Genomic DNA, 117,400 nt, shown 5'->3' on the forward strand with positions numbered 1-117,400 from the left:
CCCTGGATCCTATAAAACTGGCCTGGCTGTGGGACGTGGAAAGTTAGGGTATATGTGCAAGTGGAGAGAGTCCCTATTACCACGCCTCCTTCACCAAAGCTACAAGTTCTGGGTTGTTTGTCTGTATGTGGGTTCATCTGTTTATAAGTTCAATCACTGTATCATATATTATTTTAAAAGAATTTATAAGCTCATGTAAAAGACTATAGACCATTATTCAATATTCGTCAATTTACAGAAAGCCAATCTGAGAAACATCCCCCCAGTGGATACACAGTCATCCCTTGGTATCTGCAGGAGATTGGTTATACAAAACCTGAGGATGCTGAAGTCCCTTCTATAACTATTCATAATGAAGTTGTCCCTCCATATCCGTGGATGCAGAACACCAACTGGTATGATGTAGCTAGGGTTTAAGATCTTGGTGCTGAGACCACCCGCTGGCTGGGTGACCTTGGGCTGATGTTCTACCTCTCTGAAACTATTTGCTAATGTGAAGAATGGGAGCAATGACGGGCCTTCCCTCATTGGCTGAGTCTCAGTGTTAAATGAGATAATACATGGGAAAAGCCAGCTACGTTTCAGGGAAAAAGCAAAAGCAGTAAAGGCAGGCTGGTACTGTCTTAGTAGTTTTTTTTAAATGCAATCAGAAATATAGTGGAATATCCCTTAAATAAATCCATGTAAACTCTTCTGCCTCAGGACCACTTGTCTTCTATTGAAGTAGACTTGGCTTGGTTTGATAAGGACAGGCCAAGAGCCCAGCGACTTGCCCTCTTTGCTCTGGCTGCCAGGAAGTTGAGATTCCGTAACCAGAGAGTAAAGGGGATGTGTTGGGGGTACTCACATGAATGTAAGCCACAAAATGTGCACATTAAAGTGAAAGTGAAAGTCATTCAGTCATGTCTGACTCTTTGAGACCCCATGGACTATGTAGTCCATGGAATTCTCCAGGCCAGGATCCTGGAGTGGGTAGCCATTCCCTTCTCTAGCGGATCTTCCCGACCCAGGAATCAAACTGGGGTCTTCTACATTGCAGGCGGATTCTTTGACAGCTGAGCTACCAAGGAAGCCCCATGCACATTATTAATGTAAGTGTAAATACCAACAGTAGTCAAAGAATATGTAACCAAAATATGTATGAATGAAAGAGATGAATCAGGTGACTTTAATTAAAACATTATTTTATGGATTCTGTTATTTATTAGTTTTTAATAGTTGTGATTTGCTGTGATGTCTTTCTTCATCCTAAATACATCTTCACCTTTAGATTCACTTTTATAATTTTATGTTCTTCTTCTTAAAGGGGTGCCTCTAGAACTTGGATCAACCCCTGCAAGACATGGAAAAGTTGACAGTGTCCTTCCTACTAGAAGATTCTCCAAGGGACACAGCTGTAGGGAAAGCTCTCAAGCTGTGGTCCCTACATTGGCAGCATCAGTCTTACCTGGAAACTTGTCAGCAATGGAGATTCTCAGGTCTCACCCCAGGCCTACTGAACTCTACACTGAGGTGCAGCCCAGTGACCTGTGTTTTCATAGACACTCCAGGTTAACTGGAGGCACTCTGAAGCCTGCAACCCATTTACTCCAAGGGAGTCAATTACCAGATCCTCAAGGTAAAAACACACATTTGTACTTTTACCTAAAATGGATCAGCTTGAGACCTGACCTATGATCTACCAACTCTCAACACCCACAGTTCCGTCTTCTACCTTATCAGAGGGCAGGCCTCTCACAAACCCAGAATCCACTAGTCTGGATGCACAGCCAATGGTGTGTTTTTATTCTGGGGCACCAAAGGGTCCCTTTCTTGGGCTTCCCTGATAGCTCAGTTGGTAAAGAATCTGCCTGTGATGCAGGAGACCCTGGTTCGATTCCTAGGTAAGGAAGATCTGCTGGAGAAGGGATAGGCTACCCACTCCAGTATTCTTGGGCATTCCTGGTGGCTCAGCTGGCAAAGAATCTCCCTGCCATGCAGGAGACCTGGGTTCGATCCCCGGATTGGATCCTCTGGAGAAGGGAAAGGCTACCCAACCCACTCCGGTATTCTGGCCTAGAGAATTCCATGAACTGTATAGTCCATGGGGGTCACAAAGAGTCGGACATGACTGAGTGACTTTCACTTCAAAGGGTCCAGGTGAAATATTTTTCATGTAGCAACCTGCCTTTTCCCCTCCTCCTTGTTGGCAAACAATGCCTTGCTCCAGAGGTTGTCTCCATGCATTTCATTCCTGCAGCAAACTAGAGCACAATCTCCTGCCAGCATTTCTCCACCTTAGAACCCGGAGGGGAGATGACTATTACTGGACATGCATTACCACATCTATTAGGACTGAAAAATGAAGTCAGACTTTTCCGGTGAGCAAATAAGCCACAGTGCCAATTAGCTTGAAAACAAGGATCGACTTAGCCAATTAGATTAAATGATGCATATATTTTCCTAAATTGGATGTGTTAAGCCTGCAGCTTCAAGGTTCTGATGCAAACATATTTAAGGGAGGTCATAAGATAAAGGCACTTATTCTTAAAAATGTATTATCAGAGGTATGTTGCGTTGAATAGTATTTCTAAATTTCCCAGCATTCCTGAGTATTTCAGGTTATACTAAGTGCCTCTAAATTGAAAAATAACAGATACAAAGAATAATCATTTGATAAATCTTGGAAGACCTTTCTGAAATACATACCACAAAGTGCAAAAGTAAATGACTCTTAGCAACTGAACAAAGCTTTTTGCAAGTCAGTGGTTTCCAATTCTCTGCTTACAACAAAACTGAAAGAGAGCCCAATTAATTTGTCCACAAATGGGTTCTTAAAGATAAGCCCTCATCATAAAGTATTGGGTAATTTTTGGACAATATTGCTAAGTTCAAATAATTAAGATATCTATATCCACAGATATTTATATGTAATAGCTATAAAATTTCTTTGTATTCCTATCCACTTATTTCTGTGAAGGAGGTTACATCTATGAAAATAAGGAAAACGATGATAATTGATACTGAAATTCATCTCATTCTGTGGCGACGTTCCAGTGGTGTTCATCCAGATACATGCAATTCAACTAGAGAAGGGGGAAAAAAAAAATTGTTATGTACTCAAAGGAAATTTTTCCAACAAAATACTACCTTTTCAACAATTATCAAAACACATATTTATGCCATTCATATAGTAATTGTAAAGTTAGCTCAATCCTGAAAAAAAAATTTTTTTAATACTTAAGAGCTTTATGATCACAGAAGATATGTTGAACCTTCTATTTAGCAAACTATATTTTGTGGCACACTTTGTGTGCACAGAAAAACTTATAAAGGACTGAAATATGTTCAATCAGCATAAAATGCTGTGGTGGAAAAGGAATAAAGAAGAACATGTTTGAATGTACTTTTATTTTTATTTATTTTCAAATATTTTGGCCACACAGCACAGCAAGTGGGATCTTAGTTCCCTGACCAGGGATCGAACCTGCATCCCCTGCAGTAGAATGGTAGGTAACAAACTTCAATGGTTTTTAGATTTAAATAAATATATTTGAAAGAATAACTTTCAGTGTTGTTTTAAAACATCCCTAAAAAATCAGTTTACGGTGGCTCAGATAGGCTTTCCAAGGACAGAAGCCAGATCTTGGCTTCCATTTGGTCTTCTCGCTAAGCAGGTGTCAAGCTTTGCAAACAAGCGGGAAGTTTCCTTCAAGAATTTGACCAGCCTGCCATGGAAGCTGCCCTTAGCCCTGCTCCACTCACAGCCGGGTTTCCTCAGTGTTTCCCGTGATGCAAGAAACCCTAGCCTTGGAAAGGTGGGTACTTGAGGAAGACCAAGCTCTTCCAGGAGGGCATTTCTGTCCTGTGGAGGCAGCACAGACCCCGAAGTGGCCACACCGCCTCCTCACACATCCCCTGCTCAGGCACAGAGGTTGTTCTGAGCTGTGAGGAAAGACCCTCCAGAGGAAAATGAGGAAAACATACTCCTCCCCGGGATCCCTGTTTAAAGGCTGGAGGACTGATCCTTGGTACCAAGCCTGATTTGGACGATTATAATGAACATGCACACAGAGGCTGCCGCGCGCCAGGTGGCGCACCTTGCACGTAATAACCCACTGAGTCCACCCTATGCACATGGATTCTTCTTACCATCCCGTGTCACGGATGGGAAAACTGAAACAAGATGGTATAACTTGCGTAACTTGGCACAAACCTCATCAGTGGTAGAGCTAGGACGTACCTCAAATGGCGTGGATCTGAGGTCCACACCTCACCCTGATGCTCTGCAGGGGCATCCACACAGGATGCTCTAGTCCACGAGGGCTCGGGCCCCAGGGCTCAGCCTCCTGGAGAGCGAAGGCGGGGCCAAGGCGGGATCCACGGCTCTTCGGCTGTCCGCAGGTGTACTGGGCCGGCCTCGGCTTGTCAGGCAGACTAGCCCATGGGACTTCACAAACACCCACCCTGCCTTACAGGGGCATGCGTTCTGGTACCAGCAGGCACTTCCCATCTTGAGACTACCCTTCACCCTGTAGCAATTCATGATTTTTATAAAGGCCCATCAATATTGCCAGGACACAGAACTGGCACGGCAGGATCTCACAGGGGCCAAATCAGCAGCCTCCTTCTAGACACGGTCATGACTCGGGAAGCAGTAGGCATGGTGGCCACCCCTCCGAAAGCTTCCTGGCTCGCGCTGCCTCTGGACCATGAATCCCATGTTAACCTGTAAGAAGCTGGGAGAAAGGAACTGCTCTGCTTAAGATAACAGAGAGAACTGCTCCCAGGCTCTAGAGAGACTTGGATAAATGGCACCAAGAATTGCGGGTGAATCAGTGCCTGGGAGAAAGAGGCCAAGGTGAAGAGGGTAGGGACAGGACAAAGGTCATCAGAAGTGGCTCTGACCCATATGTGAAGGACGGGTAAATCACGGCGTGGCAGACAAACTGCAGTGGTATTACTCAGGGCTGAGCTGTAAAAAAAACAACATAAGGTTTTTATTCATCCAGTTTTATGTTTCCCTTAAAGACTGTGCTCCATATAATGTGCATATGTGAGTACATAAAACAGAAACAAAATGACAACTCAAAAAAAAAAAAAAAAGAATTCTTTTAATAAAAATTACTCATAAAAATCCTAATAAATTTCCAAGAGCAAGATATTTCTTAGTACATTTATAAAAGAACATTTGGTCCTTTTACAAAAAGCTCCCTTTTAATTTAAATACATTTCTTATTTACAGGTTACACATAAAATATCATTTATAGTTGCAAAGCATATTGCACATTACAGACAGAAGCATTTGTGTATTTCAATAGGTTTTCCCAGAGTTTCCAACTCTAGATTTTTTTCCTTTTGTAAAAACAGATTTACCTTTCTTGGGCATAATAAATAAGAAATACAGCTTGTGTTTTGCTATTTAAAACTAAAAATATCTTTCAAAATATTATTTCTCTGCCTCTCAGAAAGAGGGAAGGGGGTAATGAATCGGGAAGGTCCACAGGTACTCGACATTCTCACCAGATTCACATCCAGATTCAAGTTGGGAACGCAACCCTGAGCCCTATAAAACCTGGAGACACAGCCCAGAGACCCCCCCTTCTCACTTTCACAAGAGTCCCTGCCCTGCAGGAACAGGCACTAGAGAAGGAGCTGGATGTCTGGGAATGCAAAAGGAAAGAAAGATCAAGATTTTTTTTTTCCCCTAAAGTTCCTGCTCAGCCACTGAGGGGCTAGGGCAATCATCCAGCCCGACCTATTAACCAGCATTAAATTTGAAATCAGCAAAAGAGAAAGACCTCTGGAAAAAAGGAATGTCTGATACTGTGTCTGTGAAACCCAAAGCAAAGGATGACAGTTTGCAATCATTCAATCAAGTGAGCTAAGAAAATGGCTGAGGGGTGTTTTTCTTTGGTGGGGGACACAGCGTGGAGGTGAGAGAGGAATTCAGCTGAGACCCTCAGACTGCACTATGGCACTTTCCAGCCAGGGAGTTAGAGACTAACTTCCATCTGCACAGGCACCATCCTGGAGCATAAATAACTAGAAAACTACTGAAGTGTGTGCTCTTGCCCTATGACCCAGGACAGCCTCAGAACCGGCGGATGCTGAAGCTCTCAAGGACAGACTTGAATATAGAAGATGATTTTCACCCAGGCCAGGACAATCAGAGAGCTAGCAAACACTTCCTTCATCACCTCCTCCTCCTCCAGGAAACGGAATCCCTCAGTTACACCATCTCAACCCGCGAAGCCTGCCCTGGAACGATTTAGAACTCTGTGGGGGTAGATTTCAACTAAACCCACAAAGGTAAGGTAGCTTCCCACAAAGGTTTGGCAAAATCATTTTCATTGGGTCAACTAAAGTGGAGTCTTTAGACACTAGCTGCACATGGGAATGCAAGGATGGTTTGGACTTTCCAAAGCATGGAATGTTTGGGATCAGGGTGTTCCCAGGGTAAGTCACAGAGCAAGGAACTTCCCCTGACACTCCTGTCCTCAGCCTTCCCTTCCCTGATCTCTTCCAACACAGAATAGAAAGAACAGCAAAATCCCTACAGGATACATCACAGTTGTCGACATTCTGATCTTCAAAAAGAAAGCAAGTTTTGAACGTGGCTCAGAGAACCTTCTCTTGTAACTAGCAAGAGATGGCATTCTGGCATCCAGTCACTGATGGCAATCTGAAGGCTTGGCAACCAGGGTGAGAATGAGCCCCTCACCCTCGGACTCACAACTGGTACAAGTCCAGGGCCTGGAAGCTGGGAGGGAACATGTCTCCCATCAACCTGTAGCCCTGAGGTGCTTCTGCAACACTCAGGCCCTGGCCCCTGGTCCAGAGCGGGAAGGGCGATGGGATGCCTGAGCCCACAGGAGGGGGTCTTGGGGGTGTGATCACACAACGGTGTGATCACGGAGGGCCCACTTTCTTCCCTGAGGTGCCCCATTCTCCCAAGAGGCTCACTGATAGTGCCACCTTGGTTTACCTGGAAAAAAGGTGCAGGGACACTTATGTATGTGTATGTATTTAAAATGGGATATTTTGGTTTCAATGAAGCAATGAAAACATTGAAAAAATATAGGATATCCTCAAAGAAAATTTCCTATTCAGTAGATGAGACAGTGTTGATAAATAGAACGCTTCTAAAATGAAGGAAAAATGTAAAATAAGAAGCATTTGATGTGTTTTTTCCTTTAAAACAATTTGCACAGTAAATGTTAAAAAGACAGGCATTTATTACTGTGACATTTATTACTGAAAATCCCTTTTCTAGAAATCTCAAAGAACTGAATTATATATCCATTTTAAAAAACAGTAACACAAGTTTTCAAGAAGAATAAAACTCCTCTCTTTTGATAGGAAGTGCAATGGCTTATGCAGCACTCTCTTCTAGTTTTAAAAAAACTAAAAATCATTTGAAGTGTGCCAGCAGTAATGGGCGCACCACACACGACCGGTGAAGTTGGAGGTTTTGAAGAGACTTCCTACCCTCTCTGCGGAGATTCATTTCAACCTCCGACGCTACAGGGAAGCCAAGCTCAGGGTTCAAGCCCACCTCTGCTTTCTCTGAGCGCTCTGCACAAGTTCAAAGAGACACAGTCCATTCTCGCTAAGGAAATAATGACAACAAAGAAAAGAGGCGCTTTAGCACGACTTCCTTCCTATATACGCTTGCTTAAAATAGCATGCTGAAAGGCAAGGACGGGCCAAGAAGTGTTCCCAATCTACCTACCTGATACCCCATCCATGCCCCTTTCACCGTGGTCTCAGCATGGAGCAATGTGAAACCAGCCTGCTAAAACCACAGCAGCAGCTGTGACACCCAGTGGCCCAAACAAAAACATAAGGCACTGATCGGAAGCCTGTATTACACCCAGGAACGGCTCAAGGACGCCAGGGAGTCATCTGCTCATTTCTTTCTCCCGGACTTGGCTAATTGGCACTAGACAGAGGAAACAAAAACAAAACCATCCCAACCCAAACACGGTCAGAACTGAGAATGCTTGGTGAGTAGATGCAAGACTCAGATGATCACAGCTATTTTTCTCTCCCTAAAAGGCACCTGGTTCTGAAAGTGGGGGAGATCCTCAGGTAAGCTCATGAGAAACAGAGACCACCGCCTGGAAGACCTACCTGCTAAGCTCTTATCCGGTGATGTGACAACCTAAGAGACTGCCTGTTAGAATTTGGCTCCCTTTGTGAGCAGATAATCTTGTCACTGTGACAATCACACCGGGGGGGCACAGATGCATAACGGGATTTTTCCCCAGGTGACTGACAGTCACGGGTGGAGACCTGGGAGGGAGCCCAGTGATCCAGAGAGAGGGTAACAAAATACAACAAACAGGGTGGTCAGGGAAGCCACAGGACCTGTTGCACAGAAATTCACTCACAGTCCTCTGGTGGAGAGGTAGTCAGGCTGCAGCCACATGCGCGCAGGCAGAGGAGACCTGACTCGACAGACCCCGAAGTAGGAAGCTCTGAGGATCCAGCCAAAGACAGCCCGTCCATGGGGCACGTCATAAGAGGCCAACTTCTACGTACCTTTCCACTTCAAAGTATATCCTTAAGACAAACCGGGGATTTTATTGAACAGAAGAGAAACACTAAAGTGTGCAAGGATCTACCAGATGTGCGCGGGGAGCTGGAAAGAAATTCCTACACCATCGTAGACGGCCAGACTTCCATCCTCCTCCACTTCGGATCGGGTCTTGGCCTGGCCCGGGATTCAGCTGTTTGGGTTTCAGATGAGACCACACGGGGGAGGGCAGATCAAATCAAGCCAACCATCTGGTCAATCTGTCGCATGTAGATGCTCTTTAGGGGCAGGGCGTATCGCCTCTCATCAGGAACCCTATTGCACTGGAAAGAAAATCAATGAGGTGCCATCTGAATGAGTTAAAACCCTGTATGTTAATCCCTCAGAAGGCGTGACCAGATGACCTCCCCTGAGGTTTCTCATCCTGGCACTGTAGACTCTTTGGGCCTATCCTGGGCACTGCCGGATGGTTAACAGCATCCCTGGGCCTCTCCACCTACATGCCCCTCACCCCTAACCCCCAGCTGTGACAACCAATGTCCCCCGACACTGCCTGATGTCCTTTGAGGAGCACAGGTACCTCCAGTTTAGGACCACTGATGTAATTTACAGATGAAGATGTAGAGACCCAGGGAAACTAAAGACGTGTACCCAGGGACTTCCCTGGAGGTTAGGACTCCATGCTTCCACTGTACAGGGCACTGGTTCGATCCCTGCTCGGGAAACTAAGATCCCTCTCTCTCAGAGGGGACCTAAGTTTAAGAACCAAACGTGTTGTGTGGAAGCAGTTTCCACCTACATTCATGCCCCTCCTCAGAAAAACACGTTCCTGCTGCTCTTACTAGAACTTGCTTGCCCGGGGCCTCATCTCTGCAAGATCCAGACCAACAGGTCCTTCAGGTGGTCCCCACCCTCCCTCCCGGCTCCTGCTTTTTGTGGGAGCTGTGCCTTCTGCCTGCCCCTCTGGAGCCTCCCCCTCATCATTCCAGTAGCGACTGAGAAGCATGCTCCCGAGTGAAGCCCTCCTTATCTTGCCAGCAGGCTAATTTCTCCATCTTCCATGTCCCTACAGCGCTTCACATGGCCTCCTACTGATGAGCACTCCGGGGGAGCAGATCTCTGTCCACACCAGACCCTAAGCCCAAGCAGCACCAGGACCACAGGGACTGGCCCACATCCCCGGCGCCTGGCACGATGGGATCTGGTCTGTGAGGTGAGCATCTCCTTCAGTCCAAGTCAGGGCTCCACCATGCGCTCCGCCGTGTGACCAGAACCTTTCAGTGCCTCCCTGCTTCCATCTATGAAGCGGACACACCGACTACCTACCCCTCCCCAACGGACACACCGACTACCTACCCCTCCCCGGGCTGCTATGAGAAGTTCACATACTTAATTTCAGCACTTAGACTGGTGCTCAGCACATGTGAGCTCTATAAATGCTGACTCTGATGGCTACTTTTCCTTCTGCCCTTCCCTTTCCTTCTCAGTTGTGTTTTATTCATTTAATCTACACTCCATGGCCTAATGGAAATTTCAAGGACTGTGCTCTGCTCTGGCCTGTCAATTTAGTTCAGAGACTGATAATAAAGACTTTCAATGAGACACGAAAGGAAAAACTACAGTCTGGGACGAGAGGGCATGCCCTAACCCAGGTAGCCTGGGCGGAGGTGGCAGGACTCTGGGCAACAGAGGCTTCTCCTGAGGAGGGAGCTGGCGTATAACACAGTGTGAGATCGTGAGGTTCGCTCTATCACCGGATGCAGCACCCACGTCCAGACCTTCCTGCTGGGCTCAAACCAACACAACTACCTTTGGCTGAAAGGAAGAACTCGATAACTTGTTTCCAAACCCTCCCCACTGCTCCCGGGACAGTCCAGGCGTGCCCAGTTGAGCCCCCCTTTAAATGGGGCCAGATGCGTCTCGCACTTTTAAAATTCTTCGGCTACACCGTATGGCATGTGGGATCTTAGTTCCCTGACAGCTGATCAAGCATGCACCCCCTACATTGGGAGAGAGCAGAGTCTTAACCACTGGACCTCCAAGGACGTCCTGACCCAAGGGATGCTATGCACAGGCTCCCTGGCCCTTGGACTCCTGGCAGGGCTGGCCCACGAGAAGCTCTAGCAGATCGGAAGTGCTGTGTTCCCTTTGCCAGCCCCTTTCCCACACAGTCACAGAAGCCCACCCAGGGCAGCGGCTCCTGCCCAGGGGCCACCCCCGGCACAGGCTTCTCTGCATCAGGGTTCCCATGACCACCCTGCCCACTGGCCCCTCATCCCGTAGCGCTGACAGGCTGCTGGCCCCACGGTGTCCTTACACCCTGATGGCATCTACAGAAACAGCCCCTTGCTGAAACTCTTCTCAAATTATCCAAGCTGCGGGTGCCAGGAATATTCTGTCAGGAACCCTGGATGACAACGTGATGAGGAGTGTTTTCTCTACCTCCACAGACAAATCACCCCCCCGAGATAGCAACTTACATTGGAGCTGGAGTTGATGACTTTCAGCTCCTGAGGTTTAGGCCTATGCCCAGACTTTCCCACTTGGTCCGGCCCTCCTTCTTCAGAGAAGAACTCCTTCCAGGGTGACTCCCGGAGATGTTCGTCCACAGATATAATGTGTCCCTCAGTTGTAAACATGTATCTGGTTCCAGATTTGTGTACTGGGTTCTCCTCATCAAAGAGCTAGCGGGGGGGGGGGGGGGGGGGGGGGGGGGGGGGAAATACAGATACAATTGTAGCATGTTTGGAACTAATTCATGTGAGTCCAGACTACTTAGAGATAGGAATTTGCTAAGCTCTCAGACCAACCCAGGCTGTGAGGTGTGCATGCTAAGTGGCTTCAGCCAGTCTGACTCTGTGACCCTATGACTGGTAGCCTGCCCCGCTCCTCTGTCCGTGGAATTTTCCAGCCAAGATTACTGGGGTAGGTTGCCATGCCCTCCTCCAGGAGATCTTCTTGACCCGGGATCAAACCCACGTCCCTTATGACTCCTGCATTGGCAGGCAGATTCTTTACCACTAGCAGCACCTGGGAAGCCCGTGGGGCAGAATCAGCAGTTATGTTTAAGTTTAGATGTCTGAACTTCCCTGACCCCACCTAGACCTAGAGGTTAGAAAGCCCAGGGCTGAGACCCCAGTGACACTAGCCTGTATAGGCCCCAGATGGTGCTCCTCGCCCCGCTCCCCTGAGAGTTCAAGTGCTGGGGTTCAGGAACTGGCCCCCACCTCAGCCCTAAACTGTAAAAACTCCAGAGAGAAGGAGGTACACGGCTTATTCTTCACCGGACCCCCAGGGTCTGGCCCTGACACACACTCCTGCGTGGGTCTGTGGGAGCAGGGCACCCAAGGCGGTCCCTTCCTTCAGCAGTGGACGTGGGGGTGAAGGGTGCAGCGAGGGCATCTAGAAAGAAGACCTACCTAGCAGAGTAGGGACAGGTCAGAGTGGGAGAAGGCAGGTGTGCAAAAAATGACAAACAAGGCAAAATGTAGAAACAGATCTCTTCAAGATGGGAAAAAACCTTACAGGCATCTCAAGTATTTTACAAAGGAGAAAAAAAACACTCAGTGGGGCTGGTCTGTGTTTACACAGCTCGAAGGAGAAGAACATGGCCAGTCCAGGTTCTCCCCCTCCCCCATGACCGGATCGAGTTCTTTCTCTTCAAAAACCCTGGGGGTCTCCTTCATTCACTCACTCCAGGATTTGCCCCGTGAGCATCCCAGATGCCAAGGCTGCGGGACACGATGTCTGGAAGAACCACCTGAGCCACTTGGCAGAATGACAGACTCCTGTGCCTGCTTCTGAAGCTTCCAACTCAACATGGCTCTAATCTTAACAGGCTGACTCCAATCCAGCTTCCCCCGGGGCTTGGAAACCACTGAACTAGATACAGCGAACCTATCACCACTGATGGCTATCTCCGGATCTTGGCCTAAACACCCTGCTGTTTCCCCACCAGGAAGTCCCGACCTCTGGAGCCTTGAGAGAAGAAAAGCAGCTTCATGCCCTGGTGCCAATGCCTCACACGTCTACGGCTGGGTAGCCGAGTGGAAAGAGCATTGGACAAGGTATCAGGACCAGTGCTCAAGCCTTGGCTCTGCCACGTCAACATCCCCGGAACCCAAGGCAAGTGCCCTGACCTCCCTCCAGAGATGGCAGATCCCAAGGGGAAGAATGAACACCGACCAGATGATCCCAAAGGTTTCTTCCAGATCCAAAAGTTCAGTTTCTACCCAAACTGGTGAGCATGTGTGTCTGGATAGGGAGCTGGCTGGGCTGTGGGTCTCACGAGAGCACAGGTGTCAGGGAAAAGGAGATCAGAGACCCTGCTCTTTTCCTCAGAGAAGCCTTCCGACCCCCAGGCTCACAAGGGTCCCCTAGGAACTGCTGTCTGCACTCCACACACTGTGTGACGCTGGTCTCTCTGTGTGTGTGTCCTCGGCGGTACTTCCTCCATGAGGCCAGGAACCACAGGGGACACAGCAACACGCTTTTGTTCTGACAGGGTGTCACCCCTGGGCCAGCGAGATGCCCAGCACGGAGCAGTGCCTGCCCGTGTGTGACAGATGGAAGCAAAAGGCACGCTTGCTTGCTGCATAGCACAGAGCCATGCTCTGCAATGACCTACAGGCGTGGGATGGAGGTGGGGAGGTGGGAGACTCCAGAGCGAGGGGACATGTGCATACTTATGGCTCATTCATGCTGTCATATGGCAGAAACCTACACAACATTGTAAAGCAATTATCCTCCCACTAAAAAAAAAAAAGGCACGCTTGCTTTCAGCAGAATGAAACGCTCTGGGTGAATCTCACAGCACACGTACCAGATACAGGTATTTACAGGTCTCGCTGAGGAAGAAGCTCTCCATCCGGTCCTCCTTGGACTTGTCGATGACATGATGCAACGTAGCGTAGCCGCACCTAGGAGACAATCGTCCGGTCAGCCCCGCAGTGCTCCCTCCCACCTGCTCGTTCATTTAAGAGGCAGAAGCAATCTATTAACAGAATAACCGAATGATCAAACACCACAGGGAAAACAAAATAGGGTGAGTTTAAAGGCTACCTTTTTTTTTGGCCTCAACTAACTGACTGCAAATTCATTAAAAAGTGGTCTGGCAGCCAAATCACCAGGGGAATGGTTGGGAAAGGGCTATGAGGGTGGTGGAGAATGTTTACCAAAAGCAAGACAAGACACCAAGAAAAATGTCTGGCAGCAAATTCTAAAGGACTGATTTACATTTCATATCCCAATACTTGTAGACTGACTTCTCATTCGGATGGTCTAAAACAGTATTTTGTAAGAAAATATTTTTATTACTACTAGGTTAAGAAAAGCAGGTCACAAAATTTAGTTTTTATACATATATACACACATTACAGACATATATAAATGTATAAAAAAGAGTGTAAGACTCTATACTTAAATGCTAATGGTAGTTATCTCTGCATACGGAGATCACAGTGATAATATCCTACCTCTATATTTTCTATACTCCCTAAACTTTTTAGTATATGTATTATTTGTATAACAGGGAATTAAGTTACTTAAAAAGAGCCCATAGAGTCTGCTGGAACTCTACAGGAATAAAGGTGAAAAAAATTTTAATTCACACTATAATGGGCAGGTTCAACTACACAAAAAGTAAGGAATCTCCCTGCAAAATTAACATTAAGGCTCTGTTCTAAAAAGTAAAACACAAAATAGAATATTATTACCCCAGAATGACTCAAAATAAAAGTGGTCAACAGGAAAAGGAAGGAACTTAGGAAACTAACTTGACTTTTGTGTACTTTTCCAGACTCTGCAGAATGTCCATTCCTACATGGAGGTAGAAGGGGTTCTTGGTTGCCTAGAGAGAACACGAGAGAATGTGATCCAGCGGGGCCTGGGAGACATGCACCACACACACTGCGCTGCAGGGCTTTCCCACGGAGGCGCGGTCACTGCATCCTGCAGGGTCTTGAGCGTTAAAGGACTAAGGTGTGCTGTGAATTCTGGTCAAAGTGCACCTCCAACCTGCTTAACGCGAATGTGGGGGTGGGGACGGCAAGAAGGCCTGCTTCCAGGGCAGATTAACCCCGCCTTTGGCTCTCCTGATCCCCATCACGACAGGCCCGCATCTAAGCACAAATCCAGTTTCTGTATTGCCTCAGAACTCTTCAGAAATGTCAGCCGCGAGCACAGGGAAACAGGACTTTGCCTCCATTCCACGCACAGTGCTGGGAAGAATTGCCTGGGGACAAGATTTCTGAAGCATCTGCAGAGGCCTCCACACTCTGTTCTCTAATCGCCCCCAGAACACAGACCTGGGGCTGCTTCCTCTTCTGTCACAGGCTCATAGATGGTTTTGTGAGGGGAAGAAAAATTCTCTGGGAGGGCAAGACTTTCCTCCCAAAACTAGTTTAAAAGTTGGGGATCATCTACAATCCATTCCCAGTGCCAACCCCACAGCAGCAGCAGAAGCAAACAACCACAAAGTCACTGTCTCTGGATTAGGAGAGTGCAGGGAGCGGCTTCAGAGGGCAAGGCGGTAAAGCCGAAGATTTCTTTGGCTTCTAAGAAAATAGCCAATGTGAGGAAGAAGCTGCAAGAGGAAAGACGCAGTGACAGAAGCCAAGAGCCTAAACCCAAGGGCAACAGACCTCAGCTTAAGGGGAGGCCTCAGATGGTGCCCGCATGTACCCTCGGAGTGTGAGTGGCCTGACTCGGCCCTGAGTTCAGGGAGGCAGAATCACAGTCTGGCTCCTCCTGACAGGTTACCTACAACTCACAAGGTCTCTCTATCGATGAGGTCAATTACCAGCTGCACAGGATTTCTCCCTCTTTTAGAAGCAAATGGCAAGGATTTGCTGGGTTGTTTTTTTTTTTAATTATTGAAAAACTCTAAACTACAACACTGGGAATTCTTCAGTGGTCCAGTGGTTAAGAATCTGCCTTCCAATGCAGGGGACGTGGGTCTGATCCTGGGTCAGGGAACTAAGACCCCACATGCCGTGGGGTAACTAAGTCCATGTACCACAAGCACTGAGCCCACACACTCGGGAGTCCGTGCTCTGCAACGAGAGAAGCCCATGCGCCACAAGGAAGACCCAGTGCAGTCAAAATGAAAAAAAATAAAAATAAACTACAGCACTAATCCTGCTAGCAGAGCTCGTAAGATCTCCTTGCAAGGGCCTGCCCACTACACACGTCATTATACGGCTGCTGAACGGCCAGCTTCTCAGAAAGTGAGCAGCTCTGGGGCTATATTTGTGAATGGCTGACAGCTCCTGGTGTGTATATATGCATGGCGTGCACAGAGGTATAAATATCTGCCTTAAACTGTGGGGGAAAAGATTCTTCACAGTTAAAGTGACATTTCCTCTGGCATTCAAGTAATTTCACAAAAGAGAAAGACTATTATTTTTTTTTAAGGATTAAACAAAAATAGGTATTCAGATGAACCCCAGGTGATTCCCTTGCCAGCTTAGAGAGAGACTTTGTTCATCTGAATAATTTACACAGCCCAGGGTTCCACAGTACATGAGGACAAAACTGCGTCCCCCCAGGAGAGTTCTTTGGTCCAATATATTTGGAGAACAGTGAGTGCCAAATCTGCCTCTTGACTGTTTTAAGGATGGGAGAAACAAGTCCTGGAGTGAAGCCATGAGCCAGCTTTGCAGAATGTGGGTCACACGTGTACGTAACCACAGACGCCCTCCCTGTCCTTGGAACCACAGCTGACGCTCCGTGCTCACCAGGCTCTGGGCTGGCGGTCACCCTAACAGTCACTGTGAAGTAACTTGGCTCTCCACCTGACAGCAAGCACTCCCTGGGAACCGACTGCCCCGGTCCTCCCGGCAGTACCTGGTAGAGGAGGTACGTGGACTCCACCAGCTCGGGCCTCAGCGGGTAGAAGAGCACGTCGGGGGCCTGCAGCTGCCAGTTGTACCTCTCGGGGAGGGCCCCGTAGCGCTTCCAGATGGCGTAGTAGAAGGCATGCAGGCAGATGGCGTCTTCCACGTCCCCTATCAGAACCTGTGGGAGAGACGCGGGTCCCCAGGCTAGGATGGGGCTCTCACGGTGGCAGGACAGGACACACGGGCCCTGGGCTCCCCCTCCACCCACTGGCTATCTGATCCACACACATAGCCGGACACAGACCCAACCAAAGAGCTGCCTGTGGGACAGACACCACCCCCATCTGGCCACCAGCGCCATATCCCCGAGGACTGCAGAGGACAGAGGCTAGCTCCTCATGAGCAAAGCATCGACGGCTGAGAGATGGACCAGAAACTTCACACCCTCTACTTTTCAGGCAAGGCTTTGCGCTGATTCAGTATGGGGTAATTTTCAAAGAGAATAATGGACACCCACTGTGCCGTGAACTGCCCAATCTGAAGGAGCCAGAGAACGTTCCGGAACCATAAAAAGAAAAGAGGGGATGGAGCCCGTTCCAATGACTTCTTTCACTGAGCAAACGCAACTGTGACATACCTGCAGTCCAGGGAAGAAGGCCTGCAGAGAGTCGATCCACGTGTTCATGAGCTGCCCGCTGAACATGTTCACGTTGACGTAGAGGGGCGGGTCCCCTTCCCCCTCGTTACAGGCTTCCCGGCTGAGGAGCAAGCAGAACGGTCAGAGAGAGGGGAGAGACACGGCTCTAGCCCTGCTCCTCCGTCAGCCCCTGCAGCTTCACTTCGGTGGAATCAACATCAACCTTTGCTCCCAACACATTCTTTAAACCTTTGGAGACAGACCGCCTCTCCCTGTCAATACAGTACTCTAGCATGAGATGACACCTACTCTAAGACAAGTTCTGAAGCTGGCCATCCTAACACGTTGACTTGTCACTGCACTTTGCAGAAAGCACTTTGACATGCAGGTTTGAGTAACATTTCCATGTAATTTGGTATATTTCCCAGCCAATGCAAAAGCATTTCCGTACAGGGCTTCCCTCATAGCTCAGTTGATAAAGAATCTGCCTACAATGCAGGAGACCCCTATTCCATTCCTCGGGCATGAAGATCCGCTGGAGAACGGATTAGGCTACCCACTCCAGTATTCTTGGGATTCCCTTATGGCTCAGCTCGTAAAGAATCCGCCTGCAATGTGGGAGACCTGGGTTCAATCCCTGGGTTGCGAAGATCCCCTGGAGTAGGGAAAGGTTACCCACTCCAGCATTCTGGCCTGGAGAATTCCATGGACTGTATAGTCCATGGGGACGCAAAGTCGGACACAACTGAGCGACTTTCACTTTCAATTTGGTATAAAGAGTGAGTCAGTTCTGACCTGAGTGGGGAATCCTAGTTCCTTCTGCACAAGAGTCTCATCTCTAATAGAATCCTATACCGTGGGGCCCGGGCCTGGAGGAGCACATCAGAGCAAGGAGCTCACGGGTTACCACTCCATTTGGTAAATGTAGGGGCTTTAAAAAGCAAAAAGGACTGAACTCTGGCCAAACAGCCTGTTACCTAAACACAGCACTCGCACGTTCGTACAATAGCTAGGGTGGAAATATGTCCAAGAAAATCCTACCAAGCAGGCAACTCAGTAGCTGTCACTTGCACTGGCCACTAATAGACGCCAAGTGCACAGGGGAAGAGCCAGGAAGAGAGAGGAGGCAGAGGGTAGAAGCTGCTGCAGCTTCAAATGGCACTTCTCTGCCATCCTGAATGCACAGCTGACAAGCAGCAAACAGTCTTGTTTTTAACAAATACGTCATTTTGCTGTATAATAAAAACTAATGCAACACTGCAAACCAACTATACTCCAATAAAAATAAATTTTAAAAAATAAAGAATAATTACTAAGAAAACAAACACAGAGGGGGGGGAAATGTGGTAACTGTCCTTCCTCTCATCAAGTATAACGACCGAACCTAACTTTTCTGGAAAGTGAACCAGAACAACTGTGCTACAAGACAGCTCTGTGTACAATTAAAGCCGGAGAAACCCAGGGACGTGTCACTCCTTGTGGCAGCCACCCCCCAAGGAGCCCCCAGCGACCCCTCTCACACCTCTGTGCTGCCCCTCACACACTACATCAGCCTTGGTGTGCGTGAACAACAGTCCAGCAGAAGTGCTGGTTGTCATTCCCAGATTAGGGCGTGGAAGCACAGGGTGGTTTCTGGTGGTTCTGTCTCTCTCAGATCCCTCATTCTGGGGCAGCCGGCTGCCATGAGCTGCCTATGGACAGGTCCATGTGGCAAGGAACTGAGGCCTCCGGCCACAGCAGGGAGCAACTGAAGCCTGGGAGGGAGCCCTCCTGCCTGGCCCGAGCCGTGACATGGCTGTAGCCCCCACCAAGAGCTTGTGGGCGACCTCGTGAGAATCGGTGAGAGAACACTCGCTGCTTAAGCCACGAGGTTTCAGGGTAATTTGTTACACAGCCGTAAAGAGCCAACATACCTCTTCATCCCCAAATGACCAGCAAACAACTAGGAGGCAGTAAAATGAGGACAGAGACCAGAGACTGTGAATTACGTGGAAAAGAAAATGAACACTTCACCATACACTCTACCTGCTCAATGAAACAAGAAGATAAGACGGTGAGGAGACATACCCTCTTCTTAAGTAGTTCTGAATACTCTGATATGCAGCATTAAACATTTCTAGGTCTTCTTTTTCTCCAAAGAGAATGTAAGATTTCAAGAGGTATTCATAGAAGGAGTCCAGTCCGGCACCCAAGCCACTCTGCTTGCCGACCCAGTGGCCCGTCTGGATGTTCACAACATTGCCTGTGAAAATACGTGGAGCTCGTCAGGACCCAGGCTGGGGGGACAGGGGGCCTCCTACTTCAGCCCCGTGGCCCCTCAGTACCTTCATCCCGCACAGGAAAGAGGAGGCAAGGTGCAAGGCCTCTTGCGTGATTTGACAAATGTAAGCAAGACTGAAAATATCTATATTAGAATTTAAAACTGCTGTATACAAAAGTTTCATGTGACAGGCTGCAAGGGCTTATGGAAAATTTTAAAGTTGACAGTTTGGGGTGACACTGGGTGACAAATGGGACAATTATTTTATTTCTCCTGTTGTTAAATACAACAAATTTGTGAGAACCTAAGAAATAATCAAAAAAAACACTTTTAAATGTCAGTGCTTTTGCAATGACACTCTAGGCTCCAGGACCCCCAATCCAATTCCCTCCCAGTGGCAAGAAGAAAATATTTCTCAAAACAAGACAATTACAAGAGGCAACAACCTATTTTAAGATAACATCTTGAGGTACTAAAATACTAATAATTATTGAAGATAAATAATGAAGTACATAGGGGCTCATTACTCATGACCCTTTTTCCTACTTCAGTAGGAAATTGAATTTTTCAGTATGTTTGAAATAATTTCTTAATAACGTCTTGACCAAAATTCTGGAGGAAATAAAGAAAAATCTAATACTGGTTTAATCTGGCTTTCAACCTACTATCACATGGCGAGATTTCTTTAAAGGAGAAAGTCACTCTACCAGTTAACTCTAAATTCCTATATTTGGAACCTCGTACTGAAGCAACATCATTTGCCTCCGAGGCAGCTCTTTTTATAGCATTCCCATTAACAATTATTTTCAAGCGGAATATGCCAAGGGATTCAAATCAGAAGGGAGCCCGCAGATAGGAGAAGCATGATTCCATGCCATCAAACCTTCCAGCCTCCCTTTAAGAGAAAAGTCACATGCAGGAACACTGAGGGCCCCCCTCTCTGAGTTGTCAATTTTCAGGTTCCGTGGCACAAGGAAAAAGGAGTGGCGAGGAGGGAGGCCCCAAAGAGGAAAGGAAAGGGGGTGACGCTCTCTGCGCCAAGACCTGACAGGGTCCCACACCTAACAATCCCGTGTCGCTGCTCCGCAAGCTCCAAAGGGCTTTCACGGCGCGCCTGGCCACCCACTCAAACGTGGAATCCCCCAGCAGTCGGCTTAGAATCCCAAATTCCACCAGGAGGGAACCGGCACCGGCCGTGCACGTCTCATTATTGCTGTCTGGAGGAACGCCTGTTTTTAGATTCACCTGGGGATAGGAAGAGACAAAGGATTTGTGGCAACAGTGAAGGAACTCGCGTGGCCAGGAGGCCAAGTCGCAGCGACCACACTCCACGAGGGAACCAGGCTCACTGCAGGCGAGTCAGCCCCTGCCTCCCGCTCTACATCCGAGACAAACACGGGGATGAGTTTAAGACACACACACACAAGATGATACCAACACCAGAGCCCTGTGTCACTCATAAGAGCCAGTTGTGGGGGAGTCACAATAAAGATATTCACTAATATGCCTCTTTTCAGCAGATGTCCAGGTTCTCTTCATGGTTAGGCAGCACCAGGCTTTGGTACAGGGGACAAAGGCAAGCTGTAGAATCATGCAGAAATTTTAACTGAGCTGTTATGAAGCCAGTCCTGCTCAGCAAACATTAACAAATCTCGGGGGCTGGGAGAGAAAGGGCACCCAGCGAGAACGTGGACAGCCTGTTCCATCATGGAGGCTCCTGAGGTCTGGCAGCTCTCCACTGGTTACCCAGAGGCTGACTCAATTCCCAGAGGAGTTCTGGGCTCAGCAAATCAGATGCCACAAAGATAGAATCTTCTTCCCGATCTTGCATTTAAATCAGCAGCTAACTTACTGGTCTGTACAGGCTTTATTTGAAAGATCCACGTGAAATGTTCAAAACAACATACACTGAACTCCTATGGTATACATGTGAGGGTGTCTGGGGAAATGGACCCAGGTCAGAAACGAAGACAAATTCCCCTCACTGTTTTGTTGTAGCACAGGATACAAATCCCACCTGTAAAAGGGGTTAAGAAGACTGAGAGGAGGAACGTAACTCCCTTAAGAGGAAGGATAAGTCAGATATGTCCTATGCCCAGCACACAATAGGTGTTCAGTAAATGCTGAGTGAGTTAAAACCTATGTCTATCATATTTAGGGCTAAATTCTCTCAAGGACACAGATTTTCTCTCCCACATCAGCCCCACTCCTCCCCACAAATAAATTCATCAACAAAGAGTGTTCATTCAGGCAGGAAGTGAGTATGGAAACCGTCCACCTACCCGAGGGTAGGGGATCCCAGTCTTGGTGTTTTCAAAGGCAGGGAGGAGCCTTACGGCCAGGTCGTGAGCCATGTGCAACAGCTCGTTGTCGTAATCCTTAATCGTCATGTCGCCAAAGGGCTGCTTGGAGTCAGTTATTATTCTGTGGGCAGACAGAAGGCTCCCCAGGACCCTAAGGACAGGAAGAACAAAGAATAATAAAAACCATGTTGGCTGTACAATCCGGTTCAGAATGACAGCAGCAAGCTCGAATCCTCTATGGACTTAGCACTGCCTGAATCAGAGGGGCTGAACTTACTGGCCCCCTGACATTCCTCCTGGCCCCTGACAGGGAACAATCAATTGCTAGCTAAGCACACTGTTGAAAAGGAGAAGGCAATCCGTCCATCTGAGCCCACTAAGAATAATCCACTTCTAGTGATAACCGTGTTTGGTCATCGTCATCATCTCATCACAAGGGAGCGGCCTCATCATATCACTTTTTAGTACTAATAAACTATTCTTGGTTTCTCTCACTTGGGGGAGAAAACCTAGCCAAACAAGAAAAAAGAGCAAGATAACAAATACCAAGTAACTTTTGTAGCTCTGGCTGCCAAACAACATGAAATTCTCCAACTTCTGGTGCAGAGGCAAGGAGGGGAAGAGGAAGAGAAGAGGAGAGAATGACCCACCGAGAGGCGGGGGCCACCAGCTTACATCCCCAGCCCTCAGGGGCCATGAGTTCACGTCCTCTCCAGTGAGTTGAAGTGGACTGTGACATCTTTCAGAACTTTAAATAAATGCTACATCTGGAATGTTATGCAAGGATACAATTTTCAAAGTTTCAGTGGACTAGGAAAGCCATCACAGTCTATCAAACTAAAAAGGTGAGATATAAAACATGAGCCAATACATTAGAGTGAGAGATGCAGGAAGTTAGGCGGGTAGAGAGGAAAGGAGGGAGAGAGAAAGATGCACAGGGAGCAAAGTGACCCACAAGGTCAGCAGTGGTTTTCTGCAGGTGGTAGGTGAGATGAGAAACTCTGATTTCTTCAGAAATACACAGGGGTTTTCCTAGGACACAGTGAAGGAAATCAGACCAGACCTAAAGTGAACTCATGAAAAACTCTTTTAAAGGAACACCTATCTAAAATCCACATTAAAGTGTCTTTCTATTTAGCCCCAAATGGAATTACCTTGAAATGGCAATTGTTTCCGTTTGATCCATCCAAAAGAGATGAAAAAGGGACAGTGAGCCCACGAGGTCTACATGGACTCCCTAGCTGGACCCCATGGCCTGTGAACCCTCAGAGTGATATTCCCCTCACTCACACACACAAGAGTGGCTTTCAGTCTGTTTGACAATCCTTTTACCTGATTGTGGCCTCGAAGACTTGGACGGTAGAATCTTTGTCAAAGGAAACTGTGTTGATCACTAACTTGACTGCTTTTTGGAACTCGGATGAATTTCCCATTATCTTTAAAAAGAGGAACACAAGCCATTATGATGGCATGAAATGACGCTGAGGTTACATGATCACAGGAGCTGGGCCACATCATCTGAACATCTGTAAGTGCTGTGGTTTTACCACTCAAGGGAGTAGAAACAGAAAAGCCCAGTTATCTCTTAGAATACATTCTGGGACAGACGGCAAGCCCATTTCCACCAAACTCAAGAACCAGACGGCAAAACTTTGACAATAACTCCTCATAAAATCATTAGCAGCCCTCATCACCCCTTCCCATCCTCCCTCAGCTTCACTCTGATCTTATTTAGCAAGGCAGGCACTACAGTTCCTGAAATGAGTAAAAACCAATCCCAAAATTAAAGAAACAAAAAACATGATATTCCCTCTGTTCCTCAAATAATTCAACAGCTTGGGCGCTTGGCTCCCAGGAGACTTAAAACATCTGGGAAATTGCCTCCTTGCTTGTTACCCAGATGTCTGAACACGTTGAGAAATAGTGGTATTATCTTTGGGAGGACAGCATAAGGCCAATGGCATTCAAAACCAACACAACACGCAAGTAACCAGCTCTACGTCCTTTGTAAAAAATATTCTAGAATTATGATTCCTATTTTTGGGTGGGTGGATATGGTATCATTCCAAGCTTCTCTCTCTTATGTGAAGTGCAAATTGAGCATAAAATATGATAAATTAACCTGAACTGAAATGTTTTCATGCTGTTCAAAATTTTATGACCATCCTGGGACTATAATGACAACATAAGGACACATCCAAAAGAAAAAGAAAGAAAAAAAAAATGATGTCATTGAGACACTACTTTTTCAAGTGTGTCTTATCTCCTAGTATTTATTGATCTAGTGCATCTTTTTTCTCTTTCTCCCCCTCACTGTTATTTTGCTGTTCCATACAGAAAAAGTACAGTTCCTTTTCTGGCTTTTAGTTTTGTTTTTCGTTTTTTAACAAGATTATGCAATCCGGCTGCAAGTTGCATCAAGTAGTCAAGGGACTGCTATTGTCTGAGTGTTTCCCAAATACACCTGTTACAGTTTGTTTAAAATGTTAGCAAAAGCAAAGGGAAACCTCAACAGAAGTAACATCTGAAAAAGAAGGCTGCAGTGTACAACAAAGACCGGATATTTCTACCTTGAAAACCACAGAAATGGGTCTGTTTCCCTACAGATGTTCACCAGCAGCCGAATCTGTTAGCAGCTGCAGATGCTGATATGAGCTCAGAGCACGAGCAAGACAGAGGAGGAAGGTTTCAGTGACATATTGTAATTTACCATCTTAGAAGCTACAGAACAGAGTAATGATGCTTTGAAATCGCTCACTCGGGCTTAAGAAAAGCTGGGTTGGACAGAAGCACTACACAGGCTAGACTGCAGAACTTCTCACAGCCTTGAATAGGCTGCTGTGCACTGTGGCTTTCCAAGAGTGGGCAGACTGGGAGGATTTCTCAAGTTCGTCTGGGAACAGAATTCTCCTTTGCGGGAGCACACCCTTGGAATGTGTGTTGGGAAATGTCAAGATTCGTCAAAATTCATTTTCTTAACACCTACTGATACTCCCACCACGTGTCGGACACCATGAGGTGTGGACAGAGCGCAGTGATGAAGAGGCGAGGTCTCTGTACTTCACAAGCACGGCAGAGAGAGAAAAAGATACAATGGGACCAAAAGAGAGGGCTCGGGGAGAAAAGGCGGCCTTTCATAAGCTATATATATATGCATATGTCTTGGGATTTTTTTTTTTTTTTAAGCAATACTTGTAGGCTGAGTCAGCCTCTGGTATCTTCAACGAGTTAACTCTAATTAGGGTGAACATACTAGTCTGGGCGGCTTCCCGGGTGGGTTCAGCAGTAAAGAATCTGCTTGCCAGTGCAGGAGACGCCAGGTTTGACCCCTGGTTTGGGAAGATCCCCTGGAGAAGGAAATGGCAACCCACTCCAGTATTCTTGCCTGGAGAACCCCAAGGACAGAGGAGCCTGGCGGGCTACAGTCCACGGGGTGGCAAAGAGCTGGACACGACAGAGTGACTAAACAACAACACTAGTCTGGGCCCATTCTGACGAGTGACGGTAGATACTGACAGGCAGCAGCCGTCACTTGAGAAGGAGAAATTAAACTGAGAAGGGAAACTAAACTGCTGTGTAACTACAGCCTGGCAGCACGCAGCCCTGGACTTCCTGCAGACCGCGAGCCTAGGGGAACACACAAAGACCGCTCAAGCTCTCCCCAAGTTCTGGTAATTCTGCTGCTCGCCAAGACCTAGGACAGCTGTAATGCAAACTTGGCTAGCGTTACCCAATTCTAACTCCTGACACTTTTAAACTCTTTTAAGGACAGTTAAAATGCAGGATTGGGAATCGGCTACAGTAAAAATTTTCTAATGGTAAAAGTGTGCTGAAACAATGAAGAAGAGCCAAGAGGTAGTAAAACCAGGTGTATAAGGAAACTTTTTAACATTCTGCTGGAATACAGGTCCTCGTGAGTGAAGCAGAGCATATGCACAGGGCAGCCTGGTGATAAGAACCGTGCACGGGGCCTGCCTGTTCTCCACGTGCGAACGTGTGCAGAGGTCTCCAGCTGAGGGAAACCGATAAGGGCTCAGAAGGTAAAGGCAGTCTCCAAGTTGGCAGCCCAAGTCTGGAGTTGGCAGTGTCCACACGCAACTCAGAAAGCAAAGAACACAAGAGTGTTCAGACAGATGGTCTCTTGCAGAGGCTGGGACAGGGCTTGGACTTGCTCTCAGGGAGTCAGGAGCTGTGGGACCTTTCAGGGGATCTTATCCCCTGGAGATCTTGACTTTCACTTCAGAAATCTTAACTCCAGTAACTATAAACTGATTCCTTTAAGGAATAAAATAGTGGGAAACTGGGACAAAAATAGGTTTCCCCAAAATAATCACACTGCCTTCTTCACATTTTTAGGGGGATCACATTTCCCCTCATTTTACCTTCAGTGTTTTTCTTGCTCTCCATGTTAAGTTCGTTAAAATAAACAATGACTATGAATACACTCTGAGTATCACATTTCCTGCAATTCTCATCCCTGGGGGGGAAGCAAAGGTATTAACTCCAAAATATCTTAATTAACTTAAAAAAAAAATAATAAGGCTGAACACTTACTGCAAGGGTGTCCAACGCATCAACCAGAGTAAGGGAATAATTCCCTAGCACATCATTGATGTTCAGATTTGAACTGAAAAAGAAATGAAATGAAAATTACACAAAGGTACTTTAAAAGGGTGGGGGGGGGGACAATAAAACTAAACACTCATCAGAAAGTAAAACTGCTGGAAGCTTTTATTTATTCAGGGACTACTGTGGATGGATCAGTTGGGCAATGGTCCTTCTGCCACACAAGGGACAACCTCCACAGTGTCACAGGCGAGCAGAGATGCATGCATTTATACTACGGTATAAAAAAAGGGCATGAAACAGGAAGCAAGGAAATGGAAAACAAGTCGTTGCTCTCTCTGAGATCCAGTTTTATCGCCACAGATGATCTCTCTGTCTAGCTTCAAAAAGCTCTGATTTTGAAATCGTTAGGAATGAAAAAGGAGAGTGCTTGTCACATGACCTGTAACTAAAACTTGAATCCAGAAATCAGACCTGCGCAGATTACACACACAAAGCAGCAAATAAATACCTCAACTACGGTCCCCATCTCACTCATCTGTCCTTTGGGTGGGGGAATAAATTAACTGCTTTCTACATTGTTTCACTAACATGTCACCCAAAGAATCCCACCCCTCCACCCCAGCTCCATCAATCTTGAGGAGGTTTAACAGGATGGTAACTTTAACAGAAACAAAGGCAGGGCTTCTCGTAACGAGAGCTGTGTTAATGCTTCTGCCACACACCTCCTGCCCCACAATCAACACCCATTCTAAAATCATCTTCAGATGCCAACTTCAGGACCACAGCGAGATTAACTGACAAGTTCTTTGTAACGCTAAAAAAGCCACCAACACAACAATAATTTATCTGGGAAAGGTGGGGATGGAAAAAGAGTGAAAGTCATAAAGTTAGTTTGACAAATTCTAGGGGGCTCAGTTATTCCCATCCCATCCCCACAGACCCAGGAAGTACTAATAACTGCAGAAGCTTGAAAACATTTGGAACTGAGGAGAGAAATGAAAAAGATGTAAGTAAGGAGGGAAACAGGATGACTGTTTAAAGGTTATGAGTATGAAAGACCACAGTGAAAAAGCCATAGTTTTGTTTTCAGCAACGGATGCACCGATATTATGACATCTTCCATCCAATCCCCAGACCACGTTACCGACTCCTTGGGTGTCTCTAAAGGGTCCTGTCCCACAGCCCTGGGGACAGCAAGCATCTCTGTGTTCCTGATGCTTGCTCTGCCTCTCAGAGGCCTCCTGTGTGCCTTAGCTGGGGTGAAGCAGGCCCCATGTGGCGCAGGTGCAAACAGCTCCAACACTTCACATCTTCTCTTACCTGAACGTTAGTTTTATGTTGCTTATGCCACTTAGCCTAAGGCAAAGAACGTATAGCAAAACTTTACCTACATTTTGTGCAGCAGGCTATCTAGAAGGGGCTGTCTAGGAACCTGGGCAAACCCGTGTCTCACAACCATGAAGCCAGCACACCGCACGGCTGAAAAACCGCACCTGCTGCTTCCAGCTGTTGATTCTTTCTAAACACACGTACACAATCGTAAAAGGTCCTCTCAAGACACGAGCTGTGGGTTCAAATCTGCACCTCCAGGGCAGTGCCAGCCAGAAAAGGTATAGGAAGGATTAAAAGCTGGAGGAGAAGGGCAAAGGAGACAGAGAGATCCTCAATTCAGCCAACTCCAGATCATTCTCCTGGACTTAAATATGTACCTCCCTTGCTTTGCTGTTCAGAAACAAAGAGCTGGCTCCAAACATCCATCTCAGCAGAAAATGGGGCCCCTCCTCACTTAGCCTCCAGGCTAGATGCTGGGTGAACCGCGTGTGACCACCTTCCCAAGCAATACCCTCTTCTGTGGCATTTGTCGCCCTCTCCACTGGCCCTGGCCCCTGGAAGGAGTGACTGGTCTGGAGCCCTGTACTCCGTCCCATGTTTTACTGTGCTTTTGCTTTTAGGACATAGCTAAAAGGGACTCAGGTTTAAATACTTCTCAACAGAACACCCTCACAGTCACTGACAAAGAACCGGTACAAGAGCTGTCACAGGAAAAACTGTATTTATGATAACTGGTACTTCCTTCTCTACATTCAGTCAGACAAATCCACTCAAAAGATCTAAGGCGTTCACTAAAACACCTTTAAATTATTTTCTACCAGATCAGGGTTCGCTGGTGGCTCAGCTGGCAAAGAATCCGCCTGCAATGCAGGAGACCTGGGTTTGATCCCTGGGTTGGGAAGATCCCCTGAAGAAGGGAAAGGCTACCCACTCCAGTATTCTGGCCTGGATAATTCCATGGACTGCATAGTCCATGGGGTCACAAAGAGTCAGACATGACGAGCAACTTTCACTTTCTTTTCACCAGATCACTGATACACACTCTTTTCAAATGTGCCAAGAGAGAAAAATAGAAAAATGGAGAGGGGAAGAAAGGAGAAAATAAACATCACAAAAGCCTCTGGGCCTAACAGCACCAAAGTCTCATGATTCCATTCAGGCCAGCCCACTGTGCAGTTAAGACTGCAGACCTGTTCTGTAGAGATCTTCTTGATCACCATCCAGCCTGGCCAGGAACTCAAACTTCTGGTACAGAAACGGGTACTCAAGAATTGGTAACAGGCTGGGCTCAAAAGTGCTCGTCTTTCCACATAAGTGGCTGCCAAACCACGATGGCACCCCACTTAATTCATCACGTATGGCTATTCATGACCCTCACTCTGAATTTTTAAGGTTCTTCTCAACCCAGAACAGAGAAGATGGAGAGAACGTTGGCCTTTCATAGGAAATTTCTGGTAATGTTCACAAAGAGTGTTCAAAATTAAAGATATGTGTTTAAAAAAAAAAAAAAAATTCCCACATATACTTAACCTGTTCAGAAAGCTACCTGGTGCTGGGGTAGGCACAGAGTACTGCCTACAAACAAACAGTCCCTGTGTTCAGGGATTTGATATTCTGGGGAGACAAGACAAAGGTACAGGAAGGTGAACTCACAACAGTATTCAACTGTCGTGCGATATTAAAACGTGGAACGGTAGCTTCAAGGAGAGGACCTAAAAGGAGAACTGAGTAGATCAAGGACAGTCATCTTCAAACAGTTCAATGACGTCATGGAAAAAAAGACTTGCGCCTGATTCTGAACAGGCCAGGATTTCAGGAAGGAAGAGGAATGTGGAGGAGCCATCCTAAACGAGAGGTGCCTAGGAACCAGTCCATGTGGGAACCAGTATAGGTTTGGTTTGATTTGCTTTCTTGTTTGACCTGCAATAGCGTTGGGCAGAAAGCAAAGAAGGGTCACATACCTGAGGTCTGAAATAACATTGTTGGTTCATGAGATTGCAAATTTTTAATATCCAGATTGACTTGAAGGAACCTGAATTTGGATCCTCCAACCCAAACTGGGGGTGTGAGAGGAACTGAGTTTGCATAGTGATCTGTAGCTGGACAGAAACAGTTGCTATTTTTAAACAGTGTTCCGGTTTTATTTATTTCATGTCAATACTCCTCACCCTATCTCCAGTCGAACAAGACAGGCAAAGTTAAGCCTTAAGTAAATGTGACTACAAAGAAAAGACACATATGTTTAGCACTCGCATTTCGTTTCTGTACTTTTTACATATTATTCAAATAGTTACTTTATTTTTAACACGAATCATGAGAATTCACTTGACAACAATTTTAAGAATACATCTGCTTAAAATAAATATCTGGAGTATATTTATTACTGGCCATTTATTTCAGAGGTATAAATGTGGCTTACTGCTTCCTCAAAGATACTAAAGTCTGAGAGCAGCTATGTTAAAGGAAAAGGAGGAAGAAAAAATAACTTTTCACTTTACAAGTGGCCAGGGTCTATTCAAGGCTGCCATAATCCCAGAGCTCTTTCATCTCCTCAAAGACACCAAGGCTGACTAACCAAAAGGTTTATTATTAACCTATGGGCACAACTCTTCTCATACAGTATCCCTTCGATATTTCTAACTCCGTCTTTCCAACAGTAACATATCTATCTGTCTCAAAGCGAGCTGACCCCAACTTATCCAGACTGTCACTGAACAGTCAAATCAAACCACTCATCAGCATATGTCATCAGGAAGCAAAGAAAGTCAGTTAAGCAAAACAACTCAATTTCCCCCAATCTGGAAAAGCCCAGTAATGCTTTTTAAATTTTTTAATTAAAAATTTTCTCCAAAAAAAAATTGAGATAGAAAATACACTTCTGTGTATAAAACCTGATACAGTGAAACATGAAAAAATAACTCATCAGTTTCCTAGAATTCTAGAAAGGCCCAGTCCTTTTCAGTTAATCCAGGATGTGCCCATGGCTTCATGAAAAATCATTCTCTCCAAATGCAATTTAAGACAAGAATTTGTAGATAATCAAACCATTTTTAAAACTCTTCAATCCCCTTTAGTGTATGGGTTCCTTTTTAGGACCTAAGGACTGAACTTGGCTGCTTCTCATCAGGTGAAGGAAATCACAAGCCTCAAAAGTCCAAAGGGACCAGCAGCCCAACTCCTCCAGTCCCACCCGAGGGGAGCAAGCCACAGAAAGACAGTCACCTATCCAGTCTAACAGGGTTAGTGTCAAGGCACACTGGTTCCCTCCAACTAGGAGTCCTCAGCTGGGAGTGCTGCCCTCTTGGACTCCGAGGTCAACAGCGGTGACCCTCGAGCTCAGCCTCTGCAAACACGGCTGACAGAAGGGGAGGGCTGGCAGATCTTTCCTCACAGCTCTGCCACCAGAGTGAGGGAGGTTATGGGACAGACCCTACAGGGCAAGGAAGGTCACCCCGAGTATCAGGACCCTAAATCTGGACCACTCAACCTCTCTCTCCCCCTTCCACCTAACCATCCTCAGCCTAAGGAGCAGCCCCTGTCAATCAAGCAGAAAGAGTGTAGCCCTGTTCTGCCTCAAACTCACTGCATGGCTTTAAAAGTCCCTTCTCAGGATCAACTCCTGAATTTTTATATTTTTATACAGTTAAGTTGAAGTTGGCTAGAAGCGGGGAGCTAAGAGCTGGTCTTGAAGCTGCGTTTCAGTTTCATTTGACGTTCACCTGGAGAAAGGGTTGGAGATGGATGTTCAAGCGCCCCCCCTCCACCCCCGGCCCCCAGCCCAAGCCACTTCTCGGCCGTGCCACTGTCCCTTCAGCTCTCTGGGCCTCAGTTTCCCCATCTGTAAAAGGGCTCAGCTGCCCAGTAACTCAGAGATTCCAGGAGAATCAAGACAGAAGACAGCCACGGACCCATCCACGCACCCCACTGGCCCAGGCCGACCTCAAAGCGGGTGAGCCGAGGCGCCGGGCGCTGCCCCCGGGACACTAAACACCCGGGCACCGCCGGGGGAACCCGGAGGACCTAAGGCTGCACCCGCCCGGAGGACGGAAGGAAGCGCGTGCGGCGCGCGGTCCGGGGCGTCGGGCCGGCGCGGGCTACTCACGGGTCCCCGCGGTCGGGTCCTCGGCCGCGGCAGTGGATGGGGTTGAGCTCGTCCTGAGGAAAGGCGTGCGCCATGTAGTTGTCGTAGCCGAACACGAACATGCCCCGCGCCAGGTCGCGCATCTGGGCGCGCAGCTGCGGTGGGAAGGCGCTGCTGTAGCGCTTCTCATACTCGTCCCGGCCGCGGCCCCGGCCGCCCAGCACGTAGCCCCAGTGGGCCGGACCGCACACGCCCTGCCCGGGCCGCCGCGGAGCCCGCCGCCGCCTCCCCTCTGCCGCCCCGGGGGCCGGCGGCTGCAGCCACGACGGCCCCGACTGCCCCCCGGGCCGGTCCGCTGGCCCCGAGGCGGGAGACGCGGGGCCGTCGGGACCCCTCAGGCGCTGGAAGCCGAAGCTGAGCGGGAAGCGCTGGTAGAAGCCCATGCTGGGCCCCAGCCCGAAAACGAGCCACAGCACTCCGTGGAGGCCAAGCCGAAGGAGTACCAGCCCCAGGACGAGCGCTCGCCATTGCATGGTCGCGAAGGCGCCGCGGGCATTATTTTGAAACGCGGGGGGCCTTCCCCGCCGACCACCGCACCCCACGTCCGCCCCACAGCTCCGCTCACTTCCCCTTTAAGGAACTCCCTCGTGACGCACCAGGAACTGGCCCATTGTCCCCCCCACCCCTAGCACCTCGGGCCCGGCCGGCCAGTCCCCGCATTCGCCCGCCCAGTCGCCCGGATTGGCCCGGCCCCGCCCGGCCTCGCAGGGAGCGGCCCGGGACTCCCTACCGCGCCATAGGCCGCCCGGACGCCCTCAGAGCCGCGAGGCCCCGCCCCCCTTCCGCCCCGCCCCCGGCCCGGCGTCCGGCCCCGCCCCCTGGGCAGTCGGAGTCGGACCGGCTGGCGTGGCGAGTAGGGGCCGCTCCGGCTCGGGACACGGCAACTTCCAGCCAATGGGAGCGCGGCACGGGAGCAGCCAGCTGCCGGACAAGGACGTGGCCACGGGCCCGCCCGGTTCCGTGTAGAGCCTGCTTCCCGCGGACCTGGGACGGAAGAAAACCACTCCAGCTCTAGGTTAGGGATGGTGACAGATAAAAGACGTAAGGAACGAGGAGGAAAAAGGACATTTCTGTAAGGCAGGGTTTTTCATTTGTCTGTTAAATGGTAGGAGTGATGAGCCTACTGTTTAGCTGAAGACTGCACAAAACGGTGTCCTGATTTCTTTTTGTTAATACATCCTACTTGGTACCTTTAACACTTTATTAAAACACGCTAACTTGTAAGAATCTCTCACAGAGATTGTAAAACCCATATTCCCAGCTCCTGTCCACCGAGCTCCAAAGGTCCCGAGAATGTGTGTATAACAAGCGCTCTTGAGCAATTCTTAGCAACCGGCAATCTCAGGAAATACTGAGGTAGGTTATATTGCCTTTGTCAAGTAAAGAATCTTTCTTAAAGGGATCAGGAGTCGGGGGGAGAAGTCAAGGCTGCTACTGCCAAGACTAAATTATTTTTACCGTATCTATTTGTGGCTCGGCTGGTAAAGAATCCGCCTGAAGTGCGGGAGACCTGGGTTCGATCCCTGGGTGGGGAGGATACCCTGGAGAAGGGAAAGGCTACCCACTCCCGTATTCTGGCCTGGAGAATTCCTGGGGTCGCAAAGAGTCGGACACGACTGACCTTTCACTTTTCACTTTTTCATTTAACCATGTCGCTTCTTGCCCCTCCCACTGTGACCATCTCTCCCTTACACTGTAGTAGTAACCTAACCTTCCGGGTGTGGGAAAGATTCCAGGTCAAATCTTTACCCTTCTGAATCTGCTTCCCATGGGCTTCTGTGGTGGATCAGCGGTAAAAAAGAGACTGCAATGCAGGAGATACAGGTTTGATCCCTGGGTGGGGAAGATACCCTGGAGAATGAAAGGCAACCCTCTGCAGTATTCTTGCATGGAGAATCCCATGGACAGAGAAGCCTGGCGGGCTACAGTCCATGAGATCACAAAGAGTCGGACATTACTGAGCAACTACACCACCACCGGGAGAAGGCAATGGCAACCCACTCCAGTGCTCTTGCCTGGAAAATCCCATGGGTGGAGGAGCCTGGTAGGCTGCAGTCCATGGGGTTGCAAAGTTGGACACAACTGAGCGACTTCACTTTTACTTTTCACTTTCATGCACTGGAGAAGGAAATGGCAACCCACTCCAGTGTTCTTGCCTGGACAATCCCAGGGACAGGGGAGCCTGGTGGGCTGCCGTCTGTGGGGTCGCACAGAGTCGGACACGACTGAAGCGACAGCAGCAGCAGCAGCAGCATACCACCACCACCATCTTTACATAATTAGTAAGGTAGCAAATGTCAGCTTCAAAGTGATGAAGCTTCAAAGTGATGTCAGCTTTCATGTGATGACAACAGTTTAAGGGTTTTTTTTTTCTTTTGTTTCCTGCACTGGAAATGTCTGCTAAGTTTGGCCTGCCATAAGTTTAAACCATGTGGCTGTTGTACCGAGGTTCCTGAAAAGTTTGAGAAGCAAGGCCTGATGGTTAGCTCAAATCAGATTGGCCGAGGGACCAGGGGAGTGATTAACAGGATGACAAAGCTGTCACATGGCATACTCATCACATTCTCAGGGTCAGGGGATTTTTAGGAACACAGAGGAGGTATAATAGGGACTAAGAAGGAACCCTAAGAAACATCTGATTATAATACAAGGTAGCTGGCACATAGTAAGGCCTTTTTTTGTTGACTGAGTCTTATTGTTGTCCAAAATCCTGCCTGCCCAAGCGTTGAAAAGAATGTAAAAAGAGTTGGATCCTGGATCTTTTGCCTATAGATTCTTCTCTGTGAAAGGCACCTAGGGACTCTGCTGAAAGTCCAACTTCAGGTCTTGACCCTCTTTCAGGTCTGCCTCCTCCAGAACTTGCAAAGTAAATAAGAATATTAAGGACCATGTCGTATGTTTCCTAACTTATTTTATTGCAAATTTGAATTCATCATGGTCAACTGCAGACCACATTGGTAATAACTCCTATCTTCACATCAGATACAAGTTCTAACAAAGACCAGGACCCCCCTGGTGGCACAGACAGTAAAGAATCTGCCTGCAATGCAGGAGACTCGGGTTCGATCTCTGGGCCAGGGAAGGTTCCCTGCAGAAGCGAGTGGCTACCTACTCCAGTATTCTTGCCCAGAGAACTCCATTCTTGCCTGGAAATTTTGGATGGGTTCATGGGGTCGCAGAGTTGGGTACAACTGAGCAACTAACAAAAACAAATCTTTTTTTCATAACCAGAGAAAAACCATTTGAATTTTGAAAGACGCTTTTCATGGTCAAACTGACAACTGCCAGTTGTAAATGTTGAGCGAGTTTCAAAATAATTTCACGTGTTCTCATTTAATCTTTGCAGAAAACCTTGTAAGCTCTGTTCCATAAGCCATAAAGGGAAGAAGTCAGGTTGGGGGGGGAGGGGGTCGAGTTCTCCAAGCTAGTTGACTCCAGGCAGAAAGAATTATTGCCCTGGTTTCTTACACTTTAGTCCCAGAAAACTCACTGTAACTGGCTGGCCCTCAAAGAAAAAAAAAAAGAAATCGGTCCTTCCCTACACTAGTGTCCTGCACAGCCTAAGATTTAGGGGTCAGACTCACAAAGTGTTTACTTCTCCAATTAAACTGAACAGTTACAACAAAAATCTTGTGCTAGCCTTTTAGACTAGACTCCCCTCAAGGTAAATGTAGCTAAGACTGGAACAACACCCAGATTTAACAAGAAAACCCAATCTTAAAAATCAACTCCTTAAGTAACTGTCTTGTGATAGCTTTTCCCATACATACATAATCTCACAAAAGCATCAGGGGACTGATTTAAGGGACACTGAAATGCACTATGGGAAAAATGGGTCACACTAGAGATAACAGCTAAGAAGCCAGACTCAGAAGTCCAACTGCCAGGTCTTCAGATCTTAGCACTGCCCTCTGAGTAACCTTGGGAAGTTATTTTTCAGGACCTGTCCTCTCATCTGTAAAATGAGGGTGGTAAGACAGTACTTACCACATACAGTTTTGAGAATTAGATTTATTGTATATAGTATACCTACAACAGTGTCGCATACATGGTAAGCCCTATCATTGCTGTTGTTTAGTTGCCAAGTCATGTCAGAATCTTTTGTGACCCCACGGACTGTAGGCAGGCTCCTCTGTCCATGGAATTCCCCAGGCAAGAATACTGGAGTGGGTAGCCATTTCCTTCTCCAGGAGATCTTCCCAACCCAGGGATCAGACCTGTGTGTCCTGAGTGCAGGCGGATTCTTTACCAATGATCCACCTAGGCAGCTTGAGCTTTATTATTACGACACATGAACTCTGTGTTAAGACCTGCATCTAGTAGAAGTACCTGGAACATAAACAGCTGAGGTCCGTTGGAAGAATTATATAAATAAGCCCCTATTATCAAAGCATTATTTTAGGAGGAAAAAAATGTGTCTAAGGAAACCGAGTATAAAATAGGACAAGGGCTAAAACTCACCATCGTCTAAGAAACAGTTGAAAAAGCTTTGAATCAAGTCTAATTCCAGCTCTATTTAACTCAACCTGGTCCAGCTTCCACACATCAGGGTCTATTCAATCTCCATCCTACTTTGATAGCTGAAGATGACTGCTTACATCTATTTCAATTCCTTCAGAGATATCCTCCACTGTAAACAGACATTACAGTTTTGGGGATGTTTTATAAGGCTGCATGGGTGAACCAATGCACTAGCCTCCTAAAACTGCAATGCCAGAAATAAACCTCTGGCCTTTTGATGACCCTAAAGAGTAGTCCCAGAACTTCCTATGTGAAATATCAGGACTAAAACAGTCTATTAAAAGGAAGGATTTTTCTACTCCAAGAAGTTATAAGTGATTACACAAAACAATGTGAAAAAAAGAAGTGATGATGACTTTCAAAATTCTGACTACTGCTTCTTTCTGAAGCAATATATACTTGCTTTATAAAGGTGGGGGTAAGGGAGAATAAACAAACAATAAAGGGCGGGGGGGGGGGGGGGGGGAATACCTGTAACCCCATGATTGATTTGGTAAAGATCCAACTTCATAATTCAGTAATACTGTTTCCTTAGCTAGGTAAGAAAAGCTAAATTTCACATTTAAAACTGGACAGTAGAGAACTAGTCTTTGTACCTGTTTTAAGGGCATTAGTCCCAAAGTCTATCAACACACTAGGTTGGAAAGACACAGGGGACAGAGACTAGTGGAAATAAAAACTAGTACATCCCCTGAGGGGGGCAAAGTGGCAATTCCCAGACTAAGTGCAAAGGCATTTACCTTTTGACCCAGTCATGTTTCTGTGAATTGCTGCACGTGGACATAATGATCCATTGGAGTAATGTTCATAAAAGCAAAACATTTATACTTCTGTTTTTTCAATAAGAAAACAATAAAAGATAAGAAATTGATATTAAGAGTGATGATAGTGGGAGAGTGGTAACTCAGTCATGGGTGAATAATGGAGCTTACATATGAAAAAAATCAAATTATTGGGAAAATAAATGGAATTTAGAAAAAACGTGGTGAGCTTCCTTGCCCACATGTTCTAACTGCTAAACTGCTAAATCAAACACAGCAAGTTTCCAACAAAAATAATTTTCATCACCACCATTCATGCCACAGGCCCCAGCCCTTAAGTTATTGATGCATCCAGAAAAAAGTAGGAATGATACAGATTTTTAACTCTTAAGGGTGAGGAGAACTAGCAATTTCATAAATTGGCTACTGGTAAGACTATTTCTTTTTCCTTAGGGGATTATACAAGTAGAAAAAGGAGTCATCTAATTCATGTATTGCTAATAGTAGAAAAGATGGACTCACTTAAAACATAGAAACAAGATAGTACATTATGTAACACAGACTGTACAAAACTGAAGGCTGTAGATTATATAAGAGCTGGTTGGAGACATACTATAATTAGCAATCTGATGATGTTCTACTCCCCCCAGCTCAAAAGGGAGCAAAAGTTTCGTTGGGGGAGTTCCCCCTCCCTTACTATTTTAAAGGAAGTATTTTCTAACTGCCCCAGGTTTCTCCAAGCTCTAAATTCCAGCAGAACCCAAGCAACACAGGAGTTATCAAATATTAAAAATTCACTCTAAACGTGCACCCCCAAATTGGATGGTTTACATTTTTCCACATTGTATACCAGAATATATTTTTTTTGCAGTCTGGGAGAAATGCTTGAAAATTTTTAATGGCTTTCAAAGCCCATGTGGCTACAGCATTTCCTTCAAACAAAATGTTATTACGTCATTCTGTAAAATGTGATCTCTAGCCCTTAACTATGTTAAAATTAAAGTTATGAAATGTAAACATTTCTGTGGTTTTAGGATTAAGAGGAACACACAACACTAACATAATCACTGGGACACTAGGACCAGCGGGCATTTTCATCTCTTTCCTGCCTTCTGTCTCACCACCATCCACATCTCTAGACTGCTAGAACCAGAGCTTGTTGGTGGGAGAAATGATATAAGAAATCCTCTACTCTTCATTAGGGAAAACTGCAGAGCCAAAGGGGGTTCAGCAACTCACCAGTCACACAAAACAAAGAATTCATTTTCTTAAACACCCATCCAGCACATGGAACCAAGCTAAGGAAGCATTTTAAGGTGACAATTTTTTCCCACCACAATCCTTTGAATACAAGACCTGCAAGTCCCAGTAAAATGAGGCTAAGGTATCCCCTTCTTCCCAATTCCTTCCAGGGAATCTACATTACCTAAATCACCGGCTACCTTGGGATTTTAAAATAGAATTACCTTACGGAGAGAGCTTGTTAATGAAATGGAATAATGAATGACTTTGGCTGTTCAGATTAAGTAACTTTCCATTGAGTCTGTCTAGTACCTCAATGACTCATTTTCCTAAGAACATTCAAGAGGCAGCCATTACAAAAGTAACCTATTTTTATTAATAGCTGAATTTTAAACAGAAATTGTATGGAAGATATTTACTAATCAACAGGAAGCACCTGCCATGGGTTGCGTTATTTGTAGAACCGCAAACTGAAGGGAAATCAGGCAATCCTAGTGTTTGCTTTAACTGTCTTCCTTTTCAAGTATCTTCACTGATGTACATGTTACTGAAGGTACAACCTTTAAAGTTTGGAACAAAATGAAAATATTTCACATACTGAACATAGTGGTTCCCCCAATGACACATTTCTAGAGAAAAGCATTCAGCCAATTGGGCTTCCCAGGTGGTGCTGGTGGTAAAGAACCCACCTGCCAATGCAGGTAGACCTAATAGATGTGGGTTCGATCTCTGGATCCGGAAGATCCCCTGGAGGAGGGCGAGACAACCCACTGCAGTATTCTTGAGTGGAGAATCCCAGGGACAGAGGAGCCTGGTGGGCTACAGTCCATAGGATAGCACAGAGTCGGACACGACTGAGGCGACTTAGCACACATGCACACACATTCAGCCAACTGGATGTTACAGATATGGCTCCAACTACAGTAAAATTAATGCTCCAGTTCTCAATCCTCCAGTCCCTGAAAAGGTTGAATAATACCAAAGCAACATTTCAGTGTAACTGGATCCTACAGGAAAAGAATACACAAGGCAATTAGTTCCTTAGTCAAAAACAATAAACACAAAAGCAGACACAGTCCAATTCATCCAATTTACTTGACAGAATCAAAGGGACTAATTTTAGAAGTCTCAACTTTTCAAAGCAAATACAGACTTAGAACAGAGGGTAAAGTAAGCTAAATTTATATCCTCTCCCCACCCTGCTCTTAGAATACTCCTCCTTCAAAATATCACTTTAGTAGGAAGCTGCTGAGGACCAGAGAGCTTGACTATGGCTCCACCAATTCAATTGAAAACTTAGAGCTGATAGCCAGTTACTTCTATCCTAGAAACGTAAAAACACACACGTCACTGACCAGCACTGTATGTTTGTACAGAGTGACAGTGTAGATATGCAAGAAAAGCCAAGTTGAACTTCTCTGAAAAAAATACATAAAATCATTTCCCCAATAGCTTTGATGGAATAAATGCTCACGTTCACAGTGTGAAAGATAACATACTAAACAAAACAGATCAAATGTTTTACTTTAGAAGTGTGCCTCTTTGCGAAAACCACCATGTTTGATACTTTAATTAAATCTTTTCATTCTGGAACTGAAGTCAGTAAGGAGACATGTCTTGTAATTTCAGTTTATTAATAGTTTTGTTACGATTTTAAAAACTGGATTACAAAATGTTTAACTAGCTCTTGCCACTTATTTTCAAAAAGTCCTAAATTTGGTGTATTATGACAGTTTACAAGATCTTCTCGACTCAGGGACCAAACCTAAGTCTCCGCATTGGGAGTGGATTCTTTACCACTGAGCCACCAGGGAAGCCCAGTACAAGTGATATCATTGCCTCCATCCCACCCCACAAATCGCAGTGTCAGTCCTGTGAATACTTAAGTGTTCATTTCAATTTTAACTGGCCCACAGACCCACTTCTTTGAGAGCTGAGCTGATTTCCTTCTAGCACATGGTCTATAGACTGTGTTCATGGTACCTTTCCAACCCCTTTCCAATGTGTCAGCACCGTCCATCATGATGCATATTTTAAGTTCAAACTGTCAATACAACCCTCAAAATGCAAGTTTATTGAATAAAGCTGAGAAGAGCAGCAAACAGACAAAAAAATGCATCCACCTAAATTAAAAAAATTCACGTATTTACAAAGTTCGGTAACTGTTAGGTTTCACATGCAGAAGTTAATGCACAGGAAAATGTTGGTAGTAGTGTCTGGATGTCTTGAAATGCTGGAAGCAATGAAGAGACACACAAACACATTACGGTTCAGCTGTAGGTCAATTAAACGAACCTATACGGTCCCCGCAAAGTCACACAGTCTAGTTCTGGTTCCTCCTTTTAGGCACAAGCAAGTTGCCACATTCTTGGTAATGGTTCACAGTGACCATTAATGGTGTTGAGATACAGTAGCAAGTTTACATATCCCTTTGTTTACAGAACCATCCATCCCATCAGGGAAGTATGCAACATGCATCAAAGAGTAAGAACAGAATTTTAAAAGCTGAGGTTCTACTCATAAAACGTGAGTGGAGGAAAGCAAGTAGTGTCTGTGCAACATGGTGCGGTGTTTTGTACAGAATATTTTTAAGGCCATGGCAGTCTGTAAAGTAAAACTGCTATCATTAAAAGAACTGACAGCTGACTGCACTCTGAGTGCTCAACACGTTTGGAAATGCACTGTCTACATGAGTGCTGCTTAACAAAAGAAACAAAATCACACACAGTGTGAGGCAACACATAAGCAGGTGTACCACAGACTTTTAGCTACTACAGAGGGCTATGTAAGTAACGATTCACAAGTGATCCAGTTTTCATATGTCCCTTTATGTGTATGGAGATCACTAAGCTACCAAACATGTTCATGGAAGTCTGGACACATCTCTGTAGCACAGAGGCAAACAAGAGACGGCACTGATTCCTCCGCTCTGTGTGATTATTTAATAACCTGCGGACTGGGCATGGTGACCTCAGAGAGAGCAGGCAGCTCTAGGGTTGTCACAATAGTCAGGATGCCCAAGGGCACCGGACAGAACAGTGCCAAAGCTTGTGTCGGTAAGAGAGAAAAATAAGACTTTCTATTTATCTCTAAGTATCTATTGTGCTGAAAGTCAACTTTATGACTGAATATAAAAAGTCAAGAGTTAGAGTGTCATGCAGCAACACTGGTTTAATAACTGGACAGAGAAAGAACAAACAGGTGTGTGAACAGTCTGACATTCTTAACACGTTTTATTATATTGGCTGGAATGCTCTAAATTCATGAAAGCTTTTGAGAAAATCTTCAATTCCCAACCCCTTAAAAAAGTGTGTTGAACCAGGAGAAAAAAAAGGAGAAAAAATACATAAGTAATGATCTGGACAGATACAAAACAGCATGCCTCAGTTCCTCCCGTACCCCCAACTGCTTTCTGGAGATGAAGAATTCTCACAGAGCAGAATGTGTTTAAAATTCATTGCCTAAGATCTTCCCAGTGTAAAGAACCAATAACAACATTGATCTGGTGCCTCTGCTCACTCTTTGCAGACCATTTTTAAAAATTCCTAAGGTGTAATTATACGTTTCACATGCATTTGTGAGATATATAAACATTATGTTTCTATCCCACATGAGTCAAGCTAAAGGTTTGCTAAATACTGTGTGTGGCACTAGAAACATCATGCTGTATCAAGTCAGTATCAGTATTAAGCTACTGGACTCTATAATGAAATATCATAGATAGACATTTACTGAAAACGAATAGAAAAACCTGGCCCAGAAAGACCAGAACAGAAGTATGCAATTTTTCTTGATTTAAGATGGTCAAAAGTGTGTTTGTTTTTTTTTAAAAAAAAAAAAAAGCTCTACACACTGTTAAAGACAAGTATATAGGAAGTCTTTTTGTGTGTGTTGACTTTATCATGACAACTCTAGCTGATTCTTTATGAAGGATTAGGGATATACATCTTCAGCAGTGCACATGAGAAATAAACTCTGAAAAAGGCAATTTCTTGGGTTTAGGAAGGACCGTATTCTGGGAAGTACTTCAGAGGAACGGACAATAATTCTAGGATTAGAGCCAGGAAGGACTGGAAGACTTCAGGAGATGCTTCAGCTTCTTCTAGATTTTGAATGTTGAATAAGCCACTGAAGTGTGATATCTAAAGATGGAGGGAAAAAAAGTGAAGATGTTAAGACATCAAAGTGAAGAAACTAGATATCAGAGATAATATTTAAAATGCGGCAATTTCAAAGCATACGTCAGGCCTGCCCTCTTCTTTTCTGCCTACTACTATAATACATAGGTATCTGTACCTGTACTACCATTCTTCATTACCTGACCTTTGAGAGGTTAATCTGGAAACTCTAGGAACTGAACAGTCTCCAATTTAAAAGTTAAATTGTGTACAGAACAGCATGTGCCTTTCTTTCTTCATTCAGAAGTTTAATGATTGCCTGTAAGATCAGGTATTGCATGTGAAGTACCAGAAATGCAAAGAGATGGGAGAACCCCTCTCTACTTTCAAAGGTCTTTAGCATATAATAGTTGGAAAATATGTAAATATCGTTTAGATTTGGAGGATGGCCCTCACAGAATTCCAGGCACAGGAAAGCGCAAAAGAATAAACAAAGGCGGGAAACCGTGTGGAGCTCTAGATGGATGACAGGTGGTAAGAGGTAGCTGAAGCGCAGGGGTGGGGAAGCGATGCCGCTCACTGCTAAGGCGAGAGCAGGGGTTCTCAAGCGCACCCTGAGGTTGGGCGCTGGGTATTCTTTGCTAGGAAGGTGGAGGGGAGAGTCTTTCCTGTGTATAGCAGAGTATTTCGCAGCATCTATAACCCTGACCACAAGATGCCATTACCACCACGCCCCACCCTCAGCTGTGAAAACAAGTCATGTCTCCAGGGACCTCCAAACAGCCCCCGTGGAGCACAGCTGGCTTCAGTTCAGCACCACAGACCTAGAGAGAGCCAGACACCCTTATGTGCCATTCTAAGAGGCTCAGAAGTTGGGACTTTATTCTCAAGTCAATAGGAAGTCATTGGAGAATTTTAAGCAGGGAAGCTATACTGTCTATTGTAAACTGTAAGTTCACTGTAGCAAGTTCAACAATGGCAACGGAGGAGGGCGCCTGGGAGGGCTGTCGGTACAGAGACTGATCATTCACAATGGGAACAGGAAAGGGACGAAGGCCTGAAGCAAATCGGGTGTTGTAAGAACAGAGGAATAAAATGGGAAGCATATTTAAAATACAGAACTAACAGGACTGACCAAATGCAGTGGGTGAGAAAGAATCTTTTCGCCTGAATAAGTGTGTGTTTATCATGGAGCTGCTGACTAACCCAGTGGCTAAAGGAAGAACAGATTTGGGAAAGAAAAAGACTGAGAATTCGGCAGTGAGCACATGAGGTTTGAGGCACAGAAGGGTAACACGTGGAGACGTTCAGCAGGTACTTTCAGCTGTACAGATCTGAGGAAGAAATGGAGATACCACTGTGGAGGTGGCAACTGAAGCTACAGTGCCTGAGAAGAGTCAGGAAAAGCACTTTTGACAGAAGGCAGCTAAATCAAAACACTGAATTACTATCCCTTGAGTTCTTTAAAATGTGTTAACCACATAAAGGATACGTGAGCATCTACTAGAATCAGCGCTCTCTTCTCCAAGCCTGGAGAATGTTCAACCTCCCAATTTTCCAGCTAACATTCATTACAGAAACTGTAAGCCAAACACTGTATATAAAGAAGAGCCTAGAGCTGAGATCTGAACAGACACAACCTGTTCAGAGTTGGGGAAACAATGTTAAGCGGGTAATTTGCACTTCAAGAGGAGGACAGCAGTGTGTAAAATGCGCAAAGCCGCAATCACTGCAACTGAAAGGGGGGAAAGGGAAATGTGAAAGTGAAATGACTAGGTTTAAATATTTAAGAAGCACATTGTAAAAACAAACAAACCTATGGACACTGGACTTACGTCATACCCTAAAGACAGATGAATCCTTAAGACCAGACTGAAAGGCAAAAAGTAAGATATTCAGATGAAGGAGTAGTTACCACTATGATAAAAAAAGGCCACAAGTATCAACCATCTTCAAAAAGACCATCTTCCCTGAAATAATCTACGCTACGCGTAGTTTGAGGACATATTACTAATGAACCTAAGGGACCTCATGTTCCCCATTAGAAACCTGCAAGTATAACATACAACCCAACCCATGTGCAATGAATACTTTGGGGAGCAATTTAGAAAATTGGTAAATTTGGTACTAAAATATACTACAAAAGCTGAAATTAAGGAGAGTACTCTGAGATTTTTTACTCAAAAAGCTTGACTTCGCTGTTGCACTTCTCACTCCAAATAAACAGGCCTTACAAACTAATTTTGAATCTAGTTAACAGTGCGGGTCAGTTTCCTTAAGCTTGATAATAATATGAAATGAACTGTGAAGATTAGGCTTAAAGAGCATTAAGAAGGTCTCACCAGTTCTGCATTTCCTTCATAAATGAGCAAAGTATCTGACTAGTTTGTCACAGCAGAAAATAAGGGTTTTTTTTCCTACCCCTTCCAACACTTTCCCCTCCATCATGTCGGAAAACTCTAAAGGAAATTTAAGGGAGTCATGGATTTACAGAATAGCACAATGAACTAAAAATCATGGTTAGTATAGAACAGGGTTTCTCAATCTTGCCACTACTGACATTTTAGGCTGAACAATTCTCAGCTCTGGCGGTGACAGAATGTTTAGGACCACCCTGGTCTCCACCCACCTGATCCAGCATCATTCTCCTCACTAAGACAAGTGAGAGAGTCTCCAGGGGGGAAAATGCCAAATGTCTCTGGGGGAAAAATAATCCCTCCGTGAAAACCTCTGCTGTGTTAAGTAAATGCTCTCGTGGGGGCACAACTTAAAACTTAACAAGAGTTCCCCTCAACATAGGAAAAACATTTTAAATAAACTTGAAGTAACCCTAAGTGTTGGAACAGTCTGTTCTCAAATGAGCTAGATGATCCCAAAATAACAAGTCACTTATTCTATCTAATTAATACAGGAGAGTTTGTGTCCATCAGCAATGTAGTGGGCTCAGACTGCTCTGGGTAGTCTTTAAAGGAAGCCCAGAACCAGTGAGAAAAACCATCAGTACTATAAGCTAATTAGAGCAGGTCTGAGGGGAAAAGGGCGGGAGCTGAGATACAGACTGGAAATGACTGGGGGAAAAAAGTATGGTGAGAAACAATACATATTGAATAAAGGCTAAAGAAAAAGTGTCAAAAAACTCTTTAAACACACTGTTTTGGCACTACTGATTTATTACATTTTATTCTGATATACTTTGTTAATTGGTGAAATGACTATGGAAGAATGGGGAGCGAGAGAGAATTTGAAGATGGGGAAGGAGCCATGAGCCAAGAGAACAGGCAGTCTCTAGAAGCGGAAAAGGACCAAATAATGGATTCTCCCCTCTACAGTCTCCAGAAGGAGCTCGCCTGTAATTTTAGTCCTAGACTTTAGCTCAGTGAGGTCAGTGACAGGCTTCTGACTGACAGCAGCAAGAGAAAACAAATATACTCCTGTGATGTCCCCCACAAGTGAAACACTGCAATTCATTTTTTTACTCACTCCTGTAAGAGAGTTTTGAAGTTGCTGCCACCATCCGCATGTTACAGATGAGTACACCGCAGAAATCAGGGAGTTTCGGTGCTCTGTCCAAGGCCAGTGAGAAAGTACCAGGACCAGGTGCTCCCCGCTGAGGCTGCCTTACTCCAAAGCCCACGCCATTTCTAGCCACTATGCAGCCCTGATGGAGAGCCTCTTTTTCTACAGTGACCCACTGAGAGAAACTTCCTCACCAGTAACCACCAACTGGGAGAAGTGAAGGAGCCATGAAAATCCCTTGGTTCCTACCCATCTGCTTCAAGGCACACGTATCAAACTCTCCTTTCAGACTTCAGTGGAGTCTGTCATGCCAGACAAGACGGCTTGAGAAGCTTGTGTCACAAAGTTATCTTTTACTAGGGAGTATTTTTTACTGCACTGTTACTGGTCTTTTCACTTGAGCAGCTGTCTAACACTGAAATGCCTTTCATCTTGTCAAACACTTCTCTTTCTTTTCTTTTTTTAACCTTCTGATCTTCTCTATGCCAAAACACTTTAATTAAACAATCCCTCACCAAATTAACAGACTGAAGTTGAGTCAGACATATTTATTCTTTACGGATACCGTGCTGGATTAAATGGTGACCCCTAAAAATTCACATCCACCCGGAACCTCAGAATTTATTTGGAAATTGGGTCTTTGCAGACATAGGATGAGGTAATTCTGGATTAGGGTTGGCCCTAATCCAGTAACATGTGTCCTTGGTAAGAAGAGAAAGTAGACACTCAGACATACACACAGAGGAGAAAGCCATGTTGAAGCCAGAGGAAGAGGGTGGAGATACAAAGCTACCACCAAGGAAGGTCAAAGACTGCTGGCAGCCACACGCCAGGAAAAGGCAGGGAAAAGATCCTCCCCTAGAGCCGTCAGAGAGAGCACGGCCCTGCTGACACCGACACCAAACTTCTACCCTCCTAAACCTGAGAGAATAAATTTCTGCTCTTTCTAAGCCACCCCGTTTGTGGTACTTTGCAGTCCTAGGAAATTAATACAGAACATTAAGTAGGTAAAGGGTTATTTTTGGCTTATACTTGCGAGTGCTAACATACTGCAGTAATATACGGGTTTGATAAATGAAAAATCCTTACAGTGCCTGTAAACCAACCTCTGTTAAGTCTTATTTTAAGAACATCATTCTGTTATAAAGCACAGTTAAGACACTAGCTCTGCAAAAATACAATAAGCTGATAGCACATAATTAATTTCATGTCTTTATTTCATTTACTTCTTTAAATAGCATAGAGCAGATTCCGGATACTGTATTTGTTGCTAAAAGGTATAATGCCTACTCTTTTTCCTGAGGCAAAAGCAATTGTACTTTATAGGAGAAATCAAGTAAACAGAAATAAAGGTAATAAACAGTAAAAAGAATGAGACATCCCTTCTATTGGTATCAACTTCTCCACAAATATCAGTCATTTCTTACCTATATTATCCTTTTCTTTGCAAGAAATTGAATAGCAGCAAATTTCTCTATCCTGAATAGCAGACAGATTCCTGTAAAAAGCAGAATTAGGAAAGTTAAGTCTGGGCTTTTAAAACAATTGTCATCTTATCAATCTATGCTCAATTTTACTTGTTCTTTTAAATAATTATACTGAAGAAATGTTATTACTAATAAAATTTACGGGTTTACTTCTCTAGTATGTCAAGTTTACCTACCCCAAAACAGGGCTATGATCATTACTAAATAATGGAGCAAAGCTAAACAAAACAGTGGGCAAAACAGTGTATCTTATGGGCAAAATAGAACCAATTTTTTTTAAAAAACCCATCATTCATTCTTAAGACATACATTTTTTCAATTAGCTGTTTCTCATCCAATGCATTAGGAAGATCTCTCTTGTTTCCAAGTACTAGCACCTTTAAAAAGAAAAATCATTGAGTAAATTTTATGTAAGAAAACATCACAGAAGCATATTCACATGTGTACACAGTAAAATCAGGTTACCTCATGCCATAGTATTAAAAGCATATTTACATGACCAGTGGCCTATCTCATTTCACTTCATAATTCAAATAAGCATTTACTCTAACTTCTATTAATGCCATGCAGATGTCTAATTCAATATGTGGCTACCAACTTCTGTTTAACGCAGAAGCGTGGCCAAGAGGAGCTACCCCTCGCCCAAGGTCAGGGGCGGTGACCAAGAGCACCAGGCTGCAACTGCGCAGGAGCGGCCGAGAGGGGCTACCCCACGCCCGAGGTCAGGGGCAGAGGCCGAGACAAGCTACCCCACGCCCGAGGTCAGGGGCAGCAGCCGAGAGGAGCAATCCCATGTCCAAGGAGTGGCGGCTGCGCAGGCGCAGGAGGGCCGAGAGGAGCTACTCCACATTCAAGGTCAGGAGGGGCGGCCTGAGGAGATACCCCTCCTCCAAGGTAAGGAGCAGCTGCTGCGCTTTGCTGGAGCAGCAGTAAAGAGATACCCCATGTCCAAGGTAAGAGAAACCCAAGTAAGACAGTAGGTGTTGCGAGAGGGCATCAGAGGGCAGACACACTAAAACCATAATCACAGAAAACTAGCCAATCTGATCACAGGACCACAGCCTTGTCTAACTCAGTGGAACTAAGCCATGCCTGTCCATCTTGGGTGGCCCAAGATGGACAGGTCATTGTGGAGAGGTCTGACACAACATGGTCCACTGGAGAACGGAATGGCAAACCACTTCAGTACTCTTGCCTTGAGAACCCCATAACAGTATAAAAAGGCAAAATGGCAGGATACTGAAAGAGGAACTCCCCAGGTCGGTAGGTGCCCAATATGCTACTGGAGATCAGTGGAGAAATAACTCCAGAAAGAATGAAGGGATGGAGCCAAAGCAAAAACAATACCCAGCTGTGGATGTGACTAGTGATAGAAGCAAGGTCCGATGCTGTAAATAGCAATATTTTGCATAGGAACCTGGAATGTTAGGTCCATGAATCAAGGCAAATTGGAAGTGGTCAAACAGGAGATGGCAAGAGTGAACGTCAACATTCTAGGAGGACTCAGCGAACTAAAATGGACTGGAATGGGTGAATTTAATTCAGATGACCATTATATCTACTACTGTGGGCAGGAATCCCTTAGAAGAAATGGAGTAGCCATCATGGTCAACAAGAGTCAGAAATACAGTACTTGGATGCAATCTCAAAAATGACAGAATGATCTCTATTCATTTCCAAGGCAAACCATTCAATATCACGGTAATCCAAGCCTATGCCCCAACAAGTAACGCTGAAGAAGCTGAAGCTGAACGGTTCTATGAAGGTCTACAAGACCTTTTAGAACTAACATCCAAAAAAGATGTCCTTTTCATTATAGGGGACTGGAATGCAAAAGTAGGAAGTCAAGAAACACCTGGAGTAACAGGCAAATTTGGCTTTCAAGTACGGAATGAAGCAGGGCAAAGGCTAACAGAGTTTTGCCAAGAGAATGCACTAGTCATAGCAAACACCCTCTTCCAACAACACAAGAGAAGACTCTACACCTGGACATCACTAGATGGGCAACACCGAAATCAGATTGATTATATTCTTTGCAGCCAAAGATGGAGAAGCTCTACAGAGTCAGCAAAAAACAAGACTGGGAGCTGACTGTGGCTCAGATTATGAACTCCTTATTGCCAAATTCAGAGTTAAATTGAAGAAAGTAGGGAAAACCACTAGACCATTCAGGTATGACCTAAATCAAATTCCTTATGACTATACAGTGGAAGTGAGAAATAGATTTAAGGGACTAGATCTGATAGACAGAGTGCCTGATGAACCATGGACGGAGGTTCGTGATATTGTGCAGAAGACAGGGATCAAGACCATCCCCGTGGAAAAGAAATGCAAAAAGGCAAAATGGCTCTCTGAGAGGCCTTACAAATAGCTGTGAAAAGAAGAGAAGCAAAAAGCAAAGGAGAAAAGGAAAGATATACCCATTTGAATGCAGAGTTCCAAAGAATAGCCAGGAGAGATAAGAAAGCCTTCCTCAGTGATCAACGCAAAGAAATAAGAAGAAAACAACAAAATGGGAAAGACTAGAGATCTCAAGAAAATTAGAGATACCAAGGGAACATTTCATTCAAAGATGGTTTCAATAAAGGACAGAAATGGTATGGACCTAACAGAAGCAGAAGATATTAAGAAGAGGTGGCAAGAATACATAGAAGAACTATACAAAAAAGATCTTCACAACTCAGATAATCACAATGGTTTGATCACTCACCTAGAGCCAGACATCCTGGAATGTGAAGTCAAGTGGGCCTTAGAAAGCATCACTACAAACAAAGCTAGTGGAGGTGATGGAATTCCAGTTGAGCTATTTCAAATCCTGAAAGATGATGCTGTGAAAGTGCTGCACTCAATATGCCAGCAAATTTGGAAAACTCAGCAGTGGCCACAGGACTGGAAAAGGTCCGTTTTCATTCCAATCCCAAAGAAAGGCAATCCCAAAGAATGCTCAAACTACCGCACAAGTGCACTCATCTCACACGCTAGTAAAGTAATGCTCAAAATTCTCCAGGCCAGGCTTCAGCAATACATGAACCATGAACTTCCAGATGTTCAAGCTGGTTTTAGAAAAGGTAGAGGAACCAGAGATCAAATTGCCAACATCCGCTGAATCATTGAAAAAGCAAGAGAGTTCCAGAAAAACATCTATTTCTGCTTTACTGACTATGCCAAAGCCTTTGACTATGTCGATTACAATAAACTGTGGAAAATTCTTCAAGAGATGGGAATACCAGACCACCTGACCTTCCTCTTGAGAAACCTATATGCAGGTCAGGAAGCAACAGTTAGAACTGGACACGGAACAACAGACTGGTTCCAAATAGGAAAAGGAGTAAGTCACGGCTGTATATTGTCACCATGCTTATTTAACTTCTATGCAGAGTACATCATGAGAAACGCTGGGCTGGAAGAAGCACAAGCTGGAATCAAGATTGCCGGGAGAAATATCAATAACCTCAGATATGCAGATGACATCACCCTTATGGCAGAAAGTGAAGAGGAACCAAAAGCCTCTTGATGAAAGTGAAAGAGGAGAGTGAAAAAGTTGGCTTAAAGCTTAACATTCAGAAAACTAAGATCATGGCATCTGTTCCCATCACTTCATGGGAAATAGATGGGGAAACAGTGGAAACAGTGTCAGACTTTATTTTGGGGGGCTCCAAAATCACTGTGGATAGTGACTGCAGCCATGAAATTAAAAGACGCTTACTCCTTGGAAGGAAAGTTATAACCAACCTAGATAGCATATTAAAAAGCAGAGACATTACTTTGCTAACAAAGGTCCATCTAGTCAAGGCTATGGTTTTTCCAGTGGTCCTGTATGGATGTGAGAGTTGGACTATAAAGAAAGTTAAGTGTTGAAAAATTGATGCTTTTAAAAAAAAAAAAAGAAAAATTAATGCTTTTGAACTGTGGGGTTGGAGAAGACTCTTGAGAGTCCCTTGGACAGCAAGGAGATCCAACCAGTCCATCCTAAAGGAGATCAGTCCTGGGTGTTCATTTGGAAGGACTGATGCTGAAGCTGAAATACCAATACTTTGGCCACCTCGTGCGAAGAGGTGACTCATTGGAAAAGAACCTGATGCTGGAAGGGATTGGGGGCACGAGGAGAAGCAGACGACAGAGGATGAGATGGCTGGATGGCATCACCGACTCGATGGACATGCTGCTGCTGCTAAGTCGCTTCAGTCGTGTCCGACTCTGTGCGACCCCATAGATGTCAGCCCACCAGGCTCCCCTGTCCCTGGGATTCTCCAGGCAAGAACACTGGAGTGGGTTGCCATTTCCTTCTCCAATGCATGAAAGTGAAAAGTGAAAGTGAAGTCGCTCAGTCGTGTACGACTCTTAGCGACCCCATGGACTGCAGCCTAACAGGCTCCTCCTTCCATGGGGTTTTCCAGGCAAGACTACTGGAGCGGGCTGCCTTGAGCTTGAGTAATCTCCAGGAGTTGGTAATGGACAGGGAGGCCTGGCGTGCTGAGATTCGTGGGGTTGCAAAGAGTTGGACACGACTGAGTGACTGAACTGAACTGAACTGATGTCTACGGTATGCATTCTGTTATTTCTTAACAAATCTTTACCAAAATGTGAGTATGATCTTAACTGCCGAGGGTGGAGGCATGATTTTCAACCACTGCTATCTGTTAGGCATTAATCTAACAGTAAACATGTAAATAACACTTTAAAATTCTACATCCATCCTATAAAGTATCATGTATAAATATTAAGACAATGGATAAGTTTGGGAATCAGGATAAATACAGTAGCCATCAACTCTGAGAACAAACGTGTCATGTGATTACTCAATGTGCTTTGAAAAAAGAGGAAAGTGGACAGGGGCATCCCAAAACCATTCTGTCTTTCCCAGGTATCTCCTTTCTGCCTTACAAAAAGCAAAAACTATGAGTACACATAATGCATTTGATAACATCCTTACTCTGAGTCAATGTTCTCCAAGAACTTGTATCTTTGACCAAGCCTGAGAAAGTGCACACCATGTCTACCTGGCCGGCTCATCAAACACGTGTCAAACCTACGTCTTTCACTTAATACAAGTCCCATCCCCACCCTCAACTCCAGACACTGTGACTGATTCTCCTCACAGGCCCTAGACTCATTCTCAGAAAGAGGAAAGAGCCAAGAATAGACCCACAGAATGCAAGGAGCACCATGAGCTCTCCAAAGAATGCTAAAATCGTAGGGGTCAGAGAGTCAAAAGCCAAATCTCAGCACCCTTGGGCAGCCTGTCCGCCCTTCTCTCATTCTTACCCCTCTCCAAACTCTGGTGGCTCAGACGGTAAAGAATCCATCTGCAATACAAGTACCAGGTTTTGATCCCTATGTTGGGAAGACCTCCTGGAGAAGGGAATGGCAACCCACTCCAGTATTCTGGTCTGGAGAATCCTGTGGACAGAGGAGCCTCGCAGCTACAGTCCATGGGGTCACAAAGAGTCAGACACGACTGAGTGACTAACCCTTTCACTAGGTCTTACTAAGTCACCCAGGTTCTCAACCTGGATCTATGTGAGTTTAAATAAAAAAATACATCCTGGTCATTTGTGATCAGTTCTCAAGTTTTGGGATTGCCTGGCATCTTAGTCCTCTTCCTATATTAAGTAGTCTTTCAAAGAAAAAAACAAACAAAGAAATCTTCCACCTTATGACTCTGCCTCCCAATAAAGCTACTTGCTTCTGTAGATCATTTCTTTTCCAGCCTTCTTTTCTGCTAGAGAATGGACATACAATCTACGATCACCCAAAACTCTGAATGCAGAGCCAGTTTTTCAAGAAAGCAGGAATACTGAACCCATTCTGCTATGGAAGGGGTATCAACTAAATGACCTTCCAACTGGAGCAATTGAGTCTGGTGTTCACAAACTGCATGGGGTCACCAGACTGACTATATGATGTCAATTTGGATGTGATCCTGGCAGCTGCTCAGCTTTCCCTTGTTCCAGTGTTTTCTCAACACAGTTAAGGGCAGCCTTCTCAAGACTCTGTAAACTACCCAATATTGTTTCAATGAATTCCTCTCTACTTAAACAGCTTTCTATTGTTTGCTACTAAGAACTCTCATGGGGAACAAGATTTTTTTTTTTTTTTTTTTACTTATGGTATGCAATATTTTGGTCATCTGATGCGAACAGCTGACTCACTGGAAAAGTCCCTGATGCTGGGAAAGATTGAGGGCAGAAGGAAAAGAGGGTGTCAGAGGATGAGATGGCTGGATGGCATCATCAATGCAATGGATATGAATTTGGGCAAACTTCAGGAGATGGTGAGGGACAGAAAGGCCTGGCATGCTGCAGTCCATGGGGTCACAAAAAGTCAGACATGACTAGGCAACTGAACAACAACACATGCAGAACTAGTTAATACAAAAGAAAAAGGACAGGCCTTGAAGTCAGAAATAAATAGATTCAAAACCTGGTTGTGCAATGCACTAGTCGCCATGTGATCCTGCGCAAATAACTACTGTCACCAGGAGGGATCACACCATCACCCTCAGCACACTGTGATGATCACCTGAGATAACATACTTCAGGGATCTGACACGCACGACCTTGTCATGAGGGTAAAGCCGGGGCCTTGTCCAGCTTCTTTCACTCAACAAATGGCACCATCGTCCATCCAACCACATTAGCCAGGAACTAGGAATTGTCCTGTTTATCTTCCTTTCTGAGTCTGGTGGACGGTCTTCCTAAACAGCCTCCACATCTATTTCCTTCTCACAACTTTGTCTATGACCACCCCAATCCATGGTACTCTATTTTGCCAAGAAAAGTTCAAAACTGTCTTGAATTTGAAAACTGTTTCAACAGCTTCCTAAAACTGTCCTCCTTATGCTAAGCTGCTTCAGTCATGTCTGACTCTTTCCCACTTCATGGACTGAAGTCCGCCAAGCTCCTCTGTCCATGGGATTCTCCAGGCAAGAATACTGGAGTGGGTAGCCATGCCCTTCTCCAGAGGATCTTCTCAACCCAGGGATCGAACCCCCTGTCTCCTACGTCTTCTGCACTGGCAGGTGGGTTCTTTACCACTAGAGCCACCTGGGAATAGTCCCCATGCAATCCATTTTTAAACTGAAATAACAATGATTTAGATAATAAGTCTGAGCATTTAAAATACCCAGTCCCCCCCAGCACAGCCTCCTGAAGTACCCCTGCTGTCAGAGGCTCACAATGCTCTACCCGCCCACTCGGCTCAGCACTCTAGAGACACCAGCCTCCTCCCAAACCCTACTTCCTCCTACCTAAGAGCCTCTGCCTGCAATTCTCTTTCCCTCCAACTGTCACTTCCCTCACATGCCTACACATCCCTCACATCTCAGCTCAAGTAGCACTTCTTGGGGAATCTTTCCTTCTTCCCTCAAACTATACCAAATCTGCCCTGTAACTTACAACTCCATAAGCCCCTTATATCTCTCCTTCATAGCACTTATCAGAGCTGCATTATTCAAGCGATTTTCATATCATCTACCTAGTTTCCTACTAAACCATAAGCTCCATGATGGCAGGAAGCATCTACTTCTATCTACTTCTCTTCACTACTATTTCCCCACAACTAAGCACTGCTTCTACTACATACAGTTCACTAACCAGCTTGTTAAGAAATGACTAAATAGCACACTGCCCAGCATGTGATGGATACTCAGTAACTATAAGCTGTCCAGACTTTAAAACAAAGACACTCTACTGATTTCAAACATAATTAACAAAAATGCATAATTAAACTTTTAATAATATAACTACAAATATTATAATATATAATGTGAAATTAACCATACTTACTGGAATTCCTTGTAACTGCGGTTTATCTAGAAGATTATGTAGTTCATTTCGAGAGGCTTCTATCTTTTCACGATCTGCAGCATCTATCATGTAACTTAAAAAAAAAAAAGTGATCTCAAAATGCCTCCACCATATTCTTTGAGGATCACAATGAACAAATTTTTAATTTTCTTAATTTATACTACTGAAACTGTTGATCAAAATTAAGTCCTAGATTTTAAAAGGCTGTCACCTCAAAATACTTTTTAATAGACTGTCCCACAAACTACTATATACAGAATCAGATAAGCCTCAAGGATATATTATGCAACACAGGCAATTATACCCATTATCTCTCAATAATCCATAATGGAATATAACCTGCAAAAATGCTGAATCTCTATGCTGCACACCTGAAACTCATCCTGTTAACCAACTCAACACCAATAAAATAAGCAGAGAGACAGACTGTTCTCTAGGGGGTAAAACATGTATATCCATTAGCAACACAGAGAAAAAAACAAAACTCCCATTTGATGATTCATTTTTTTAAAGTCTGATGTTAATGGGAAATAGTACTAAGAAAATACCTAAAAAAGATTTTACTGCCAGAAATAAAAATTAAGCCTCTAAAAGTATGAAAAATGACTTATTTCCTTGAAACCTAAACTGACTACAAGGGGGGTGGGGGCAGGGGGTGGGGGTGGAAGGGGCAGCTTACACAATAGCGTTGACTCCTCTGCAGTACCGTTCCCACATGCTCCGGAAGCGGGGTTGTCCTCCTATGTCCCAAATCTTCAAATCAAGACAGACAAATCTTAATATTTCAAATAACACAGTGAAGAAAAAAGCGGCAGATGGAAGGAAAAAAAGAAGCAGATACGCTCAGCTCCACAATGTTAGAGCCAAACTGCTTTGGAAAAATCCGAGCTCAAACAAGTTCTTGTCCTGGAAGTTCTTGGGGTCATTTCTGAACTTGAAGTTCGTATTTAACACATTTACATTAGATCTAATAGGTGCTGCCTGAGCAAAGATTTCATTTTGGGGCAATACTTTCTTTGCCTATTAACCAATAGATTTCCAATACTGAAAACCTATTTTAAAAAAAATAGTAACTCTTAAGAATCTGCATGATCACACATCATCCACATTTGAAGTCTAAGAGAAAAAAAACTCTTCATTCAGAATCTATTAAAGTTTAATTGTCTGATGGGGTATATATATTAGAATGTAATCATTTTAAATTATTTTGTATATAACATAGAAAATATTCCTACCTAGGTGCTTTTCTTATATAAAGTTATTTTATCCATATGAAAGCCACCAACTATAGTTATTGCACTATTGTGGCTACTCTGTAGGGCTATGCAAAGGTCTTAAGTCATGATGTTTATCTTCAAAAGGCTTCCAATTTAGCTACAGACACTGGACACATGCACAATGACATACACGAGACATTAGAAGCTTCATTAGCAAAGCTACAGAAAAGCTACAGAAAGAATTTAGCAAACAGCTTCTGTGAGCCACAAGAACTGGGTAAAATGGCCATAAGGGTTCAGGCTATAGAAGCAAAACTCCCCACATGAACAAAAGAGCTAAAAATAATAAAAATAAATTAAAAACCGGTCCAACAGTCCACAACGCAAACCTATCAAACTTATTCTAGAAACAAAATTATGTTAAACTAGTTAATTTTTACTGTTTTATAGTTTTAATTTTAGGGCTTAGTAGCAAAGAAAGGGAAAACTGGGTTACCATATTTGCTACCAGAAATACAATACTAAATTACCAATATTATAAACAGTCTCTTTCAACATAAATTATTCATGAAATATATGCAATATTACATTCCAAACACTCTGAAGATGGGATTTTTATTTCCGAGGAACATCTAAATCCCAAATATTACTTCTGTCAATCCATATGCAAAGTTTTTTATGGGACTTAACATTTCAACACTTAAACATTTTTATCTATTAGAGAAAGAAGGAAAAAAATTAATTTACACTCGTTTGGAACATGCCCAATTAAGAGCTGCCAATACTCATGTAAAAACCAAAGAAACAAACAGAAAAATTCCTAATGTATGTGCTAACAATTTATATCAAGTGTGGCAAGCAGCTGACTTACCTTTATTGTGACGTTACCTTTAGTTACTTTTCTCATGTTGAAGCCCACTGTAGGTATCATATCTTCACTGAACTGACCTGACTGAATGAAAGAAAACATTTGAAGTTAGATTAATTGTTACTTATTAAAACTGCAACACTGTATAACCTTTCACATCAACATTACTTCTGTACCCATATTAGCAAATAACTAATTTTTTAGTGATGGTAACCTTAAGAAAATACTCCTTTCGAATCCCACCAGAGTCGCCAAAAAAAAAAAAAAAAAAAAAGAAAATACTCCTGATAGCCATAGATTTTGAAGAGATGCATTTTTTTCATCCACAGACAGTCTCCTTTTAAAAATATTTTCAAAACTAATGCAAATTTTATCTATTTTTAAGTTTTAAGAAAAATACTGTACAACTACTTAAGAAATCTGTTACGTAAATTTCCTCCACCTATACATACATTTTTGTATACAGGGCAGAAGTAAATCAGAAGTAAATGGTTAAAGTTTTCTATTTGTAGCACTGAAATTATATTGACAATACTGTTAAAATTCACTGTTGCTCTTCTGAGTCAGCTTTTTAATAATGCTTATAAAATGTTTTTTTCATAAAGATGATCCTCCTTTTATGTAGGATTCTATTCTATTCAATTCCATTCTCTTTTTGGTTTATAACCTTGCTGTCAGAGACCAAAATTAAGTATCTTCTAATACTATTTATATTTTTAAATGTTTATCCATCTGGAATTTGATTACACAGTGCAACAAAGGTCCATTTTACAAATGGATCTATAAATCCACACTTTCCTGACTAGATTGATGTGAAATGGCAAATTTCATATAGCAACAGTTCTTTATCTGAGTTCTCAATTCTTTTCCATTAGGCTGTTTTTTTCCAATTGGAAATAAATTAGGATTACACAAATTACTGTAGCTTATCTACATATTATTCTAAATAGCAGATCAAGAATTTGGAATGTTTAGAAATGTGGTTGATCTCTCACATTTGAAATAAACTTTAGAAAGTAATTATTTCTGTTACAATACTGGCTGCCTTTTGTCAGTTCTTGACACTGAACAAAGTCTCTCCCCCCAAGCACATATGTCTGTCCACTCAAACGTTCCTTATATCCTCCAGTGAAGGACACCTAATGAGTCACATTAATACTGATTTTATATATTATGTATTTTGCGAAATGTTTCTCAAATGATCTGACTTGGGACTATGAAATATATCAACACGGGGCTCATTAAACAAATGGGACTATTTTAAAGGCCTTAACATCGGCTAATTGTTAGCCACACATTCACTTCAAAATGTCTACAAGTACTGAGCACAATGAATTCCAATTTCACAAGCTAATTTCTTCTACATAACCCCAAAAATGTTCTACTTCTTTTTCTTTTCCCCTACTGTTCAGTGGCGTTTGGGCTAATCTCAGAAAAAAATGTTAACACAACCATAATCACTATTTTATTTATACCTGTCAAACAGTATAATTTTCAGAACTTTCACATATGTGATTTATATGTGAAGATTTAGTTGTGATATTAAAACTACATATATCAAAACTAGCCATGACAAAAGAACAAAAAATATAACCTGATTGAAACATGCACAGAGGTAACATCAAAGGCATGCTCTATAAAGGAAATAATAAGCTAACTTCATTAAACACTTCTGCTCTGCAAGACAATGTCAAGAGACTCAAAACAAGCCACAGAGTAGGAGGAAAATATTTGCAAAAGACATCTGATAAAAGACTATTACTGGAAATATACAATGAACTGTTAAAACTCAACAATAGGAAAACAATCCAATTAAAATATGAGCCAAAGATCTTACCAAAGGAGATATACAGATGGCAAAGAAGCACACAAAAAGACGCAACACATCATACATCACCATGAAAATGCAATTCAGAACAATGAATTGGGCCATTTAGAGTGGCCCAAATCTGGTATTTTTTGATTAACACCAAACGCTGATGAGGATGTGGAGTAAGAAGAACTCTCAGTCACTGCTGATAGGTTTGTAGAAAGGTGCAGCCACTTTGGCAGACAGCTGACAGTATTTTACAAATCCAAACACACTCTTACCATGCAACCCAGCAATCACACTCCTTGGTATTTACCAAAAGGGCTTGAAAACTTAAGTCCACACAAAAATCCACACATTAAATGATTACAGCATCATTATTTATAACTGCTAAAACCTAAAACAACCAAGATGCCCTTCAGTAAATGAACAGATAAGACCGGTACATCCAGACAATACAGTATTATTCAGTACTAAAAAGAAATGAGCAACTAAGTCACAAAGGACACGGAGAAATCTTAAATGTATATTTAATGAAAGACGCCATGTGGCAAGACTACATACTGCATGATTCCAACAATATGATATTATGAAAAAAAGAAAACAGTAAATAAAAAGATCAGTGTTTGTCAGGGGTGGGAGAATGAAAACAACATGGCAGTTCCTCAAAACACTAAAAATAGAATCACCACATGATCCAGCAATTCCAGTTCTGAGTATATACCCAAAATGACTGAAAGTAGGAATTTGAGATATTCATACAACCATGGTCACAGCATTATTCACAACCAAAATGTGGAAGCTACCTAGAGTCCATCTGATGATAAACAAAGTGTGGTCTATCCCTACAATGTAATACTATTCAGCCTTAAAACATCATTCATGCTCCACCATGGAGGAACCGTGAGGACATTATGTTAAGTGAAACAATCCAGGCACAAACAAAGATAAATACTTCATGATTCTATTTATATGAGAAACCTACAGCAGTTAAATTCATAAAAACAGAAAAGTAGAATGGTAGTTGCCAAAGGCTAGAGCGGTGGAAACAGGGAGTTAATGCTTAGTGGATATGGGATTTCAGGTTGGGTAGATTAAAGGTACTATCGATGGAGAGTGGTGATGGCTACACAGAAATGTGAATGCACTTATTAGTACTGAATTATACACTTAATAGTTAAGAGGGTAAATTTTACATCTTGTGCATTTTACAATTATAGAAAATTGTGTCATGTAAATGAAGGCAATCATCATTATCATTTTATGGAACAGAAAATAAATTCCCAAGGTCACACTGCTCGACAATGGTTATTTTTCTTGAAGTTCACCACTGTGAATTATAATAGGCTATAATTAATTAATATCTAAGGAGAGGTCTGAGATAATGCCTCATTTATTTGGTATCATTAGGAAAAGAAGCTATACATAATGAGGCAGGCAGAAATCGTAGATGAAGTTTTTAGGTACCAAAACTTCTAAAACAGCTTGCACACAAAGCTTTCTAAAGTGCAGTACATACTCGTCTGACTTTTCACAATCCTTAGAATATGACTGAATATGTTCTTGGTGTTTCAGGGTCATCTTACAAATTGTTAAAACAAGAAAACTAAACTCCATAATCCTCAAGGGCCCTTCTGGCAGTAAAATTTTATGATTATGATCATGATGTAGGGGCTGCAGTATACTCAACTGACCCTGAACTGTCTTAGTTGTTCATCTCTTTCTTCACTGCTACTTCTCACTGCTGGCAGATGTTAACCATAGTTTTCCCTCATTCACCTGCCACTGATAACCTGCAAAGGCTGAAAATTAGGTAATCATATCTTTGGGTTTTTAATTCCGAATGTCCTGAGTACAGCACAATGTTCAAAAAACATTTGTTGGCTTTGATGAATGGATTTTGTGGAATAACAACTTTACAGAATTGGAAGCATTTTCTACTTCTTTCTTAGTGTCAAATCTTAATTGTCACTTTTCAAAGCTTGTGTTGAATGACTAAACCACTCAGTTGGCAATTGTGCTCCAAATAACAGAATTTATTTCTATGCTGTCAAAATGCCACTAAACTGAGACTAGCAATTTAGGAAACAAGTAGATGTTTGGAAAATACTACTTAATTGTGTATCATGCTCTTTATTTTAATGAATACTTAAATAGCATGAAGCACTGTTCTAAATACTCAGTAAATATTAATCAATATTAACTTACTTAATCCTAATAACAACCCTATGAAGTATGTAGCAATATCCTCATTTTTCAGATGAGAAAACCAAGGCAATGACAGGTTAAGCCATTTGCTCGAAGTCGCATTATTTTTAAGATCTGTAAAGAGAAATAAAAATATGCTTTCATACCTGTCTTCCTAAATAGCATATCAAATATAAACTGACCTTCACCTAACACAAATTCAAGATCATGAGTGGCACTCACAGTGATTTGTGACAGTGGATGAAACTGCAGCTGTTACGCACACCTAGAGTCACAAGGTTGTATCTCCGGAATTTGTTTGGTGGGACGAAATAAATTTGAAGCAAAATAAGACGGTAAAAAGAAAAATACCTTCAAGATCAAGGAATCTTATTACCAGTTACACGCACAAGTCATCTTACCTTCAGGATTAAGCTATCTTACTAGAAGAAAAGGAAACTGGAAGACTATCTCCAAAGTCACTTACAGCTCTAGCATTTATGGTTTTATGTCTATTCATCAGTTCAATTCAGTTCAGTTGCTCGGTTTTATCCAACTCTTTGCGACCCCATGGAATGCAGCACGCCAGACTGCCCTGACCATCACCAACTCCCACAGCTTGCTCAAACTCATGTCCATCAAGTTGGTGATGCCATCCAACCATCTGATCCTCTGTCGTCCCCTTCTGCCTTCAATCTTTGCCAGCATCAGTCTTTTCCAATGAATCAGTTCTTTGCATCAGGTGGCCAAAGTATTGGAGCTTCAGCTTAAGCATCAGTCCCTCCAATGAATATTCAGGGTTGATAACCTTGAGGGTTAACTGGTTTGATCTCCTCGCAGTCCAAGGGACTCCAAAGAGTCTTCTCCAGCACCACAGTTCTAAAGTATCAATTTTTTGGCCCTCAGCCTTCTTTATGGTCCAACTCTCACATCCATACATGACTACTGGAAAAACCATAGCTTTGACTAGAAGGACCTCTGTCGGCAAAGTAATGTCTTTGCTTTTTATTTTATGCCTATTCACAGGCCTCTCATTTAAAATATACTGCTATATTTAAAGTGGATAGCCAAAAACCTATTGTATAGCACACGGATCTCTCCTCAGTGTTATGTACCAGCCTGGATTGGAGGGATTTTGAAGGAGAATGGATACATGTACATAGTCCCTTCACTGTTCAACTGAAGCTACTACAACACTGTGAATCAGTTATAACCCAATACAAAATGTTCTTGGTGTTAAAAAAAAAAATTTAAATTGAATAAAATATAGTTAAGTGATGAATGCCATCAAGAGTAGGAAAAATGTGACTCCCCTCCCCCCAAATCATTAGTATACCAAAGGCTAAAAGCAGACCTTGTCCCATTAAGTTCTATCTGTGTCAACTCCAGTACACAGAGCTTACCTAAATTTATTACCGCGGATCACAGGAGTAAGGCAAAATGAAAAAGGAAAGGCAAGAGAAGAGCCACGGTAACAGTTAACCCCAGGAAGGCAGAAAACCCGAGGGAGAGGACCTGTACTAGTGAAAGGACACTCCACTGACCACACTCAGTAAGAATGGGGAAGATGCTCATTCCTTGTAACCAGATTACGGTAGAAATGCACCGTGCAAGCACCGGCTGCTCATAGACAATGGTATCTGACACGTGTGAGAACACAGTGAGATACCCACACATTTCAGTGCTGTAAAAGAGAGATTCCAAACGCAACAGATTAGATTTTACAATTGCTCTCATAAATGAACCAACGCAGAAATCAAGCTACGAACAACATGGGAGAAGTTTCTCTTTGCTTGATCTGTTTCTCTTTAGTAGCAGTCCGATCCAATTCAGTAAACTTTAAACACAAGTGGAAAAATAACCTGCTTTGACAAATCTCACAGGTTTTTCTCTAAGAATCTTTTTATTTTTTACGGCTTTAGTTATCAAGATACTTTGTAGACAGAATGAAATAAGGAGCAAAAACAAGACTCGGACTGCATTTCTCCTCTCAGCGAGAAGAAATTACTTTCCCATGCTAAGCAGAGCTGTCTTCTCTCTTTTTAAACAACATACACTATGACTCAAATCGTTTAAATTGCCAAAATTTACACATTTGACAAGTGAGAGGATAAAGCAAATAAATATACAAGTAATTCACTTTTCTTTCCAAGAACGTTTAATTCAGTCAGAAAACTCTTATTACTAATACCCATTTTTACTATGGTTCTTATATTTCACTAATAAGTGAAATTACTGCTAATAATATTACTCTTACATTTCAAATTACAATAGTTAAGAAAAAAAAAGGGATGGCAACCTACTTTTGCTGGAATTATTTAAAATGAAAGGTAGATCCAGGAGAAAATTTTGATGAGGAATAAGGTATTTCCATTCCTTAAATGGTCTTAAAGTACACCTCACAAACCACTCATCAGCTGCAGAGGGAAAAACAAGTAATTATACAATGAAGAAATCAAGACAAAATCTTGACTTCATGTGGAATTCTCAAATGGACCTCATGTGCCCACAGAAGTATTACCATGAGAACACGACATCCCTCCGTGTATTTCAACTGAGAAGGCGTAAACTAAATCTAATCATGAAGAAACATCAGACTGACCCAAAACAGAACAGTCTATTTAAAAGGCAGGTGGAGAGGAGGAGTTTCAAAGACGCCAATGTCATAAAAGATCAAAACTCTAAAAGGTTTCAGACTAGACAGAAGATGCTAAAGAGACATGATGTCTAAATGCAGTACCTGACCCTGGACTGGATCCTCTACTGGGGAGCAAGAAACTATCAACATTATTGGGTCAACTGAATAGATAACATCTATGAGATATCAAGTTTTTAAACATAATAAAGTTGGCAACTAAATTAGTCAGATAAGAGAATATTCCTAAACTCAGAAAATACAAATGTAAACATTTAGAAACAACGGGCATGGCACACAGATCTTACTTATATAGGGTGACATACACAGTACATGAATGATACAGCAAATGAGGTAAAATGTCTGACCTCAACAAAGGGTATATAAATGTTTTTTGGAGTGCTTTCATTCCTGCAAATTTTCTGTAAATTTGAAATTGTTTCCAAAAAAAGATTTCTTAAACAAGATAATCAAATACCACCTTCTTGTGTATCATATCTAGGACACATCTAGAATTAAAAAAATAAATATTCTACTATAATATTCGTGAAACTCATGAAGAGATTCAATCTTAAGAAATTATGACAACTAGCTCAGGAACAAATCATTGCTAATCTAGTTCGGTCCTTCAATGTTCAAAAAGGATATTGACTTACAAATGTCTTCTAATAGAAAAATCCATATTTTATCATTTCTGTATAAAGGAAAAGCCTCTAGGCTTTGAAATTGGCATTTTAAAATCTACTCTGATTTTCTGTATCTTAATATTTATGTATAAGCTGGGAAATGAATTAAACACAGTGTGCTCTCCCAAGTCTAAGTTCCTCTTAGTCTGGGTGAAAACTATCCCACTTAATACATACTCTTCTCTTCTTTTTCAGCACTTCATAGAGTAGTTTCCACTGTGAACACATATATCATATCTGTGGCTGTCTTTTTTTAAAGGGCTAGAAAAGGTATAATCATTCACTACAGCAGTATTTCAAAGATCCTATCATGTTCATTTTCTATTTTAGAAATCTTTGGATAATTTTCCTTAATTTCCAAAAAAACTGTAATATGTTATCAGTTTTAAGTGCAAACCCAGAATTACTTCCAACTACAGACATAATTCCTCCCCATAGGACATCAGTTTAAAAGACATATTTAAGCTTCATTTGAGAGTTAAATCTTACTAACCAAAAAATAACATCTCTCAAAATCCCAGTGGGTTTTGACTTTAGTTTGTTTTAAGATGGAGGGATTCTCTTCAGTCCTTACCAAACAAAATTAAGTAGCACGCGAAATCTTCAAATTTCAGGCTTCTTAGAGGCATGGTCAATTAAGGCCTCTCATCTTCAAATGGCCCAAATTCTGAAAAACAGCTATCACTCCAAATAAACTAAACTAAGTTATTTTTCTGAAGCAAATCAAGTATAAAAACCTTCAGCAGAATCATAAATTTTTAATATTATCCTTCAAAAAGGGACAAAATTTGCACTAACAGTCAAAAAAGTTTCTAACTGTTCAAAAACACTAGCCAAAAAGATAAACGCATCCTCAGGATCTGGCATGGACAGGTCCCCTGTGTAGACTCTGCTCTAGATGTCAATATTTTCCATCTGCTCCGCCAACTCCACCTGACTGGCAGCGGCGTCCCCCGGGGCACAGTGAGCGCGGCGCCCTTCCTTCGTCCGTCTCACCCACGCACAGGAGGCACGTATGAACTCTGGTTTGGATGTTCTCAAGGAGGCAGGCCAGTTCTAAAACTCTGCTGCAGAGATGAGCCAATCAGCAGCCGCAGACACAGATGATGAATCTGGGTTGTACTGATGCACAAACACCTGTGACCGCTCACTCCCTTCTTCACGGTCCAATGGGAGTTTTGTTGCTGTGGTTTAGTTGCTCAGTCATGACCAATTCTTTGTGACCTTATGGACTGTAACCCACCAGGATTTTCTGTCCGTGGGATTTCCCAGGCAAGAATACTGGAGTGGGTTGCCATGCCCTCCTGCAGGGGATCTTCCCAACTCCTGGATTAAACCCACGTCTCACGATTCCTGCATCGGCAGGCGGGTCCTCTCCACCAGCACTGCTAATACCAAGACAGCACCTCTGCAGCAATCTCCTCTACAAAGCCAACTCCTGAGGTGTAATTGTCCTCAAACCCACAACTTCTATCAGGAGCCTGAAAACCTTCATTCCTGCAAACCTCTATTTCCAAAGAAAATTCACTTCGAAAAGTCTCTAATTACTATTTCATATACCCATCACAATTTTCATCATAACTTGCATTAACAGCACATTAGTAATGGTTTTACACATCTACTGGATTGGCCAAAAAGTTCATTCAGGGTCTTGTACCATCTTACGGAAAAAGTGAAAAGAACTTTTGTGCCAACACAGTATCTCCAAAGAACTGCTAAACAAATCTCAAACTGTTTGTAGAACAATTTGATAGTGAGCATCCTAGTCAACCACTGGGCAACCACATCACAGTGCAGCCTTTTCACTCAGTCAGAAATTCTGATGATATAATAACAATGTGAAAAAAGGGCTCCCAAAGAAATCAGTGCTGGAGAGCTTCAGCACATACAGTATTTGCTAACTTGTCAAATCATTAATGTCTGGATGTATTTCCCATGAACATCAAGAGTTCACTATACATCTGTAAAATACACTTGTATCTTTACATTAAAAAAAGATTATCCTACATAATCTTCACATGTGGGATCAAGCAGATTCTAAAGTCAGAAGCGTGAGGGTAGGGGGGAATTAGCATCAGTTCAGTTCACTTCACTCGCATCCAACTCTTTGCAATCCCATGGACTGCACCACACAAAGGTTCCCTGTCCATCACCAATTCTGGAGCTTGCTAAACTCATATCCATCAAGTCAGTGATGCCATCCAACCATCTCATCCTCTATTGTCCCCTTCTCCTTCTGCCTTCAATCCTCCCCAGTAGCAGGGTCTTTGACAATGAGCCAGCTCTTAGCATCAGGTGGCCAAAGTATTGGAGCTTCAGCTTCAGGATCAGTCCTTCCAATGAATATTCAGGATTGATTTCCTTTAGGATTGACTGGTTTGATCTCCTTGCTGTCCAAGGGACTCTCAAGCATCTTCTCCAACACCACAGCTCAAAAGCATCAGTTCTCTGATGCTCAGCTTTCTTTATGGTCCAACTCTCACATCCATACATGACTACTGAAAAAAACTATAGCTTTGACTAGACGAACCTTTGTCGGCAAAGTAATGTCTTTGTTTTTTAATATGCTGTCTAGGTTGGTCATAGCTTTTCTTCCAAGAAGCAAGTGTCTTTTAATTTCATGGCTGCAGTCACCATCTGAGGTGATTTTGGAACCCAAGAAACTAAAGTCTGTCACTGTTTCCATTGTTTACCCATCTATTTGCCATGAAGTGATGGGACCAGATGACATGATCTTCGTTTTTTTTTTGAAGCCAGCTTTTTCACTCTCCTGTTTCATTTTCAAGAGGCTCTTCAGTTCCTCTTTGCTTTCTGCCATAAGGGTGATGTCATCTGCTATCTGAGGTTATTGATATTTCTCCTGGAAATCTTGATTCCGGCCTGTGCTTCATCCAATCCAGCATTTCACATGATGTACTCTGCATATAAGTTACATAAGCAGGGTGACACTATACAGCCTTGATGTACTCCTTTCCCAATTTGGAAGCAGTCTGTTGTTCCATGTTCAGTTCTAACTGTTGCTTCTTGACCTGCATAAGGATGTCTCAGAGACAGGTAAGGTAGTCTGGTACTCCCATCTCTTGAAGAATTTTCCACAGTTTGCTGTGATCCACACAGTCAAAGGCTTTGGCGTAGTCAGTGAAGCAGAAGTAAATGTTTTTTTGGAACTCTCTTGCTTTTTTTATAATCCAACAGATGTTGGGAATTTGATCTCTAGTTCCTCTGCCTTTTCTAAATCCAGCTTGAACATTTGGAAGTTCTCAGTTCACGTACTATTGAAACCTAGCTTGGAGAATTCTGAGCATTATTTTGCTAGTGTGTGAGATGAGTGCAACTGTGCAGCAGTCTGAGCATTCTCTGGGATTGGAATGAAAACTGACCTTTTCCAACCCTGTGGCCACTGCTGAATTTTCCAAATTTGCTGGCATATTGAGTGCAGCAGTTTCACAGCATCATCTTTTAGGATTTAAAATAGCTCAGCTGCAATTACACATTTCAGGCCTTCATACTATCATACTGGTTAAGTCTCTAAACAATTTACCTACTTTTTTCATTTTTACCTTCCTTTTTAACAAATACCTTTTCATTAAGAAAGTGACAAGAAAAAAGAAATAGAAGGAATCCAAATTGGAAAGTAAAATTGTCATTGTTTCATATAACATGATACTATATATAAAACAATCCTAGACACCACCAAAAAACTCATCAAGAATTCAGTAAAGGTGAAGGATACAAAGTTAATATACAGATATCTATTGTGTTTTTACACACTAACAATGAACTCTCAGAAAGAGAAAGCAAAAAAAAAAAAAAAAATCCCATTTACAACTGCATCAAAAAGAATAAAATATCTAGGAATAAGTCTGCCTAAGGAGGTAAAAGACCTTTACTCAGAAAACTTTTAGACACTGATTAAAGAAATGGAATATTTGCTGTCCACCTAAAAGTATGACAACAGTGTTAACTGTCTACACCCCAATACAAAATAAAAAGCTTAATTAAATAAAAAAACTGAAGATGACACAAGATGGAAGATGACATACCGTGGTCATGAATTGGAAGAGTAAATGTTAGAATAACTATACTACCCAAGATTATCTACATATTCAATGCAATCTCTATCAAAATACCAATGACATTTTTCACAGAATTAGAACAAGTAATTCTAAAATCTATATGAAAACACAAAAGACCCAAAGGAGCCAAAACAATATTGAAATGAAGAACAAAGCTCGAGATGTGACACTACCTGATTTCAAGCTACTCCACAAAGCTACAGCAACCAAAACACTATGGTGCTGGCACAAAAACAGGCACATATATCAATGGACAGAACAGAGAGCCCAGAGATGAACCCACACTTGAAACTGAGTCTCCCTAAAACCAAGTTCCCTTCCCAAGTTTATGATTACTCTCTCTATCCAAAACTTTATTCCCTTTCACGTAACCTCTGACCTCAATCCTATGCTAACTGAACAGTAATCAACCAGAGTTGGATGACTAAAACTGCTATTGTTGATAACATCATCAATGTCCTAAAACTACTACTACACATATCATTACTAACATATAAACTCAGATTGTTCTCCAGGCAAAATGAGCTAACAGGCCCCCAAGCCATGGACCATTTGACCAAATAATCATAAACCAGACTCCCAAATCTACAATTAAGAAATGTCACAGAAATGTCACATGACAATGATTAATCCCAGCCTCTTTGTTCTTCCTCCTTTAGAAATCAGAAAATAAAACTTAACTCAACACTGAGTGGAGTGGGTCTGAGGCCTGCCTCCTACTCCCTTGCTTGGCATCCTGTAACTTTGCTGTGAACTACCACTGTCAAGAGTTTGACTTTCTGCACCGTGGGTACATGTGCCCTAAGCAAATAAGTGATTTCCTATATTTAAAAGTTTCTCTCCCTCTTTCGGTGAAGACTTGGGTATTTAGGCATCTAAAATGAGAGGCTTATTTTCCACTGTATGCCCTTCTATGTGTGCACATAGAGCCTGTTTCAAAAAAAGAAAAGCATAAAAACAAAAATTTTTCCTTCAAATCCTGAAATAGACTTTCATGATTAAACTTAAAAGGAAGATTCCTAGAACCAACCAAAAGCTACAAAATCAATGAGTTATGTATGTAACAAGAGTCCCTAGTCTTAAGCAAAACACTGGTGGAAATCACAACAAATATGCAATCCACAAATGGTAAAATGAATTTTGAACTCTTTAAAACAAAATAAGAAAGACACGTCTTTATTGAGCTATTGAAGATCTATTACAGTAAGCCAGAATCAAAAGAATAAAAAAAAGAGTATTTTGAATGTAATTAAAAAGGCCCATCACAGAAAAGTAAAGCCAGGTAACTGATTAACAATCTTTTGAGAATAGTTTAAGTTACCCCAGTGGCTGTAGATTGACTGTAAGAAGTTTTGCTCGTTTTCTCAGGTAATGGATGTTTATGCTAGTCTTCTGGTTATGCCTGTGACTCTGGAGAGAATCATACTGGGTTATTACCCTGGTCTTACCACTTGCCTAGCTGTAGGTCCTTCTTGCATGTTCCTTACCTTTGCAATGTCCCTCTTTCTCCAAATGTAAAATGAAGATAACAAGTCTCTATCTCAAGTTAAATAAATTAAAATATATACACCATTTAGAACAATGCCCGCTTCAGGCATTGGTTACAGGTACAGTGGAAGCATTGAATATTTGCTACCATCAACAAACATCACACAGGGTCCATGAAATGTGATGTTAGAAAGTAGTTCACAGTGTTCTGGTTAAGTTTAGGTAAACAGGCTCCACCCTGGCTCTTTGACTGAATGTAACTAAAAACCATGGCCTGAACACACGCAGCAGCTAACTGGGAACTCTGAAAGGAAGCGTAGCAGATAGATCAGACAAGGAAATCAGAACTCAAAACACAAGCAATCTGACTCTATTTCCTAGCTGCTTTTTCCCTCCCTCTCAGTCTCCCAGAGCCTGGACCAAAGGCAGCCCAATTGCCAGAAAAGTGTACCAAGCATGAACAGAAAAAGCTCAAGGAGGAGGCTTCTGATTTTGATATGAGGACTGTGTATGGGTGCTTGTGCGTGCGTGTGTGTGTTCCTGGGGGAGAGGGTGGATAACAGGACAGAGAAAGTGGAAATCCTCTGGGTTTTTTCCTTTCTTCTGCCATAGTCCCCAGACAAGTCAAGTCTGGAAGCCATGAGCACCTAAGAGCAGCTATGCCCAGGCAAGTACCTTGAGAGAAGGGAATCTTCTCTAACCAAAGGAACTGTGGTCCAAATAGTACTTGGGAGTGGGATGGACAGGGAGGTGGTGGGAGAAATAGAAGGAGAAATCCCTGTTGCGGTTTTTGAGCAGGGTCTTCATTCTCTCTTCTATCACTTAGTCCTTGAGAACAGATTCAGCTGAGGGAAGGGCATAACAAAGCAGCGAGACTGAACCCATCCATCCCCCTCCAACTTTCTGGCAGCAGGGGGTGGGGAGGTGTAGGGGGTGGGGGTGGGGATGGGGGTAGAGTCAGAGAGTATCAGAGATTCATAAAGGAAAGGACTAGGTAAATGGACCCCATAAAGTAGTATACAAACTCCTGAGCTCATCCACAAACTGTGATATGTGAATCTAACCCTGAACAACTTATCAAAGGCCTTGAGAACTAAACTATGAGGTACACCACTAGCCAGATTTCCAGCTAACCCCTCAGCAGTGTACAGGCAGGAATGATCCCAAAAGTGCTACTGCAAACTGCACTGACATGAGAACCAAAGCCCACAGAAGAAGGCAAATCAGAGCCTGTGGCCTGAATCTAACTGGGTCAACTGCCTGCTAAAACAAAACTACAAAAAACATCATCCAAAGAATTTTTTAAAAACCCAGAGTCTCATTTCTAAGTATCTAGGATAAGTAAATATGTGAAGAATTAAGAAAAATTTCAACAAGCAAGGGAAAAAGACAATGAACAGATGCCAAAATCAAGATGACCAACATATTGGAAATAACAATAGCTATCATAACCATACTCCAAGAAGGGTACATATTCTTGAAATGAACGGAATAGAAAGTTTCAACAGGTAAACAAAAGCCATAAAATAGAACCATATGGAAATCTTAGAAATGAAAAATACAATAACCAAAATTTTAAAAAACTACCTCACTGGATGGGCTAATAGAAGAATGGAGGTAAAAAGAGAAAAAACTCAAGGAAGTTGAAGATAGAACAAGAGAAATTGGCTGAACTAACAAAAGACTGGGGGAGGGGGGAGTCAACAGAGTTTCAAGGATCTTTAAAATAATATAAAAATCTCTAACATTCATGTCACTGAAATCCCAGGATAAGAGAAAAAGAATGGTACCACACAAGATTTCAAATAGCCAAAATCATCTTGAGAAAAAAGAACAAAGCTAGAGGCTTCTTGCTTCCTGATTCCTAACTCTGTTACAAACCTGCAGTAATCAAAACAGAATGGTATGCACATAAAAAATAAAGATCAATGGAACAGAATACAGAACTCAGAGATAAACCCATGCATGGTCAACACTAATTTACAACAAAGGAGCTAAGGATATACAATAAAAAAGACAGTCACTCCAATCAATGGCACTGGGAAAACTGGACAACCATAAAACCAGATAGTGGTCCAGTCTCACTGACCAAAGAATGAAAGCGGACCACCATCTTACACCATACTGAAAACATTAATTCAAAGTGGATTAAGGACTTTAACGTAAGACCTAAAACTGTAGCGCTCCTGGAAGACACAAGCAGTAAGCTCCCTGACAGGTCTTGCTGACATTTTTTTAAAATTTAACACAAAAAGCAACAAATGCAAAAATAAACAAGTGTGAACTGTATCAAACTAAAAAGCTTTTGCAAAGCAAAAGAAACCATCAACAAAATGAAAAAGCAATGTAGCAAACAGGAGAAAATATGTACATATCATGTAACTGGTAAGGGGTAACAGTCAAAATATAAGAACTCATACAACTCAACAGCTAGCAAAAAAGCAACTGGTTAAAAAACAGACAGAAGATCTGAAGACATTTTTCCAAAGACATACAGATAGCCAATGGGCAGATGAAGAAGTGCTCAGTATCATTAATCATCAAGGAAATGCAAATCAAAATTACAATAAAAAAAATCACCTCACACTTGTTAGAATGGCTATTATCAAAAAGACAACAAATAACAAGTGTTGGCAAGGATCTGGAGAAAAGGAACCTCTTGCTTTAGTGGTAATGTAAATTGGAACTATTGGCCACTTTGAAAAATTATATGGAGGTCCCTCAAAAAATTAAAAACAGAACTACCATATGACCCATTAGTTCCACTTCTGGGTACTTACCTGAAGAAAATGAAGACTTTAACTCAAGAAGATACATGCATCCCCATGTTCAGTGCAGCATTATTTACAAAAGCCAAGACATGGAAACAATCTCAGTATCAGTGACAAATGAAAAGATCTTTAAAATGTGATAGACAGTAACATACACGTGTGCTGCACACACAAACAATGGAACATTATTCAGTCTTTAAAAAGAATGAGATCCTGCCATTTGGAACAACACAGGTGGACCTCAAGAGTAATGCTAAGTGAAAAAAGTCAGACACAGACAAATACTAAATGATCTCACTTATATGTGGAATCTAAAAACAAAACAGCAAAAAATATAAGCTTATAGATACAGAAAACAGACAAGTGGTTGCCAGAAATGGATGAAAGGGTCAAAAGTTACAAAATTCCAATTATAAAATAAGTAAGTCATAAGGATATAATGTACAGCATGGTGACAAAAGTTAAGAGTATTGTATTAAATATTTGAAAGTTGCCCAGAGTAAATTTTCAAAGTTCTCATCACAAGAAAAAAAGTTTCTTGGCAACTATGAAAGGTGATAGAGGTTAACTACACTTATTGTGGTTATCATTTTGCAAGGCATATGAATATTTAATCATTTTGCTTCAGATCACACAACTAACCATTGTATGCCAACTACACAATAAAGAAAAAGAAAAGAATGGCTGAAAATGTTCAAAATCTGGTGAAAGACAAACTTAGAGATTCAAGAAGTGCAACCAACCCAAAACAGGGTAAGCTCGAAGAAATCCATACCCAGATACATTACAACTGAACTGCTGAAATCAGACCGAAAAATCTTGAAAGTAGCCCCAGAGAGAAATGATGAAAATAGCAATTAGAACATTTATGAGTAACAATTTGAATGATTATGAATTTCTCATCACAAGTAATAAAAGTTTATTCAAAAGTGCTGTAGGAGGGGGGAGAACTATCAACCTAGAACTCTATATTAAGTGAAAATGCCCTTCAGGAATGAAGATAATAACAACATTCTCAAAGGAAGGAAAACAAAAAGAATTTGCACCTGGCAGACATGCTCTAAAAGAAATACTGAAGGAAATTCTTCAGCTATAAAAGAAACTAACAGAGGAAACCTAAAGTTTAGTAATTAAAAGAAAGCAACAGAAATAGTAATATTTGGATAAATGTAATAAACTATTCACTTTCTCTTTACTATAAAATATTTGATAGTTGAAAGAAAAAATTATAACATTGGTATGATTCTCAACGTATATAGATACGATATGACACATATAAAGGGAAGAAAGTAAACAGATCTATATGGTCGTTAAGTGTCTACTTTCCACATGAAATGATAATTTTAAGTAAATTAGATAAAGCATATGTATGTTAATCCCAAGGATAACCACTAAAAGGGGCTATACAAAGATAACAGTCAAAAACCTCAATAAATTAAAATTCTAAAAAAGTCCAAATGAACAGAAAACAGGGAAGAGGAAAAAGAATAAAAAACAGAGATAAATAAAACAAACAAAATGGTAGAACTAAATTCAAGCATACAAATAATGACAGTAAAAGTAGTCTAAACACACCAACTAAACAACAGATTGTCAGAATATTTATTTTTTAAGAAGATTCAACCATATGCTATCTTCAAGAAATCCACTTCAAATAAAATGACAGAGGTAGGTTAAAAGACAAAGGACAGAAAGAGTTTCACCATGCAACCATTAACCAGAAGAAAGCTGGAATAAATATATTAATATCAAACAAAACAGACTTCAGAGCAAGAAAAATTACCAAGGATAAAGAGGAACACTAAGTAATGATACAAGAATCAACTCACCAAGAGCATATAACACCCCCCCATGTGTATGCACCTAACAAAGCTTCAAAATACATAAATTTAAAACCTTATATGCAAGACAGAAAAAGAGACACAGATGTACAGAACAGACTCTTGGACTCTATGGGAGAAGGCGAGGGTGAGATGATCTGAGAGAACAGCATCGAAACATGTATATTATCAAGCGTGAAACACATCACCAGCCCAGGTTGGATGCATGAGACAAGCGCTCAGGGCTGGTGCACTGGGAAGACCCAGAGGGATGGGATGGAGAGGGAGGCGGGAGGGGGGATCGGGATGGGAAACACATCTAAATCCATGGCTGATTCATGTCAATGTATGGCAAAAACCACTACAATATTGTAAAGTAATTAGTCTCCAACTAATAAAAATAAATGGAAAAATAAATAAATAAAACTAATGAAACTAATGGAGAAATAAACCCACAATCATAGTGACTTTGGAATTACTCTCAAGTTAACTGAGAGAACAAACAGCAAGAAAACCAGCAAGGACGCAGTTAAATAACCGACAACAAACGAGGTGTGACTGACATTTACAGAATACTCAAAAAGAGCACAATACACATTCTTTTTAAGTAAACATACAACATTCAAGATAAACCAAATACTGGCCATCAAACGACACTGGGGAAATGTTAAAAGGTTCAAGTCATAGAAGCTATGTCCTCTGACTACAATAGAATTAAACTAGAAATAATTCATACAAAAGTATCAAGAAATAACCAAATATAGACTATGGGGCAAGGAGGAAGTCTCAAGGAAAATTACAAAATATTTTAAACTAAATAAAAAACATATCCAAATTTGTAGGATGCAGCTAAAGCAATGCTTAGAAGGAAGACTCAAATGTTTATATACTTCTCTAATAAGAAGAGTCTCAAATTAGCAATGTGAGAAATTAAAAAAAAGAACAAATCTGTACAACACGATGACTACAGTTAACACTGCTGGACGGTATATTTGAAAGCTGTTAAGAGAGTAAAAGCCTAAGAGTTAATCATCACAAGAAAAAAACAATTTTCCCTCTTTTTTTGGTATCTAACTGAGATGATGGGTATTAACTAAACTTGTGATAATCATTTCACAATATATGAAAGTTAAGCCATTATGCTGTATACCTGAAATATACCCAGTGCTTACGTCAATTCTGTCTCAATGAAATCAGGAAGGCAGGGCGGGAGAGAAAAAAACACCCAAAACAAGGAGAAGGAAACAGTAAGAGCAGTAGTTAATAACACTGATCGGAAAATCCTCTGACGCAAATTAAAGGAACCAAGGGCTGATTCTCTGAAGATAAATAAAACTGATGAACAACTGACCAATGAAAAAAAGAGGAGATAAAAATTACAAACATCAACAACGGAGATATTACTAAACTCAGTAGATAGTAAAGGGATAATAAGGAAATACTATGAACTCTATGCACACAAATTCAACAACTCCAGTGAAATGGACCAATTCCTTAAAAAGTCACAATCTACCAAAACTTACCCAGGAAGAAAAACTTTTTACCAGTCCTCTACTTACTAAAGAGGGCTTCCCTGGTGGCTCAGTGGTAAAGAACTCGCCTGCAAATGCAGGAGACACGGGGTTCAATCTCTGGGTAGGGACGATCCCCTGGAGAAGGCAATGGCAACCCACTCCAGTGTCCTTGCCTGGAGAATTCTGACAAAAGAGCCTGGCGGGCTACAGTCCACAGGGTCGCAAAACAGTCGGACACGACTTAGTGACTAAACAACAGCAGTGATTTATTAAAGAAATGGAATTATTAATTTTAAATCTTCTTAAAAAGAAATCTCTGGACCCAGATAGTTTCACTGGGGAACTCTACCAAAACAATACCAACTCTACAAAATCTCTTCCCTAAAAATAAAAGAGGTAGGAATATTTTCCAGCTCGTTTTATAAGTCCAGCATTACCATGATACCAAAAAACAGTTTACAACATACACAAAGGTTGATACTCTGTCTGAAAAGAAATATAAAATGTAAGACAGGAACAAGAAGGAAGAGGAATGGCTCACCAGGTATGATGTGCTCAATGTCTAGACGTCAAAACTGTCAGTTCTGTTGAACCAAATGCTGGTGGAAGGGGGAGGGGAGCGGGAGCATGCCAAGCCCCTTGGCTTCTGGTGGTAACATCTCTGAAATTAATTCTAATTTTCAAAATACAGCAAATCACAGTTCCACATATAGAGCTGCTTCTCTGAGAGTGTCTTTTCTCTTCTGACTGTACCCATGCTTCAGTTTTAAGCAGTGTTAAAATCTGTTCCAACATTCACTACATAGAGAATTAAAGACAAGATTAATCTGTGTTGGAAATTATCCATGAGGTTTAGTTCCTGAGGCACCATGAGAGCATTATTTTTAAAACTGCACAAAAATAAATAAATAAAACTGCCACACACACATGGTCCCTAAAGTGAAGAAAACAACTAATCACGTCCTGTACAGGAAAACGATGCCATGACCACCGCCACCTCTGACAAAACATGACTAGGAGGCCACCGGGGGCCCCACGAGCTGGGTCGCAAACCGCCCTAATTTCTCTCAGACAAGACACCCGTGAGGAACTGAACTGACTCATTCAGAACCCCCAGGTCCAGTAATATCCATTAACTACTTTTGCTTCCTGTTCATCTCCATTTCTTTAAGGGAAATTATATGGGTGTTGTTCTGAGCCATGTAACTGTTGACAACATTTAACATAATTTTCTGAGTCTGCCTCATTCTATTTCCAGGGAAACAAATTTCACTGTTCACTGAAACTGTAATAACCATTAGCGACTTTTTAGATCTGCAATTAAACAAATGCCAATTACTGAGAAAGTACCAAGAAACTGTCTCCTAGTTTAGAATTTAACCCATGACTCTTACTGCTACTTGGAACCCTTAAATGTTAGAATGAAAAATTCTCTAAATATAACCAAGGATTACAGCATATCATGACAGATGACAGCACATGCATGATCTCTTATCAGTTTCCTTTTCCATCTGAAGTATAAATGAAGCTACTGAAATCCTGCTCCACAGGTTTTTATTTCAAAAAACGGGCAAGACTCCTTCATCTTTTATTCTTCACAGCAGCAGTGGAGGCAAGAAGATGTTTCTAAACACAGTTGTAATGTCAGACTCTGAGAAGAGAAACTCTGAGACCTATCCTTAGGACACACTAAAACAGGGATTTAAATTTACCAGCCCTTTTTGCCTACATGTAAAATTTTCCAGCCTTGTGGATTTACAACCTTATCTCACCCACTAATAACATCATGTGGATTGCTGTGTCTTCCCCTACTGTATAATGTTTAGCAGCACTGTTTACCTTTTAAAAAATTAAAGTCAGTAATTCAGCCTCAATGTTTTAAACTAGAGTGTATCGATTCTTTTAGCTATCTGTTTATCTGCATTATCAGTAGAGACATCTCTGATTCAACATTTATCAGTCTGGCAGTATAGTGGCATGGCTGCACAAAACGCCCTGGTCTGAATACATTCTCTCTCACTGGTTATTTTTCACCCTCTGGCTCTCTGGGTGTCCCAAGAGAAACATTACACACTGTGAAGTTATTCCGCCAGCCCAGTCAGTATTATCAGGATTGCTTCGTCCTGAAATGCAGCTCTTAGACGGCGGCCAGGCATGAAACACTGAGTCACTGCACGCTGCTCAGGCCCACCTGCAGCGCCTTCTGAGACGCTGACATCATGGTTTACTCAGTAGCCGTCCACAACCCCGCTTACCACCATCCCGGGGGAGTGTGGCAGGGAGCTGCAAGTGCAGAGAGGGACTGAAGTAACAAGACTATTCTCCAGTTGTATGTGTCTACTGCATCAAGAACACATTAGTTATTAGCTAGGATACATGCTGTTGGCTTACCCTATTAATAACAATAAAAATAACAATAGTGGCACAACATCTTTCATTTTACAGCAAAGGAAATCGGAAGTCAAGGCCTCAAAATCACATACTCAGCTAAAGAGGGGCAAAACTGGTATCTGAACCCAGATCTAAATTTCAAAGCCATAATGTTACTCTCTATCCCAGTATAATACTTAGAGTGCGGCAACTACACTCCAGTTAAAAAAAAAGTACTTTGGGCATTTGAGGGCTATTTGATAGACAAGGGTCATATTTGTACAGAAGCTTGAAACCAACGTTAGGGTGTTCAACAAGAGCAATAACAAAATACACACTCAGCGGTCAACTGCGAGGCTGCAAACACCAACAGATGCCATGTTAGTAATCTACTAGCATGCGCAATAAAATAGCGACTTAGAGCAATCAGAAGCTCTTCCACCAAGCCAAAATTAGTGACCACAAAGTTACAGACAGGAAGACAAACCAAACAAACCAGCAAATTTTTCCAAGGGTTACTCCAAACATCCTAGCACATCTATAGTGGATTATGGCAAAGGATAGTCTCTTATTTTCTCTCTCACAATAATGGAAAACTGACATCAACATTCAGAAACTGGTCCTCTGAGGCCACTACACCTCTCCCTAAAGCTCAGGAGTCACTGAAACAGGATCCCTACTCAGGGCTCACGAAAGGAGTGAGGGGTTTCCATTTCACCTACCATTTAACTGGAGCACATGCCCCTGTCCGAATCCCCAAATGTCACATCAACCACAGTGATAATTACCAACCGTGGGGCACTCTATGCCAGGGACCGCGCTGATTATCTTACCTCATACCATGAGTGTACGGAATACCTAGGGTCACTCCCAAATTGCCAATGAGCTAACTGAAGCTCTGAGGGGGTCACAAAACTTGGGCAGAGCAAGAATTCAACTTTAGGCAGGTCTGATCCAACATATTTAAACATGACCCAACACTGCTTCACTCTGTTAAGTCAATAATTATGAAGTACCTACTGAGTCAGGCCCAGAGCTACACAGAGGGGCCAAAATAATAATAAAAAAGAAGCTTACAGTCTGGAAAGAGGAACAGATAACGGGCACAAAGACAGTTCTGAACAAAGTACTCTGAGAACAGAGCGAGAGACAATTACCCCCCCGGGAGAAGAGCTGGGGCAAGCACTCACAAACGTGGGCCCTAAGCAACACATAAGACAGAGTCATCTAAGGGAAAGGAACACTGGGAGATAAAGACTGTATTGTAGTCCAACAAAGAAAGGTGCAGGCCAAAAAAGAACGGGTGTCTCATTCTCCTTCATTACCAGAGTCTAACATGTACTCCAAAGGCCTGATGCCTCCATCCTTCCCCCATATCCACGTTGCTGATTTTCACTGGCAAATTTAAGACCCCTTCCGAAGTCTCACAAAAGCACAACACAACACTAAGACTTAGAAATGCTCTTAGGAACAACAAAACAGGGACTAGTAAAGCAGACTTAAAGCATACAGCAACAAACAGCCAAAGCAAGCTAAAACTGCAAATGAACCACCACAAGATCCATGAAATTTCCAAACTAGTCTCAGCTGCAGGACTTGGAAGAGCAGTACTTATCAGGTGGCAAAGCAAGCCTAAAGGATTTGTCTGGAAACATGGATTCATCACAGCTCACCGTTTTTATGGAACAGAACATTCAACCTGAGAGCTGAATCCCAGCTCTACCTAAAACCTGTGTTATTACACCTTTCTTTACCCTATATAATTAATATCCACTCAACAAATGAGCCAAAAAAAAAAGTACAGCACCTTGTGTGTGAAAGCACTTCTTAAGTTTCCTTAACTAAATAAATGAAAAGATTTTTATTGAATGCACTGTGTAATGGAGATAAAGAAAAAGGATGATAAAGAAATAGTAGGATGTTTAGGAACATCCTTCACGTTAACTACCGTTGAAAACGACATGGTGGTGTTGGCACAGCCATTTCCTGTCTTGTTTTATGGTAATGTCCACATGTTCCAAAATGAACTGGTGTCTGCGAACACTGCGAGCAGCATAAATCCACGACAGACCACACCAAGTGAGTTTCTAAGTAAACATCAAACAGCCTGAGATATGAGGACTGAGGATTACATTCTGTCTTTGCAAGTACACAGTAAAATAACAGAGAAAAAACAATATTCTGAGCCTAATATTATCCACAAGCATACCTAACACCTAAAAAAAACTCCCAACTTAAATCACAAAAGATCAGATACTCTTTATATGTTTGTTGTTGTTGAGTTGCTCGGTCATGTCCAACTCTTTGCAACCCCACGGACTGCAGCACACCAGGCTTCCCTCTCCTTCACCATCACCCAGAGCTTGCTCAAACTCATGTCAGTTGAATTAGAGATGCCATCGAACCACTGCATTCACAGTCGTCCCCTTCTCTTTCTGCCTTCAACCTTTCCCAGCATCAGGGTCTTTTCCAATGAGTTGGCTTTTCACATCAGGTGGCCAAAGTATTGGAGCTTCAGTTTCAGCATCCGTCCTTCTAATATATATTCGGGCTTCCCTGGTGGCTCAGAGGGTAAAGTATCTGCCCGCAATGCGGGAGACCTGGGTTCGATCCCTGGGTCGGGAAGATCCCCTGGAGAAGGACACGGCAACCCACTCCAGTATTCCTGCCTGGAGAATCCCATGGACGGAGGAGCCTGGTGGGTTATATATATAGTCCATGGGGTCACAGAGAGTTGGACACGATATATTCAGAGTTGATCTCCTTTAGGATGGACTGGTTGGATCTCCTTGCAGTCCAAAGGGCTCTCAAGAGTCTTCTCCAACACCACAGTTCAAAAGCACCAATTCTTCAACGTTCAGCCTTCTTTATGGTTCAAATCTCACATCCACTTCTCTGGTGGCTCAGACGGTAAAAGCGTCTGCCTGCAATGTGGGAGACCTGGGTTCAATCCCTGGGTTGGGAAGATCCCCTGACGAAGGACAGGGCAACCCACTCCAGTACTCTTGTCTGGAAAATTCCATGGATGGAGGAACCTGGTAGACTACAGTCCATGGGGTCGCAAAGAGTCGGACACAACTGAGAGACTTCACTTTCACTTCTCCCTTTCTCACATCCACACATGACTACTGGAAAAAGCATAGCTTTGACTAGACAAAGCTTTGTCAGCAAAGTGATGTCTCTGCTTTTTAATATGCTGTCTAGGTTGGTCATAGCTTTTCTTCCAAGGAGCAAGCATCTTTTAATTAAGCAGTCATCATCTGCAGTGATTTTGGAGCCCAAAAAAATAAAGTCTGTCACTGTTTCCACTGTTTCCCCATCTATATGCCATGAAGAGACGGGACCGGATGCCCTGATCTTAGTTTTTTGAATGTTGAGTTTTAAACCAGCTTCATCACTTTCCTCTTTCACCTTCAAGAGTCTCTTTAGTTCCTCTTCACTTTCTGCCATAAGGGTGGTGTTGTCTGCATATCTGAGGTTAGTGATACTTCTCCTGGCAATCTTGATTCCAGCTTGTGCTTCATCCAGCCTGGCATGTTGAAAGCACACAAATAACACATACCTACTTTTCTCTCCAGAAGAAAGACACTAAACCAGATATGTTCCAGGGATAGAAATATCCCCTTCAAATTAAGCAGCAAAAGCTTCCAAGACTATAAAAGAGTCTGAGTCACTGAATTCAGCTGTCTAAAGGACCTGTTATGGACAGCCTGCATTCTGGGCACAGATTAACGTCCCTAAGCACCAAAAATAAGTCAAGATAGTCCAACTGCAATTCAAAGAAGTGGAGATACCCTGCTTGGTCCTTGTGTACAAAACATTGACAAGACATGGAATGAAATTTCAATTTTCAGTTTTAGTTCCACTGTACTTAAACATGGCACTAATTCCCAAACTTCATTCCCTTTGTATCATTAATTATATAATACATTTTATACTCAACGCATCCCCTTCTCTTCACCACACCCTCTCTTCTCTACCCCATATGAGCTACTTGTTCATCACACAATCACATTTCCCACCATTCACTTAAATCCTTAAAAAGGTTTTTGACTACGAATTTCCCCTTGCTCAACCCATCTGATTCAACTGCTTAACTGTACTCACTCCAATTTCACAATAATGCTCACTACTTTCCCTGACTCCCTATCCCCATTTCATTCTCTCTCATGTAGATCCTTGTAATAAGCTGATAATTTTTTGATGGTCTCTACACTGCCACTAAGTTAATCCCTTGGAAACACAGTTCTTCATTCCCTTGAACAAAAATCTTCGATGCCTCCCCATGCCTACGGATTCAAATTTAGTCAAGGCTTTTTGTGAACTAGTTCAGCCTATTTTTCCAGTCTTTTGTTTCTTTCCTTCATGAAGGCAGACTACAGTCCTATGGGGTCGCAAAGAATCAGACACAACTGAGCATACACTCACACAGGTTACAATTAATCTGACAAAAGTTTTTGCCCTCAAATATGTCTCTGCTTCTCCTTTGCTTTTCCTACTGTTCCTTCACGGCACCGGAAGCTCCAGAAGGAAAGCGATCGTGTCTGTTTTGTTCTTCATTATACACATGCTGCCTAGAACAATGCCTCAAGTAACTACTGAATAAATGAAAACTACTCTAATCTAAGCTTAGCTCGACAGCCATTCTCAGCATGGTCCCACCAAAAGCCAGCAAGAACTGCCTTTCTAGAACTCCTCTGATGTCTTCCATGAGGGTAGGGAGATTTCCAGAGCATTATGAGAAAATTGTAAGACAGCTAATATTTCTAAACTATACAGGACTACTACGAGGCACATATTCTACTATAAATAACCTTGTCTGGTACATTTATAAATCATCTCCTACCACAATACCTTGCACACAGTTTGAGTGTAACAGAACAGACACACTAGTTTACTGTTAAATTCATTCATTCACTCAACATTTAGAAAGCTTATTATGTGCCAGGCACTGTTCTTGGCATTGGGATGCAGCATTGAAAAAAGGAAAAAGCCCCTATGGAACTTATATTCAGAAAACAGATGAAGACAAAAAGCAAGACAACTTCCGATGGTGGTGTAAGTGTGGTGAAAATTATGATGGAGGTAATATGATCAATCCTGACTGGGGAAGGTGTCCATCCTTGGATTGAGAGGGGAAGAGATCAAGAGTTCCGTCTTGAACTGACTGAACTTGAGTCACCTTTTACCATGACAGAAGGGAAATCAAATAGACTAAACTACACGGGACCACTCAGTCTGTACAGCATGATCCCATCACTGTTGTCAAGAAAGCATGTACTGGGCATTACGCTAAGTGAAATAAGTCACACAGAGGAAGACACAGATACAGCATCTAAAACAAACAGCAAAACAAGCCAAACTTGTAGGCACAGAACAGATGGGATTGGGAACAGACGAAAGGAGATCAAAAGATACAAACTTCCAATTACAAAATACACAGTAAGCCATGAGGTGCCATGTACAGAAATGTGACAATAGTTAAGAATACTGTACTATATATTTGCAGTTGCTGAGAGTTAATCATCACAAGAAAAAAAACTGTAACGATGTAAGGCTAGTGATGTGAACTGGATTTGCTGTGGTAATTATTCCACAATATGTACACAGAATCATTGTTACACACCGAAAATTCATGTTACATGTCAACTATGTCAATTTTTTAAAGTATATATTTGTACATACAAAGGGATGGGGGAAATTGTGATGGATATCCAGCTTAATATTAACAGTAATTAAATCTTAATGGTATTATTATTATTATTATTTCCTATTTGTATCAGCACTATTTAAACAATATGGATTTGGGGTATTTTTTTAAAAACACAAACATTCTAAGGTTTCTTGGTTTTTCAAATTTTTGATTGGAGATCAATTGTTTTACAATGTTGAATTGGTTTCTGTTGTATAACAATGTGAATCAGCTATAAGTACACATAAATCCCCTCCTTCTTGAATCTCTCTCCCACCCCTCTCCATTGTTTTAAGGTTTTTAATTCAGCCATTGAATAAACAAACAAGATCAAAATAAGGAAACCAAGAGCTAGTGGAGTGAAACAGGTAGATTTGGGAAGAGGCAAAAAAGTGAATTTCCTCCACTCAATTTCCTTCTATTCAGAAATGACCAAATCTATACATTTGCTAAACCATTCTCCAGACAAAATGACCTTTCAAGAAAAACATAAAGAAAAAGTAGGCCTAGCGATGAGTGTCTAAACCAGACCTTAAGGCACATTGAGAGAGGAAACTCTGCCAAAAGCCCTTTCTGGCCCAGTCTGCATGCAGTCTACACAGCCCACTTCTCATCTAGGGGAACAGGCCAACACAGATACAGAACTGTCTGTTGGGACTTGCAAATTTACAGCTGTCAACGGTGATTTAAACCCACCTGACCCTTAAATCCTGGCTTAAAAATTAAAACAAACACATGCAAGAAACAATACTATGGTCTTGTCCAAAATTAAAATAGTCTTCTGTGCATACACTTGCACAGGACACCTATATCCTAGAGAGCAGGTACGACTCAAAAGGGCCACTCGCTTCTTCCTGTTAGGGTCCATCTACCTTTCTACCTTTTACATCTCAATTTTTCTTTTGGGAAGAGGCTGAGATCTTATAATTATCTTATAGTGGAGCCTTATGCTTTTATTTTATTCTTGGGTTTCTGAGTAAAAGGTCCAATTCCAGATATAAGAAAACACCACTGCACTCTCAAATAATAAGGTTCTCGGTGCTTATTTACTCTTTACAAGCATCAAAATTGAAGAAGAGAAGTTAAAGGAGTTGGCCACAGTCCTGCTATCAGTCAGTGGCAGCACAAACAGAAGAACAACTCATATTTCCAATTTCCAGTTTAAACTGTTGTCACAACAAAAACTGCAATTACATACACACACACGCACATATACACACACAGAATTATACATGTAGATCCATCAAAAATTACTAGCCTATCCAGGAGGCTAAAACATTTTCCTACCAGCCCACTTCAGCTACCAAAAAGATTCAACATGATAAAATATAACATGTTCAAGATTTTTCAAACAATTAAACAAAACAAAAGCCTACTTCCTAAACAAAAGCTACAGTTAAATACAATCAAGAGAAATCTAACCAGTAACTTAACCTAAAGCTGACGATTACACCCAACGTTCCTCCGACACACACACACAGCAGTCCCGTCTCTTTAGCTACATCTATTGAGTGCTCTCAATGCACAAGGTCAGCGCTTCACAAACACTCATTTAATTCTGAAAGCCACTCCAGGCGGCAGTTCTTTGACTATCTACTTTTTACAGAGGAGGAAAAAATGAAACACAGATGCTAACAAAAGTGATGTAGAGCTAAGTCAGTATTCAAATCCAAATCTGTCAAGACTCCAGAACTCTCATTCCTGACTATGCTACACTTCACACACTGAAATATGCATATGGGTTCATAAAGACATTTGTTCTCAATTTTGTATTTTTTTTATTTTATTTTTATTTATTATTTTTTTTATTAGTTGGAGGCTAATTACTTCACAACATTTCAGTGGCTTTTGTCATACATTGACATGAATCAGCCATAGATTTATTAATTTTGTATTTTAAATGCAATATTTGTCCACTGGTAAATACATTTGAGTACCTAGCATGTGCCGGGCACTGTTTAAGGCACTTTTATACTTGAGAGAACAAATGAAGAGAATTTCCAAGGGGATCACATTATATAAACAGTAACCTAGCAGCTAAAACATGCCTTATTCTGATCACTGTTCAAAGTGTTTTACAAGTATTAACCCACAGTAACTCTAAGAAATAACTATTATTCCCATTTTACAAATAAAGAAGCAGATACTGAATGGTTGAATAACTTACCAAAAATAACACAAGAGTCAGGATGTGAACCTAGATCGTCTGGCTTTCAACTCCTAACCTCCTTGCCATTTTAACTCAAGTAGCCACTTAATTTAAACATACTCTAAATAAACTCAACTATACCACATTCATATGCCAACAAATTTAGGCTCAAAATATATTCTTACAGTAATACTATTCTGGCAGATGCTTAACTAATTCCTATCAAGTAAATTGGTACAAAGGACATTTTCAGAATCAGTTTGCCAATCATCATTCAATTTTTCCCTTTTAACAACAATTACTTTTCTAACCCCAGTCTAGGAGAAAAGGCCTCAACTTTCAAGATAGGTATCACTACTTAAGATACCTGAATCCTAAAATTATTTTGCCAGTATTACAATTTTTTAACATTACAGTGTTTGTGACGATCATTTCTAAATGAACCCTAAAGCTTTATTACTATTTTAATTTTTTTAAGTTCCTGTCAGGATATGAAATAAGAATGTTACTCTATTAGATAAAACTGGGCAAACTATGAAATCAGATCCAAATAGCAGATCCAATGTCTAATTTAAGAAACAGTGTAACCTCAGAAAAAAAAAAAATAGCACAATATATAAGACCTGTGGTTTTGACTTTGAAGAAAGAAATGAACTCAAATTACTCCATTACAGATTTCAATTTTGATTTGTCCCATCTCAGAAAAACTAAAATCCTTAAATTGTCATTTGTCATTCAGCAAACAGGTTAATACTTTTCCCTTTGTTTTTTACATACAAGAGTTCAAAAGACATGAATCAACTTTTACAAGTATAAATGATACTCAAGTTATAAGTTTAAAAATTTCATATACTATAGTTTCAAAAAGTGATCTACCTAGCAAACTTCTCTAGACTCTGGTTTAGAAAAAAATATTTCTAACACCCCTCCCTTCCAAAAGCAGCATCCCACTATAACAGGTCAAGATTAGGTAAGAACTGCATAGAAATACATCATAATTCTGGAATACAAACTCCTAATGCAATCCACCAGTAAGTTTAAAACTAGTGTGATAGCTAAAGGGGATGAGCTGTATTTTTATGGGTTGCCTAAAAGTTCAATTAAAAAAAGAAAATTGAAAAAGGAATTATGTTTTCTACAGCCTTAGTCTTAGCAGTTGCTGAAGCATAAATGGTACTTCTTAAAATGTTAAAATAGAGCAATTATCTGATAGGATAGTTTAAAAATACTGCTGGTTAACTTTACAACAAAACTAAGTATGGCCTAAAAATACCATAGGACAGAGTGCTTAAATGAAGTCCAAGTTTACATAGTATATAAAATCTGTCCAGAAGACCTTCTAAGTAGGAGTGCATACTTTCTGGAAAACAATTTTGGCCATTTGACATGAAATATGTTCATGCCCTTGATTCAGTGATGCCAACTCTGGAACCCATCCCCAGGAAATGCAGATCAAATAGATGTACAACAGCAAAATCTTGGAAACCACTCAAATGTCCAATAATGAGGAAATGATCAAACACGTTATGGTATGTGCACAAGATGCGCTGTAACAGGACAAATTGTGAAGGCATTAACGATGGTTTTAGAACAGAAGAATGTGTACAATGATAATTAAAACAAACCAGGATACAAACATTATAAATAGTATCTCCAAACTTAAAAAAAAAAAGTCTCTGGATATATATATATTTTTTTTTAAAAGATGAAAAGGAAATACTTTGATATGCTGACAGTAGTTAACAGTAGATGGTGGGGATAACAAGTCGTTTCTATGTTATAGTATTCTTTCCAAATTTCTTACTAATGACTTTGCGATAGTTTGATAATTAGAAAAAAATCTTCTAAAAATAGTAAGTAGCTATTTTTTTATAGTACAATGAATTTTGTATCCATGTTCAGTGACATTCTTTATCTTAAAAGAAACTTAACATTTGAGAAACTTAGTAAGTGCTTTTAAGTTGTGAAATATCCTCTAAGGTAGTAATTTAAAATGCCTTAATGCACTCTTAACAGCTTCTTAACAAGAACATTTTGCTCTGGGATTCTAAGCCTGTACTGGAAAAAATAATGAGTGAGGGGAAGAGGATAAAGAAGTTTGAAGAAAAGCTCCTTAGCAAGTTGCTTCCTGTTCCACAATTCTGAATCTCTATCTGAAGGCAATCCGGAAGGCCAGCTCCTATAGTCATGGTTCAAATTTGCTAAACTTTACAGGCGAACATAAAAACTATTTTTGGCATTTTTACCCCAGAGTAATTCAATCAGAAACACTCTGATCACAGAATTATTTCTCCTTTTTGAAAACATTAAACATAGGTCAGCTTCTCTGGCGGCTGAGTGGTAAAAAATCCACTTGCAAATGTAGAAGATGCAGATTTGATTCCTGGGTCGGGAAGATCCTCTGGAGAAGGAAATGGCAAACCTCTCCAGCATTCTTGCCTGGAAAATCCCATGGACAGAGGAGCCTGGCAGCCTACAGTCCATGGAGTTGCAGAGTCTGACAGGACTTGGCAACTAAACATTAACAACAAACATCGTTCAATAACCCAGCGAGGCCTGTTAGCCAGTTATTTAAATGTCCAAACATAATAATATTCCACTGTTCCTGTGTGCCTACTTGCCCCTAATTCATGGGCAGATCATTCTTTCCCCTAATTCATGTCTTCAAATACACACACACACACAGTGTATGTGTGTGCGCGTGCATGTGTAGTCCTCAAATGCTAGTCAATACGCTTAAGATGCTGGATTTAAAATGCTATTCATATTCATAAGAGGAGCATGCTTACATTCAAAACAGATATTTAAGGAATTAAGATCTCCCAACTCACAGCTCTATGATTCTAATCTCAGGTAGATCTACAGAGGCAGTTAAGGAGAAAATGCACTGGCCCTGGGTTCTAATTTTACCTCTGCTACTAATTAGCCTTAGGAATTTCACTTAACCTTTCTGGATCTCTTGGCTACATCTATAAAATGAGGATAAAAAGAGACCACTTAATTTTTTTTAACAAACTTAAAAAAATTATTCTAGGTCCAAATTTCTACAATCTTTCCAAGTATCTCCTTTTCATAATTCTCAGGAGTGATAAACTTTTCCTTTGATTAACCTTTGAGCTATCAACACTTCACAAAAATGTAGAGAAGTTTTTATAATACTACTACTTTCAAAAATACACAATGTCTATAAAACTTTTGGTAAATCCTATCAATCATTTCTTCGTAACTATCCTATAACCCATCTAAGAGTCTCAGTTAATAGTAGAGGTTTCTCAACATAAATTACACATACAAGACACATGATTTATTATGCAATAACTGCCGTAATACTTAGCAATGGGCGGTATTTCATTTTCTAGCATCAAAAAATTAAAAGACTTGGAGGTGTTTTTTCTTAAGGTTCAAAACAAAGAGAACACGATATATATTAAATGTCTCTACATAAAATCACATTTCATGAAGTATCACTTGGGGTTTGAAACCATAAGAATATGACTTTGAGGACTAAGACTCTCTGTGAGCAAACTGCCTCATTTCAAAGTAGACCAAATCCTACATGTGTAGTAATTCAGCTTCGCAAACTTCTACAGTAAGTTAAATAACATCTCTCAGTTTTCTTAACTTTTAAGGCAGTAAATATAGCCACATTTTCATGTGATGTTCACAAAAAGTTGATTTTTACCTAAGAAAACCAGTTTCACCTGAAGCTTTTCATATCTGGAAAATTACTTTGTATTTGAGAAATAAATGGTCATCTTTCTAAAGTGACACATAGTGTTCAACAAGTCGGAATCTCTGAATCTATAAATCAAACATTTTATATAAAGAATAATGCAGTTGATTTTTTAAAAATAAAGCTAAATTTACTATTTCAGACATAGTGTTTCTATCGAAAACTCTGTAAATTCACTATAGATTACTAACTTTTTCCTAACCCTTGATATATAAGAACCACAGATTAGGTTAAAGCCTGTGGTTTATAAAAAAGGCATAAAATTTACTGAGGTCTCTTTTTTCCAGGCTTCCCTGGTGGCTCAGCAGTAAGGAATCCACTTGCAAACACAAGAGATGTGAGTTTAATCTCTGGGTCAGGAAGATCCCCTGGAGAAGGAGATGGCAGTTCACTCCAGTATTCTTGCCTGGGAAACCCCATTGACTGAGGAGCCTGGTGGGCGTCCATGGGGTCGCAAAAGAGTCAGACAGGACTTAGTAACTGACAACTTTTTTCCAGCATCTTAAAGGCCACAGGCAATCACAGTCACGATTTTTTTCTTAATGAGAGTCTAGTCCTACATTATGGTCTCTCCTGGTGGCTCAGATGGTAAAGAAATCAGTCTGCAATGTGGGAGACCAGGGTTCGATCCCTGGGTTGGGAAGATCCCCTGAAGAAGGGAATGGCTACCACTCCAGTATTCTTGCCTGGAGAATTCCATGGAAAGAGGAACCTGGCAGGCTACAGCCCATGGGATCACAAAGAGTCAGACACAACTGAGTGACTAACACTGCATCTGCAACCCACATTACATCATTCAGACAGAAGAGTCTAAGTGATTCCCGGGCAGTCTAGTGGTTAGGATGCAGAGCTCTCACTGCCAAGGGTCAGGGTTCAATCCCTGGTCAGGGACCTAAGATCCTCCAAGCTGCACAGCATGCCCAAAACAAAACAAAAATAAGAGTCTAACGTTAAAAAAAATAGTTCACTTTGAGTTCAACAGCTTTCCAGATGTTAACAGATCGGGGGAGAGGGAGGACACGCTGCAATTACTTGTTGTGATCTATGAATCCACTACAGCAGTCCACATTTGAATACCTACACAAATGCAAAGGAATGACCCCTGCTAATTCCCTTCTAAATATTTTTCAAAATACCGTTTCTGCATTAAATGACTGTGTCCACTACAAATAATACAGCATTACCATTTATCTAGCCCCTTCTATGGGCAGGCATGATGCTAATCACTTAACATCTGTCATTTCATGCACTCACAGCAACTCTGTAAGAAACCTATTATTAACTCCTCTTAATAGACAGGAGAGCAAGAACTGAAAGAGGATACAAGGCTGCTAAGTGGCAGAGCCAGATTGCAAATCCAGGGTTGTCTGACTTCAAAGTTCATGCTTATTATGTCAAGCTAAACCGTCTACTAAAAACACAAGCATGAAAATCGAGTTTATGGTTTCAGAAGTTCCTCGAGATTTATTAAAATCTTTCTAGGTTTCCCAACCATAACTACTTCCTGTAACAAATACAATTGATTGTAGTACTAAACCTACAAAACACTGTAATTAAGTCTTCTCAAAAAGAGAGGATTTAGGAAGAGACACCAATTCTTATCCCAAAACAGTATCAGAAAATTTACAGTTAAATGAGCTCAGCTTGTCTTTTCCACATCATATAAGACTTCAAATATGGATATTTAGCCAAAGCCTGAAGTTTTTTCTTACTAATTTTAGTGGTATTAGATATCCATTCCACTCTTCTAGTCCTGTTGAAAAAACTCAAGCCTCCGGCCCAATAACATTACAAAAGCCAAACAAGTAGGCAAGTTTTCCTTACGCTTACATGCAACATTCCTCAAAGGAAGTTTGATGTTTGCTCATCTCTACTTCTCCTTCCTGTTGCTCTATCACTGCAAGGACTAAGAGTCACAAGTTACACAAGTTGTGTTCTCCAACAAGACAGGCGTGTTTGAATCATTCCAGTAACCAAACCAGTTGGACAGCGGGTCGCCTATAAAATAAGGATTTCACCCATCATCTAAACGGTGGAGAAACTGCTGCCGTCTCTCTTTGGAGTAGCTCGAAAGTTCATCCCTGACAAGCTCAAGTCCCTATCAGCTAAGACTGAGTCACAGCAATTCCTGGGCTCTAAATGAAGACTGACGAGAATCGTTCACTCTTATTCCTTCCCCTGCCAACCAAACGCGCAAAATTTAATTCTCCTCCTTCCCTCAATCACCGATGAATAAACACCACATTGTATATAGGTTCCCAGGGCAATTTCTTTCCCTCCCAGATACTCATTCCCTGGGCGTGGAATGAGCTATGTTTCTACCCAGTCGCTTCCTTTCTCTTTATGTTAAGAAAAACCATTACAGAAGCCCAACACCTCTTTTCCAACTTTATGCTGACTGCAAATCTTATCCCCTAGACGACGACAATTAGCTCTAGAAATAGAGACCCCACCCACTCACCTTCTTCGCTTAATAAAAGCTGTGCACTTGTAAGTCAACTATACTTCAAATAAACAAACTAATTAAAAAAATAAAAGTAGTGCACTATTATGGGCTGGCTGGAAATGCCTGTCTTTAGCTTTACCGGCGAACGCAGCACAATCCACTCGGCCCCTCGGGGGACGGGCGAGAAAGCCAATTAACTGCCCCAAGACAAGCTGGCCCAAGAATTCAGGGATGAACCCACACTGGTCCCCTGCTTTCCTCACAATGGTGCTCTCCGTCCCGAGTGGCTAGTTGAGACAATCTCAATTATTTTAGGCTTTCTCACGGGACACACGAACTCGGCAAATCCCACCCTTCGGGAAAGTGACAAGCTGCTTAACCCCTCCGCGGCCCGCAAAGATCGAACCCGAAGGAAATCCCAGTCCCCCCAAGGGCCTTAAAAATGTGACAAGTCCAATTACATCCTTTCCAAGCCCCGGCCGCGACGAGGACACGGTGCTTGGAAGGAGACGACTAAATGGAAATAAGTCTTCAGCTGCCGACCTCACCGATACACTTGAGCCACCAACACGCGAGAAAGTCCAGGTCCTGACGCTCGGGGAGGCGCCCAGCACAGCTGCCCCCTCCCCCGACACGCACACTCCCCAGAGCCGCGCCGCGCTGAGGGGACCTCCCCCACCACCACCGGCCCGGCCTTCGAGCAGACGCCGGGCCGGACTGGCGGGCTGCGGCGCCCCGGGAGGGCAAGCGGGAGGGCGCTCACCGCGATGACATTGACGAAGGTGGTCTTGCCCGAGTACTGCAGCCCCACGAGCGTCAGCTCCATCTCCTCCTTCCAGAAGAGCGAGCGGAACCAGTCCAGCAGGCGGGAGATGAGCGCCAGCATGATGGCGGCCGGGAGGGAGGACAGACGGACGGGCGGGCGGGCGGCGGCGGCGGCGGCGACCTCCACACGAGCGGGCCTCGGCCCGGACCCCCCCCCAACGGCTCCTCGGGGCCCCGGCGCGACACAGGCGGACACTGGCGGGCGGCGGCGGCCGGAGCCAGGAAGCCGAGCGGGTCATATGACTCGCCCTACCCCCCACGCTCGTCCCCGCGCCGCCGCCGGCGTCCACGGCAAGAGCGGCAAGGCCCGTCGGGCCAGGCGCGCCCGCCGCCTGCAGCGCCACCTGGTGGAGCCCCTGCGCAGCACCGTGCACCAGCGTGCCGCCCTTGGGCTCCTTTCCTGCTCTACTCCTTGGCTCATTCCTGTTGATTCATTCATCGTTCATTTTCTCTACAATTGTTTACTGACTGTCGGTTCTGTGCAGAAAGACTTCAAAACTCTGGGGGTTTCATCATGAAAATCCCTGTCCTATGTAACAAAAGATGGAAGCCACACGTGTTTATCAGTAGGGAAGTGATTAAACTATCACATTCCTAAAACTGAATTCTGTTTTTTAAAAAATGAGAAAGTTTTCTGTAAACTGATATGGAATGATGTCTAGGAAGTATTTTCAAGGTAAATAAACCAAGGCGCCAACTATGCATTAAATTAAGTTTTCGGTATAATATAGGAAAACAAGAATACATATGTACATATATACAAACACATATTATAGTTGCATAAAGAAATACTGGAAGACTAATAAAAACAGTTTTCTATTGGGGTGAGGTAAACTCGATGGTCAAAGGCAGAAATGGGAATGAGACTTCTCTGAATATCTTTTTATATCATTTTCACTTAAGCCATGTAAATAAGTTGCCTGTTCAAAAGTTTAATTTAATTAAAAGGTACATTAAAATGTCTGCAAGGTTTTCAGATTTTAGAAAACCCTCCCCCTGAGGAGCTTACCTTCCACGAAGGGAGAAGAACAGGGAGTGGCCCCTGTTCTAGTCAGACTACACCTCTCAGAGGAGGTGGCCCTGCATGTGAAGACCTGGAGGGCATGAGGAGAGCCAGGCACTCATCCAGAGGAAGCCCATTCCAGGCCGAAGGGACAGCAAAGACTCTGAAGGGGAAAGGTGTTTGGAATGTTCTAGGAACAGTCAGTACGGTCAGCTCAGATTAATAAAACAGGGAGTGGGAAGTGATACGGATGGAGGCAGAGGCTGGGAGCAGAAGGAAGGCATGGTGGCTCTAGTTCGATCTCAGTGTGATACGGAACTAGGAAGGTGAACCAATTTATATTTTTAAAAGTTTGCTCTGGCAGCTCAATGCAGCAATGATGGTAGGAAGGCATTATGGATTGAATTGTGTCCCCGCAAAAGATATGTTGGAGTCCTGACCTTCCAGTACCTCAGAATGTGATCTTCTTTGCAAACAGGGACCAAAGCAGATATAATCAAGTTAAGATGGTCTTAGCGGACTACAGTAGGGCCTTAATCCAAAATGACTGGTGTCCTTATAAGAAGAGGAGAAGATACACGGGCATGAAAGGGTAGAAAACCACGGACAACAGAGGCAGAGACTGAAGCGTTGCAGCTGCAAGCCAGGGACCACCAAGAAATGGCCAAAAAACCACCACTTTTCCATTTAATAGAAGAGTCACTTCTTACTTCCTGATTCTAGTTTCACGTTAAAAGAAAAAAAAAACTTTATATCGGGACTTCCCTGATGGTCCCATGGTTAGGACTTGGCATTTCCACTGCTGCGACCCAGGTTCAGTCCCTGGTGGGGAACTGAGATCCCGCAAGCTGTGCAGTGGGAGCAAAAACAAAAGAAAACAAAAAAAAAAAAAAAACCTTTATAAATTATGTTTGTTTTGTCATAAAAGCACAGTATGATGGTTGTACAACAATCAACTAGTACAGAGGTATAATAAGAAAAAGGTAATCTGGCTCTGGGCATCCTCACTTCCCCATTTCTGATGTAACCCATTTGAAGAATTTACTTTTTTATTGATCAAATAAACAAATTTGGGCTTCCTTGGTGGCTCAGGCAGTAAAGAATCCGCCTGCAATGCTGGAGACCTGGATTCCATCCCTGGGTTGGGAAGACCCCTTGGAGGAGGGCATGGCAACCTACTCTGGTATTCTGGCCTGGAGGATCCCATGGACAGAGGAGACTGGTGGACTATAGTCCATGGGGTGGCAGAGAGTTGGACACGACTGAGTGACTAAGCACCCAGCACCAGCAAACATTTATACACATATATGGGGTAGAGAATTTTCTCTCAAGCACAAAAATGGGAATATGTTGTAGGTATTATTCTGAGCTTCCTTTGTTCACCTACAGTTAAATACATTTCATGAAAAATAAAACCATAAATACTCAAATATTCAAAACATCATTTCCTAATTAGTTTAATACGGTTTACTATTAGCTATTCTTGAAGCTATTTACATGTATCCACAGAATGGAAATACCATATAACGGAGAACATTTCTTTTCAAAACTCTGGGTTCATTGATGTCTCATTGGAGATTAACTACTGGGGATATTTGCACCACTGAAATTGGCAAACACTACAAATTAGGCTCCTCCCTTCCCCAGTGAGCCAGTTGTTAGACATTTATTGGCACTGATAGTAAGCACATAATTCATAGCATTAAAATGAGAATGAAATAAAATAATTGCGGATTAGATTAAGTAAGGTAATGAAAGGCAAGATGATATACTTACCGTATATAGCGTTTATAGTATAGAAGGAAACTTGTGATACGACCTCATCCACCTATCAGCAGTGTGAACTGTGCAAGTTGCTTAACCCCTCTGTGCCTCTATTCACTGTAAAGTGAGATCATTGTTACCAGCCTCCAAGGGTTATGTGAGGAGCAAATGAATGAGTCCATATGAAGCTGGCACAGCATTCACAATCACTAACTGCTAGTTATTATTCCTGGGACACAGCGACTCTGGACATCTAGTTAACAATATAGGGACTCATTTTCTCATCTGAAAAATAAGGGGCAAAGATACCACCCTTATCTGATATTTTAACCAATATCGTGTACAAAGTCCTATGTGTGTATTAGAATTAAGTTTTAAAAATGGGACTGCCAGATCATGTGCTCAGATACATTCCCAGGTCACATATAAAGGTCAGGAATCCCAGTATCCTGAGAACATGGATGAAGAGAACTAGGCAAGTCAGAATGATCCATGCGCTTGCTATATGACTGTTGTATAATAAAAGGAAAATTCTATGGCATCAGAGCTAGAGGCATCCTTGAAGACCACTCTAGTTTTAGCTATCAGAAAAAGAATTTGAAGAAGAAGATACATGTATATGTACAAGTACTCACTTTGCTGTATCCCTGAAACTAACACAACATCGTTAATCCACTCTACTCCGATATAAAATAAAAAGTTAAACATAAAAACAGAATGAATCGTTCTTGCCAGGTGGGTGAGAAGTTCATTCTTTGGCCACTGAAGAAAGCTTGCACTGTGTCAATCTCAAAAATAAATAACCAAGAAGAAAAGAAAAAAGGCAAAAAAGAAAAGTGAGACACAGAGGAGGAAATATCAGAGCTAGGGACATGATTTTAAGTTGTAATCGCCCTAAGAACAAGGACCCTTTTGATCTAAACCAATAAAGTCATTCTGAGAAAATGAGTGGTTAGTGTCTCATCTCTTAGCTGTTTTGTCAGCTTCACATTTGTCTAATAGGATAATGGTTTTGGACAAAGAAGAAGATGGGTGTGACACATCCCATATGTTCCCACTGGCCTGACTCTCAGCCTCACAGCATCTTAAAATGACAACACCTGAGCCTTCTCCGCAGGACATGGCTGCATCTTGGCCGAGTCAGTCAAGGAGCCAGAATCTTTTCCTAGCCATGGATGTCAGCCCAGGTTATGGAGAGAGTCCTTCGAAATTGACAAGGGGAAGAATGTCAGCTTTGTCTTTTAAAAGGAGGGTAGGCCTTAGGAACAGGAAGCAAGAACCAGTTAGGAGTTCTATTTATTTATTTTTATTTATTTGGCTGCATCAGGTCTTAGATGGATCACGCAGGATCTTTCATTGCAGCATGTGGACTCTCTAGTTGTGGCACATGGGCCAAGCAATTGTGGCCCAAGGGCTTAGTTGCTTCCTGGCATGTGGGATCTTAGTTCCCCCACTGGGGTCTGAACCGGCGTGCCCTGCATTGGCACGCAGATTCTTAACCACTGAACCACCAGGGAAGTCCCAGGGAGTTCTCTTAAGAAGGAACACTCTTCATTATTTTAAAACTGAGCTAGTCAACCCCACTGTAAGAAAAATCAATCATTAGAGAATTTTAAGGCTACTCAACACAGCCTGGATGATGAAAAGAGCATTCTGATGACAGGAAAAGCCTTAAATAAAACGTTCTTCTTCTGGCTAAAACTAAATGGTGACCTTGGGCAAGTCATGTCCCCTCTCTGGGCTTTAGTTTCCACTACCTATGAAAGGTACAAAGGGAGGTAAGGAAATGAAATAAAATGCAACACAGTAGGGAAAAAAACAGAAAAAGAAAAGACTATAGGTACAAGATAGAAGCATTAACTTTTTTCAAATGGATCTCTCCTTCACCCAGTTCATCACTGCTTTTTGGTGGAGTTGATTACTGATCATTGTTATGGTTTCGGGGATAAAAGTCTAACCAGATAAGAAAGGGGAGGGGTCCTGGAGAAAGAGAACCAACAGGGCTTTCTTGATGTTCAGTTCAGTTCAGTCGTTCAGTCATGTCCAACACTTTCAACCCCATGGACTGCAGCATGCCAGGCTTCCCTGTCCATTACCAACTTCTGGAGCTTGCTCAAACTCATGTCCATCATGTCAGTGATGCCATCTCATCCTCTGTCATCCCCTTCTTCTCCTGCCTTCAATCTTTCCCAGCATCAGGGTCTTTGCCAATGAGTCAGTTCTTTGAATCAGGTGGCCAAAGTATTGGAGCTTCAGCTTCAGCATCAGTGCTTCCAATGTATATTCAGGACTGAATTCCCATAGGATTGACTGGTTTGATCTCCTTGCTGTCCAAGGGACTCTCAAGAGTCTTCTCCAACACCATAGTTCAGAAGCATCAATTCTTCGCCACTCAGCTTTCTTTATGGTCCAACTCTCACATCTATACATGACTACTGGAAAAACCATAGTTTTGACTAGACGGACTTTGTGAGCAAAGTAATGTCTCTGCTTTTTAATATACTGTCTAGGTTGGTCATAACTTTTCTTCCAAGGAGCAAGTGTCTTTTAATTTCATGGCTGCAGTCACCATCTGCAGTGATTTTGGAGCCCCCAAAAATAAAGTCTTCACAGTTTCCATTGTTTCCCCATCTATTTGTCATGAAGTGATGGGACCCTATGCCATGATCTTCGTTTTTGAATGCTGAGTTTTAAACCAGCTTTATCACTCTCCTCTTTCACTTTCATCAAGTGGTTCTTTAGTTCTTCTTCACTTTCTGCCATAAGGGTGGTGTCATCTGCATATCTGAGGTTAGTGATATTTCTCCCGGCAATCTTGATTCAAACTTGTGCTTCATCCAGCCTGGCATTTCACATGATGTACACTTCCTGTAAGTTAAATAAGCAGGGTGACCATACACAGCCTTGATGTACTCCTTTCCCAATTTTGAACCAGCCTATTTTCTTTCTTGTGGCAAGAGAAGCCATTCTTTGGCCTAAGTCATTTTGTGATCTAAGCCTGGCCACAATGTTTGTTTTTGAGCAAGTCTCAGTAATGAATGGTCTTAAGGAAACAAGGGAAGGCAGGAACAAGGGAAAAGCAGTCAAGAAACAATAGTTCAGGGACAAAACAGAGTCCAGTTCCTCTTCAAGAGCTATACATGACAATCTGACACAAATCTCTGAGTTCTGCAGGAATTAAGGTCCCCACATGCTAAGACCCCAGACTGGTGGGAACCTAAGGAAAGATGATGTTGATCTTTTCTGACTCCTGAGATTTTAATCAACCAAAACGTGGACCCTGGCAACCTTTGCCCCAATTCTAGGCTGAATTCTCTTCTTCTCAAGCCCTTTAATGAATATGCACACACTGTCCAAGCTCCTTCATGATTATGCATGTACTCAACTAAAGTTTTGCTGTTCAAGGAGGCACCGCTTCGAGAAAGATCCCGGTGTTCTCCTTACTTGCTGCAAGTAATAAAACCTCTTTTCTCTGGCTCTTTGGCTTAGTTGTGTCTTTGGGCTCAACACTCACCAAGAGGCAAATCCAGTTGTAAGGTAAGAAAAGCACACATTCAAGAGAAGTGGGTTTGCATCCCAGTTTTCTCCCTTCTGACTTTTGGCAAATTACTGCACCTCTCTGAGCCTAAATGGAAATAACATTTCCCTTCAGGGCTGTTGGACTTCCTCGGTGGCTCAGCAGAAAAGAATCCTCTGCCAATGCAGAAGACAAAATTTCGATCCCTGGGTTGGGAAGATCCCTTGGAGGGAGAAATGGCAACCCACTCCAGCATACTTGCCTGGTGAATTCCACTGGCAGAGGAGCCCGGCAGGTCCATGGGGTCGCAAAAGAGCTGGACACAACTTAGAGACTAAACAACAACTTAGGGTTGTCACAAGAGTCGAATGAAACAATGCAACATTGCCTCTCAGCACACAGCTCTGCGCACAGAAGATGCTCCTTAAATGCCACAGTTGATGCTTCTCACGTCTGAGATCCTAATGCCTAACATGGAAGTTCCCTGTTGTGTGTTCCTGTGACAGGCATGCTACCCAGCAAGTGACCAACACAGTCCCCTCCTAAGGCTTCCCATTCTACAGTCACATGCCCTGGGGGTCCTGTCTGTCTGCAGGGGCATATTGGAAGCACTTAGGATACATCCTGTGGTTTCAGTGTCAAAGCCAGAGCTTCTCAATCTCAGCACTGTGGGCATCTGGGGGCCACAGAATTCCAGCTGTGGCCACCTGTTCTGTGTGCTATAGAATCTCTAAAAGTATCCCTGGCCTCCATCTCCTAGGCACTGGTAGCAAACCTTTACCCCAGATAGGACAATCAGAAATAGCTCCAGACATCTCTTAGGAACAAGACTGCCTCCAGCTGAAAAACCACTGGATTCAACGTTACTTTTTTGTGTTTGTTTTTTCCTATTTCCCACTGTCTTGTCTTTCAAATCCAACCTGGGGCAATGGTATATTGAGAGGTGGGAGCTGCAGCAGTGGCACCCAGGTAGGAGGACTATTTTATCACCAACCTCGCTCAATACTGCAGCACAGAAATACTAACTTAAAAACAGCTTGATTGCTGTTGGTTTGCTATTGGGTTTGTCTTCTCTCCAGACAACTAGCCCCTTTATGGTGACACCCAGCACCCCCTTGCTACTATGCCATTGCTCTGCATAGTTAGGGTTAGGCTTCTCCCCCTACACCCATTATTCTTACACCATCAAAATAACCTGCACATACTTCAGGTTCAGTAACGAATACATGGAGTTTTAAGAAAACTGAAAAAACAAATTATTTTAGGCAAAATTTCTCCTGCTGCCTAGTTTGAGCTGCAGATTGGACCTTTGGGAAGGGGACAGAGGATAAGATTGGCTGCTTCTGTTTCCTGGTGTTTTCACCTCCCAAGGCTGCTATAAAGAAGGATAGCAGACTGGGAGTTTAGACAACAGAGACGCTTTGTTTTCCAGTCTGATGGGTAGAAGTCTCAGATCGAGCTGTCGTAGGATTGTTCCTCTGAGAGCTGTAAGGGAGCATGGTCCAGGCCTCTCCCGCGGGAGAGGTAGATTGCTGGTAGATTCTGGTAGGTTGCTGGCAGCCCCTGGTGTTGCCTGGCTTGTACAGGCATCACCCCATCTCTGCCTTCATCCTCATATGGCATCTTCCCCGGGCGCATGCCTGACTCTATGTCCAAATTCCCTCCTTTTATAAGGACACCAGTCATAGAGGGCCACCTTAATAACCTCACCTTAACTTGATTACCTCATTTCCAAATAAGGTTACAGTCTGAGGCATTGGAGGTTAGACCTGCCTGAGGGGCTACCTCCCATCAGCAGGATGAACATGAAATTTCTCATCCAAATGGGACCCTTTTGAGAGTGAAAGGAGGTGCTGTTAATAATTATGCCAGAACTTCGAAAGTAAATCAGAACCACCCTGGTCAACCTGGGGTCTATAGTCACCCTACCCGTGAAGCACAGACCCAGTGGAGGCAGGGAGCCAGTCGTGGGGATCAGAAACTGCTGACTTGACTGACACGGCCATGGTGGATTCCGGCCTTCTCCGGGCGTGGGGCTGTTTCAGGCTGATGGTGTCCCTCGTGGTACACTGGAAGTACCTTATTTGCAGTTCACTGGATTCAGGCAAATGCATCTCTGTGTTAGCAGGTGACTTAAGGATTCCTTCCTTTAGAATCAGAGCACTCAGGAGTCTTATCCTTTTTTTTGCTGAGATCTCCTCACTCCACCAGGAGGTCTCCACGGACAAGACCTAAGGCAGCGCCAGCTCAGTTCTCTCCACTGGGGATCCACATCCGCTCCCCTGGGAACACTCACTGTACTTTGCCTTCACAGACTTTGGGGGTAAGATCATCCCCAGCGTGGTAACATATTTTCCTCTTCAGTCAGAACAGCTAGCCAACCCAGGGCCACATGTTTTAGATTTCCCAGGTGGCCTCTCTAAATGGTCCCTTTAAAGCCCATTTCCCTCAGTTTTAAGTTAAAAGAGTTAGCCTCACATGCCTCCTCCCTGGCTGTAAACTTGGGAGGAGACTCAACTCATCAACAACTCTGTCTCTTAATACTTTTTCCTTCAATTTCCCTCTCTGGGTCCCTTTCCTACCCTCAGTAGGGGTGAAGAGTTCAGCGCCTCCAAGCCATCCCTTTTTGCAGTCCTGCAGGGCGATCTCACACATATCTCATTGATAAGTGACATGAATTTTGTTTTTGGTGCTTCAGCCAAAAGCAGAACCAAACGGTTTAATCGAAACCATCTTTTACCCTATTATTATTAGGACTGAGGCCCTCTGTCTGGGAAGGTGGGTTTGGCCTTACTTGGCATTCCCAGTCCCTGGCTTCAGGTCTGACACCTGATGGGTAGTTTAGTCCCAAAGTCGTGTCTGACTCTTTGTGACCCCGTGGACTGTAGCCCGCCAGGCTCCTCTGTCCGTGGGATTTTCCAGGCATGAATACTGGAGTGGTTTGCCATTTCCTTCTCCAGGGGATCTTCCCAACCCAGGGATCGAACCGGGGTCCCTGGCAGTGCAGGCAGACTTTTTGCCGGTTGAGCTACCAGGCAAGATCCAATCTTCCCTGAGACCTAGCAGGGGAAACTGTAAATGTTTGCCAGTGAATGAAGTAATGGCCAGTTTCCAGTCCTCTCCACATTGGGATCTCTCTCCTTTGACAACGTTTCCGTTCGGTGGTGTTAAATCCCTAAAACAACCTGTGATAATGGAATAGACAGGCGTAGAAAAGGGAGATGTAAGTGAACCTCCGTCCAGCTTTGGAAAGGATGCCCTTGGTCCCCGCAGGCGGGGTGCGCGCAGGAAGCCGGGCGGCGGGAGAGGAGGCGCCCCCGCCGCGAGGCTCCCCGCGGTCTCCGAGCCGCGCCGCTGCGTTTGAGCTCCAGCTGGCGGCTGCCGGGCGCACTGCAGGGCTCCTTCTGGCAGCTAGAGACGAACACGGCTCCCAAGCGCCGCGGGATCGTCTGGGATGCTCCGGGAGAGTTTCATCGGCTGTCAAGCCAAGTTCAAAGGCGGCCTGGAAGCTTTCAGAATAGACGCGTTAGTCCAAAACACCCCCGGCGTTGACCAGACTCAGGCAGGTGGCCTGCCCTGAGGATGTACTGGGGGAAGACTGATTCTAGGCAGCCAAGGAAAGCTTTGTTAATGACGTGGGGTTCCACATACTGCTCTGCGCCAAAAATATGCTATGGAACAGAAACACTTGAATAGACCTTTCAGATTTTTTTTTTTAAGAGTTCATTATTATTGTACGGGATGTTTGTGAGGGAAGATGAAAGCTCTTGGGGAAATAAATTTTGACATGAGCGGTACTTTTTATAAAATAATTTATATTATATATAATGTAAATTATATAGGACTTCCCTGGTAGCTCCGTTGGTAAAAAAAAAATCCGCCTGCAATGCAGGAGACCCCGGTTTCACTCCTGAGTCCGGAAGGTCCTCTGGAGAAGGAATAGGCTACCCACTCCAGTATTCTGGCCTGGAGAATTCCACGGACAGAGGAGCCTGGTGGGCTGCAGTCCATGGGGTCGCAAAGAGTCGGACACAACTGAGCCACTAACACACACACACACACACACACACACACACACACACACACACACACATGCATATAATAGAAGCAGCCTCTGATTGGTCTGTGAATCACCTTCGCCTCCTCGGACCCTCAGGTTCACTCCCTCGCAGCAGTGGTAATCGCTATTGGCAGTTCGGTGAGTTTCACCGACTCAATGGACATGAGTTTGAGTCTACTCCGCGATAGACAGGGAGGCCAGGAGAGCTGCAGTCCATGGGGTCGGAAAGAGGCAGACACGACTGAGCGACTGAACTGAACTGAGTTCTCTTTAGTAATAGTAGTGATAGTAAAAATAATAATGGCAAAAACGGATCAAGGACTCACTTATGTGTCAGGCACTGTGTTAAATGCTTTATATAGACTGCTTCATTAATCAGTATGACCTTTCCGTGTGATGGATACTGTTACTACACCTGCTTTACAGATGTAAAAACCAAGGCATAGGGAAGGTGGGTAATTTGCGTTCAGTTTGGGCAAATTTCTGCTGATTTTTCTCATGTGTTTATGAAGATATGTGAGTGCATGTGTATGTGTTTATGTACAATTTCTGTTAATGAAATTAAGTATAATATGCTTTTGTGAAATCTGCCTTTTTTCACTAAACACATTAGAGGCACCTTTAAACCAGAAGTAGCCTTATAATTTGGCTACTTTCACAAAAGCATATTATACTTAATACCTGTAAGTAGCCTTGTAATTTGGCTTCATTTCGCTGAACAAGATAATCTCTCTAAACCTCAGTTTCCATGTTTTCACCAACATGACTGTTCACTTATGGATGTGAAATACCTGCCTGGTACATAGTCAGTACTCAAGAAATTACAACTGTTAATATCCTGATTAGCGTTCCTAGTTAATGGTCAGGTGTACCACTATTAGAGAAGAGTGTGTGTATGTGTGTGTTTATTTGTTTTCATTTAATGCAATCATCCTAATGCAACTAAAATCTATTAAATTGACAGGGCTTGCCAGTTCTCTCTGGGTATTTTTCTTTGAGGGCTTGATTTTGTGGGCTCAGTAAGAGCAGGGAATTAATAGATAGCTGCTAACTAATGTTTAAGCTACTTTCTAATGAGGCTCAGAAAAGCAAACAGAAAATGCAAAACAGGTGAAATGCAAAGAAGAAATCTGACAACAGGAGATCGAGTCCAAAACCTTTCACCTCAGGGACTTCCTTCGTGGTTCGGTGGTTAAGATTCCATGCTTACAATGCAGAGGGCCCAGGTTTGATCCCTGGTCAGGGAACTATATTCCACATGCCTTAACTAAAAGATCTCATGTGGTGAAACTCAGATCCAGAGAAGCCAAGTAATAAAATTAATAAAATCAAAGAAAAAAAAAACTGTCACCTCATCCCCAAACAGAAACAGACCCATAGACATAGAAAACGAACTTACGGTTACCAAAGAGGGAAGGGGAGAGGGATGAATTGGGAGGTCGGGATTCACACACACACTACTGTATATAAAATAGATAACCAACAAAGACCTGTTGTATAGCATGGGGAACTATACTCAGTATTTTGTGATAAGCTGTAAGGGAAAAGAATCTGAAAAAGAATATGTGTGTGTGTGTGTATAAAACTTTGCTGCATACCTGAAACTAACAACATTGTCAATCAACTATACTTTAGTTCAAAAAATAATTTAAAATAAATAAAAATTTAAAAGTCTATAAACCTATAGCTGACTCATGTTGATGTTTGACAGAAAACAACGAAATCCTGTAAAGCAATTATCCTTCAACTAAAAAATAAATTAATTAAAAAATAGTCTTTCATCTCATCCATCAATCCCTCTGGCCTCTCGAGCTCGGTTCCTGAGTCTAGATCTGCCCAGAGCCCATCACTGAGTGAGCCTTTACTGAGAGCCTCTCTCACAGAGCTCAAGTACAAATCTGGAATAATGAGGACATCCCTATTTTGTTTTTATTTTTGTCAAGTCTTTAGGGTACCACAGGATTTCCCAGGTGGCCAGGTGGTAAAGACTCCACCTGCCAATGCAGGAGACGCAAGAGAAATGGGTTTGATCCCTGGATTGGGAAGATCCCCTGGAGAAGGAAATGACAACCCACTCCAGTATTCTTGCCTGGGAAATCCCATGGACAGAGAAGCATGGTGGGCTACAGTCCATGGGGGTCACAAAGAGTCAGACACGCCTGAGCAATTGAGCATGCATATAGAGTACTACTCTATATGGTAAATTGCAATTGGCCTCAAAAGCAGAGGTTGCAAGTCGAAGCCATGGATGTTTAAGTTCTAATAGAGGATCCCACAGTTACAGTGGTAGGGATTCTAAATTCTCATGTTTCCATGTAGAAAATAGATTTGTTATCTCCTCTTACCTTTGCTGAAACAAAACAACAAACTGAGTACCCTTTGAAATTGTAGTGTCATTCAAAAAACGTTTGATGGGCACCTATTATGTGCCAGGCACTGTCCTAGGCCCTAGGCAATGGGATCTCAGTGAACAAAACAGAAAAAAGAAAACCCTCTTGGAATGTTTGCTCTGCTGCTCTCAACTTCCAATGGGCCATGAAAACCACAGGCTGATGATCTGTTTTCAGTAACCTTTCTGTGACATACATGGTAATTTAATAAAAGCAATAATTCCTTATGCTTCTTTAAGCTGTATGAATTGCTTCCTGACCCTGGGGTTTGCAGTGACTCTATGTCTTTATTTTTAAAATAGAATTAGGAGCTGTTCACAGGCCTATATATCAAGTTTAGAAGGGAGTCTGGTATCTGTCTGTTGGGGGTGCTCTCTTGGCCTTGGCATGCAAGATTCTAGAGGGGACGTTAGAATCCAAGAAGGGGGTCTGCTCAACTTCCAGCAGGAAGCATCCTCACTCCAGAGTTGACCAGAGCTGCAAATGTTCCAAGCTATCGCTTGATGTCATTGTCAGAAATTCATCACCCACTACAAATGTGACCCAAAATAATGAACCATCTGGGTAGCATGGCACCAACCCATCAGAAGACAAGCAAGCTGCAGTGCCAGGGCAGGTGCTGGGACCCCCATCATTCCTGAATTTAACCTTTGTTCTTTAGATCATCAATACTGGAGGTGAGGGGGGCAGCCAGGGCAGAGTTGTCAGGATCGAGAGGACACTGGAGGGGACAGGGGATTGAAGCAGTGGCTACGGGAACCACCATTACAAAAGTATTTCAATATGTCAACCACCCATACAGTCCCTGGCCCCACTGATGACCTGTCTGTCAAGTGGGACTGGTGAGAGCGGGAGTGGATTTTTGCTTGCCCCACTTCATGCCCTAGACAGCACTTCCTTGAAGAAACGTAGATTATGTGTGTTCCTTTCCGTGACCCGAGGAGCTGTTCACTGCACTCTACAATATTTGAATGCAGTTCTTACAGACATCCTCCCATGAGATCACCTTTCCTCAAAGGGGCTACCTCTGTGAGGGCTCTGCAATCTGGTGGAAATGACATCACTAGCTTCCTCCTTATTCCCGAAGGGAACTTCTCAGAGAGTCATTTGAACTTTTGGTCAACCCAATAAAATGCTAACTTCACTGTCTTTTCTGGGTAATGATATTGGTCCCACCTTTTCTAAGAATGACCACCACCAAACCCTTGACACAGGTTGTGCATATATCCCCCCATACACACACACACACACACACACACACACACACACACACACACACCCTTGAAGAAAGCTACCTGTATTCTGTGCTCAGCATGTCTGACTCTTTACGAATCCATGGACTATAACTCACCAGCCTCCTGTGTCCGTGGAATTTTCAGGCAAGAATACTGGAGTGGTTGCCATTTCCTTCCACAGAGGATCTTTCCAACCCAGGGATTGAATCCATGTACAAGTTCTCAGACTTCAGTGTGCAGAAGGAATATCCAAGGAAGCTGAACATGCAGATTTCCTGGGCTCCATCCTTCTCCCCACTCCTCCCAGAGTCTAGTTAATCAGGTATCCAGTGATACACAGATTTTTGTATTTTAAACACAATGCTTCCCATAAAATAGCTCTTAGGCAGACGATCACATGGAAACAAAACCCACTTCGGTCCTCAACAAGGACTTCGTCTCCACTTTGTGTTTTGCAAAGCAACATCAGATGTGCTGCCCTCTCCCAAGCCCTAAGGCTCGACCTAGAACTAAATGCTAAACTCTAACTTTGTGGTCACATTCACCCTATTAGTCTATTTCCTGTAACTTGTCCACGGCAAACATGCCCAGAGATTCCTTTGGAGATTGGAGGGTTTGGAGTTTTTTTGTTTGTTTGTTTGTTTGTTTTGTTTTTGGCTGTGCACTGCAACATGCAGGGTCTTAGTTCCCTGACTAGAAATGGAATTCATGCCCTGCAAGGGGATGAAAGCACAGAGTCTTAAACAATGGACCACCAGGGAAGTCCCAAGCTGGGAGGTTACTATTGAGCTAGCATGGTCCCTTTCTCCAGCCACGCAATCTCTCTATCTCCAGTTGCTTCTTTGATCAATGAGGCACAGGAGACAGCCCAAGTCAAGTACCCATCTTTATGTTTGTTCATTTAGAATATATATTTCCCACAGAGATTGGACAGCTCTTCACCATGCAGAGTGGAATGAAGAATTTCATGCCCCACACAGCCTTAGAGGGTGGAGTTTCTCATGTTCAGAGAGTTTGGGCGCCGTTTCTGATCCAATGAGACATGGCCTGAGATGTGAGCATTTTTCAGATTGTATGACAACTCTTGGAAGAAAGCCCCTCATAGGAATATTTTCCTCAGAGGAGATAAAGGCAAGCAGGTTCTTGAAGGTTTGTGGAAAACTCTCAATTTCTCCATGTGTTCTGGTCCTAGGGTTCTCCGTGGGTTCTGACTGGGGGCATGTGGTATATATACACAGTGGAATATTATTCAGCCTTTAAAAAGAAAAAAAAATTATGCTCTATGTGACAACACAGTGGGCCTGGAGGATATTATACCAAGTGAAAGAGCCAGTCACAGAAAGACAAGTATTGCATGATTACACTTCTGTGAGGCTTCTGAAACAAATTCTTAAAATCCATGACTGAAACAGCAGTTACCAAGGGCCGGGAGGAGGGAGACATGGGGAGGCATAAAGTTTCAGTTAGGAAAGAAGGATTAGTTAAGTAAGAAGAGATCTGTGCTACAACATTGTTCCAACAGTCAACAATAATGTACTGCACACTTAAAATTTGCTAAGAGGGTAGATCACGTGCTCTGTTCTTACCGAAATAAAGGAGGTTTTCCGTACCATAACTTTGCTTTCCATCATGTTGAACATTCACTTCTCCAGAACTTAAAAATTCATTGTGTGTGACTGACCAAAATTTTTTCTTTGTCAGATTATTTCCACTCAGAATTTTTGTTCCATTTTGAAAATGTGTTTGTGTGTGTGTGTGTGTGTGTGTGTGTGTGTGTGTGTGTGCATTACTTTTTCAAGGCTTCTGGTCAACTGAGGACAGAATTTAGCCTCCCAAGACCTGCTGAGAAGATAAAGGAGTTACTTTTTCATATGCTACTGAAACCATAACTATGAAGAAAAACAAAGTAGAAGAACCAGAACCAGAGCTAAAATTGGGGAAGGGAGGTATTCTAAAAGATAGAAGCAAAGTGGAATTTGGTGAAGGGAGAAAATAGAAGAGAGAAAGCAGACAAATAAAGAGTAATCCTTCCCAAGGACAAGAGAAGCTTGAAGGTGGGAATCCATAGGGTAGAGCAGCTGGGAGGCCATCATGGGGTGAGGAGCAGTGTTGTGGTCATCTATCATTGGGCTGCAAATGGCAAAAAATTTAAAACAATAACGACAATTATTTTGCTTACAAATCTGCAATTGAGGCAGACAGAATTCAGTGGGGACAGCTGTGTCGGCTCCTCCCAGCACTGGAGCAGTTCAAATGCTGGGCCTGGACCACAGGAGCTGCTTGCTGTCTCTGTGTGGTGTCTACAGATGTGGTGGCTTCCGGGCAGCTCAGCTTCTTACATGGCAGCTCAGGGCTCCAAAGGGACATGTCTTAAGAAAGAGCCAGGTAGATACTGAACTGACCCTGTGGCTTAGCTCTGGAAGTCCTATAGCATCACATCCACTGCAGACAGACCATCTCCAACTCAAGGGAAAGAATATACACTTCGCTTCTTGATGGAACAGTGTCAGCATCACATTCTAAGAAGTATATAGAGATGGAATATTTTTACGTACTTATCTTTGGAAAACATAAGCTGCCACAAATTGTGTTTAGACTAAGTACACCAGATGATTAAGAAAAACAAAAAACAGTGAAGAGAAGGATTAAGAGGAGCAAACACAACTGACCCAAGAAGGAAGAAAAAAAATTCAGCAAACACAGATTTAATTTTTAAATAAGAACTAATTAAGACCATCGAAATTGTTTGAGAATATTTTACATCCATGAAATAATATAGGCTGATATGATAAAGACATAAACAGAATAAAAGAATCTGACCAAAATTAATTATTGAATGGATGGACTGAATAATAGAACAGATAAAGTGAGGTCCAAGACAGCAACCTGGAAGTTAATCTTGAAAAAAATCCCCTACAATGTAGAGCAAAACAAGAGGTGGAAAATCTATTTTTTTAAAGATTGTATCTACTCAAAGGAGTTAAAAGCTTATGTCTACACAATAGCTTCCATACAGATGTATATAGGAGCTTTATTCACAGTTGCCAAAACTTAGAAGCAACCAAGATGTCCTTCAGTAAGTGAACGGGTAAATAGGCTGTGATAAATCAAGACAATGGATTATTATTCAGCACTAAAAATAAATGAGCTGTCAAGCCATGAAAAGACATGGAGGAAACTTAAATGCATATTCCTAAGTGAAAAAAAGGCAATCTGAAAAGGTTACATACTGTGTGATTTCAACCATATGACATTCTGCAGAGAGCAAAACTGTGGAGACAGTAAAAAGATCAGTGGTCACCAGGGGTTGAGGGAAGGGGGAGAGGGATGAATAGACAGAGCACAGAGGATTTTTAGAGCAGTGAAAATAACTCTGTGTGATGTTATAATGATGGATACATACCTTTATGGGTTTGTTCAAACCCACAGAATATATAACACCAGGAGTGAACAATAATGTAAACTATGGACTGTGGGTGATTATGATGTGTCAGTGTACGGTCACTCTGGTTTTTGCTTTTAAAGTATCATTCTGGTTAGTGATGTTGATAATGGAGGAGGTTATGTAAAAGATTAAACAGTTAAAGAACATAGAAGATAAGTCCACTAGGTCACAACTGTTGTGTACTAGGACTATCAGAAAGAGACGCAGCCACAACAAAGAGGAGAAAGTGATCTCCCTAAAAGAGGAAAATGTCAAGATAAAAAAAGATGGCACCATCTGAGAATCTAAAAAGTCCCTGAGTGCTAAATGGAATAAATAAAAAGTTCATGAATAGAAACACACAATTGAAACTTCAGATTTCTGAGATAAAAGGAAAAAATCCTTCAAGAAATACTCATATTCTTTGCACCAGTACTGTTTATCTACAACGCAGAGACCCATTACTGTCAATGAACTTCTCAGCAAACATGATTCGAAAAGTCAGTGACATCATGTTTTCTAGCTTTGAATGGATTTTTTTTTTGATCCTAGATTTCTATATACAGCCAACATGAATCACATGCAGACATATTCATACATGCTAGGATACATATACTCTCAATTGAAAAATAAAATTCTAAAAGAAATATTTAACTATAATGAGATACATCCATACATCTCATACATAATGAGATACTACTATACATACACCAGAAAGGCTAAAATAAAAAAAATTTTAAAAAAAACTGTCAAGTAAAAAAAACAATGTGTCAAACACATGTGGAGAAACTAGGAACACATACATTGTTGGTGAGAGTATAAACTGCTGCCACCACTATGGCAAAACAATTTGGCACTTTTCTGTAAAGTTCTCTATAAGCCCAGAAAAAGGCACTCCTAGGTGTATAAATGAGAGAAACAGAAGCATAAGCGCATGTCAAGACTTACACACAACTGCCCATAGTAGCTTTTTTCATAATAGCCGAAATTAAGGAAAAATCCAAATGCCCATCAACAAAAGAATGGGGAAAAAAAAGATTTTTGGTATATTCATGAAATGAAATTCCTCTGTAGAAAAGAACCAACTACAGATACCCACAACAACATGGATAAATCTCAAAAACATTATGTTGAGCCAAAGAAATCAGTCACAAAGGACTCCAAAGGTCCAGTTCCATTTAAGTTCTTTCCAGAAGAGGTCAAAATTAACTATGGTGCTAGAAGTCAGAATAGGGGTTACCTTGGAGGAGAGGGAATAGCTGACTAAAGAAGAGCAGAGGAGAACTTTCCAGAATAAACGGATGTTTGTCCTGAGATTTGTACACTTAAGATTTGGGCATTTTCCTCCACATGAACTATGCCTCCATAAAGGTATCTACAAAGGAAAAAAAAATCAAGAGATAAAATTCACCAGTTTTAATGATTGGGTGTAAAAATAGGGAGAGATGGGAGGGCGGATACACAAATACGATTCTCAGGAATCTTCAATGCTGTCAGCTGAGCCTGAGAATAAAGGGTCATGAACAAAAGTGTCAGAGCTGGAGTTCTCAGCCAATAGCACATGATGACAGGATGGACTTTGTTGTAAGTAACTCCATACCATCAACAGCTTCCAAAGTTGCAAATGGTCTGTTTTATATTTTTAAATCAGTACGTGAGGATTTTCGATGATAGCCATAAGGAGGGCATTCTAACAAATTCATATTCCAATCTCTGATGGAAAATTACAGGGTAAAAATTCAGCCAACAAAATAGGAATGTGCATCACCTATAGTTTACCTATGCCACAGTGACCTCCTGGAGAAATGAAAAGCATTCACGTGCTTACAGGACACGTTTATGATTATCCTGAAATAAAATAAACAGAAGTTCAGAACAACATAGTAGTTTAAAAGGAGACAGTTTAGCAAAACGAGGAAAAGAAAAAATTCAAGCAAGAACATAGAGTAAGACAAAAAAGCAGCAGTGTGGTTAAGCATGATCCAGAAGAAGAGAGGAAAGTTCAAAAGCAAGGAAGACAGGTACCCTTGAACACTGATGGTCAAGGCATCTCCCGCCAGGTAGCTGAAGTTTAAGGACACGAGATTATGTTTTCTTCTCTATGGATTCAATCAGATTAATTTAGCTCTTTCGGCTTCCCTGGTGGCTCAGATGGTAAAGAATCTGACTGCAATGTGGGAGGCCTGGATTCTATCCCTGGGTTAGGAAGATCCCCCGGAGGAGGGCATGATAACCCACTCCAGTATTCTTGCCTGGAGAATCCCCCCGGACACAAGAAGCCTGGCAGGCTACAGTCCATGAGGTCACAAAGAGCCAAACTTGACTGAATGACTAAGCACAGCACAGCTAGTGATTACTTAATGAAAATATTACAATAGTTGAATTAAACTTGAAATTTAGACTCAATCTTGAGATGGATAAGAAAAGAATTATCATCTTGCCAGGAAAAAAGAAGAAAAAAATTTGAAAGTGTGTGGAGGTGAGAGCTCGATGGAGATGTTCGTGAGCTGACTTCCATTTCTGTCACTAGCGAGTGTCAATAGACAAATGTCTACATTTCAAAAATGAACTGAGGTTTGATAATATTATTTTAGGTCATGAAGATCACCATTATAAAAGTTAAAGATAACACCTAGAGGGGGAAGGAAGAGTTGCAGGTATAAAGGTAGTAGAGAAAATGCACTGAGTTCTTCATAACTCATGGCCTGAAGACAACAGATACTATCTATAGTCGATAAAATAAGACAGGAATATGCAATAGTATTTGAAATAAATATTAACTACCTGTGAAAAAAAGTGAAAGTGTTAGTCACTCAGTTGGGTCCAACTCTGCGACTCTTTAGACTGTAGCCCACCAGGCCACTCAGTCCATGGGATTTTCCAGGCAAGCATACTGGAGTGGGTTGCCATGCCCTCCTCCAGGGGATCTTCCTGACCTAGGGACCAAACCCACATCTCCTGTGTCTCCTGCATTGGCAGGAGGGTTTTTTTACCCACTGAGCCATCAGGTAAGTACCTAACTACCTGTATAACTTAAAAATAATTAGAAATCATCATCTCTGAGAGTGAGTGATGGATTCAAGACAAGAATGGAAGTTTAAAAATGTTAACTTTTTAGTTCCTTTGGATGGCTAAAATTAGGACCATGATGGAGCAGATATTAAATTTATATATTTTTTTCTTTGAACCTATTTGCAGGGCAGCAATGAAGGTGCAGACATAGAGAACAGAATTATGGACAAGGGAGGAAGAAGTGGGTGAGATGAATGGAGAGAGTAGAATGGAAGCATATACACCACCATATGGAAAGTAGATAGCTAACAGAATTTTGCTGGATGACTCAGGGGACGTATTTGCTTTTATTTTTTTGTTTGTTTAGGGTTGCTCTGGTGGGAGAGGCAAAAGCCTCCCCAACTTCCTCCCCAAGCTTTCGCTTGGTATCTTCCATGCCTGCCCTCTTCTGCTTTAGCTTTGCAGGAATTTTTGGTCAGAAGTCAAGCCTCCAAGGTTCCCATATAGTAATTCCTGAGATCACATATGGAAACTACCCACTGGAGGGTTGAGAAGCCGCTGAAGCAAATCTGAAGGCTGGTTGCCTCCTTGTGCTACATTGAATATTTCTTGGGGACACCAGGTAAGGCCAGAATGACACCAACTTGCTCACAATCATTCTAAGGGATTAGTTAAAAAATTTATAGCTAATAGAAAGTAAATGACAACAAAGGGATTAACATAAACAAGACAGCTGACCCCTCTCACTCACTCCCCTTCACAGTCACACTCAGGCCTCCTGTGTCCATGGAGGAGCTTCCTCTCAAGCCAGGTTCTCAACTCTGAGAGGTGAAGAGGTGCATCTAGAAATGCATGGGCAGTGTTTGCCTGTGAAAGAGCTGAGTCACAAGTCAAGGATGCCAAAGATGGTACAATGTGCAGGGCCCTTCATCCAGAAACTGCCCTACCTGACACAGCGATGGCAACCCTTCAGTAACACCCCACTGCGGTGACACTCTGGCCTCTCTGCCCACCTCCTTCCCTGCCCTGGGGGAGCAGTGACTTCTCTTAACTGGCGGCTCTGGGAGAAGGAATGAGGAGGGCAGCTCAGGCCATGGTGGGATCAGGCCTGGGCACCTGCCAGCCTGAAAAGGGTGTACGGGGCAGCCTACACTTCGCTGGCAGTGGACTGCTCAACAGGCTCTGGTCTCATGGGAAGACCTGGAGTCCTCCCGTATCACAGCCTGGCTGGGAAAATCTGTTAGTTCCAGTGGAGTGTTAACAAGCCCTTTGGGACACAGATCTGAAGCCATGGTCGACAGTCACTTCTGTCAATAATAGAGACAACAGTTTTATCTCCATTTGTCTCTCTGCTATGTCTTATTTTCCAACTGTTTGGAACAGGGAAAGGAATCAAGGAATGTTAAGGTTAAAAATCAAGGTTAAAAAACATGTTTGAGAGACTTAAAATAGTGCAGGATGTAAATGTTCATGGTCTAGTTTTTTAGTGATCGTAAATGTCAAAATACCCATCATTTGGAATGATTTATTTACATCGTATGAATCTCAGGATATTTAAATGGTGTTTTTATTTTTAACATGGCACCTAGCCTGGACTTCCCTGGTCACTCCGAGGTAAAGAATCCACCTGTCAGTGCAGGAGATTCCGGCTCGATCCCTGGTCTGGGAAGATCCCAAATGCCGCGGAGCGACTAAGCTCATGCACCACATCTATTGGGCCTGCGCTCTACAGCCTAGGACCCACGGCTATTGAGCCCACGTGCCACGACTACTGAAGCCCCCATGCTCTGCAACAAGAGAAGACGTTGCGATAAGCCGGCACACCACGACTACAAAATAGGCCTACTTACCGCAACTAGAGAAAGCCCATGCTCAGCAACCAAGACTCAGCACCGTCAAAAATAAATAAATAAACATTTTTAAACATAAAATTGCACCTAGTCTAACTCTAAACATACTTACTTGCTGCTGCTGCTGCTAAGTCACTTCAGTCGTATCTGACTCTGTGCGACGCCATAGACGGCAGCCCACCAGGCTCCGCCGTCCCCGGGATTCTCCAGGCAAGAACACTGGAGTGGGCTGCCATTTCCTTCTCCAATATACTTGAGGCTGCTTTAAAAAAAAATACGTACAATTGTGCAAGCTTTTCTTTCTTGCTTTAAGATACAGAGTTTGGAAGATCAAGCCCCAATAATAAGATAAAGCACGCTCTATGGTCTTGTCCAATTTTTAAAAGTAGGCAGCAAATTAGGTACTAAACTTTCATGTGGCCAAAGCAGAAAGAAAAACAGTTTTGATACTGATTTTGATCACTGAATATAAGATTTAAATATATTTTGATTGATTTTACACATACACGCACCCTAGTCAGTGTACCTGTTGTTTTGGAAAAAATCAGAATTTCTAGCATTGATGCCTGAGCATTGATTTCTTCAGAAGTCTTCATAAGGGGCGTATTGGCTGATGTGATGGCTATTCCTCCAACAGCACCTCTAAAGCAAACATAGCAGTGAATTACTTTCAGCTGTTTCTTGTGATTTTCTTCAACACAAGCCATAAGCATGATGCCAAAGCATAATTTAATAAAATATCTCCTTCAGAGACCAAGACAATCTCTCTCCCAACTCCTTGGGATCCTCCTCTGCATAATCTAGAAAAAAAAAAAAAGGGTGTGTGTGCCTAGAAAGCCACTCTTCATCAATGCAGGAGAGGAGCTGATGGCTAAAGTTTTCTGTTTTGTCCCGAGGGCACACAGCTGTGAAATGAACTCCATAATGCTCCCCACAAGGTTGCAATGAGTTGAAGCACCAACCTGCCTTACTCAGGGCAGTCGGAGAGACAGCCTGGCAAGACATTCTTGTACCTGTTTCCCTACTGTTTCACTCCCTTTTCCTGCATCCCTGTTCTCTGGGACCACATTCCCAAGTAAACTAGCTGCAAATAAGACTTTATACCAGGCTCTACTTTGGGGAGAACCTGGCTAAGACATCTGTCTCTAGCATATTTTACTGTGTTCCCACTTATATGGATTTACAGATTTTTCTCCCTTAATTTTAATAAAATTAACCTTCACATAACAAATATTTTTAATAGATTCATGCAGCAAATCTACTGATGGAAGACAAACTGAGAATATAAGCACAAGATGATAAGAAACAGAGAAGGTGATTCTTTTCTCACACTCCAGATGAATACATCAGCTACAGAGGAGAAGAAATAGTTTTTTAGTGTTAATACTAAATTAAATAAAATACTTTTATCCTTGTTTCATTCTTTTAAAATTCCATTTTAGGTATATGTTTTATGAGGTATTTGTGTGAGTAGAGCAACCTATATATAATTTATAAATAAATAAATGTACATACATATATTGGGAGCATGTGCTCAAAGTTTTCTGCTGATAAAGTAGAAGATGAAAGAAAGTTTGGAGAGTGCTGGTCTAAATAAATTAAAATGAGTTGGCCCTTCTATTTCCCTTATTAACCTTGACTAAGGATGAGAAGGTGTAAGCAGGACGGTTGTTTAGAAAAGTTGCCCTCGTAATCCACACTGCTAATCAGAACAAATTCACTGATAGACAAATAATTTCTTTTTTTTAAATTTCTCTTTTTTTAAAATAAAATTTTTACTTTTCAAGAGTAGTTTTAAGTCCAC

At 42.5% G+C, this 117,400-nt stretch overlaps 2 protein-coding genes across 2 annotated transcripts; both read right to left on the minus strand.

Annotated features, from left to right (window-relative positions):
- Positions 1–4,950: 4,950 nt before the first annotated feature.
- On the minus strand, positions 4,951–32,187 carry EDEM1 (ER degradation enhancing alpha-mannosidase like protein 1). Its single transcript, XM_061128042.1, has 12 exons — positions 31,563–32,187; positions 26,114–26,186; positions 22,892–22,995; positions 21,539–21,710; positions 20,318–20,501; positions 19,064–19,238; positions 16,997–17,117; positions 16,367–16,537; positions 14,296–14,369; positions 13,344–13,440; positions 11,002–11,205; positions 4,951–8,844 (listed from the first exon to the last, which is right to left on the minus strand). Exons 1-12 carry the CDS (start codon positions 32,072–32,074, stop codon positions 8,755–8,757), a joined length of 1,977 nt encoding a protein of 658 aa, XP_060984025.1. The 5' UTR covers positions 32,075–32,187; the 3' UTR covers positions 4,951–8,754.
- Positions 32,188–41,276: 9,089 nt separating this feature from the next.
- On the minus strand, positions 41,277–93,534 carry ARL8B (ADP ribosylation factor like GTPase 8B). The gene is made up of 7 exons (XM_061128043.1): positions 93,280–93,534; positions 57,143–57,223; positions 55,734–55,807; positions 55,034–55,127; positions 47,556–47,623; positions 47,187–47,257; positions 41,277–42,267 (listed from the first exon to the last, which is right to left on the minus strand). The coding sequence occupies exons 1-7, from the start codon at positions 93,400–93,402 to the stop codon at positions 42,218–42,220; spliced, it is 561 nt and encodes a 186-aa protein (XP_060984026.1). The 5' UTR covers positions 93,403–93,534; the 3' UTR covers positions 41,277–42,217.
- Positions 93,535–117,400: the final 23,866 nt, after the last annotated feature.

This window comes from Dama dama, chromosome 24 (assembly GCF_033118175.1).
Source record: "Dama dama isolate Ldn47 chromosome 24, ASM3311817v1, whole genome shotgun sequence".
Taxonomy (NCBI): Eukaryota; Metazoa; Chordata; class Mammalia; order Artiodactyla; family Cervidae; genus Dama; species Dama dama.

Coding starts and splice junctions, on each gene's coding strand:
- ARL8B (XM_061128043.1), bottom strand. CDS start 93,402: ATGCTGGCGCTCATCTCCCGCCTGCTGGACTGGTTCCGCTCGCTCTTC. Junction 47,624..55,033: donor CGCAGTTACAAGGAATTCCA/GTAAGTATGGTT, acceptor TTCTTTTTAAAG/GTGCTAGTACTTGGAAACAA. Junction 47,258..47,555: donor AAACAGCTAATTGAAAAAAT/GTATGTCTTAAG, acceptor TGCTTTTTACAG/GAATCTGTCTGCTATTCAGG.
- EDEM1 (XM_061128042.1), bottom strand. CDS start 32,074: ATGCAATGGCGAGCGCTCGTCCTGGGGCTGGTACTCCTTCGGCTTGGC. Junction 21,711..22,891: donor GTCTTCGAGGCCACAATCAG/GTAAAAGGATTG, acceptor TCCTGTCCTTAG/GGTCCTGGGGAGCCTTCTGT. Junction 20,502..21,538: donor CTGGGATCCCCTACCCTCGG/GTAGGTGGACGG, acceptor TCCTATCCCCAG/GTGAATCTAAAAACAGGCGT.